General features: G+C 42.5%; 12 protein-coding genes across 15 annotated transcripts in view; 6 read left to right on the top strand and 6 right to left on the bottom strand.

Moving 5' to 3' along the window:
• btbd7 (BTB (POZ) domain containing 7) overlaps window positions 1-800 on the top strand; it is a 21608-nt gene extending 20808 nt beyond the window's left edge. Inside the window, exon 11 of the mRNA XM_083998374.1 lies at window positions 1-800. This exon is cut by the window's left edge and continues 2593 nt beyond it. The gene's annotated coding sequence lies outside the window, so the exon portion shown is untranslated.
• A 214-nt stretch (window positions 801-1014) lies between these two features.
• LOC311005442 (putative E3 ubiquitin-protein ligase UBR7) lies at window positions 1015-4917 on the bottom strand. The gene is made up of 11 exons (XM_083997854.1): window positions 4690-4917; window positions 4209-4342; window positions 4063-4123; window positions 3868-3963; window positions 3713-3766; window positions 3511-3616; window positions 3253-3404; window positions 2230-2424; window positions 1910-2066; window positions 1705-1766; window positions 1015-1531 (listed from the first exon to the last, which is right to left on the bottom strand). Exons 1-11 carry the CDS (start codon window positions 4804-4806, stop codon window positions 1448-1450), a joined length of 1218 nt encoding a protein of 405 aa, XP_083853980.1. The 5' UTR covers window positions 4807-4917; the 3' UTR covers window positions 1015-1447.
• A 2189-nt stretch (window positions 4918-7106) lies between these two features.
• Window positions 7107-37538, top strand: LOC311005229 (inositol-tetrakisphosphate 1-kinase-like). The gene is made up of 11 exons (XM_083997585.1): window positions 7107-7324; window positions 7981-8164; window positions 12270-12294; window positions 20588-20713; window positions 24952-25069; window positions 31521-31619; window positions 31776-31816; window positions 32111-32276; window positions 33607-33674; window positions 33767-33929; window positions 34799-37538. The coding sequence occupies exons 2-11, from the start codon at window positions 8070-8072 to the stop codon at window positions 35119-35121; spliced, it is 1224 nt and encodes a 407-aa protein (XP_083853711.1). The 5' UTR covers window positions 7107-7324; window positions 7981-8069; the 3' UTR covers window positions 35122-37538.
• A 594-nt stretch (window positions 37539-38132) lies between these two features.
• On the bottom strand, window positions 38133-43460 carry plk4 (polo-like kinase 4; the record flags this gene model as incomplete). Its single annotated transcript, XM_083998936.1, has 15 exons — window positions 38133-38244; window positions 38329-38435; window positions 38533-38670; window positions 38775-38877; window positions 38978-39206; window positions 39302-39451; window positions 39536-39638; window positions 39777-39881; window positions 39989-40344; window positions 40985-41076; window positions 41162-42137; window positions 42245-42359; window positions 42727-42822; window positions 43088-43183; window positions 43332-43460. The coding sequence occupies 15 exons, from the start codon at window positions 43458-43460 to the stop codon at window positions 38133-38135; spliced, it is 2907 nt and encodes a 968-aa protein (XP_083855062.1).
• Window positions 43461-46133: 2673 nt separating this feature from the next.
• Window positions 46134-53440, bottom strand: hspa4l (heat shock protein 4 like). The gene is made up of 19 exons (XM_083998707.1): window positions 53202-53440; window positions 52005-52062; window positions 51706-51846; window positions 51317-51439; window positions 51134-51233; window positions 50666-50799; window positions 50335-50579; window positions 50169-50245; window positions 49925-50076; window positions 49683-49789; window positions 49349-49482; window positions 48728-48924; window positions 48522-48596; window positions 48128-48271; window positions 47450-47575; window positions 47217-47324; window positions 46995-47114; window positions 46535-46696; window positions 46134-46442 (listed from the first exon to the last, which is right to left on the bottom strand). Exons 1-19 carry the CDS (start codon window positions 53306-53308, stop codon window positions 46254-46256), a joined length of 2499 nt encoding a protein of 832 aa, XP_083854833.1. The 5' UTR covers window positions 53309-53440; the 3' UTR covers window positions 46134-46253.
• Window positions 53441-59632: 6192 nt separating this feature from the next.
• chmp3 (charged multivesicular body protein 3) lies at window positions 59633-63030 on the top strand. Its single transcript, XM_083998933.1, has 6 exons — window positions 59633-59772; window positions 60292-60352; window positions 61079-61258; window positions 61363-61484; window positions 61603-61717; window positions 61842-63030. The coding sequence occupies exons 1-6, from the start codon at window positions 59728-59730 to the stop codon at window positions 61979-61981; spliced, it is 663 nt and encodes a 220-aa protein (XP_083855059.1). The 5' UTR covers window positions 59633-59727; the 3' UTR covers window positions 61982-63030.
• A 732-nt stretch (window positions 63031-63762) lies between these two features.
• reep1 (receptor accessory protein 1) lies at window positions 63763-71772 on the top strand. 3 transcript variants are annotated; one of them, XM_083998735.1, is made up of 8 exons: window positions 63763-63917; window positions 65545-65617; window positions 65728-65804; window positions 65935-66055; window positions 66479-66592; window positions 66819-66978; window positions 68344-68564; window positions 70165-71772. In XM_083998735.1, the coding sequence occupies exons 1-8, from the start codon at window positions 63886-63888 to the stop codon at window positions 70234-70236; spliced, it is 870 nt and encodes a 289-aa protein (XP_083854861.1). In that variant the 5' UTR covers window positions 63763-63885; the 3' UTR covers window positions 70237-71772. The 3 variants fall into 3 exon arrangements, with proteins under 3 accessions (XP_083854861.1, XP_083854860.1, XP_083854862.1); XM_083998734.1 differs by having other exon boundaries at window positions 68344-68636; XM_083998736.1 differs by lacking the exon at window positions 68344-68564.
• Window positions 71773-72380: 608 nt separating this feature from the next.
• Window positions 72381-74432, bottom strand: mrpl35 (mitochondrial ribosomal protein L35). The gene is made up of 4 exons (XM_083998737.1): window positions 74364-74432; window positions 73985-74150; window positions 72763-72907; window positions 72381-72653 (listed from the first exon to the last, which is right to left on the bottom strand). Exons 1-4 carry the CDS (start codon window positions 74392-74394, stop codon window positions 72465-72467), a joined length of 531 nt encoding a protein of 176 aa, XP_083854863.1. The 5' UTR covers window positions 74395-74432; the 3' UTR covers window positions 72381-72464.
• A 1163-nt stretch (window positions 74433-75595) lies between these two features.
• On the bottom strand, window positions 75596-80702 carry LOC311005620 (uncharacterized protein). Its single transcript, XM_083998082.1, has 9 exons — window positions 80522-80702; window positions 79255-79434; window positions 78998-79136; window positions 78806-78894; window positions 78475-78538; window positions 77469-77557; window positions 77242-77354; window positions 77006-77162; window positions 75596-76370 (listed from the first exon to the last, which is right to left on the bottom strand). The coding sequence occupies exons 1-9, from the start codon at window positions 80577-80579 to the stop codon at window positions 76213-76215; spliced, it is 1047 nt and encodes a 348-aa protein (XP_083854208.1). The 5' UTR covers window positions 80580-80702; the 3' UTR covers window positions 75596-76212.
• Window positions 80703-81703: 1001 nt separating this feature from the next.
• cfap99 (cilia and flagella associated protein 99) lies at window positions 81704-85439 on the bottom strand (the record flags this gene model as incomplete). The annotated part of the gene is made up of 15 exons (XM_083997589.1): window positions 81704-81811; window positions 81947-82112; window positions 82234-82439; window positions 82529-82680; window positions 82773-82914; window positions 83097-83301; window positions 83487-83575; window positions 83669-83755; window positions 83862-83930; window positions 84189-84269; window positions 84430-84607; window positions 84689-84795; window positions 84909-85003; window positions 85088-85232; window positions 85326-85439. 15 exons carry the CDS (start codon window positions 85437-85439, stop codon window positions 81704-81706), a joined length of 1944 nt encoding a protein of 647 aa, XP_083853715.1.
• Window positions 85440-87036: 1597 nt separating this feature from the next.
• zfyve28 (zinc finger, FYVE domain containing 28) lies at window positions 87037-109301 on the top strand. Of its 2 annotated transcripts, none has more exons than XM_083998155.1 (14): window positions 87037-87435; window positions 99802-99942; window positions 101950-102087; window positions 102294-102496; window positions 102655-102744; window positions 102860-102949; window positions 103041-103142; window positions 103232-104776; window positions 105090-105185; window positions 105706-105869; window positions 105951-106067; window positions 106447-106548; window positions 106672-106775; window positions 107405-109301. In XM_083998155.1, exons 1-14 carry the CDS (start codon window positions 87400-87402, stop codon window positions 107534-107536), a joined length of 3060 nt encoding a protein of 1019 aa, XP_083854281.1. In that variant the 5' UTR covers window positions 87037-87399; the 3' UTR covers window positions 107537-109301. The 2 variants fall into 2 exon arrangements, with proteins under 2 accessions (XP_083854281.1, XP_083854280.1); XM_083998154.1 differs by having other exon boundaries at window positions 106444-106548.
• Window positions 109302-111230: 1929 nt separating this feature from the next.
• Window positions 111231-140499, top strand: LOC311005587 (fibroblast growth factor receptor-like 1). The gene is made up of 7 exons (XM_083998043.1): window positions 111231-111335; window positions 112102-112197; window positions 130315-130587; window positions 136257-136343; window positions 136792-137076; window positions 137782-138135; window positions 139012-140499. The coding sequence occupies exons 2-7, from the start codon at window positions 112113-112115 to the stop codon at window positions 139446-139448; spliced, it is 1521 nt and encodes a 506-aa protein (XP_083854169.1). The 5' UTR covers window positions 111231-111335; window positions 112102-112112; the 3' UTR covers window positions 139449-140499.
• The last annotated feature ends 236 nt before the right edge of the window (window positions 140500-140735 follow it).

Genomic DNA, 140735 nt, shown 5'->3' with positions numbered 1-140735 from the left:
TTTCTATCACATTTTAGTGGTTGTTGAAGGTTGTGTTTTTACTGTAGTGGACAACACTGTGTACTTGTCTGTGTCATGAAATCTCACTAAGAATGTGTGGTATAAAGATTGTGTCTCAGAATCTATTTCATTCTTAAATGTAACACATTTAGGGGCAGTCTGTTCAATGTTGTAGTAGGTGTGGATTACCATGTTTGTAGCGATGTCCCCCTCCCCCCTGTTTTCCTTTTACTTTAAAAGTAACAGGAATATGTAGAGGATCTGAGGATATTAGCTCTCTGCTTAGCAGTAATGAAGTTGCCAAGCAGAAAAATCATTTTTCCATCGAGGTTGCTTCATGGGGAAAAAATGCAAAACTCCAGATTCCTCCATGTTCATGTTGGGTAGTTGTTTTATTTTCCAGGACAATGTTCCATTGAATAAAAGTCCTTGTTTTGCTCTTTGCTGTAGAGAAGTCAGTGCCTTCCCCCGCCTGCGGCTGGGCTTTTATTGGAGAAGTGACTTTGATGTCTATGCAAGCTCTTTTCTACCAGCTTACCAGCCTGCATCAAATAGTTCTTTAAAAATCTCATGTAGCTCGTTTTGTGTACATAGTGTTATTTAGCACCTTTTGGAAATTGAACCATCTGAAATGTGTGGTTGCTTGTGTTGAATTCTGACAGGTACATTGTACTTGTATGGTATCATAGAAAACATGTTTGTAGATTGATATTAAGTTGCATTTAGTTTCACTGAATCTATTTTTCTACTGTCACCTCAAAAGGTGCATAACAGTGGTCAACTTGTGCATCCTCAAAATAAACTGGTTTGATATTATGGAATTCATTTGATCTCATTTTGGTTGTTTACACTCTAGAAATGTGTAATAACTTTATTATGAACACCAATTCACAAACAACAGTGATTTTTTTTTTTTTTTTATTATTCACTTTTACAAACACTTATGTCATATCTGGTCACCACCAGAAAAATCATCTGAGGAAGTGGAAAAAAAAACCTCAATATAAACACTGGTATGCAGCCCAGTCACAATGACTGGACACTTTCACAGGAAAAACCTGGGAGCATCATGTTTCACGTGAAATATTCAACTAGACTTAAAGCTTAGGGATTAAACTAAATTTCTTTAGTTCATAAAGACATATCAATGTGCGTTCAACATCAATGTTTCAAGTAATATGCTTTCATCAAGAACTTCAAAGTTAAGGCCTCGCTACAAAAAAAATCAGTGGATGAAAATGAATGTCAAAACTCACAATCCTCACTCTAGTAGTAACATTTCAGGACAAGAACTACAAATTAAAACTCTGCACTTATTGTTCAAGCTTAAGGATCACATTGGTTGCAGCAAAAAGCCCCTTTATTCAACAGAGAAAAAAGGGTCATGTTCATTCATTCACAGCACCACATGAACTTGGCATATGATGGTAGCAGCGCAGCCTCCTCCTCATTGGTATCCCGCATTGGTTCTGCGTCGTTTTCTTGCCCGCAGCTCCTCGAAGAACTGATGCACGGCTTCAACTGTGACCGTCTGAAGAAAGCAGGGAAGGAAGGAATGAGTCGGGTTAGAAGTCAAGTAGAAGACGGCACGCGAGACTGCAGAACTGCACATTAGTCATGTAAAATGAAAACACACGTTGCCCGATGGGTAATTATGTAAATACTATCTAGATTGAATTTGCACCAAGATTATCCATGTCTCACCTTTCCCTCAGCAACACACTGGTCTAAAAATGCAGTGATCGAAGTTGCCAGCTCGTTGTAACCTAAAGGGAAGAACACATGATTGATTAGTCCACCTCACGTCCCAATCAATCAATACCCCCCCTAAAAAGAAATGTCACTTCACATGATTACATCCTAGGTGGAAAAGTGACCTCACGTCTAACCTCCCCCTCCCCACACTCACCATAAATGACCTCCAGCTGCTGCACACGGTCCATTGAGTTGGTCAGTGCCATCAGGGGGTGCTGCCCAAACGGCTCATCCATGCCTTTGTTCTCATAGGCCAGAATGGTGTCGGACTGATCCATGAGAAACTGCACCTCTGCACCCACGTAGGCCCTCTGTTGCACAATGTGAGGAAATGTTCAATGAAAATGATCCTGAGGTACATCACATATAACTCAACCTGGAGGAGTGAACATCTGTGAGAGGTTTTTTTTTCTGGTGGCCTTCGTTAAAGCCTTATATAATAACCTGAGGGGCTATTAGCAGTGAGTAACCCACCTTGCAGCTCGTGCAGGTGCAAAGCTCGGAGCGCCAACTGTAGGGCCAGAACACCGCTCCCTGTCTCGGCCTCTCCAGCCCCTGGGCCTGCAGCTCCTTCAGCCGGCACGCCACAGTCTTGGTCGTGGCCTTCCCAGGACTGCCCCTCATCTGCTCGTGAGTCCTTTTGCAAGGGGAACTCCTGTTTGCAGTTTCCTAAGATGCAAATAAAAGCAGAGGGCAGGGCGGTGTACCGTGTTATATAGCGGCAGAGAGAGAACTGATAACACCTGGGCTTTGTAAAACATCCCCACACGCACACGGCACTGCAGACTCATCCGGGGAAGTCTCAAGGCGACTGACACGATGAAATGATTGGGCGATGAAAATCACCAGTTTACAGTAAGCTGTCCTGTGAAGCCTGGCCAAAGCCGTCTGCAGAGCAGGAGAGGCAGTGCCTCATGGGTCATTTCTCCTCTAATTACCCAGAGGAGGGGGAAGCACGATAACAGGAGCAGGAGCAGGAGCAGGAGCCTGCTCTCCAGCCTCTAAAACGCTCACTGCCCTACAGCCCCACCTGGTGGTAGACTGGCGTATGAAGCACAACAGCTCACAGTCAACACTCAAATGCTGTATATGCTCACAATCCCTTCCCACTAAGTCTTTATTTTATATGCAAATCTCAAATTACTGCTGAGAATAAAGCAAAGTTAGTGTACTAGTATATAAGAAGTACTGAATAAACCGGGGAGCCCACTACTTCAAATGTCCCTTATGTACTTTACCTACCATGCACATATTGCATATACTATTTTAAAAAATGATGCTTTTCAATATGAAAATAGACTATGAGAAGAGTTTAGGTACAATACAGAGAACAGTTGAAGTATTGTGTGCGTACAACAAACACAATAATTGGCAGTGTAATGAGAGGAAACCCGAATTTATGCTTCTTATTTAAGTCGGTGCCAACTTCAACTCTCTGTTTTTTTGCTCTAAATATGTTGAACACACACAAACGGAGGCAGAGGTGTTGTTTCTCACCTCCTGCTTTGTTTGTTCAGTGCTGGTGGAGGGTTCGTCATCCCCACTTCGACTGGGCTCAGCAGATACGTTCTTATCTTCTCCTCCCTCCACATCGACCTCTACTTCCTCCTCCTCCTCCTCAGCATGACTGACGCTGATAGCGGATGGCACTGAAGGAGAAAAACAAGTGAAAACATCACTCTCTGTAAACATTTTAACATCAAAATCCTGAACTAAACACACAGGATTGTTTTTGCTCAGGAAGAGTCAGTTTACCTGCAAAGTGAGCGGCGTACATCCACAAGAATGGAGCCTTGTTCATGCAGGCCTCACATACCATCTCCTGCAGCTCCTCTGGATCCACCGCATTGCAGCCCAGGTGCTGTAAAAGACAAATAAATAAGGTAAAGACACGTAAATCACTCTGAAAGAAGCAATGCAGGAATCTTTTCACTGAAATCACCTGGTTTACACTTACCCTGCTGTGAAACCAGTCCTCACAGACAATGCACTGAATCATCTCATCATTTTCCTGTGGGGTATTTAAAAAAAAGGGCATCTTGTTTAGGGACAGATGAGAGAGAAAATCCAGATAATCTGAATTAGATGAGACAAAACAGAGGGAAGAAATACCTGATCTTCTGTGTCTGGGTACGGCCGGTCACACGTGCAGTAGCAGCCGTTGAAGTTGTGATTGTAAAGATTTCTGACGTTTTCCTCGTCTTTGTCCTGTGAGGGGGGGGGGCAGACCAAGTGGAGTCCCATCAACAAACAGAATGTGCATTGGATTACAAAGCAGGTGATGAGATGAAAGCACGGTGGACTTACAGTGTTCAACTTGCACTGGAAATCCTGAAACTTTTTGTTCCCACAATCACAGCGAAAATTTCTACAGATGGGGGAAAAATATTTAATGAGCAAATCAGTCAAAATCGATACATAATAATAATAATAATAATGTCTTTTTTAAATACCTTTTGGTGTACAGCTCAAAAATATCATGTCCATCATGGCATTTATTGGCACAGGCCAGACATATCCCAGCAGGCTCTGCAGCATCTGGAGTGCAAGTGTTACAGGCAAACACAGCCTGTCTCTTCACATAGCCCTGCAACAGCAAATACATTAGATTTATGGCATAATGCAACAAAGGATAAGTCATTCTTATACTTTACTACACTGCTGTGTACTGTATGATGCCAAAGCAAATGGACTGTCTGACTCTGCAATATGATTTTACTAGTTTCACTCTTGAGTGCCCCACAGAAACAACATATCTATGAGGAGACATTATGAATTAATAAGAACACATGCAAACATCTAAAACAACACCTAATACAATGCACAATACTACATGTGAAAGATCAGTGTTTGCATTTGGGGCGAGCGGAGATGCAGTGGTATAAAGATAAACAACGATGGCTGCAGGGATGCGGAGCAGGAAGCTCCTCTTACCCGGGAATAGGAGCAGTTTTCTGGGTCGCTTCCAGCCAGCACGCACAGCGCCTGCTCCAGCTCCTCGTCGTCGGGGACAAAGTCGTCGGGCTCGCCGTCTTCTTTGTTTGCTGCCATGCTGGGAAATAAGGAGAGCGAAGGTAGTGGTGGTGGTGGTAGTGGTGAGGACAAACACAAAGACTCACACACGCATTCACACACACCCCGGGGTCTCAGCAACACGGCGGTGTTGACAAACGACTGTTCCGGGCGGGAGTTTGGGGCCGAGACCACGTGGAGGAAGTGACGTAGCACACTGATCAACGTTCAATAAGTTACCTGCTGCTGCTGCTGCTGGTCGAAACTATTTTTGCTATCATTATTAAATTTAGATTATATATATATAACCTATTTCGGATTACAGTTTCTGATTAGTTATAAACTAGAAGCAACCTTCTATGTTTGGCATTTTCTGTCATAAATATCATCTCATTAATTGATTAGCCTACGTTACCATCATTTATAACAACAGTATTCCCAAGCAGAAAAAATAAACACCGATCAAAGATCTTTTTTTTTTTTTTTTTTACAATGTGGCAGCACAAAATATGTTGTGATAATATTTTCTTTTTCCAGGCTATTTCACATAATTCACGTAATTAACATGATTTAGACATAGACAGACAAAGACCTGGATATATCAATCAAACCTATCTGCAGTGTCATAGACTAATTATGAAGTAGCCAATATGCCTGTTACACTGAGTAGACTAAATGAATAAAACATTTATAAACATAGGCTACATCCATCTCTGTTATTTGAGATGGAAGACCGCTTGCAACAACACCACACACTAGAAGCAACAGCGAAAACAAGAATAAAAGAAGAATAAATAAAGAAATAAGAGAGTGAATTGTTTTAAAGCTTTAGGACGGTACATACCTGCCCTGTTGGTAGACAGAGGACTGAAGGAGGACTGGAGATGAGCTCGGTCCTCCCCAAAGCGTCCAGCAGTGTCCGTGGTGTTGTGTAATTTTGAAATGGTTTTGTTTTGTTTTGTTTTGTCTGTTTTGTTTAGCTTTGTTCTCGTTCTCTTTTGAATTATGTATTCCCCTTCTGACCAATTAATCTACATAGAACTCATCAACAATAACAAGACGACATGGAGAGACTTAAACATTTGAATAAAATCGCATTAATACTAAAATATTGACCTGTGATTAAAAATAATGTATAGCTAGCCCCGCCCCCAAAAGAAAATTAAAAAAAAAATACAAGTGAAGTCATGTATGTGATTATCTGCTCCATATCGCATCCTTTTAACGAGTTTGGTAATAAATCGGTTCAGTCCTTTTTGTGTCATGTCTAATAAACAGACACAGTTTGAGGTTGAAACCCTTTGAAACCCTCTTTGATGTGGAGGTATGACGCTGCTGCACCGGTTTTACAATAGATGGCGCCAGTGCGACGTTTCTCTGCACAGTACACGGCTGCTACTTAGCCGGTGCTTCTTTTTTTCTTTCTTTTTTCTTTTTTTCTTTTTTTTTTTTACCATGACTGCTGCAACTGGACCACAAATAAAAACATCAGTTTATCATGCAAACTGCAGCTGGTTTGTATAAAAAAAAAATAACAAACCACTTCACTGATCCACGTTTCCTCTCGTACTTTCTTGTTGCACGGAGGCCGGAGGTGACAGACAGTGAAGAGGGGTTGTCTCAAATACACTGAACTTCTCTGACCGCGTCCCTGGTGCCTTTAAGGCTGTCGGAAATATGCGGTGGCCCCTCCATGACCAGCTTAAAGACATGGTAACGTGCAAGCCAAGGACACAAGGACTTATGGGTTATTATGAGAGGAGCGAAAACACACAACACTGTAGCTACTGCTGTTCCAATTTTATGGACTAGATTTCTTATATGTGATATATTTGTTTTGATTTTATAATTTCATGACAAAAACAAAACCAACACCTGTATCATATATTTCTTTAAAATGTAATACAAATTTAAATGACCCACAAAAAAAAAACAAAAAAAAACTGCTGCTCCAGTCATGGTTGTTTATGAAACCATATTTATTAAAGTGGTCACTAAAAATATGAATGAAGTGATAAGTTCACTTATATCTTCTTCAGGCGCTATTTACAATTTAAATGATATTTGGTTATGTTGTGAGACATTGTCATAATTTTACACCACAAAGATTAATCAAATATCAATAAATAAAATAAAATAAAATAAACATGGAAGTTTATGGATGTGGAAAACACACGCAGAAAAGGGGAGAAAAAGCACGTGAAGTCACGTCAGAGTGTGCTTCGACAGCGAAGTGGTGGTTTTTCCGAGCGGCCGTGAAGGCAGCAGCGGCAGCAGCAGCAGCAGTCCCCGGGATCCTGGGTGTGTGCAGCAGCCAGTCAGTCAGTCAGCTCGGCTCAGGGACTGAGAGAGAGAAAACACCAGGAGCCTCTCAACGTGAGTCCAGCTGTGTGCCTGTCATCTGTCACCGTGTTTGAAAACTTCTCCTCCTCCTCCTCCTCCTCCAGCGGGCCGGGCGGACTGAGAATGGGAAACTATCCGAGCTGTAGTTTCTGAAGAGGAGGACACGCATCTTTCAGGGAGGAGAGAGGGGGGGAAACTGTGCTAAAACTACCAGGTTAGTTAGTTAGCTCGAGCAACACCACCAACGTCTCTCTCGCTGCCAGCTTTACATACTCCTACTTCACCCATTTGCTTCATTTCATCCTTTTTCTTTTTAAGCTAACTAGCCCGGTCGCTTGCCGCCATTAGTTGTTTTTAATCGTTTGACATTTTGAAGCGGCACCAGTTTTGTTTGTTCAGCCATTTACCGCTGCTGCTCAGCCTCGTTAGCCGAGCTAGCTTAACGTCTCCCAGTCGCATGCCATCGGTTAGCGGCGCAGGCTGCTGGTCGTATCACCGCCTAGCTTGACTTAGCCCGCCGACGGTAGCTCTGGTGGGCTAGCTGCAGGGGTCAGGGGTAGGTGAGCTGTTTGTGTCGCTGATGCTAAACACCACAATCACTGTCAGGTTAGGTTTGTAACACTTATATCATGCTAAAAAACCACCACGAGGGCGTTAAGTTAGGTTCAAGGAGGCTGACCAGCAGCAAAGCGCCACTCCTCTGTGTGTATGTGTGTGTTAGTGAGTGTGTACTGTGTATGTATGACAAACCAGTCGTCAACTTTTCGTGCTCCCCTCCTCAACACCTAGCTGGTTGGCTGTGGTTGTAACGTTAAGACTCAACGCTTTGCAAAGGTGGTTTACTTGTTGTCTTCCTATTGCTTGTTTCAGGTTGAGTCAGTAGTACGCAGCGTTTGGCCTCCAGAGGAAGAAGAAAAAGAAAAGGAAGAAGCAGAAGAAGGAGCCGGAGCACAGTGGAGATGCAGACCTTTCTGAAAGGCCGGAGAGTCGGCTACTGGCTCAGTGAGAAGAAGATGAAGAAGCTGAATTTCCAGGCCTTTGCTGATCTGTGCAGGTATGTGACCACAAAATTAATTTAACACATCCAGGTCAAGTGATTTTTTTCTTTCTTTTTTTTTTTAGAGCACCTGACAAAAACAGCCAGACATGCATTCACACAGTGGGCCTCCATCATTAACAATTTATGCCCTAGTGATTTAAGAGGTGTTGTCAGACAGTGTAGTTCCTCTCTTAATGAGACAGTGACAAACGGGGCTGATGATGACCACTTCTCTTCTTACAGGGGATGCCCCCCCCCTTTTTTTGTGCAGTTTTCATTTGAACTTTCTCTTTCATGCTGACACATCCGTCTTACTCTATCTCTGTTAATCATCGAAGGATTTATTAAAAGCACAGTCGACGAGGCCTGCAGCTGGTCTACCTCTGTCACTCCCTGAACAAATGTGTTTAAACGCCTGGAGGGAAGATGGCACTGAAGGGGGGGAAAAAAGCGAGCCCTGAGCTTGAGATTATTTTTTTAGTGTAGCAGCTTTTATTTGTTATGTCTCGAGCCAGTGCTTGTTGAGACATGGTGCGAGGAGGGAATGTGTGAAGGTAGGACTTGTTGATAGTGGCTCTGAGGTGCATGTGTAACAGGACAAGCAGCTTAAACAGGTGTCGTAATTTAGTAGAAACTCTCGGGCAGACGTTAGAGGACTGGAAACAATTAATCTCTGCTGTGTTTTTTGGCATATTTTGACCAGAGGATGAGCTCTTATTCTGCAAAGTAGATGAATGGCCATTAAAGTATTGTTATCACAGAGAGAAGTCTTTAGTTCTCTAGATGTTCAATATTTTCTTAATCTGCAAAAATAGAGCCAAGTTGTTCAGATGCATAGCCATAACATGACTGGCCAAGGATGTTTTTCAGCCTAATGTAATCAAGGTCCTTTTTTTTTTTAATTCTCCATCTTTGAGGGGGTTGGATTAATGGGTGTGTGATGTATGTTATCTTGTGTCTTATCCATTATCAGTGAAGTGAAATGTTACGCAAGATGTTATAAAGTAAGGCATTGATTTTTCTTAGTAAACATACTGCCACGGAGTATAATGGCTTGGGGAAGGGCTCCTTCCAAGGTATGGCAGCAGCCTTATCATCTCCCATTGCAACACTGCTTGGCTGCCTGTGTTGTACGAAGGCTGCAGTTAACCCGAAGACACAGATGTCAAGGAGACAGTGGCTAACAGTGAGGGAGAAACATTTCAGTCATAGATTTAGCAAACATGTACCCCAACAGGTCAAGTACGTTTACGCTGTGCTTTAATAGCAGACAGCCGCTTTGCAGGATTTTCACCTTTTCCAAGAGTCGTCGTTGCCTCACACAGCGACCTGATTGAGCCAGCGCAGATTACAGCACTGGAATCCACCAAACATTTTTAATCACGTCATAAACCTCCGAGCAACACCCCCCCACCCCTCTCATCCCTGCATCCTGCTCTCTCCCCCTTCGTCCCCTCGGAGCTGGACTGTGTGCTGATTAATATGGAGGGGCGGGGTCATTGTGTTAAGAAGTGGTGCTAGAGATAGAAGATCAAGGAGATCAGCCTCCTCCTCCTCCAAACAACAACAACAACAACAACAAACACCAACTCATTTAAACAGAAAAAAAGATCCACAAAGTCAACGTGAGCATGTCATGCTCTGATCACCGCATGACTGCTTTGGCTCCTGCCAGTCACCCGCTTCAGCTTGTCCTCTAGTTCTCCTTTTCCTGGCGTATTTCCCCATCTTCTTCTAGCATCTTCAAGAGGAAGGAGGAGAAATGAAATGAAACTCGGATTACATTACAATATGGGGCAGCTGTACCTAAACACCTTCTTTCCTAGATGGCACAACACCACAAGGATTTGTCAGACATGTTGAAGCTGTCACAGGTCTTGCTGGCTTTCATCAGTACCACCTCATACCAAAAACGTCTTATTTATTGTGGAGTAGCTTCCCTGACAACATTGCACTCCTTGAATTTCATTTCATGCTCTTTGATTTTATCTTACGGATAGGTACAGTATGTGCAGGTTTAAGACTTATCGGGCTGTAATATCAAAGATAAACCATCACTGTTGTGCTCTAGCGACCGGGTTTTGGTGGCGCATGCAGCTGACACTGCGAGAGCTTCAGTGAGGTGTCTAGTGCAGCTGGACTTTAAGGGTTCCTGCTGATCAGAGACACTTGGGTTTATATTTGTACACTTTTGGAGGCTCCATCTGCCAACTCAAATATACCTGATTTAGTAAAAAAAAAAGTCCTTGAAAACGCAGTCGGCCTGGGCGTCATTGAACAATACGAAAATATTGTCACTTCATCCTGTCAAGGCAAGGCTGCTGTCTAGGATAACATGGCTGATGAGATTACCTTGAACTAAACCTGCTGTGTGTGTGTTCTTTCATCCAGATGACACACTTAACAGCAGCATTGAGAAGATTGTGATTATTTTAAATCTGTGTTGAGTATCACTTTAAACTCTATTAACATGTGAAGCAATGAATGCATCTATTTTTAGGGAACAAATGGCAACAGTTTAACATCTCAAACAGGTAAATCTGCTTCACCTGATGGGCCAGTTTTACCTGTCTCTGTCCACTAAGGCCACACTAAATCACACGAGTTCATGGTGTTTTAAAGCAATCACTACGGTTTCAGTTTCCTGTATTGCTCAGCAGCCACCACTGTGTCATAAAAGCTGTCATTTTTATGTCACACCTCCACACAGGCTTGTGTGTCGAGCTTATTCAAACAGCTCTGACCCTCAGCTGCTTCTCTGCTGGGTCGTCTCCTTCATCCCTTTTTCACTCTGCTGTCCGTGTAACAATATAGGAGAGCAGGCGATCTCCATATCTGAGATGGGACAAGACTAAAGGCCCCATTCACACCACATGAAACACACCAGCTGCAGTATTAAATATCCACACTGTTGTTTGGCAGTGAATGGTCGCACACTGCTGTTATCGTTGGGCTGTAACCTCAGAAACAAGGACAGGCCGAGTTGCTGGTAGCAGCAGGCTGATCCAGTCCCAGTTGTAAATTCCCTTCTGTAGAAGTTGGTTGTTTTGACAATTAAAAATTTTACATAATGTGTTTTTTCCCCTTCTAATCCTTTAGTTAATGTGTGACATTTGACAAGCTAGTTACGACAGTAATGTGCAAAGTGCTACCTCCTCTCCCTGCTTGGGTTTTCTCTCAGTGGAGAGGTCACGGCTAGATTTTTGTTTAAAAAATCTTGCACGTTTGGACATCTTCTCTGCCGTAAACAGTTTTCTTGAAAGAAACATCTTGAAATCGAGGACGACTGATCTCACGTATATGTACAACTGGTCAGGAGGATAGGGAGAAGAGCTGCGTCCAGGGAATAGAGGGTCTTGATGTGAACAGCGAAGTGGTGTATTACGCGCTGATAGTCACCTCCACTAACAACTCCACACTCATAGAGATCCGCTGGTTGCCAAGCAACCAATTTTTATCCAATGACTAGTATTTCTGTGCCATTTTGGCAAAGTGGTATCTTCCCCAGCTCTGGAGATGGATGGGGTATTTTGGCTGCAAGCAACAATCTTAATCTGCCTTCCTGGTATCAAGACAAATTGCCTGAATAATTTGGGGTCATTGTTTATTTATTTTCGATGTCCAGGTGCAGACACATGTGCCAGGAGCTCGTGTCTCTAACTGTCCGTGTAGTCAGATTGTTGAAGAGCTGTGCGGGTTTCTGTTTAATTCCTCTTATGGAGAGGAACTATTTTGATATACATTTACGGAGAGAGTAAAAATAACCTTTGTATTATTAAGGAAATAATCCAGTGCCACTGGTGCAACAAAGCATGTTTACATAGCTTTCGTTATATAATATAAAAGTAAAAAGCAAACGATAATAAATAAGAGTGTGCTTTCTTGTCACTTTCACTGGGCGAGTACAACTTATTGTTTTTGATTTCTACCTTCACAGTGTCTTGTTTCAGTGAAGTCTTTGCCTACAGGTCAAGTTTTTAGACACTGAATTTAAGGATAGCAGACGTCATTTACTTTACTCATCTTGTATCTTAAAGATTATTCAGTCCCCAATCAACTGAAACTGATCACAATATATCTGGTCAAATTAATGAGTGTTACTTATTTCTTTCTTTTTCAGGAAAAGAGGAATAGAAGTTGTTCAGGTAAGTGGAAAATATTTTTGGTACTTTCTTGTTATTACAAAACAAAGTTGCCCATTTTTTTTTATTTCAGCTGTGAAAGAGGTTATTTTATTCAGATTCAGTGTTTTGCAGGGTTGAAACCACACAATTTACTACATGTCCATATTTTTTTAGATTTCCACTGTAACTGTGTAATCACTGTGAGTGTGTTACCGCCTACACACTTGCTTCACGGTTTAGTTATTTTCATTCTATAAACATCATCAGTTGCCGTCTAACAGACCAAGAGCTACGTTCATTGTTCAGCTGTGATGCAACTTATCCCAACACAACATTTCAACACCTGGCTTCAACTCTTGTTAACTCTGTCAAAGGGATCAACTTTGGGCATGTGTGTGTGAAGTTGTGCTGAAAACTCTTATTAGTGGTAGAAGTCATTGTATTATCTGGCATCAGTAATTATGGATTCTTTTTTTTTTTTATGAAAAAAATGCCATTTTTTGTCAGCATTCACATGTTAATAGTAAATTACAGTCACTTTATTGTGTCAGGAGAAAGGGGCAAATGAGTCATCTGTAGTAATGACTTAGCTTTACTACAGGGTGGTGCTGAGTTATATGCTCAGGTAAATGCTGGCCTCAGGCAAGTGCTGTCACTAATGGCTGTTGCATAGTTCAGACTCTGCAAGTAAACACAGCACAGACAGATGCATAAGAGCAATAGTTGCTAAATCCTGGGATCTCGGTGCTGAAAAAGTACTTGTCAGTCAAAGTGCTCTCTGCCATTGAGGGGGAAATTATCCTCTTCTCTCTCTTTTTTTTTAATGCCATCTCTCTCGTCTTCATGGGAGGTTTCCCCCCCCTCCCTCACTTTGAGGTTATTATTTTCCTCTCACTGGCCTGACGATATCAGCACACCCAGAAAGAGCCTTGTCCTGGGAATAGTCCCAAAGTAAGCAGGGCTTTGTTTCCCACTGCACTTTCAGCCCCTCCTGGGACAGAGCAGATCCTCCCAGACCCTCAGCTCAGGGCGCTCGGGGACTACAACAAGCGCTCAGCTCTCCCAGTCTCTTTCTCTTTTTCCCGGACTACCTGTTGTTTACTCATTCTTCCTGCAATTCAGCATAAACTCACTTTATTTTTAACTGAGCCGTCGCTGCCAATTGAGAAAACTCAGTTTACTCAAGCACCCAGAGGTGTTTTTCAGTCCACACAGGGGATTCGGCAGCCCAGGATGCACCCACTGCCAGTCGGTGCCTGTACCGCCGTGACTGCATCACAAGTGAAGATAATGGCAGCTATTGTAATGCCTTGGTGTTGCTGTGTACAAGGCTGTCCTCTCCTATTGCCCTAGTGGACTCTGAGCACAGCAGCACTAACACTTCCCCTTAGACTGCTATGTTGCAAGCAATTCTGCATTTACTAAAGCCAGATTATTTCACATATAACGTAGCAGTAGAGATTACTTTGTTTTATACATTTTCCTCTGTGTGTCTGGCAGTTAAAGTCCTGAAATGTTGTTGGTCTATCTCGGGCCCAGTCATGCTAAATCCTTAGACAAATATCCACATGAAGTAAGCATCAAACATGCGGAGGGGACTGAAGTGGTGGCACATTGCAAGGAAAACATTGAGGCTTCCAAGTGAAGATGCTTCCCTCGCAGACAAAGTTTTCAGCTTGCTTTGTTTATGTTTTATTCATTTGTGTTTTTGAGGCCTTGAGGGTGGGTGGGAGTATTTCCATTATGTGGCTATCAAGTGCATTTAACCTTCTCTGGAAGGCCCGAGTAGAATAAACCCTAGAATTTATCTTTTGCTGCCAATTTAATCGTCTAACCTTGTCCCTGTGCTGTGACAGACTAGCTGATCCTGGTGATAACAGCCCGACCTTGGATATGCTAGGATAAATTACCTCTAACCCTTGCTGCTTATATTGTTTACAAAATAAATACAGGTTATTTCACCTATTTGTTAAGTAAATAGCTGGAACAATATAAGTGTGCTACAGCTGAAACAATTGGTTGAAACTGTCTTGGTAGTCTGTCTGATTATTATTTTTTTTTATTACAAGCGATTTCTCCTTATTTTATGGTTTGGGGCAGTTGGAGTCTAAAGACGTCACTGCGTTCCTGAGACAGTGGGAATGTTTTACTGTTTTTATATGTGACATATGTGTATAATAATGTATAATAGTCAACAAATTAGTTGATATAGGAATAATTGTTAGTAGCAGGGAAGTGATGTACAGATAAGTCACTGTAATTCCACATAGCGATGGTATGGTATTTGCCACAAGAGGCTGGATCCTCCAGGGGGTTGGTAGTGGTTATGACGTCACTGTGTGAACAGATCTTTGCTAAATCTGGCAGCCGCAGGGACTTAATGTTATATTTCCATTTCTAGTGTGGGAAAATGATCCGTTTTTATACCCACCAGGACTGACAAAAGTGGAAAACAACAGACGGTTCTTGTGTTTGACTTTATACGATTGCCCCTTTAGCCTCTTGCAGCTTTCCACTCCAGTTCTTTTTTTCTTTTTTTTTATAAGTAGCCCATTATCACGCTCTTCTTGTCTCTACGTTTCCCTCCGCCATCATTCCTTTCCCTCCTCCCAAGCGATTTTGCACCAGCTCATCAATACTGACCCCTTCGCCCTGAGCTCATGAGAGCCATCCTCCCTGTGCTCTGTACATTAGCCTGTCTGTATCACAGAGCTGATGAGATTAACTCACTAGGCTGGGCCTTGAGGAAGCCAATATTCGCTGCAGGAGAGAGAACCCATCACAGCAAATGGCCATCGTTTGAGTGGGCTGTCCACAGAAACTTATTGAGTTACTGTTTTTATTATATGCTAAGTGCTTAAGAATTTAAAGCTAATTTCCGCCATGCTACTGTATCTCACCAACATATTGAATTTGTGGAGGCTGTCAAACAAAAGATTGTCTTTGGAGGGAATTTATTGATCCTCCAGTCCACTATGACCCAAAGACAGCTGTTGGTGGCTATTAGCATCAAGCAACGTTAGAGTTAATTTGGAGGGGGAAAAAATAGAAAATGTACCAAGAGCCTCATCAGAGACGTTTCCAAAACATCACAAACAATGTGTGTTGAAGGTGTCTTAGTCACACACACACACTTCCTCCGGTTTAAAAATAGATATTTTTCTGAAGTGCTGGAAGACAGGTGTGTGGGCGTTTATGAGAAGTCTGAATGTTAAGGGTGTGTGGATGATGAAGTCAACTTTACAGTGACTTGACTTGACCTAGAAGAGATTTGGAGTCTCTTTATTTCTGAGTGAGATGCAAACCCACCTGTTAAAATGTTTTATAAGGAAACACTCTTATCCTGCCTGCAAAGTCGCACACTAAGTCCTGGTTATCCTCATATTATACTCTCCATTTTTATAAAAGCTGAAAGAGAGCTGCCTCACAAGCCTCCGTTGCGCAACATATTCAGCAGGAGAAATGTCTTGGTAATGGGAGGACTCCAGGGATGCTGGGAAGACGTCCATTAGCCTAATGAGCTCCCAGTGTGAATCTCCATATGATTTTTGGCTGGAGATTAACCTTCATGTTGATCTCGTCTCGTGTGCAGTCCTGTACCTCCAGTGAGGTGTGGCTAGCCGGTCACAGTTTATCTCAGAGACATATGTTTCTCTTACACTGGGGTGTCAAGTGCCACACAGCATACAAAATAAATCATTCATCACGTCTGTCTGCACTCTACCCACGGTCTTGCTCTGGGCGAGCCTGACAACAAAGGGAAAGCCAGGTGAGGTTTGATCCAGCTGAGGGCAGCTACAGAGTCATCTAAAGAATAAAAGCAGAGACAAATAACTGCTCCAAACACCGGCTCATGCAGCTTGTGTTCAGTAAGTGGACTTGTGTTGAAAACTGAATTACATCATGAGCTCTGTCCTCGCTGTTTGCTCTCAAAATCACCGTTCTTAGATTTCCCCGGGGTGCAGCTCGGTCCCACTGTGAGGCTAACATCAAAGCTGAAAATATATCGGCCCTGACCTGCCCTCTCCCTCCACGATTCAGTGTGTTTTCTGTGCTGTCCATCACCACCACGGCCCGCTGCTAGCTCTCAGTCCCAGGGGAGATTTGCAAAGACGTCAACTGACATTTCTGCTTTTAGCATTTCGCGGGACATCGCTGACTTTACTGCTGGGTTTTTGGATGAGCTCTAAAGCAGGGTCACTCTGTCTGAGCACAGGGAGAGGGCAGCTTCATCCTCTGCAATGTGTCTTTGCCAGTGGGTGTTGACCCCCATGATGTAGAGGACTGTTTTTGTTGAGAGGCCAGGCCGTGGACGGGCCCTCTGTGTTGTGTAAGCAAGAGATTAAAAGCCGTGCCTCAGCGGAGCACAGGCAAATTCCCATCCACCCAGCCCCGTCGCGCTGACACTGCTAGCTAGACAGAAAACAAGAGCGACCGCGGCGGTTTGTAGCGACCTGCTGTACCTCGCGTCCTGTCACCACTGCTGCTCACAGCAGCCAGCGCTGTAGACACAGTGATCGTTTATCCACAGGTGACAACACATTTTATGAGTGTTGACTTACCAGCACGGTGCTATTAAGGTCATAGCAGCATGTTTATGTGTGTTTTATGCATCTGCCATATGTTCACACCTCTGTGTCTACGTGTCTCTCTACCTCACAATCCTGATTAACCAGCTGAGCTAGAACATAAGCCGAGTTTATGCAATCATACTGTTTGATTCCTGCAATGCATTGATGCTGTATTACTTAACATACTGTACATTGTTGTGTATCGCAACTGTGCATTTTATCTACAGTAAGTTTCATATTTTATTCTATTCTTGTAAATAACTGTATATTCCTGAAACATTTTGGGACATAACTATAGGTTTGTCTTACATCTCTATTTTTGCATATTCTTCTACTTTTTTACCTCGTATGTTACAAATGCTACTGAAACAACCAAATTTTCCATGTGTGGGACTAATAAATAATCTTATGTCATAAGGCAGTGCATCTTAGTTAGTAGAAGGATGTCTGATAAATGATTTCAGCTAGCTTCATCCCTGACTTTTCCAGTGTTATGTGCCGCTGCTGCTCAGTCCTAGCAAACCGTCTGGAGTCACTGGGCACATTTTGCCCTCACTGGCTTGTGTACGTTTTTGCAGCTCATGTTGGCGTGCTGCTTTCGAGGCTGTAGGGCGTGCTGCTGCTATAGGCGGGAGAAATGGAGCGTGGAGGAGAATGAAATCCAACAGGATTAAAATGAACAGATAAATAAATGCTGTGTTGATGTTGCATAATGAGATCTATAGGGAATACAGCTTGACCAGAACACTGATGTTGGCATTTCTTGGCATACTGTGTTCACACACACAGTAGTGTGTGTGTAGTGTGTAGTGTAGGATGTGGCTGTTCAGCATAGCGAGGCTCATATTCTCTCTGTCAGACTGAGTCCAAACAATGTATATAGCAACTATCACAGGTGATATATCTACGCTGTATCGGCTGATGTTTAAAGGTAGAGTCTGAAGGTTTGTTTGTTGTAGTTTGTAAACAAAACATTCAAACTGGGCCCCTCCTCTCAGGCTCAACTGTGCAGCCTCCTGCCCCTGACAGCAGCAGCAGTTGTCAGGTTGCAAAGAAAAGGGCCGGAGCCATGGGCCGATAGCCGGTCGTCACTGGCGACGGGAGCCTGAAGAATTATGCTGTAATGATGAGTAGGAGGGCTGTTGTGGTGAGCTGGGAAGCAGGAGCTAGTGGCGGATGCTAGCCACCACCGCTAGCGGGTGTTAGCGGCAGCTGCTAGCATCCGGGACAGCTAGCGGGGCTAGCAGCCCTCCTAGTCTGCCGCACGAAACCTCACCTGAGCTCTGTCATTGGCTGGAGAGAAAACATGACTCTCCACCCAGAAGCGTCTCTGTGACACAAAGCAAAAGACAAAAATACAGGCGGGGGGAGGGGGCTCTACACAGTCACCACCACACACGAGTAGAAACCTAGGTGATGATTTAGACGGATTTCATTTGTATAAGTATAGCGTTTATTTTTGAGCAAAAACCTCCGGACTCTATCTTCAACAAATTTACCACTGTGCAATTGACCTTTTAATGCAGGACCGAGCAAACTTAATAATTACTCATCCATCTATCACACATCTTTGAATCATTAACCAGAAAATGACGGCTCTGACTTGAGGCCAACCCTTAACCAACGGAAACTCTGTACAGTTTTACAGTTCTTGCATTGATCTACGCCTGTGTGACTCAAGTGTATTCACTCTGGGGTTTGTGTACTGTCCGAGCAGAATAAAGGACAGTGCCTGTCTCTGGCTTATTTGCACAGGTGTTTCTGAATTATCTTTTGTCTGAAGCGATCAGGTGATCTGTATCTGCTGATTAGCTAATGAGCTCGTGTACAGCTGGGGTTACGCAACATGCAGCCCTGAAACCACTTCTCATTACAATGTTGATGTGTTGGCTCGGGTTTCATTTTAACTGCCTCTCAGAGTATTTTAATTTTCCACCTTCAAGGAGCCATAATCTGCTGTTGTCACAGTCTTGGCCTTAATAGAATGAATTAAGACTGTCACAGTTGTGTTACCGCTGTGGGAAAACAAATCGCCTAAAGTTGAGTGAAAGATTTCAGATAATTAGTTTTTTTTTTTTTTAAATGTACTTTTACTTCCCTATGGCTATTTTCCATTTCTAGCCACATATCAAAGACTGCTCTGTGTCTTAAGTTTTCTAACTTTGAAAGTCGCCTCTCACACAGACATTACTCAACTCCCCTTGTCATCAGTCTGTACAGCCAGAATAGAGGCCTCTTGTGAACTGGACTTCATCCACTGAGGAGTCATCACTGGTTGAAATCGTAGCATCTCTCCTCTGTCCTTTGTAGTATTCCTATATTTCTGTTTGCATGTGCCTGCAAGTGCTGACCCACATAAGTCTTATCACGCTTGGAGAGCTGGTTTGACTACTTGTGAACTACTTGGCCAGAGCAGCCACTCTTTTCAGCTGCAGTGAACTTCAAACGAATGCTAATTTGGCATTTTTCTCAGAGGCTGTCGAATATGCTCAGAAAGTCTGGAAGCCTGGCCAGTGGGAGATAGTTTGCAACTCATAGTAAAATAGATGACATCAGAATAAATCCTCATGGTGCAATTCCAAACAAGTACAACATGAACCCTGGCTGTGCCAAAGTTGGAGCTGTAAATAAAGTAAAATCAGACCTGATGCTGTTTTATAACCAAAAAAGCAGAAAACGTATGTTTGTTTCTTTTCTCTATTGACACACAGGGAGTATAAATGAGGAGGGCAATGACAGATTAACGACTTTCCAAAATAACTTAACCTTTTCTTAAAAATATTCTCACATTCATCATCCAAGTCATTTATTTGACGACACAATGAAATGCCACATTATTGTGAATTCTGCAGTTTGTGTATGCTGTGTGGACTCGATATTTCTCGTCCCCACTGTATTTGAGACTGGGTGTTTTGAATAACAGGGTCCATCAAGCGCAGCTACGACTCAGGCTCATACATATGGTAATTGGAGGTTTTTGTACATTCTCGACTCCCATCACCAGTGCTGCCTCCTACCTAAGCCTGGTCAGTGAAATGGTGCATGTATAAATACTGTCAATAATGTAGCAGGCCAGTACATATGATAAACTTCCCCTTTTCAGCTTGCAAATAGGATGAGTGTGGTTTAAATAAACAGTGGGTAAAACAGAAACAAATCACCCAAAGTTCGCACAAAAAATGGAAATTCTTTGCGTTTGTTTAACAATTGCAGTCAGCAGTGCTTTCGCAGGCAGTTATGGAGACAAGTTCGTACTTGTGGACTGAGGGAACTTTGGAGACTGAAAGGATATTTTTCTTTTTGAAGACTCTGGCCGTTTGTGAGAACATGCTGATTTTGATTTTGTGTGAAGTACAATATACCGCTGGTTTTATGGTTGAGTTAGTCAGAAGGGAAAAGCGAGGGGAAAAAAACCTTGACAACTCAAACTCTTGACATAGTGATTTATTTAACTGTTGCTAAAATTTTATTCACCAAGAATCTGATTCATATCGAGCATCTGCACTTTTCTATTCCAGCGATGAATCACTGCAGTTGTTTGAGAGCAGTAAGTTGTTAAAGGCGGTCGGATTTCTGTCACTCCTTTTCAAATCATCACCTCTTAGCAGGGTTTGGAACGAACGCTCTTAATGGATGAGTGCTTAGGTTTACCATTTCTAAATGTGGTAAATGTACACCTGAGAGTGCCGTTGCCCTGTTTGCTGCATAATTCTTGACCCCGGGTTGTTCTCTTCTCTGCTCAGCTGGATCTCAGCCAGCCCCTGGAGGAGCAGGGTCCCCTGGATGTCATCATCCACAAACTGACTGACCTCATCCTGGAGGCCGACCAAAATGATTCACAGGCCGTTCTGCTCGTTCAAAGAGTGCAGGTATGTGTCTTAATCCTCCATCCTCTCCCCTCATTATTCAAAAAAGAGAAGATGAAGTGTTCATTTCCACTTCTTGGAAAACCTGGGGTTCAGCACGTCATTTTGGAAATGTTAGGAAAACATCTTTGTTCAACTTTTCACATTTGTTTTTCCCAAAGATTTTATTAAGTTTTTCTCCAAAGCAGTATTGTGACAGACAAAGGAAATTAATAAGAGCAAAAGTAAACAAACAAAACAAGATAAACTAACTAAATAAATTAAATAAAGATAAAGCATAACAGGGTGTACAGTTTAAGACACTGAAATATATTGCTGCAAATTCTCAATCACAAGGAGAAGGTGGGTGGTCAACTATGGATCCCATCACTGCCCGGCGTCTCCCTTAAACTTAACACGATGATCTAGAAATGGCTGCGTTAACCCTCTTTACATTTGTGACCATGTAATGAGATTGTTATACTTGCTCCGTGCATTCTAGTTTTGACATTTTAAACATGAAAGTTGATATTTCTTGACCTTAGGAACAGTATGTGTGATAAAATAATTGTGTGATAAAATAATCTGATGGGCATGACTCAGTGATCATATGGCCCAGTCATTGTCAGCACACATGATATGGAGGAGATTGAGCAATCTCTTCAGATACAGTTTTGAAATTGGAAGAAAAAGTGTAGAAATTCTGTCCGTTATTGTTTATAGCACAGTAGTGGCACTGCTATAGGCAGTAAAGATTTATGGAGGAGTTTTATGAGTGCAGTTAAATGTCCCGGTTCAAAGATTCAGATAAAGTGTGTTCAACACATTAAACCGAAAGGCCAAAGATCCTTGACTAGGTTACATTAAGAACAGTAGCTGCTAAATTTGAACGTGTGGTGACGCATTAAAACTTGAGAACTGTCACTTGAAGTTCATGAAGTTTTTCCTCGTTCTTCCTTAAGTGAGAAACATCTCACATGGGCAGCAGGTCACAGCTCCAAATGTGGCACTGTGAAACACACTTCAGGAAATGGTTGCACGTTTGTGTGCATCTGTGTATTCATTAATCTGGCAGCGCTGTGGCTGGTGTGAAAAATTAATTTTCTTTCACCGGCTTCCACTGAATTTCTGTCTCTGCATGACTGAGAGGAGCTGAAGTCCTGATCAGCATCACGTAGTTCTGTCAACATATTCCTGACGGCTCAGTTAGGAAGGACAAACAGGATGTTGCAATAACTTCAACAGCAGAAGCTGGTCAATATTAACACATGACTGCATTTGGACACTTTTATGGTAGACCATTGTTAGTCTTTTTGAAGCAAATGCACACACCTTGTTTTTTTTTTTCAAGCACAAAAAAAGAAAAACACTGGAGATAAAATCACAGGGTAAAGTACAGAAGCACTACCCACCCTGTGAAGACAGGAGCAGTAGTGATCATATACAGTTATGACAGTGTTTCCCACTAATCTCCAAGAAGTATGTGCAAATATAAATATAGTAGTTGTTACAAAAACACAGCTACACATTTCTAGCTCCATATATTTTCCAGTTACAGGTGAGAAGACAGAGGATATGAAGCAGTGGGCATTGGTTTAACTTGGCATCCATCCACAAGCAGCATCCATCCATCCATCCATCCATTGTCTATACCGCTTATCCATGCAGGGTTGCGGGTGGGCTGGAGCCGATCCCAGCTGGGGCGAGGGCGGGGTGGTTCACCCTGGACAGGTCACCATTCACACAGTTTAGAGTCACCAATCTGTGCTTGTGGGAGGAAGCAGGCAAAGGGAGAGTGGCAACCCAAAAACCCAGCGCCCTCTTGCTGGGAGGCGATAGAGCTTAAACCACTGTGGCACCGTGCACAAGCATAATAAATAACGACTACACACATCGGAGTTGAGCTTTGACCCATGCATCAACAACATTAACCAATACAGTGTTGACCTGCTCCTTCCCTACTTACCTCCTTCAGCTCTTTTTTTATGATCTCCAGTCAGCTGGTGTGTCCTGGTCGTAGCCAAAGGTCTCCCAACAGCCAGGCTCTGTGCACTACATCTCTAAAGGATGTTATTGTTTTAGCTACGAGCAGAAGTCTGTAGCTGTGGCTGAAGGTTTTCACAGCTTTTGTGTCTCAGTCCTCTTCAGTTCAGGTCATTCACCTGAACACAACTGTCATGTGTGATTACATTTCTGTTGGAAATATAAGCGTTGGCGTATTTCTAATAACACGTAGCCGTGATCATAAATAACCTTTAGTGTGGTGGTGGAATAAGCTTTCCTCTCTAAAATAGCTCTATATTCAAAACAAAATGTCAGGCTGGGATGCACTCTGGTGATGAAGGGGCCTGAGGTGTGAGCCGTGTGCACAGCAGACCCGGGACAAATATCATTTACAGTTTTCTTTTTTTCCTTTTTTTTTTTGTAGATCACTAGTAGGAATCTGAAATTTTATATCTAAAAAATAATGATAAATATCTCTGACATCATCAGCTACCTAAAAGTTGTAATTGACAAAATGGAAACATACCAGTATTTACTATATTGGGTATGAGGTTGTAAACTTTTAACAAACATAAAGACCCAGCAGCTTTTGCTTTAACTATGATTGTTACATAAATTAGGTCTAGTGGGCTTCACAGTGATGGACAGCTCAGGAGATCGGAGTCGATGTGGTAAATCACACCCATCTGGTTGTGGTTGGTGTAAGTGCTATAAACTATTTTCCACTCCAGGTTTGATGCCTGCGGCGCCACACACGGCTACCAACTGGTGGCACAGATTAGATCCTTTACGGACCATATTTTCAGAGAAACTGTTTTTTCCCAATGGAAACGGATGAGCAGAAAATGTGCAGCCCTCACACCCACTCCTTTACACCCATGCTGACATACGTCTGGCTCTTCTTCTCTCTCAGCACCTGCTTGCCAGCGCTCGTCTCTATCTCACCTCCTCCCGCCTGTCTGCGTTTAACTGCATTTCTTCTTCTGAGATGCAGAAATCGGCAAGTGACAGTCCTTATCTGCAGTGTATTCCTCTAAACTCCTGGAAGATTAGTTTGGATTTATTTTTTTGGCGGCAGCATGTTTGACGTTACGTAATCGCTCAACTGGCTCTGATCAGCGTTGCCCGTTAGATCCCAGCAAATCCTACAGATGGGTCCTCCATGTTAAGGCATTTGTTTACACGCCTTGTGCGTCAGTATGTGTATGTATAATAAGAGTCAGTTCACAAATGGGCGTTTTTTTCCCAGCTGCGCACGAGTTTGATGTCTGACATTGTGGCATCGTGTGTGTTTAATTTCATGTGGACGTGCATGACAGTGGAGCTGTGATGTGAGCGGGCAGACTGTTTGTGTAACACGCAGGCCGGCCAGCTCCACCTGACAGCGTTTGTGAGTCAGTAAAAATTGCTCTGAAGGAGCGGAGAAGGAAACATGGAGAGCATGGAGGGCCGCAGAGGGAGGTGGTGTGGGGACAGAGCCAGAGGAGCGGGGAAGGGAAGAGAAGAGAAGAGAAGAGAAGAGAAGAGAAGAGAAGAGAAGGGGAGTGGAGTTATGTAAAACAGCAAACCTCAGGCTGACCCAACAGCCCGCCGTGCAGAGATGTAGTGATGTAACCTACACAGACCCGCTGGCATACATCTCATACTCTCCAGCTCGCACACACATATACACACACATGTGCGGGATGATGCATGTTGACCCTTCAACTTAGTGTTTGTGTCGGTAATTTGCTCACTTCGCTGTGTTTGTTTAACATTCCTAATCTGTAGGTATATGATTTTGTGTGTGTTATATGTCATGTGTCATGGCAGATGGTTTCACATGGGGTGCAGCCTCGGTCTGTGGTTTGCCTTTTTTTGCACGCACAGGAATAATTTACAGTATGCTCTAGTAACACAGTTACGTGTGTGCATAGTGCATACACACACACTTTTTTTTTTTTCAATCAGAGAACTTGTTTTTTCCAGATTTATTTCAGTTTCTTTATGAATGTTTATCAGAATTGTTGACAATTATTATTGTAGATGATTCGTAGTCTAATGCTTACAGCTCTGCACAATAATTTTTAGTAGTTTTAAAAGAACTCTGAAAATTAAAAATTGATCAACAATCGTCAACGACTTCTACTGGAACTCCAAGGTTAGCTAGCATATCATGCCTGTGGAGTTTTTCTTTTATGAATTTTGTTTATGTGAACATAATATAGGATAAAAAGTAAATTTAAATGTTATTAAAATTATTACACTCTGTGTTTCAGGACTATATTGATGCCCATCCTGAGACCATCGTCCTGGACCCTCTTCCAGCCATCCGAACCTTGCTGGACCGCTGCAAGTCCTACCAGCTCATCCACAGGATAGAGAGCTGTATGCAAGGTAAGGCATGGCCAGGTGACAGGGCTCAGTTTGAATTATATTTAGAAAATAGGGCGGAGGCGTGGGTGGTTTTTAACACAAAGGTCAAATCTGCTGATATTTGACACATTCATCTTGCTTTCTCATGACCAGCACTGACCTTGAGGGAATTATGAGAAGTAAATGTCAAAAACAGAGGAAGCTGTTGCAGCGCCCAGTTTTTGTTCCCCTGCTCTACCAACGTGTCACGTGCTCTATAAACTGTTTGCTGCCAGTTAATACCCAATTTAAATAACTGCTCACTCAGAGTAGTCATTACGTCACAAATAACAACATGCAGGTTAGTTTTGCTGTGTCATTTTGCAGTGTCAATAGTCTGTACACAGTGCATCATGGGTTCAACACCAGCAGGGTCTCTGTTCCTCTCCTTGTCCTCAATGTGATATAAAAGTAGAAGTTGTTTAAAAATAATCAAAGAACTGTTGATTCGGTGGAGACAGCTTTCTACCTTTATTTAATGTGTCTAATTTTATTAAGAGGATGGTCCTGTGTTAACTGAGGGATCTCTGTCTTTCCTCTTCACTCCCAGAGGGGACACGTGGGTAACATATGACCGTGCTGTCGCCTCTCGCCTGAATTATGTTACGCGATGCTTCCGAGCAAATGTTTAATTCTTGCCGGCAGTGCACTATGCCGATATCATAATTCCTCTCTTCCTTTTCACGCGACAAAAGAAGCTCTCTGTGCCCCCCCGTCCGCCCCCTCCCCGCCTCTGTCTGAACCCAGCATGAACTTGGCTCTGTGTGTTTCCCACTAATGGATCAGAACTCGCCCTCGGATCCGTCCAGCAACACGTCCTGCCGTCACAGAGTAGTCAACAGGCAACGTGTTTTTGGCCAAAGGTGGAAAAATGCAGTGACGACAGGAGCACATTCCCTGCCCACACACTCGCTGTAAACACACCTGTGACTCATCCACATTTCCTTTACCCCCATACATGGCAGGGAGCATAAACCCTTTAAGTGCTTCTTCACAGCGAGCGTCCATGACTCTGTGAGGGGCTGCAGCCTGGTGTCAGAGCAACGGATCAGAGGCGTTTCAGCATGTCGGCTCTGTCAGGGGTTTCCTAAAATAGATCCACCGAAGACGTCGTTTTATCCAAACAGACATGATGGCTGTTACGTAACAAAGAGTATAAGCTGCATTGCTCTGTCTCACTATGCATATTTGGTTTGGAGAGGAGGAGGAGGAGGAGGAGGAGGATGGCTCACTTGCTGCATTTATCGGAAGCTTTTTTTTCTCTCCTTAGTCTTCTTCCATTAATGCAAATGGTGCTCTCTGCTCACACTTGGGCCTGCATACCAAACCTGCTTGACAATTGTAGTCGGTTTTAAACACAAAGCATAGAGTGTAAGCCTTTATAATCCTAGACCATACCACCATGATTACAGGAAAAAAACTGCATGTGACCAAGGTTGGATGTACTCTCCTCTGTCAGCAAAAAAGAAAAAGAAAATAGTGAGTGCAAAAATGGGTTAAGGTTGGAGTAAAATAAAGGATAGTGTGAGAGTGTGGAAAGTCCACCTTGTTTTCTTAGGCACAGGCACTTCCTCCTCCTTATCAGCAGAGACCATGGAGTCCTGGAGCAGCTGCCAAGGCAACCCGGCACTGAAAGGCCGCAGAGAGCCGAGCCTGCCATGCTTCACAGTGTGCATGATGACTCAGAGTAGTACTCTATAGGAGGAAGCACTTGAAGGTGTGCTGGTGCTTTCTCTGGAAAAGCGAACGTTATTTTATCAGTGGAGTGGCCTCTCGGTGTTAACAGGCCCTCGGTCACAGTACATTTAGCTGCCGCGCTCCGAATTGTTTAAATTCATATAAACGCAAAGGACAAAGAATCAGCTCGTTCTGATGTTATGTTTAAGAGAAAATAGCCAGACAAGGGCCACATGAGCGCTAATGGATCAGTGTCACTGATTCATAGTTCTGCTTATTGGAGCTTTGGCGCTGCTCTGTTGTCCTACGAGGTTTTGTGTTTTCCAATGCGAGCCAGAGCAAGGTAACTGTTTATGTTACTTAGTGGAATCCACTGGTTCCTGTGTATACATGAGTTTTGATATCTTGGACTGTTTTTATAGATAGAAACCGTTGTCAGGTCAACTCTGCTATAAAAGCCTCTGTCAGGCTCAAGTCGTCTGCAGCTTCAGATAAAAAGATTTCTCCTGAATTTAGAGGTTGCGTCTCAGCCATCGAGCTCAGACCTTCCTGCAGTGTTTGTATATTAAGCAGATGGTCCCCGCGTTAGCATTAATCCACACCTCCGCATAGACCCGACAGAGCAAGTGTCCCATTTATGATAGGGATCAATATTTAATCATAGTTGCAGCATGTCAAAGACAGACACTCAAAGACCCAAACACTCACCCATGTCCAGTGAGTCAACGTTTCAGGCCGACAGGATTTCCCAGTTTGGCTAGAAAGGTTTTCTACTTGTCAGCTACGACTGCACTTTGTCCCCGTCATTAGATGATGGATATCCCAGCAGAACCAGTATGGGAATTACCGTATGTGGGAAAACAAATTGTAATTTTTCTTTTCAAAATAAATGACCAATAATTGTAATTGGAGCGTAAGCCTCTTAGAGCGGCCGATATTGAGAATTGCATCACTCCCAGGGCATAGCCGTGTTTGGAGTTCAATTTAAAATATTGAAAATCCTGCTGCTTTGCCTGGAGGGATGCAGAGAGAGAGAGAGGATGCTTGGGTTTCTAGGAAACAAGCTCTAAATAGCAACAAGAGAGTCCAGCCTTCCACCTAAACAGCCACGCACTTTATCAAGCTTAATGCAACTTGGCTCTGTGTCGTCCTCTGCACCCAACGCCTTAAACCAGACGGAAGATAGCGTCTGAATCGGAGGTGTTTTAACAGGCCTGTAGAGGAATTTCTTCTTTGTCCGTTCTCAGGCAAACCAGTTGTTACCTGTAAGATTAGAGCTGATTTATCTTCATGCATGAATATAATGTAACGGCACAGACAGATGAGGACACGCAGCTGACGTCCCGATGAGATAAAAGAAGAGACGCGCGCACAAAAAAAACAAAAATAACAGTGTAACTGGATAATGACATTTAAGAAGCATCTCATCACTGAGGCCCATAAACATTGTCCTCGGCTCCGCCGGGTCTGCTGCGAGCATGCACTGTTTAGACAGAGCCAGAGATTGATCCCCCCTCCCTCTCCTCCACCTCCTTATCCCCAAAACGTCAACCAGAGCCAAGCATGCACGCTATTGCAAACTTGGCCACACGCTTTCATCTACCATTCCTCCCAGTCTCTTTATTATAAATCCATAATTTGGAGCTTCAAATGTTTTCGGTTTGACAAGGTTTTGCTCTTTTGATGATTTTTGTTTGACAACATTTAGCGCCATCAGTCTTTGGGAACTCAGTGATGTAATGGGGATATTTTCCCTGCCAGACTGTTTTCTGAAAGACATTATGCTGCTATTCCTGTCCTGGTAAAATAACATCAGTATGATGTACGCAGTTGTAGCAGAGATGACCGATGGGTAACCCTCCAGGCTTCCCACTCCCAAAAGTGACCGGTTTCAGAGCCAACACTGGAACGGGCCCAGCTGTACGGGGAGAGGTTATAGAGCACAGACCAAGTATCTGCCTGTGAGAGAGAATAGGACTCCTCTGTGCTTTTCTGTCATGTCACTGCAAAAATAGAAAAAAATAGAAAAAACTTATCAAGCATGAACCATGCTTGATAAGTTTTGGCATGCTTCAGCGATGCGGATTAATTCTTTTTAGCAAAGACAAGAGTGTTTCTATTAGGACATTTGTTATATAGTTAATGGTCAAAGCACATGTTGCACTGGAGCGCTCCTTCATCCTTCAGGCAATTCAATGTTTTTTTTTTTTAATTATTATTATTTGTAAGAACACATCACATGGTGGATACTTGAAGGATTATTGAGGTTATCATGTCCAAGGTTTTACTTTTCATTTCCGTTGGCATCATTTCTATTTTATCTACAATATATGGAAACATGGCAGCCATCAGATGGGTCAATGAGCCAGTATTTAAACCAGATTATCTGAGCCAAAATAGCACAAAAAGAAATGACTACATAATGTTGTGCACACTGACACAATTAAAAATTGAAGTAATATATAGAGTGAAGAATTAGAAATAACAAATAATGGTGCATTGCAAGAATTAAAGTGTAGAGTAGTAGTTATCTGTTATAGATTGTATAGATTATTCTCCATATAAGTTTAGTTGTTGATTTGATTTTTTAAACCTGATCATTTTAAACAACAGCAGTTATGTGAGTACAGCTTTGGGCCGCAGCAATGTTACAATATTCTTTTTTATTTACCGTAATAGTTACTTTTATGATTTATTTCCTTTATTATCATAATATTATATCATAAAATATTGAAAATTACTTGTTCTCTTTCTTCCTCAAAAGTTCCTCCAAAGTACTTTTTTTTTTTTTTTACGTTTTATCCCTCCACCTGTCCCAACGAAAAGATTCCCGAAAACAAAAAAATGCCCAAAGTTATTCAGTCTGGTGTTAACAGAGGACGAAGAACCATCAAATAGTATTGATAGATTATTTACAGTTGAATCCAGTGAGTCTTAAAAATAACGTAACTAATCTGATGATAAAACAATAAAACGGTCACTTGAGCTCTGGCACAACATCATTATCAGCAACAGGGATAATGGCCGACACTATAGTAATAAGCCTGAATCGCTCCTTTGATGATACGTCTCTCTGGTCACTACATATGGTGCGGTCCTGTATCGGTGACAAAGGCCTTAATGTATGTGCTGCCTTATCTCCTCACGCAGCTGCAGCCTGTTTGGGCCGATTTTCCTGGAAGCTGCTCTACAGCTGGAAGTCACTGAAGTCGACTTTCCCCCCAACACACACACACACACACACTACCCATCCCTGTTCATGGTGGATTGTCTTCCCAAACTCGCTGCGTGGACCTGCTCTCTCTAGCTGCTGTGGGAGCTGTTGGAGTCAGCGGGCCCCCCATGTATATACCCAGAGCTCAACACTCAGCACTGGAGTTAATGTAGGCAAATGAGATTCCCCTGACCTCAGCACTGGCGGGAGCGGAGAGCCCTGCCACCGCCGAGGCCCACAGCACACAAAGACCGACGTGTTCCTATTGTGTTTTTGTCATTAGCAATTTGCCAGCTCCTGGTTTGGCCCCCTCAACTGATTTCCTGTGGCGATATCTCCATCCAGCTGCCTTATCACCCCCATGTACCTACTGTAGAGGGGAAATTACAGAAAACATCAATATAAACGTGTCCTGGGCCCTAATATACGTATACTGGAGTTACGAAAGAGGTTCAGGATGTTTCTAACTTTGAGTCTTATCGAAAATAACCAACGTGTCGCCACAGGATATGATGTAAAAACATGATGTAATCAAACGTGACGCAAACACGTGGTAGGCGTAGGTAGATGAGAGAGAGAGATGTTGTAATCTGTTCAGGTTGCAGCGATGTTAAGAAAGGTACGTCACTGTTCAAAGTAATTGCACCTGTTTGGTCTCCTGTTGGGTCATGTGAACTCCCAGCTATTGTCAGTGACTCAGTCAGGTGACATCTGTGACTCTGAAATATTCGCCGCTGGTTTGACTTGTCTAGTTCCCCATGAGATGGCGTGTCTTCCTTTATTTCAGCAATTTACTGTGTTTGTTTGTTTGTGTAGCTTGGGAGGAGCAGACAGGCCGGGCAGCTTTATTTGTTTGAACAGGAGTTATTTAACCCTGAGGGCCTCCGACGGCCTCCGCTGTGTTTGTTGTCCAAACCTGTCGCAAGGATAGAATATAAATATAACTTTTTGGTCCAATTAGGTTAAATATGGTGTGGGTGTGTGTGAGAGAGAGACAGGGAGACTATTGGACTCAAACAGGTCTTCAACAGTTTTTGCAGGATGTAGGCTACGGACGAGAACAGAAAGAATGGCTTGGAGCGCTGCTTTTTCAGGGAAGAGCTAAAAAATCTGTCCATGTTACTTTAGCTATTTTGGACACATTAGATTGTGTGTGTGTGTGTCACTATCCACCAGTTGAGCAGTTTAACAGAGAGCAAAGACCGACAATTGAATACAAATGGATTAAACACAAAAACACTACAAGTGATAGATATACCAAATGCAGGATACAGATTTTGTACATGGCTCCTATTACAGATTGTGAACTTGTAGTTGGCGGTACTTTATTTAAATTGATAGAAATGTGTTTCTTAAGAGTGTAAACTGAAGCTGAAATTATCTGCAAATCATTCACATAGTTCCAGCCCTGGAGGATTTGTTTCCAGAAAGGCCTGACTGACATTTATTCTCTTTACCGTGGAACATCTCAAAAGTATTTTCTCTCCGTCTCTTAACTGTATCAAATCACCATTTTGTTCCTTTTACTTCTCTTTTTATTAGATGAGAGGATTTGCTCTCCTCCATTCATGGTCCTGAACACTGAGTGCAGCCCAGATGTGCTGGAGCAGATCAAGAGGCAAGGACTCACATTCCCCTTCAGTGAGTAACTCCTGCTCCAGTCATGTTCTATAGATACTGAGGACTCGTTACAGATTGTTTAGGCCTCGTGTTGTGTTGTCAAAGTACCACGGTACTGTAACAGGTTGGGTAACTGTGCTAATAATTTGCTTTCCCTCGCCTTCATTCCTTCCTCAGTTTGCAAAACACGAGTGGCTCACGGAACCAACTCCCACGAGGTAAGAGGCCACGGGCTCAGAGGTCACTCACACCCTCTACTGTTTGCTCAGTGTAAGCAGCAACACCCCGGTCCTGTCACAGGATTGTCATTTAACTCAAGTCCAAACAACAAAATCAGATAAAGTGCTGTACCTCATTTATCTCTCTGTGTCAGCTGAAATCAATACTGGCTGTCAGGGTGGACAAATAGCCTTCATTCCTCCACAGACACACACAGCATTGAACCAAGTTGGGTTTTAACTAGACTTTTGTCTCTCTTTTTTTTGTCATTGACCGTGTCCTCCCGTCCACAGATGGCCATTATTTTCAGCGAAGAGGACCTGAAAGACGTGAAGCCTCCGTGTGTGATCCAGAGCTTCATCAACCACAACGCGGTGCTCTACAAGGTGTTTGTCGTCGGAGACTCCTACACCGTGGTGGAGAGGCCTTCGCTCAAGAACTTCCCTGCTGGACCAGCAGGTGAGGAGACGGGAGGCAGAAAGAGAAAAGAGACGGAGTTGGGTGGGGAAGTCCAAGGGCTGCAGACAGCCACAGTGGCCAGACTGCACAAGTTGCACGGCTTCTCCAAATTACCCCATAAAAGATCTCATAAAATGGCTTTACAGTCCCTGTGATTGGACCTATTCGGCCTTTTAAGGGTTGCAGCAGAGTGCAATTGAGTTTTGCCCTGTTGGTACATGCTGTCGAAAATAAACAAGAGGCTCGGTGTTTCTCTCCATAAACATGTCAGGAGCCTCGGCCGCGATAGGACTTTGAATACAGGGTTGTCCCCTGACACGGACGACTCCAGCATTTGCATGTGATAAACCAGAGGCCCTTTTTTTTTTTTTTGCAAAGCAGTGTCACCATCAGCGTAGTCGTCTGCTTTGTGTAACCGCGCAGAGAGAACAGTTGCTTTCAGCCTGGAATGCTGAGTGGCACGGCAGAAAAGCTCGGCCCTTGTCAAACACATAAAGCAACATACCGCAGCGTCACATCTGCACAGCGTTCGGGTCATTATGCTCGGCAGGTCGGGGCCATACATTCTGTCCTGTATCCGGAGAGCGGAGGAAAAGGCTGGATGGATGAGTGAGCGAGCGAGCACGACGGCAGAGAGAGAGAGAGAGAGAGGCAGGGGTTAGTGTTTGGAAAGAACTTAAAAATAAGGGTGTGAGAGAGGGTTTCGTCCCATTCAGCCTTTCTTCTGGGGCTTTCATCAAAGATAAACTGGTGTTTTGTTCATTCAGCCAGAAGGATGAAAGCCTCCGTCTGCCTAACACTTCATTACCACGACCCCTCGATGAGCTGAGGGCCTTATTTATTTGGACAGTGATGGAATTTACTTGTTCCCTTCCCGCTCCTCATCCCTCTTCCTCCCCCTGTACCACTCTGTACCATTAATCATTACAGTGATAACAAAGAAAAAACAGGGGAGGGGGGTAATAAATTAAGCAATCCTTCCTGTCATATTTATGACCGCCTCAAAAGAAATGCCTCGCCCCAGGCTAACATGTTATCTGTTGTTTCGATGCTCAGCATGACACAGTTATGACTCAAAGGTTTGACAGTTCAGAGGCTTCGCACCCGGCTGGTTCAGTATCAGCTTTCTGTTATTTTACACCAGGTGTTTGAATCAATAAATAAAGACATTAATTTGGCCTAATTGTGCCAAGTCACCTGTTGAGCTCTGCTGCCACCTAGTGCCTCAGATGGGAACTACAAGCATGGGCATATTCAGAAATCAAGTGTATTCAAAGTTGTTGTAAAGCCTCATCAGCTTCATCTTTTATTTCTCTGTTTTCTTTTTCAGACAGGAAAGCCATTTTCTTCAACAGCCACAACGTTTCCAAGCCAGAGTCGTCCTCAGACTTGACCTCGGTACGTCCAAAAACATCGCTGACTGCATCTCATGTGATTGTGCGACACATTCAGCTGCTGATGCTCTTTAGTATTTTATCTTTTTATCTCAGAGAGAGAACGTGGAGGGAGTGTCTCAGCCGCCCAGTGATGACGTCATCAGAGAGTTGTCCAGGTCTTTGCGGGAGGCGCTGGGCGTGTCGCTGTTTGGCATCGACGTCATCATCAACAACCAGACAGGCCAACACGCCGTCATTGACATCAATGCATTCCCTGGTGGGTGTGGCCTCTCTCTGTGTTTGACCTGTGACTGAACTGTACTAACATAAATTATTCCAGCTTCACAATATTCATGAATGGTTTTAAACATACAAACCATAATCATATAATGATTACTGGTACTGTTGTTTTGCAGCATTTTATACACTGTATATCTCTATCTATCTATAAGGGTGTAACTTTGGTTTAAACAATGGGGGATTAAGATCTCTGACTTTTTTTTTTTTTGCTTAAAAAAATATATGGACAGTGTGTCCTAATGCGTGGAAAACGGCTAAATCATTAACTTTGATAAAAGGACACGGCTATGGCTTTACCTCTTTATTTTGGCATTCCCATATTCGTTACAGTAGTAAAAGGTATTTCAGTCATTTACCACCATTATATTTAATGTCCTCCCCTAGCTTTAGCTCTAGCCACTAGCAGTTCAGCTGATCAGCTTGAGATAACAATTCACTTGCAAACTCAGTGATATGACTAGTACCTCATTTGACAGTGGTTTTTCTTTAGAATTGTTTGTTGGCCTTGTGGCTCTTTACATTATGTTTCTGAGCAGAATATGGGTTTAACCAGTTAAGACCGTTTATATTCGCCCTTGGCCTTTTGTGTATATATACATAAAGTATATAGAAGGTGAGGGCAGCAGTGTAGTTCAGAGTGAGGCTATGTGGGACAGATAAAATGCTAAAGACACTTGAGGTGTCTTTTTCCCAATGATCCTGATTCCTGAACGGTGTAAACTGTTTTTAACACGCTCTCTTGTGAAGCCGGATATGATTAAAGCAGTTCTACTCACACAAAAGAGGAATGGCCTTTGTTATCATACAGAACCGTCACAGTTTTGTTTTTTGTGTCTGTGTTTCCAGGTTACGAGGGCGTCCCCGAGTTTTTCAACGACCTCCTGAACCACATCAGCAGCGTGCTCCAGAGCCACAACCCCGACTTCGCCCCCGGGTGCGAGCAGCCCAAAGTTCTGCCGGTGAGCAGCACAGTACCCAACAACGCCGGCCCGCCGGCCCCCGGCTGCTGCGGCATGCTGGGTAAAGACGCCAGCGGCAGCCCCTGGATCGTAGAGGGCGACGGCGGCCTGAAGGGCCCGCGCCAGAGACTGGGCTGCAACTCGGCCATGTCCCCCAACTTCCAGCAGCACTGTGTCTCCACGATAGCTACCAAGGCTTCCTCCCAGTGACTGATCCCCCGCCCCCCCCTCCGTTTGATCCCTGAACAAAAAACGGATGACAATGGTGACAATAATAATGAATAATAATCATAATAATTATGATGTTAATGATGATAATATATCTAATCAAAAAACAAACCTTTTCCTATATAGTTATTGAAAATGATGGTGATTGGGTGTAAGCTTTTTTCTCTCTGTCTTTTTGTATTTTTGGCTTTGTCTAATGAGACTTAACAGTACTGTAATGTGAACTTTTGGGAACTTTTTGCCTAATAGCTGATTTTATTTTTCTCTCTCGTGACTTCTCTGTAATGAAAGGGTCCAGATGAGGTAGCTTATTGCGAATGGCCGATTCAGGACTGGAGAAAGATCTGCCACTAAATGTGCAATGTATGATCCCTTCTGTGTCACACACACACACGCACACACACGCAGACACACAGGTACGCACACATTGCAAACGGATCGTGCCAGTGATGTGTGTTTGTGCTCTGGTCAACATCACTGACTCCTCTGCACAAAGTGAGGAGGGGGAGCGGTGACTAGTGTTTGAACACTACTCTACAGATGGCGGCTGCTATGTGACTGTGGCCAACAGGACTGAGTCTGAACACGCACGACAGAAGATAGTTTGGGGTTTGTTAGACTGAACAAACAGGAGAGCCGTTTACATTTCAGAGTGCCATCACATATATGTTTAGTGTAGGAAGGACGACTTCAGAAAACAGCGTTTTCGAAGGGTAAAAAAGACGAAAAGTGAATCTCCATTATCACGTGACCAAGTTTTTTTTTTTTTTTTTTCTATGATTGTTGTTGCATCAGTGTTTCTTGGTCTCTGAGCGCTTAACTGTACGCCAGATCCCGGATGTTAGGTGTTCGACAGACAAACAAACAAACCACGTCCTTGTTGTGAGTCGCTCCACTTCAGGAAGACAAGGATCACATTCCTTTTTGTGTTTTGTGGATGTTTCCAGAGAAATTCCTATGATTTCTTCCGAATTCCAGTGGGATCTTGTGAGATTTCTCACATCACTTCCTGGTTTTGTCGTCTCCTTAAACCCGACTCTCCACATGTCTTCAGCACTTTTAACTGTAAAGTGAGACGAGCTTCTCGCCCAAGGCCTACTTGACCTATCAACAGACCTGGGGAGGACTGCTGTCACTTTTCATCGAATCATTGATTAGAAAAATGAATTAATCCTCTAAAACTTCAGTCAGAATGTGTGCGAGTACCCAGCTGAATTGGGTAAAAACGAGGACGTTCAGCTTTATTGTCTTGATCTAATCACACTCTTTAACTGTACGTCTAACAAGATGCAGTTTAATGAATCCCCCAGGCCACTTGGTACACTTGCTTCGAGCTTCATTCTCCGACCCGCCTTCTGTCCCAGCTGCTGTATTTGTGTCACGTGTTAAAATCATTTGGAGGGGGAGCGGTGGGAGGAGGTCCAACTCTTGTTCCCAGTGTTCACTGTGAGATTTTTTTACTTCGATTTTGTTAATATCTTTGTCCTTACATCTACTAAGAGCAACTTTATTTTATTGAGATTTTATTGGGGGGGGGAAATGTTTTATATAAAAGAAATGAAAGCACGTGATGTTGTTGAACAAACGGTGTGGACATTTATTAGAGGAATAGCTTAAAATAAAAAACAACGCAGGATGCGGTTGTCAAAGGGACAGAAGAGCTGGTGGTCGATGCTGCCCCTCTAGCATCTAGTGGGAACAAGCACCGACCTGCAGCGCATATAGATGATTACATTCCCCTGACCTCCTTCTCTTGTCCCAGAGAGCTCCTCCAAGCTCTTTGATTTCTTCCCATCAGTATCCGAGAGGACTGTCTGTCCTCTCTCTCTTTGTGATCTTAAATATTAAGCGTCACTGCAGCCATTGCACCAGCATCTCTCTGGGACAAAAGAAGACCAGCGACATTCTGGAAATTGGTTTTCATCACCAGACACATCATATTGTGAGATACGGTTATTAAAACAGGTCTTTTGTTCCCCACAATTGAAATGTGTACTGAGGCAACAGTGAATTTAAAATATTTGGATATAAGCAGCAGGTTCAGGGGAGGAAAATTTCACACACTTTTACCCCTGTCTTCACCGAGGAATAGGGGCAAAGTTGAGGGTGCGTTCCTGTTTCGGTTGGAAAAGGCTGATATCTGTGTACACCACTATACTGTGTCCTATCTCGTGTTCCTAATTGTGCTTCTAAATGAGAAATAAATGGTTCATTGTATCTTTGATCATTTCCGCAAAACCCAGACAGTGTCATCCTGCTCCCAGCTTCCACCTGAATGTTTACTTCTTGGGTGTCTTGTACAGTACGTGTATATATGCCTCGGCTTACATCCGTACAGTATGTTGTTTTGTATCAGTTCTGTAATTGAGAGGAATCCACAATTTTGTGACCTTTTTTTAATTAAATGGCCAAACCAACAGGGCGGATTAAACATATGAAACCTCACCTGGCTCCATGTCATTCAGTTCTGCTTCCTTATTCACTCGTTTGATAAATGAGTTATTGTTTTGAATATGGTGAGATGTAACATCCTTTTGAAACAAATGTCAGTGTTTTCTTGCGTAGTTGGTTACTTTGGATCATCTGTAAATTCTGCATTATAGAAACTGTTAGGTAGCGCTCAATACTTTAATTTCTTTCAATAATAATTCCTTCATCGAGTGCAAAGAGAAGACTTCAAACATCGTGCTGCAATTCTCCACCCAGCCTCCAGATGTTTATTGCTTCAGCTTTATGAGTCCAACATTTCATTGAATTGGAGACAGTAAAAAAAGACAGACAGTCAGACACTTACACATTTTTCCCAAACAGGTCAATTGACTCTATACAAAATGGTCTTGTATTAAAATAAAAATATATCTTTTCATAATCTTAGTCTTCTGTACATGTAAAAAAAAAACAAGGACACAAAGATATATTTACAAGGACACCAGACAAAAGACAGTGGTAAAGGTTTCTAATGCTATTCACATTTCCCTGCGAGGAACTACATGTTACTGAAGTTGTAAGTGATGCGCTGCCGGGTTCGCCAACAGTCCAAGGATGGTGGAGAGACAGTGAAGCTTCTCCTTGACGTGCTCCGGCAACTTTTCGTTCTCCTTATACCTGTGGAGACGGCAGAGATGTCAGGTGGAGCTGTCGAACACACGCGTCCAAACAGTGACAACACACGTCCGACATGTTTCATACCTGGTGATTTTCCCCTCTGGAGACGTGTAGGTGATGCAGGACACCCCGGCCTGGACCACCAGCTGAGAGCCGTCGTTAAACTGCACCCACACCTCTCCACTCGTCAGCTGCAGACACAAAAACAGGCGTCCAGTCTTTAAGTTATAAAAATGATTTATTTTGCGGATATCTTAGAAATATTAGGTTCATTTATTTACTAATTACCTGGGATGCCCATCCAACATTGGGCACAAATATCGACTTGACCACTTTTCCGGTGCTTTGAACCAGGTCCTGTCGCACGGGGGAGCTTTTCTTAGTCAGGCTGGCTGTGGTGAAGTCAGACCCGTCGTAGGAGATCATCTGAAAAAAAAAAAAAACAGTTTTAAAAACGTTCAAAGTCCTGTTGTGAAAGCCACTGAGACGTCTGTTCATGCTGCGAGGCTGTGAGACTTTGAAACACTCACTGAAGGAGCCATCTGTGAAGGTTGAGGGGGGGAAGCTGTGTCAGGAGGGACGGGGTGGGAGGGCTGGGACGACGTGCAGGCGGGGTCTGGGTTGGCAGGTCGCCTGTGAAGATTCACAATCAGAAAAACGAACATTAACGTCACAAGATGAAAGAAAAAAAAAAAAAACACAAGGAGCATGATTGACAGTAGTTTCCTCTCACCGGCCGATAGTGATGGGGAAGAAGGGGACGTTCTTGGTGCTGCGCTGCTCCTCTGCTGTGATGGCGGCCTCTAGTGACAGACACATGCTGTGGCCCTCGTCGGACAGCTCCACGTACAGCCGGCTCTCGGGGCTCAGGCCGCTCAGCCCCACCTCCCCCTTCACCGTGCACGACTTGCCGCTCTTCTCCACCACCCGCACCAGCTCCGACGTCTTGTGGGTCTTTGCTCCTATGAGCGACATATGTACATAAAGCGTTATACATTAACTCTGTGGCTGCTCCACCTCAGTGGGACCACGTGCTTCAACATGTACATTTACTCACCGTCATAAAAGCAGACCTCCAGGTCCGCACTGGGCGCGTTCTCCATTAGCATGACCTTAGCGTGCTTGGTGTAAAGGGTCACTTTAGGAGTCTTGGACTTCACAAGCTGCACAAACCTGGAGGCGTACTGGTATTTCTTCCAGTATTTTTCTATGACAGGGAAGAAAACATCAATTAAGATCATTTCTAATTCTACACCAGCTGACTTTATTGGGTATGAATCGATAATAATACCTGGAAGGTCCTCATAGCTACAGATGAGAATGTCCTCTGGAGGAGCAGGCGGACAGTCGAGGACAGGAAAACCCTTTCCATTATTAGGCTGATATATTGTCACCTACAGGAGATGATGATGAATACAGGTTAAAATACAGGTTGTTGATGCTAAAAGCTTGTGTAACATCCTGTTATTCTAACAGTAACATCTGTAAAGTGTAGAATGAGTCATTCAGTGAGAGCTGTACAGTGATCTCACCATTGAACCATCACAGGAAATCCGCAGCACTTCTTTGACTCTCTCTTGACCGCTGTGGGATTTCAACAACTCCATACACACTTCACCTGTGTCCAAGATGCTCACCTGCATGAAGGACAAGAGAAATTAATTTAGACATTTAAATATATTTCTCAGCTCTTCACACACACTGAAGATGAATAAACAATCAAAAAGCATGAGCGGTGTCTTACAACAGCATTCTTGGTCTTCTGTCTGATTGGCTTCAGTCTGGACACGCAAAGAGGCGGGACTGAGTCTCTCAGTGACTTCTTCTCCTTGTCCGCGCTGGGTTTAGATGACGGGAGATTGAACTCTCGGCCGTGAGGAGGCTGGAACTCGGCTCCGGGTAGATTCTCCCTGTATGAGTCCGGGTTGGAGGAGAGCTGGTGGTGCAGGTGCAGGTGATGCTGGTTGTGGTGAGGATTCACGCCTCGGCCCGCGGGCTGGTCCGACCACGAGTTGTGAACGGCTAGAGGCGCCCTGCTGCTGTGGAAGCTGCTGCTGCTGCTGCTGTGTGTGCTGCTGTCTGCAGCTCGCTGTCCAGACACTGAGACAGAAAAGCATTTGTTTTAGTTGTATTTGATAAGTTTTGAGATGCATTAAGAAAAACTATGATCTTTTGTCTGATATTGTCAAATGCTTTTCTGAGGTATATAACTGTAATATTTCTCCAGATCCACTCACCGCAATTCTAGGTGTCTCTCCACACTTTTTTATTCTCACCAATTTGCACCGTAAAACTATACAATATGGAAAGGTCGTTGCAAAAAGGAGCATCTCAACTCATTGGGAAAGTGATGAGGCGCCTTCCTTCAAGGCCTGGCTTTAGAAATCACCAGTCTGCTACATATGGAAAGGATCCAACACAATGTCTCTCTCAGCTCTGCAACCTTTGATAGCATGTGGCAGCCATTTCTTCTATATCTGTCAAGAGTGACCTAAAAGTAATACTCCACTCCTTCACTCATCTCTGTCAACGTAACTTCATGTTTTTGATTTTCATGTAATACCTGGTACGTTCTGTATGTCAATGTATATACTGTTTCTGAGCATCTCTCTCTCTCTCTTTCCTTTATTTGTGCTTTTTTTTAAATTATATCAAAGATCATCTGTTGTCCCGCTTAATAAATTGAAAATTCCTAAATAAAAAATATATATAAAAAAAAGAAAGCTATGATCTAACTCACCATCTTTATGAAGCCAGTTACTGACGACCTCCATGTCTTGAAATTGCAGGTTTGTTGTATGCGCCGTCTGAGTGGATAATGAATATCCAGAGCTGAAACAGAACAGTTAAGTTGAACCTGTTAGCGTTGAAGTAATATGTATAATGAGTAGAAACTGAACACAGAAGCTGAACTCACCCTGCCGACTGTTTCACTGGAGGAGACGGGAGCCTTCCATGCTCTGAAAACGGGTGCGGGGGGAAGATCGGCCGTCCTACGCCGGTCAACGTCTCCTCTGAGTGGCATCTCTCCAGATCATGACTCGACCCCTGACCCGACGCGCAAGAGCCGGTGCGATCTGAGGAGTGCGCCCTCCTCAGGTAGCGAGAATGAGGCTGCCCGCTCTCCCCGCCGTGAGCCGCCCTGCTCCGGCCCTCCCTGTGAAATCTGTCCGGCTGCTGCTGCTGCTGCTGCTGCCACTGGTCTCCATCCTCAAAACAGGCGCTGCTGGGATGGCGTGGAAGACTGGGAATAGGCATCATGCGATTGGGCAGGGCAGAGCCAATCATGTGCCTGGTTCTCCTCTGGAGGCGGGTGCTGCTGCTGCCCGACATGGAGGAGGTGCAGGCCGTGGTGGAGATGGTGGCGATGCCGCTGTCCATGGACCCCTCGTCCCCCAGCCCCAGCTCCTTGGTCCGGCCCAGCAGGCTCTGGGTCATGAAGGGGTGATCCAGCACCGCCGAGAGGCTGGGCCGCTGGGAGGGGTCCCTCCGCAGCAGCTGATGGATCAGGTCCTGAGCCTCGACGGAAACATGACTCGGCATCTCATACTCCCCGAGAACCACTTTCGACAACGTGTGTTTGACCGTGTCCGTGTCGAAGGGAGGGCGCCCCATCAGGAAGGCGTAGAACATGCATCCCAGCGACCAGACGTCCGACTCCAGACCGTGAGCGCTGCGGGTGGCCACCTCCGGAGAGATGTAGTTGGGTGTGCCGCACATGGTGAAGTGCTTTTCATTTGGGAGTTTGAGCTGAGTGGCCAGGCCAAAGTCTGCAATCTTAATGTTCATGTTGCTGGTCAGCAAGAGGTTGGACAAGGTCAGATCTCGATGCAAAATGCCGTGAGTGTGTAAATACAGCATTCCTTTCACTATTTGATGCATGAAATGTCTCGCTGTGGAACAAAAACAAAACAAAATTGAGACAAGCAGTTGTTAAAAATGCTGAACTATTTACTGCAACATAATTCATTATTCATTTTCTAAGTGATATTGTTCAGACCTTCATCTTCAGAGAAAGGCGTCTTCCGCTCTTTAAGATACCGACTCATCTCTCCATTGTGGCACATCTCCACCACCAGGTACACATAGTTGCTGTCCTCAAAGTAGTTGTACAGCTTAAATAAAGACCAGATGCATAATTATTATTATCAGATTATAAAAGCCGAATTGAACCCTAGAATTAAAAAGAAGAGCGACACTAACATAGAACAAAGTACAATGGATAACCATGACAACACAAAGCTCATATGGACTGACAAACAGAAAACATTCACTAGGGTTAGGGTTAGGGATGTAAAAATGAAAAATGTGTCTTTAAATTTGTCTTTAACCATATAAAACTGCCACATCACAAAGCAAGTAGTTTTATTATTGTGCATTTTACAGACACAAACTAAACATAAAATCCACATGAGTGCCTTTATGTGGTGTACTAAAATAACCCACAGTAAGATTAAATCAGTTGTGTCCTGCAAACGTTACCTCGAGTATTGAAGGATGTTTCAATCGGCAGTGAATCTCCACCTCGTTCGTCACACGCTGGACCATACCAGCTTTGTGCATTGCTTTTTTGTCGATCTGCAGACAGCAGAGCAAAAAGACAATTACACACCTGCTGCCACTCATTGGACCAATGTGGCCAGTAGTCAGTCTGTCACTTTTAATCACACTGAGTTCGTATAAAGGGACCTGAGGGACCACAGGGACCCCATGGGAGGCAACTAAGGTCTGATAAGCCAACAGTTCCAGGTCGCACTTCACACTATCTACATTGCAGGTAAAGCGTCCTATAATTAACTCTAATTACTAACAAAGATATAAGTGGTAGGTGAGGGATTCTTACCGTTTTGATGGCAACCTCCAGACCAGTCTTCACTGACTTTGCCCGGTAAACACATGCAAAGGAGCCTTTACCAAGGAGGGTGAGGACTTTAAAATCCTATAAGAAGATATAAAAACAAACATTGAGCTTTACATAAATGATACATATTTTTTTGTAGAGAAATACAACTATGATCTTTGGTTAAAGAGGAATTCTGCTTGATCCCAGTTAAGAGGATCATTTAAAAAAATAAATAAAAAGACACCTCGATCCCGAGCTCCTGAGTATGTGACAAAATGTTCTCCTCATCCTCGCTAGTTTGAATGTCAGCAGAAAAATTTTGGAAGAAATATTGGATGAGGTGCTCCAGCATCGTCCCTCTGGCCTGCGACATGCTGGGTGTACACTAGTGTACAGTGAAACAGACAATACGGCCACTAACGACCCCACAGAGAGGACAAATCCTCCCACAACAAACGTTAACTGTCAACGAAGCCACCAACACCTGACGCCGTCATCTGGCCCAACCAAAACCTTTAATTATCCCGGCGCTGCTCCCGCTCGCGAGCAGGACAGCCACTCTCCGCCGTTACCAAGGCAGCGCGTTGCCACCAAGCTGATGCACTGAGGAGGAACAACAGTTTGTCCCCGAGGAGCCGAGGGAAGCTCACCTGCCCAGGTGCCAACACAACACTGTCACTAACTTACTTCAGTCTGACGTTAATAACAATAAAGTTAGGAGAAGCAGGGCTCTTAAATCAAAGACAAATAATAGCCTAAAAAGAAACAGTTTTTACCCAATAGCCACTGCTGCCCCGGATGCTGCTGAAACCAATGTGCACTATGTAAGCTCAGCTGTTACTGAATACTGCATGCATAGGACTATGAAAATATGGTTGTTGGTGCGTATTTGTGTGTGATTTATCTATTTTTTGAGTTTTTAAATCTATTATTTATTGTTTGTTGTAACGTTATTTATTCTTTCTGCACCAATCAATGGGATTGCAACCCACTTTGTTGTTTGTGCAAAGACAATAATGAAGTCTAAAGTTCATTGACTTTTTTTTTTTTTTTTTTTACCAAAACACGACCTATTTCCCCACGAAGACCCAAGAAAAACAAACATGACGAACTTTAAATGTATGTGATGCTAACGCCATCGGCATCGGCTAATAAGCTGCAGTACTTTACAGTGGTAACTTAGCGGGTTATTAAAACATTTCCGTCAAATGCAAGTTCTGTAAAATGTGTCAAACTTTTAAATACAGCGACAAAGACTGTTTAACTCGCCGCTAACCAGCTACTTTCGCCCAACACACACACACGCCACCGTACATGTTCACAGCTAGTTTGAAGTTAGCATGTGGGCGTTAGCCAAACAAAACAACTCACCTCAATTTTATCGCCGATCGAAACACTCATCGTGTCTGTTTTTCGCCCCGCAGGTTCATCCAAGTTAGTAAAAATGTTCCCCGGTCGACAGAGTTCATGGGTAGTCGGCGCAGGAGTCCTCAGAGGGCAGATAAATGTTGTTTTTGTGTTCCCCTCCAAAACTTTGCCATTTCTTCCATTTTGAATATATGCGCCCGTTACTCCTCTGCCTACGTCATTCCGCTACGTCTCATGGCAACAGCCAGTTTGCCACGCCCCCTTTAGAGGCAGCGCGTGCCTGGTTGTATGCATGGATGTATTATGGTTGTATGTCTGTTCGAGTCATCTGTGTGCTCAGGCAAACTAAAAAAAAAAGTAGTCTCTATCATCTTGTGAATTTGGACGTTTCAGTTTGTCGAGTCAATAAAATGTATCGTGGTCTGAGCTTAAGTGTCTGAACCAGAGCGATGTCTGAACATGTGAACATTCATTCATATTAATTCTATGGAGAGTCAACATGAAATAGGTAAATAATATATTACCGTATGAAGTAATGAGATGAGTGCAACATACAGACAAAACATGACATGGTAAAATAATTCAGTTATTTTCATTCTAATAATTTTTTTTCAAGTGGAACTGCAATTTATTTTCATTCAGCAATTGACCTGATTATAATTTTCATGATAAAACACTTATGAAACACCTGAAATTAATCAAAAATGACCAGCAACAAACTCTCTTATCTTAAAAGAAACTGTGTGAAATAAGAAATGATAATAAAGAATATGGATTTTTTTTTCTTTTGTAGTTGTCTGTTGTCCCATTTATTTGCACAATAACTGCTACTTATGTTGTGGGGCTTCATATACATTATGGTTCATTTTACTTTTGGTGTCAAGGACCAATCAAAGTTTTTCTATGCAAAAGTGAATTTTTTGGAATCACATTCATAGTTTTGCAGGCAAAGAGACAACCACTGTCCCTCTTTTTGTCTACTTTTTGCAAAATCTCAGTACAGGACTCAGGACATATGATATGCAGACCAATCTCTTTCAGGTTAAACTGCTGAAAAATCAAATAATTTCAGAGCAAAGAAATTTTGTCTCACAGACAAATATTTTTATTCTTGCCATTTTTAAATCCCATGACTTAAATATGGAAAAACGCAAGAAAACAAAAAAAAAAGGAAATAGGCAACCAATCACTTACTAAAGAGATTTGGTGTATCAAGCATTTCCATTGTTAACACTAGGAATGTGTCCTTTATGTACATGCTGGCTGTTTTAATTTACTAAAATAGTATTTACAGTTTCTAAACATGGACATCATTTCATACTCATTGAATACAAATATATATAATTTGTATTATTGCATACAAACTAATAGTTTTGCAATAGCAACTGTTTGGACAGCACTTACTATTACTCTTATAAGTGAGAGAAGTTGCCGCTGGTACTGGACATTAATGAGACACGTGGAATGCAAACACAAAGCGTACCTTGCCGCGGTACAGAGGAAAACAGTTTAACGTCAGAATCAGAGTTTAATCTATTGCATTATTCTTTCATTTATTAAGTACGTCAAACCTTTGAGAGAATAAAGCACATCATTGTCACACATAAGAATGAGAGGGTGAAAACAAAAAAACCTCAAAAGGTAAAAGTCCAATGGGGAGGGCACAAAAAAACAAACCCACAAAAGTGGCTGGTGAGGATTGAGAGATGGTCCCAGGTATCTGATGTTCCTACTGTCTAAATGGTCAGTGATGGTAAACGCAGTGATGGTTGCAGAGGTTGCTTCTCACACTCTGATTTCAGTCCACCTCCATCTCTTTCGCACCAGGCTTTGTCTGCTGGTTTCCCTTTGCGTCCCCCTTCCCTTCTGCTCCTTGTTTGGCCGTAGGACCATTGTGAGCTCCGCTGTTTTGGTCGTTCACTTCAGGGACCTCCTCAACTGTGGGCTTTGGCCTGTTGATCACTGGGTTACATACGTTATCCAGTTCCTAGTGGGCAGTAAGCACAAGAGTGTGTCAGCGGTGGATTTCATTACTACTTACTGAAGACAGCATTCAATCTTAAACCGACATTCACATACCTGTATTTTGGCAATGATGTCTGCTACTTTAACGACGGGATCTTGAGTTATGGCAAGTTTGCTCTGTGCATTCATCTTACTGTTCATCCAGCCCATACTTTCAGTCACACACTTCTCCACTGTGCTCATTTCCTCTGCACTCAAATGTAAGAATCGCTCATCCTGGGGAAAGAAAGTTTGTGACAAGAAACATTCGCTTCATTAATTTCCACAACATAAATTAATTCACCTCTATGGTTCTATTTTTGAGACCAAAAGAGCTGTAATAAGTGTCACAAAAACATTGAAAAGTGTTAAAGATAGACAGCCACAATTTAGCAATAAAACAACCAGTGTGTTAAATATAACATAGATGAGACACATTTGTATTGTGACACTTTAAGAAAATAATCTTTAAAGCATACTGCTATTTTATTTTTTGGTAACAAGGTAGTAAATGGCTTGATTAAAAGCGATTTACCTTCTGCTTATACGAATCTACAAACTTCATGTAGAGCTGCAGTTTCTTTCCCAGCTCCTCAAAAGCCCTCGGCCTGTCCTCATGCTCTCTGTGTCGGTCCTGAATGGGTTGACCCAGCCTCTGCAAATCAATACATTTTATGTTAATGTCAATACTTATTGTCACTTTCAAAACCTTATATGAATAGAAATAGAAATTTACTCGGAACAAATGACGACAAACCTTAAGTCCATCTAGCTTCTCCTCATAGACTTGTTTGGGTTGGTCCTCCCCGTCCTCATACAGCCAGTTCTCTGTGTCCTCCAGCATCAGCGTCAACCGGCTACTGTCCTGTTAGTGAGGCCCAATGAAACAATATAATGAGGGGTCATTTGCTCGGTGCAGTTCCTCAATTACACTGGCCTTTCTATCAGGATGACTTGTAGTATGAAGGTGTTTAAGAAAGCACCACTCACCTCCTCAGTGATATACTTCTCATACATCCCACACAGTTTGTCCCTCAGGTCGTATACGTACTCCTCCACAGCATTTTTAGCATCATTCAGCTCTTTCACCAGTTTGTCCTGTACAATCATCTGACGCTGTGAGGAAATAAACACATAAAAGAAATAGCCTAAGGGTCAAAACACGATGTAAGGTAGGGTATAGGTTACAGAAATAACAAAATATAATGTACACCAAGCAAAATCACAAACAGAGAAACTGGGCCAAAAATATTTTGAAATGGATGCAGTGTTTTTAAGAAAACAGTCAGAATAGTTGGTGATTACAAAATCTAATCTCATAATTTGCCATTATGTGGTAGTGATGAAAGAAACCTTAAGACCTGGGCTGCATGGTTAGCCTAAAGATATAAAGCTGTGACATTTACCTACAGTAAAGACATTAATTAAGATTCATTTAGGAGAACATTAGATTTATACAACAGGCGATATGCAACACATTATTCCACTAACACACATATTAAGCCAATTAATGATAATGGCAATAACAATTATGGGAAATCACTGACCATATATCACATGTTAAATACATTTCAAGCATTAATACCCCCCTGTCCAGTGGTGCACACATAATGAGCGTTTCAGTCTGACCATGACTCAGCCTTTCCAAAGCCCATCAAGAGCACTGACCTCATACTCCACAAAGTTGTTCAGGACGTCACTCTCGAGCTGTCGAATGTTGTTGGCCAGGATGGGCAGATCGATACTCTTCACCTTGACTTTAGGCTTGCTTGCCCCTGCTGCTGGGTCCTGCTTCTCTCCAGAGGCACCCTCCTAGATTTGGAAACCACAAAACCAAGCAGACATTTTGTTCCAGGAGGGCTTTACTTATTTTAGTTGTATGTTACAAAATTAAAGCAGGGAAATCTTTTTGTTAAATGACTTATTCAGCTCAGAAGAATCATCTTGACAGTAAAATGTGATGTTATTTTCTCTGTATTAGTGCTTTCAACACAAACTGATACAAACAGGAAAACATATCATGCTGATAATAGCTTCATAATAAAGTATAAGCCCATCTGACCTTACTGCAGGAACTGTTTTCCTCAGTCTGTTGATCTCCCTGGCTCTGGCCGTCCTGGTCCACCTGCATTTTGGTCTAAAATACAACACACATTCAGTTACATTCAATGAGATTATATGTAAACAGTAATTGACATATGAATTATATTTGAAAAAGCAATAGAAACTGTTACTGTATATTAGATCAATGTAAATGATCTTCCATACCTGCTCCTCTGCTCTGCCTTCATTCTGCACCATTGGCTCGGAGTCTATTTGCATTTCCTCGCCTTCTCCTTTCTGCTTCTCAATCAGAGAGGCGCTGGACACGCTGAAGATGCCGTGGACATTGACGCGCACTTTGACCTTCACTTTGGAGCTGTCTCCATCTGGCTGCGGAGCCACATTCTGTACGGAAAAACATCCTGGTAGCAGATGGAAAACAGGTCTGTTAAAGATCTTTGATTACACGACCTCTACATAATCCCTCAACAGACAGGCAGGCAGGCTGGTGATGTAAAATTACAAACCGATAACACACACACACAAATGTACAAACACAGACAGGACCCATCTGTGGGAGACCATGACTCATTTCTAATTCCCATCCAGGTTGTAGATCTCTACAGGGACACACTATGCCATCCGGAGAAACTACTATAGCTCATATGTATCTCTATGATGTACATATGTGCTTGTCTTGCTTGTGTAGCTGCTAAAATCTAAATATCTTGATAGTTTTACATCCTAAAATCTGTGGATCTGTCTCTGTGTGGGCAGGACTGAGGCAGAGCCGCTCAGTGGGTCACTATCAGAGTGCAGAATACATGTGAACCACCAGTAGCCTACCTATCCTGTGGTCCGGGTATGGGAGCTCTTGGGGGCTGCTGTAGAAGGCTTCAAGGTCAAAGGGCTCCTTCTTGTGGAAGGTGATCACTTTAGAAAACGGAGCAGCATGATTCTTACTGAACACCTCACACTCTCTGTAAAATAAATTGCAGTAAAAAAAAAAGAAAAGAAAGAAAGAAAAAGAAGCAAAGTCAGGTTGCGGAAAGTCAACACAGTCAGCATATCCTGTGTCTTCATGCTGGCTGACCTAGCTTGCTTTACTTTGGGGAATGACTACAGAGAAACACACTGTCTTATGTGGCTCAGTAAAACACAGTAGGTGCAACATCTTTACCCCAGTCCATCCTCTGTTGGTGATTTCCAGCGAAGAGTAATGGGAAAGGGAACCACGTCGGTGATGGAGAATTCACGCACCTTAAAGGCTGGAGACAGAATTGCACACTACGCCCGCGTACAATCAGCACACACATCACACAAATAAAAGGCACATCCCTACATTAGATATTATGAACCACAGGGAAGAGCATGAACAGCGCATTGATGTGTTAGATATAGGTGTCAGGGGAGGAATCGTACTTGAAGCGCGCAGCCTCTTGCTACAGCTTCGTCTGCGTTGAGTGTGGTGCTGACGTCTTTGCCGAAAAATTTGGCGATCCTCTCTTTGATAGTCGGGATTCTCGTGGCCCCTCCGACTATCTCCACTGCATAGATATCATCCCGGCTCAACTCTGCCATAGAAACACACACCAGACATGGTCAACTCTTCGTTTATATATACGATTCAAACAAGTACATTCAAACAAAAACTTGAAGGGCGTACTTGATTGTTCAAGGGCTGATTTCAGCGGCATCTCTACCCTCATCAGAAACTGAGCACACAGGTCTTCAAAGTGGCCCCTGTAGGTTCCACATGAACAGACAAAAAAACTGTTACGATACTATACAACAGTTGTGATTGCAAAGAAAATGATTGAAGTGGTTTGGACCTGCTCATCCTGCTGGAAACATCGATGTCATTCATGAAGCACTCGATGTTGAGAGGCAAGTCGGAGGAGTTGGCACTCATGAGCTTCTTTAATTTCTCACACTCCTGGTGCAGCCGCAGCAGAGCCCTCGGGTTGTCCCGCACGTTGAGCTTGTACTTGCCCTTAAACTCCTCGCAGAAGTAATCTACCAGCGCCTCGTCAAAGTTGCGCCCACCCAGGTACAAGTCGAACGCTGTGGCGAGGACCTGACGGAGCAGAATGCCAATGAGCAACGGATTTTTTTTGAAGTGCTGAGTACAGAATCGAGATGGAAATGAGGTGAATTGCTAACCTTGAGTTTTCCTTTGTTGAAGGCTGTGATTGAGACTTGGAATGATGAATGTCCCATGTCCACAAACACCACATTTCTAGGCCGCTCTTCTGGAGTAGGAAGGTCCTGTTTGTAGATCCCATAGGCCAAAGCCACTGTTAATTAAAAAAAACAGTTTTAAAAGAAAATGTCAAACCAATAGGTGAAGTACCGTCTGAACTGTATCTGTATATTTTACTGTGATGGCTTGACCTCAATAAAGGCTAGTGCCTTTCAAAAAGACTGCCACATTCAAGAAATACAAAAAAACTGTATATGCTTATTGTATTCGGTATATTTTATCCTTTTCTAAAGCCTGACCAGGGACAAAGACTGCAAATTAGCTGAAGCTAGACGTCTTGTATAGACATCGCATTTCCCATTTTTTGTGGCAATGTTGTATGTATCGTCCCTGTTAAATAAACATCAAAATCAAATAAAAACACTGACCTGCAGTGGTGTCATTAATTAGCCGTAAACAGTTCAGCCCTGCGATTTGAGATGCATCAAACACCGATCGTCTCTCTGCGTCTGTGAAGAAGCTCGGGACCTGGAAGACAAGAGCACACATCGATACGTCCCATGGAGCCGCTTTGTGAATCATGTTGATGATCGTCGTGGTCCATCACTCACAGAGATGACACAGTCCACCACGGGCTTCTTCAGGGCGCTCTCTGACGTCTCCCTCAGCTTGTTGAGCAGCATCCCCGTGATCTGCTCCACTGTGAACACTTTGTCCTCGTCCAAATAACGCACCTGTACACAGTGTATCATTAAAATTTAATTTAATTAAACACTAGAGGGTAAAATGTTAATCAAAAAGCCAACAAGTTGTTTGGGGATGAGAGTAAAAATAAAACCATCTGTGAATCCCACTCACTTATTATTATAGTCAGTGTTGTGGCTGAATTAAAAGAACAAAGGTGTGCAATGGCAGCAGAAACAGGTCAGGCTCAAAGAGAAAGGGGAAAACAGAGAAAGCAGTAAAACAGAACGCGCTAGATGTTCGTACAGTGCTTTACCTTAATTCCAGTGTTTCCATTGGGAAGCTTATGTAAGCCGTAAGGCAGTTTGGGTTTTTCCGCCTGGACAAATGGGTCATCAAATGCTCTGCCGTGGAACTTTTTGAAGCCATGGACTGTATTTTTGAAGTTAGTTATAACCTGCAATAACAACATGAATTCCATAAAGCTGTGTTCTCCCAGAAGTTGCTTTGTAAATGTGAACTGTAAGAAAGATGAACTACAGTGACTGAGTATTTCAATGTGTAATGAAGTAAGACAAACTGCTGATTGCTGACAAATGAAATGGATGATCTTACTTGACTCTTGGCTGCATTTCCAATCATGCGGTTTTTGGAGGCCAAAGACACACAAGCCCTTGATGAAAGACAAACACATCAGCAAATTAGGGTGGCTACAACAGAAATAATCCCGTTCAAACAGATGTGCGGTGGACGAAGCAGAGCTGTAATTGACGGACTGTTGCAGACAAGAGTCACACGTCGAGCGATGATGAGAAGTGGATTTTAATCAAGCAAATTCCACCAGGGAGTCTGAGAAAGAACCACAAACTAGGGCAGTGAGGCACAACAGTTCACCTTCAAAAGTTAGCTCCACGGAATAAGAGAGCAGCACCTACTAATCTCATTCACTGGCATCTTTTTAGCAGAATAACAACAGAACTCATTGTTGTGACACAGATGAACGCTTGTGTTCACACAGGGTTTGAGGATCCATTTCACATTGGCTGACACTGACAAGTCACTCCCTAGTTTCACCTTGCCACAAAAATATCCCTTCTCACTTAAAGGTGCAATGCTCAGCCTCCTTTTTCCAGCTGCACATCCCGTGTTTGCATGATGCTGCAGTTCATGCATTTCAGTTTGGATGCAAAACGTCTCTCTCTCCTGCAGAAAGACTGTCTCTGTTTTGTAACATGAGTTGATTCACTACGTCCTCTATAAATAAAACAATTTCATTAATGATGCTGGATTTAAATACACGTTATTTCTGGGCTGGTGCTGGGAACGCAGCGAGGATGAAGCTTTAACGCAGGCCATAATAGACGCACTGTCGCCATGTCATGTCAAAAGCTATTTATTTATTCTTCCAGTGCATACAGTAGTATACTAACATGTTCGCCTTTTTTTTTTTTAAGTTGCTGATCACGGTCAACTTTGAGGCGCACTGCGCAGCACGCGAGGCGGTTGTCAGGACAGGAGACATGTCAACAGTCTGTGATCGGTGAGGGTCACTTCATAGAGCACCAGCACATGCGACATTTTGACCTAGGATAACCTGCTGTGACGGTGAATAAACCAGTAGTCACGGGCCTCCTCCTCATCACCTCCACCATCACCATCACCACCACCAACATCATCATCATCATCACCATCCCCGCGGCCTCTGTGCCGTCACCGCTCGGCCAAGTGCGCTTCCAGTCGCAAACATTGCGTAACAAACTCCCAGCCAGACCACAATACACAGCGATGATGTCTGTCAATATTTGTACTTACGGTGTGCATCTGTCACTGTATTCATTGGCAATGGTTTCAATGCCGCCGCTCCTGGCCACAGCGATGTAACAGTTTTGGAAACCCACATCAATGCCTACCACTGACATAATGAGCGCTCTTTGAATTCACCTCTTGCAAGTTATACTCCGCAACGACCGCACTTGACACCTAGGAGAAAAAATATATACAATGGCGGTATATATTCCAAAATGAATGGTAATTTAGCGTTTCCCTTTGCTCAAGGAATAAACCAGTCTGCTAGCTGCGGGTGCTCTCACTGAATTACTAGCTGTTATGTAAGTCAAGCTGTTTATAGCAAACTCATTCAGAGTAATCCCGGGCGGCAGTGATGTCCAGAGCGGATTCTCCCACTCCTAGGCGGCCCTAACATCACCCAGAGGCTCTGACGGAGGATGATCCTTGGGCCCGCCCCCACGCGTCTCTCATTGGCTGCGTCACACCGACTGCCCTTACGTGATTGGTGCCGCAACCAATCGATAACAGAAGAATCTAGAATCCCCTGGAAAAGAGAGCGTAGGATACGTCGGCCGCAAGCAGCGGCGGCGCCCATCGACGTCTTTGCCCTCAATTTAACCTGTCAGGTACAGTCACTCTGTCCACGCCCCGCGCCCACGTGCGTTAGGCTAATTGAAGTACATTAATTTAATATCTGTTTAATTAGCATTACAGTTGCCAAATTCACATCTAGAGATTGCAAAGAGTGACACACTGTTTGAAAGAAAATGCAACCTGAAAGGTATGAGCCAGGGAAAAACGCCACAACACTGTAACACAGGTGTGGTCTGGCCACAGGATGATTAATATTACAACTATAGATATAAGCTAAGGCAATACGAAGAGAATAGTATGTAACTTTACATTACTCTGTGTGTTCAGGTTGTATTTTTTATTATTCATGATTTATTTTAGATGTCATCATAGTTGTCCCAGTGGCTGTTGTGTAAGAAGTCCTCACATCCCTTTGTTAAGTGATAGTGGCACCACTTAAAAAATAGTCCTGCATTCAAAATTTTACTTTAGTTAAAAAGTACATAATTGAAACTATCATTAATGTAAAATCTAAAAGGAAATGTCCTTTGAGAATATTACATAGCCAGGCCTACGTCATTTATATTTTTTAACATGACTGTCAACCATCATTATAATATTGTTCACTGTATAAGTCAAGAACTGACATTTATTTTGCTCAGTTTAAGCTTAGTTTAATCTATAATGTTGTAACATACTGGTCAGATGTTTTGAATGGAAAATCTGGAAAGCAACTATAGCCTAAGAGGGAAGATAAATGTTAAAGACTAATAATTATGTTAGCAAGGGATGTGTACAGTGAAAAACCCAAGAGGAATAGCTCCTGATCTTCAACGGTTGCACCTAATCATTAACTTCGTCAAATGCAATTAATTATTTTTGATATAGACAAAAAATATGACTGGTGCGCCATTACATTTCAAAATAATCACAATTGCAATTTAAGATAATTAAATTCTCCCCAATGGTAGAGAAATTATTCAGATCCTGTACTTGCATAGTCCCTACACTGTCATGGTCCACCTACGCAAGTGTTTCCACGGCCACACCTGTGGTTGACTTCTGTAAATTCAGGTGTTACTCATGAAATTAATGAGAAATTAATGGTAGCTATCTGCTTTTACATGTCTGGTTAAAATTATTACCGGTATTCAATTATTTTTAGTAGTATATTATGTAAGTAAAAATTAGAGGTTTATTAAATTTTATTATTATAATAGATTAATTTTATATGTTCTGAGGCTGTGTGGCTGGAGTCCAGCCAGACTTGAACACTTGCCTCTTTGCTGAGGAGCAATCGACGGACTAACTGGTCCTTCATGTTGCTACAATAGATGCAGTAGAGTATCTATTTAGAAGTAAGACTAGATTACTTCCATCTTGCGTCGGTCCGCTCGCTCCCTCATGGTGCACGATTTACAAACGGTTTGTTTGTTGTGAACGTCAGAAATGCAGTTATGATGCTAAAAATCACGAATAATTGAGTGTACTTTTCTGTTTAAGTAACACCACAGGAACATTATGCAAGTAATAGCTACATATGGACAAATTTTAAGAGTTATAAGTCGTTTTTTCGTGCAGATGACTGGATCACTCACCTTGCTGCGGCCTGGTAGATCCATGGAGTGGACCGACGCAAGGTGGCCGCCTGTGAGTTACGTCAACGTGTAGTCCGCTCCGCCTCCTTGTAGTTCACAGCCTGACTGACGGACTGCAGTGAAGTTAGTTTGAAGTTGGATATTTGACAGACATTCGCTCACTCACTCGCTTCTCAATATATTAAAAATCCATATCAAATATAAGATGTGTTCAAATGCAATACAAACAGGTGTGTGTCATAGAGGAGGCTTAACCCTACCATCCTGTGTTGATTTTGAGTCAACAGGTCACATGACCTGGGAGTTATTGAGCTCTAATGCTCATATTTACTGTATAAAATATATAAAATATTCATATAAAATAGTAAATGTGTTTAAATGCAATAAAAACAGGTGTGTCTCATAGAGGAGGCTTAGCTCTACCATCCTGTGTTGATTTTGAGCCAACAGGTCACATGACCTGGGAGTTATTGAGCTATAATGCTCATATTTACTGTATAAAATAAATCAAAAATCCATATAAAATATTACATTTGTTTAAATGCAATAAAAACAGGTGTGTGTCATAGTGGAGGCTTAGCCCGACCATCCTGTGTTGATTTTGAGCCAACAGGTCACATGACCTGGGAGTTATTGAGCTATAATGCTCATATTTACAGTATACAATACATTAAAAATTCATATAAAATATTAAATGTGTTTAAATGCAATAAAAACAGGTGTGTGTCATAGAGGAGGCTTAACCCTACCATCCTGTGTTGATTTTGAGTCAACAGGTCACATGACCTGGGAGTTATTGAGCTCTAATGCTCATATTTACTGTATAAAATATATAAAATATTCATATAAAATAGTAAATGTGTTTAAATGCAATAAAAACAGGTGTGTCTCATAGAGGAGGCTTAGCTCTACCATCCTGTGTTGATTTTGAGCCAACAGGTCACATGACCTGGGAGTTATTGAGCTATAATGCTCATATTTACTGTATAAAATAAATCAAAAATCCATATAAAATATTACATTTGTTTAAATGCAATAAAAACAGGTGTGTGTCATAGTGGAGGCTTAGCCCGACCATCCTGTGTTGATTTTGAGCCAACAGGTCACATGACCTGGGAGTTATTGAGCTATAATGCTCATATTTACAGTATACAATACATTAAAAATTCATATAAAATATTAAATGTGTTTAAATGCAATAAAAACAGGTGTGTGTCATAGAGGAGGCTTAGCCCTACCATCCTGTGTTGATTTTGAGCCAACAGGTCACATGACCTGGGAGTTATTGAGCTCTAATGCTCATATTTACTGTATAAAATAAATCAAAAATCCATATAAAATATTACATTTGTTTAAATGCAATAAAAACAGGTGTGTGTCATAGTGGAGGCTTAGCCCTACCATCCTGTGTTGATTTTGAGTCAACAGGTCACATGACCTGGGAGTTATTGAGCTCTAATGCTCATATTTACTGTATAAAATAAATCAAAAATCCATATAAAATATTACATTTGTTTAAATGCAATAAAAACAGGTGTGTGTCATAGTGGAGGCTTAGCCCGACCATCCTGTGTTGATTTTGAGCCAACAGGTCACATGACCTGGGAGTTATTGAGCTATAATGCTCATATTTACAGTATACAATACATTAAAAATTCATATAAAATATTAAATGTGTTTAAATGCAATAAAAACAGGTGTGTCTCATAGAGGAGGCTTAGCTCTACCATCCTGTGTTGATTTTGAGCCAACAGGTCACATGACCTGGGAGTTATTGAGCTATAATGCTCATATTTACAGTAGGCCTATACAATACATTAAAAATTCATATAAAATATTAAATGTGTTTAAATGCAATAAAAACAGGTGTGTGTCATAGAGGAGGCTTAGCCCTACCATCCTGTGTTGATTTTGAGCCAACAGGTCACATGACCTGGGAGTTATTGAGCTCTAATGCTCATATTTACTGTATAAAATATATAAAATATTCATATAAAATAGTAAATGTGTTTAAATGCAATAAAAACAGGTGTGTCCCATAGAGGAGGCTTAGCTCTGCCATCCTGTGTTGATTTTGAGTCAACAGGTCACATGACCTGGGAGTTATTGAGCTATAATGCTCATATTTACTGTATAAAATATATAAAATATTCATATAAAATAGTAAATGTGTTTAAATGCAATAAAAACAGGTGCGTGTCATAGAGGAGGCTTAGCTCTACCATTCTGTGTTGATTTTGAGCCAACAGGTTTTTATATATTTTATACAGTAAATATGGGTGTTAGAGCTCAATAACTCCCAGGTCATCTGACCTGTTGGCTCAAAATCAACACAGGACAGAAGATCTAAGTCTCCTCTATGACACACACCTGTTTTAATAGCATTTAAACACAAATAATATTAGGCTATGAATTTTGTATGTATTTTATACAGTAAATATGAGCATTATAGCTCAATAACTCCCAGGTCATGTGACCTGTTGGCTCAAAATCAACACAGGATGGTAGAGCTAAGCCTCCTCTATGAGACACACCTGTTTTTATTGTATTTGAACAAATGTAATATTTTATATGAATTTTTAATATAATTTATACAGTAAATATGAGCATTATAGCTCAATAACTCCCAGGTCATGTGACCTGTTGGCTCAGAATCAACACAGGATGGTAGAGCTAAGCCTCCTCTATGAGACACACCTGTTTTTATTGTATTTGAACACATCTTATATTTTATATGAATTTTTAATATATTTTATACTGTAAATATGAGCATTATAGCTCAATAACTCCTAGGTCATGTGACCTGTTGACTCAGAATCAACACAGGATGGTAGAGCTAAGCCTCCTCTATGAGATATACCTGTTTATATTGCATTTAAACACATTTACTATTTTATATCAATTTTTTATATATTTTATACAGTAAATATGAGCATTAGAGCTCAATAACTCCCAGGTAATGTGACCTGTTGACTCAAAATCAACACAGGATGGTAGGGCTAAGCCTCCTCTATGAGACACACCTGTTTTTATTGCATTTAAACAAATGTAATATTTTATATGGATTTTTGATTTATTTTATACTGTAAATATGAGCATTAGAGCTCAATAACTCCCAGGTCATGTGACCTGTTGACTCAAAATCAACACAGGATGGTAGAGCTAAGCCTCCTCTATGAGACACACCTGTTTTTATTGTATTTGAACACATTTACTATTTTATATCAATTTTTTATATATTTTATACAGTAAATATGAGCATTATAGCTCAATAACTCTCAGGTCATGTGACCTGTTTGCTCAAAATCAACACAGGGTGGTAGGGCTACGCCTCCTCTATGACACACACCTGTTTTTATTGCATTTAAACAAATGTAATATTTTATATGAATTTTTAATATAATTTATACAGTAAATATGAGCATTATAGCTCAATAATTCCCAGGTCATGTGACCTGTTGGCTCAGAATCAACACAGGATGGTAGAGCTAAGCCTCCTCTATGAGACACACCTGTTTTTATTGTATTTGAACACATCTTATATTTTATATGAATTTTTAATATATTTTATACTGTAAATATGAGCATTATAGCTCAATAACTCTCAGGTCATGTGACCTGTTGACTCAAAATCAACACAGGATGGTAGGGCTAAGCCTCCTCTATGACACACACCTGTTTTTATTGCATTTGAACACATTTACTATTTTATATCAATTTTTTATATATTTTATACAGTAAATATGAGCATTATAGCTCAATAACTCCCAGGTCATGTGACCTGTTGGCTCAAAATCAACACAGGATGGTAGAGCTAAGCCTCCACTATGACACACACCTGTTTTTATTGCATTTAAACAAATGTAATATTTTATATGGATTTTTGATTTATTTTATACTGTAAATATGAGCATTAGAGCTCAATAACTCCCAGGTCATGTGACCTGTTGACTCAAAATCAACACAGGATGGTAGGGCTAAGCCTCCTCTATGAGACACACCTGTTTTTATTGCATTTAAACAAATGTAATATTTTATATGGATTTTTGATTTATTTTATACTGTAAATATGAGCATTAGAGCTCAATAACTCCCAGGTCATGTGACCTGTTGACTCAAAATCAACACAGGATGGTAGGGCTAAGCCTCCTCTATGAGACACACCTGTTTTTATTGCATTTGAACACATCTTATATTTGATATGGATTTTTAATATATTGAGAAGCGAGTGAGTGAGCGAATGTCTGTCAAATATCCAACTTCAAACTAACTTCACTGCAGTGACTGACGGGCCTCGGAGCAGGAAGTGCTGCTGGATCTGAGCTACACAGCTAATTTTATACAGGCGGGTTAGCTCGGCATTTAAGTCGATAGTCACAATGGGACTTTTCGGCAGATCACAGGAGAAACCACCCAAAGACCTGGTGAGTGCTCACAGCTGAAGACAAGGACTGTCCTTTAGTTTTGACCACACTAACGAATAAACGACCAGACGTTAAGCTAACATGCTATCGTTAGCTGTCAGTGTAACTCAGCTGCGCTCAAACTGTTGCTACTTTCTTGCTAGTTGACTATCTGACGTTAGTCCGGTTGAATATAAAAACATTAGTCCCTGTTGTGTTACACTGGATTGTTTCTACCGTTTTCCACGTTACATGTGTTTTTATTTGGCTCGTCAACAGACCAGTCAGTCTTGTTTTGATGTGTGTGTTGAGAGCTAGCCAGTTAGCATACAAGCTAACAAGTCTGCTGCTAGTCACTGTAAACAAACTCTGATTTGGTTCGCTGCTGCTGACAACGTGATGTGTCATTGTTTAACTGCTATAAACTCACACATTCACAGTCTTGATCTAATGATGAACACAAGATGAGACATTACATACCAACTGTTACAGCTCGGGTAACAATGATTCAGCTTGTAACAACATAATGTGTCGTTTCAGATCAATGAATGGTCTCAGAAAATCAGGAGGGAAATGAGAGTGATTGACAGACAAATCCGAGGTAAGAGAAAGATAACATTTGACACCGTGAGAGAACGACTGCAAATATATATGCAGATACTCTTAATACATTTAATTACAAGATCAGTCTACAAATAAACAGAAAATATATGGAGTAAATAATTAAAGTGATTGGAATATGTAGACGAAAACATCAGAAGGAGTCATCCATTTTTTCCCCCCACAATATCTTTATTTGAGTTTTAAGCAGCGAAAAGAAATACAGTCTGTGACATTCCTGCAACATGTCATACAACATAGGTTAGCTGTCTTATTATGACGAAACATGAAACATAAAACAAAAGAATCACATAAAGAACACCAACTAGCATGCTTCTGCTGTTATTTGAACAGATGATGGATGATGAACACTACTTTGTGGAGTCTTATTAAATGATACAATGAAAAGTTCCGGGTATTTGAGAGAAAAATAGAAAAGAAAAAAGATACTAATCATCACAGTGTTGGAAACTACTGTACCCACAGCGATTAGTCATGAAGTCATCAATTTTACCTGATAACTGCTGCGTTATCTCAGTGGCTGACAAGAAAAGTATCAAATAAAGTAACTGCAAAGGAAAAACAGTATTATTACTTGTGGCAGTGATGCAGTTAAGTGGTTAATCTGAAAAACTGAATATGTAACGAATGAATAATAACAAAACACAATCAGTGACCTTATTTTAATAGTTGTTTTGTAAGTAATGGATAATCCCCTGTGTTTCAGACATCCAAAGGGAAGAAGAAAAAGTTAAAAGATCCATCAAAGACGCTGCCAAAAAGGGCCAGAAAGATGTGTGTGTGATTCTCGCAAAGGAGATGATTCAGTCAAAACGGGCTGTAACAAAACTTTACGCTTCTAAAGCCCAGATGAACTCTGTGCTACTCAGCATGAAAAACCAGCTTGGTGAGTATAAGGCAAAGATTTTATGTTCTTCCAATGGAAATTCTTCATTGTAAGGTTTGCGGTTATTCACTGTCAGTGAAATAGATGTATTTGTGTGTTTCTAGCCGTCCTGCGTGTAGCCGGGGCCCTGCAGAAGAGCACAGAGGTCATGAAAGCAATGCAGAACTTAATCAAAATCCCAGAGATACAAGCCACCATGAGGGACCTCTCAAAGGAAATGATGAAGGTTAGCAGCATCCAACATAAACTGCTGCAGCTAACTTAGACCATTGTCTACCTTTTTTTTTTTTCAATGAAAAAGTCGTTTTTAATTCTGACATCATATGGACTAATTCATGTTTCAGGCTGGTATCATTGAGGAAATGCTGGAAGACACATTTGAGAGCATGGAAGATGGAGAAGAGATGGAAGAAGCAGCAGAGGCAGAAGTTGACAAGATCCTCTTTGAGATCACAGCAGGTAAAGACATAAACTAACTGACATGACATTATTTTGTTATAAGGTTTTGATGTCTAACATCTCCAGTGATTTAAAGCAGAACCACAGCTGAACCTTACATGTTCATTTTTTTTTGCTTTGTTAGGTGCCCTTGGCAAAGCACCAAGCAAAGTTGTGGATGCTCTGCCAGAAATGGAGCCTGCTGGAGCCACCGCTGCTTCAGAGGACGAATCAGAGGAGGACATTGAAGCGATGCAGTCGAGACTGGCAGCTCTGAGGAGCTAAGGTGAACTTTCACTGTGGTGTTGAAGTCACTTTGCTCAATCCAAAAAGGACAGAGCATTCAGGTGCAGGGTTTACAGTACTGAGCAACCTCTGTGCTTCATATTAAACTTATTATTTCACATAATCAGTTGGGGTTAACTTTGTGCTATGACATTTAATGTCTTTAAAAGGGTTTTTTATAGAGTGGTTGGTCGACTCAGCCAGAAGAAAAGGTGTTTTTGCTTTTTGTCTTTTATTATCAGGGGGTGACCCTCGGTAAGTCTTTATTATCCAAAGTCAAACAGAAGGTTAAAGGAAGTGTATATAATGTAAGTAAGAAAAGCCTGCTGTGCCTACAGTGTTTCATCATATTTCTCTGTCCTAAGTTATGGACTGGTTGGCGAAGGTACATGGGTATTTATGATCCAAATAATCGATGGAATAGCTATTGATGGAAGCCACCCTGCACATGAATCACATCCTAGATTATTTTTCAGCAGTAGCTCAAACCAGTCAGAATATGTTTTGTAAGCAGCAGCTGTTCTGTTAACTAGTGCTTAGGCCGTATTGTATGAAACACTAGAGGTGATGGGTGGATTTCTCTTTTGATAGTTATTTTCTGTACAGTCAAAATGTGTCTATTCTGTATGTGGTCATATATGTGAAATACACTCATCAGAAAAAATGCACGCATACTGCTCTAAGCCATTCTTTGCATTAACATTCTGCTTGTTAAATGTTCAACTTTGTCACGATTGAGTTCAGGAAGACGCAGATGAAATGGAAAAGTTGGTTAGTGCCGAACTACGTATCGTCAAAGTGTTGTGTGTATACTTTTTCTATGTGAATGGGGGGGGAAAACAATAATGAAAATAAACTTTTAAGAAGAAAGATTGCCAATAAGAAGGATGATTTTTCTCTCAGTGTTAATCACTAACTTACTTAGACATGTAGCCCTTCATCACAATAAAGGCCAAGTATTACATCTATCCACAATAATAAAAAGCTTTTAAGCAATAGCATACTCAGCAGGTTAGAAACTGTACTGCAGCAACAATCCAATGTGTCAATACACACATACGGTATGTCTGGCAGTTTGCTCTGCAGCTGTGAAACCAAACTGTATGAAAAATAAAATGGCTGCTTCTTGCCACCCTGTAGATGCATGCAGATTGGTGTTGTTTGACAGAAACTGTGTTAAACAAATCACTTCAGCTGTTATTATATTTAATCTGTGACATGATGGGAGTTCTTCTTTTACTTTCTGTTGTGTTTTTTGTTTTTTTTGCAGGGAAATGTAAACCTTTTTCCCACCGGTGCATTTGTGGCCACCCTTGTTTTGAAGCCATTCCCTTGGCTTTAAGTGACAAAAGGATATCATATTTCTACCAGAGCCCTCCCTCAGCAGCTTTTGTTGCACTGTAACAAAACCTCGCCTGTGTTGCCACAGGGCTCCAGTATGTAGGCCACAGACTGGACATAGAAAAGATACTGTGACTCTAAAGGTACAGGTGTTCACAGGTTAGTGACCACAGCCTGAAAACACTTAAATAGCTCAATGCAGCTCAACTAGTAAAGTAAATTCAGCATGTTAATTCAGTGTAAATATATGACATGGTGTGAAATGCACTTTGTTTATCCAATGACACCACAGACCTGCAAAGCCTAAAGGGAGAGGGTTTCAGTAAGGATGGTCAGTCAAATACACCCCTCATCCTTACTCACTCGGTATGCTGTGTATCTGTATCTGTGTCGCTCTGTGCAATGCAACACTGCCATCTATGGATAACAGTTATGCTCCGCTCACTGTTTATCCCGCATCACGTTGCCGCCTGTGTGCGTCCAGACGCTGCCGCCTGGACGCGCCTGTCATCTGGAGGAAACTCCTCCCAGCAGACAGCGCGTCCTGTCGCCTCTCCAGCGCAATGGTCTCCTGGATCATCTCTAGACTTGTGGTGTAAGTCCATTTTTTTTAATTTTAATATATTTAATCCCATGTGCTATATGATTATAATAACATTTAAATTGGCGACTGCCTGTCGTTGCGGCGCTCATTGACGGTGCAGCAGCGGTGCGCTTTTCCAAAGCCCCCCGCAATTTTGTGTAATATGTAAGCAGAATCTGACGCCAGCGTGTAAAGAGGGCAGATGTCAGTCTATTAATTTTTGACAGAACAGGAGCAAGGTGAATGCCACTGGATTGTACTTTGCCATTTCAGCAGGAGCGCAGAGCTGGGCCTGTATAGATCCCTACTGTACGTCTAAACAGCGCTCAGCAGGCTGGCACTCTTTGTGTTTATCATGTGCCCTTTTTATTATTACAGACAAAGAGGTGACGTGATTGGTTGAGTAATCTGTTCTCATCCATGGGATGATATTATGAGTCAGATCTAGAAATCAGAGACGTCTTTCAGAAGCAAACGCCTAAATGTCAGTAAGTGGCGAGGTGATTGAACAACAGGAGCGGTCTTTGACTGGGGCTGTATCAATGTTGATGTCCCGTATTGGGAGGAAGAAAAACAAAACAAAAGGGATGGGTCAGTCTTCTCAGGTTACAGAGCAAGTTCTTCATGTAATAAAACATGTAGGGAGAAATCCCAATATCTGTGCCTGTGTGAGATTAATCAATAAGACCACAGTTATTACAGTGGGTTATGGCTATTTTCAGGTGCACAAAGTATGAATCAGCGCCATTACAGAGCGTGTGGAGTATACCAACAGCAGGCCCCAACCTCAAAATAGTGAGGCGATTAAATTTAGATTACAAGATCTGATTACATGAGATTGGACTTTTGCTGCTCTGACTGTCAAAAACAGGGGAAGTCAGGTCGTTTTGGGTCCATGCACTCTCCAGGAGGAGCGTGCTCTGGCTGTGTCGTCCGCAGCTGATAGGTGTTGTTTTTCAGTGTCCTTGCGTTTCTAAACTGTGTTAAGAGAGCCAGAGTTAGCTGTCGCTGGTTAGAGAGCTGCAACATGATGTGGGTCAGTAATTTGATCAGGTCAGCACTCACAGCTGTTGCGTGGCTGTATGGCACTTCAACAGGGTGCTGGCTCTGCCCGGACACCCAGCAGCACAGGTGTCCACACAGGAATAGAAATGTAAAGAAAAGAAAGAAAACACATGGAGGCTAATTTTACCTCATGTCTGGGTCTTTGTGGGCTGGACAGCTTGAGTTCAGTCCAATTATCCATTGGTGAATCTGATTTTATGCAGCGTTTATTTGAGTGTCTTTCTTGAAGGGGAAAGAAAAGCATTTTCTGGTTTACCTTGAACTCTTCTGTTCACTTCTGTTGGCTGCAGCTCAGATGCTTTATTGATAAAAGAGAGTAAATGTCCTATTTGAAATAAATCCATCCCCCACTGTACAGAATGACAAACAGCTCTTGCATGAAATAGACACAGAGAAAGAGATATGACACCTTGTCCCAGAATACATTTTACGAGAGTTATATTAATGTATTGTCCATAATAATGATTTAATGTTATGTCATGAAAGGTTATTCCTGCACATTCTGGATATCTGTGGGACTGCAGTGTTACCTGTTTTGTTTCTGGTGTTGATGGGCACATTTTCTGTCTTTCAGACTTGTGTTTGGTACACTATATCCTGCATACTCATCCTATAAAGCTGTGAAATCGAAAGATGTGAGGGAATATGTGAGTATATCACTTGTGTTTTTAGTTATTAAATTATAATAGGTTGTGTTACCCTCATAAAGGTATTATGTGTATATGTTTGTAAACTGCATTCCCCTGTTTCATTTTAGGTGAAATGGATGATGTACTGGATAATATTTGCCCTATTCATGACTGTGGAAGTGTTTACAGACATGTTTCTATGTTGGTAAGTGACCTCAGATACAGTTTCAATGGGTTGTGTCCCTCCTGACTAATGAGTGTTTATCACATAACACATTTTGTCATGGACATGAAAAACTTTCCATATCATGATGTTTTGCTGCCTCACATTGCAGGCTTCCTTTCTACTATGAACTGAAGATAGCCATTGTGGTGTGGCTGCTGTCCCCCTACACTAAAGGTTCAAGTGTGCTATACAGGAAGTTTGTTCATCCCACGCTTTCCTCAAAAGAAAAGGTGAAATCCCTTCCTTTGTCTCAGTCAAGGAAAGACATAGGCTAAAAAAAGGAGAAACTATTCAGTCAAGGGTTTTAAGTTAGCCTGCATGGTTTTGTGACTAATAGAATTTGAGTTTGCCAGAGCCCTGAGGACAAAAGTGCCTTTGTACCGATTCACTTTTCCACATTAGCTGTTAAAAATGTGTTTGCTGGACAGGGGAGAGGAAATGTTGTGGTGCTCTTCCATTTCTCCCTTTCCCTTTCCTCCATGTGTGAGTCAGGAAACGGATAAGTGAGGATCCAAGGAAACTGAGTTACAAGAAGAAAAAAACATGCTGAGCAATTAAAAAAAATACAGATGAAGCAGCATGAAATAAATTACACAGCTACAGGAGGGAGAGATGCTCACCTCACCTCACATGCTTGTTTATCCTTGTTCCAGGACATTGACGACTACATCTGCCAAGCCAAGGACAAAGGCTATGACACACTGGTGCATTTTGGGAGAAAAGGGCTGAATGTTGCAGCCACAGCCGCAGTCATGGCTGCAACAAAGGTAATGCAGACTCTGGGCATTTGTTTTGTATTGACCTCAGGCTACTGTAGAGCCTGTTATGTTGTTTGCTGTTCACATAATGAAGTAGGCCTACTGAATAGAGCTCTGGTTGTTTTTGTTTTTTAAGTGGAAGATCCAGTAGCTTATTATAATGCTTCTATCAAATTATAAAATGATCCACGTTGCTGCTCACACTAATATGAGTACGTGCTGTTTTCTGTCCCAGGGCCAAGGAGTCCTGTCGGACAGACTGAGGAGTTTCAGCATGCAGGATCTATCCTCCTACCAGTCGGACTCTGATAACACCGACACCGGCGCTACGCAGCCTGCAGCAGCACAGCATCGGACCAGACCCATGATGCGCAGCAAGTCAGAGAGCTACAAGGGTAAGAAGAGTTAACATCGCCAATGCAAAAAACCACTGTAGAGAATCGCTTCAACCAACAAACTAATAGTGATTTAGAGCATATTAAAGCCATTTTATGGTGCTTTGAATATCAATTTTGTAATACAATGAGGTGATGAAAATGATATCATACAGCCGGTTCACTCAGCACCTTGTTATCATGAGGGCCATTGTAATGTCACAGCAGTGCCTGTTTGGTTTGTGGCCGACAGATTACCATGTAGATTTCTATCTTCCTGTTCAAGCTTGTTTAAACCGAGGGATTTTGTTTGTACCTCCTGTTTTCCTGAGTGGCCCCTCAACCTCAGTGCCGCCTTCCTGTTGGGAGCAGGTCAGCCCTCCGAGGGCTGCCAGGCTAACCATCCTGTGATAACACTCACATGTAGCTGCAGGGACTTGTTCCTAGTTTAACGTTATGTGAAAACAGTTGTTGTTTGTTTTTAGTCTGGTTCAAGTGTCTGCTTTTTTTTTCTTCCAAATGATAATTACTCCTTTGTAGATAAAATTAGAAAAAAACATTGAGACACACAATTTTTCATACTGGACAGAAAGATCGTACATTCAAGGCAGAGTTAGCCTTTTAACTTCACATAATCCTGGGGATATTGCTTCTGTTCATATCTGATCAATATATTATGAAATCTCACTAAATTAAAGTATAAATCTGATGTTAGTTTATATTTTTCTTATTGTCAACAAATCCCATTAACACATTTTAGTATGTCACTAAATACTTCCTGACCTCAGCCCCCGCCACTGCAGCTTTTTGATAATTTGGCTAGAGTACTAGAGTAGGTGGTGCATTTTTATTTATTTTCCGCTGTGTGTGAGTACATGTGCACTAGTGACTGTTAAAAGCAGCAGGACAGAGCAGCCTGCACTGAAGAAGCATGTGACTTGTTGCAGCGGTGTTGTCCCACTGATGTGTTTTTAATCGAGCTCTATACTGTATGGCACATGTCAGGCCTTTACTTGTTCGCAGGCTCACTTTATTGTTGGTTTTGGTCTTTCTGTGAGATTTGTTGACAATAAGAAAAATGCAGATATTACCTCAGCTCCCTGTTAAGACCACTGTAACCTGATGAACTCCCTCTGGGCAGTGTTGCAACATGTGTTTTAGCTCTCTGCTGCCATTGCATCACATGGACACAATTCAGATCCTGAAAGAAGAACAATAACCTTGTTACTTCCTGGTCGGTATTCAGAATGATAATGCATTATCAGATGAACTTTCATAATCCCCGCTGACCAAAATCAGTCGCTGCACCACAGCAATTACACAGAAAGCGTTTGACAGAGGCCTGATTTCCATCTTGTTCATGGACGTTTTTCCACCACGGAACAGGACAGGATGTTGACATGACTGAGTATGAGGTGTTGGGGTTGGACCAGTGGGACCCCAAGAAGTTGAACTACCAGACCATTTCACCCTCTGAGTCTGAGTCCACACCCGTTACGCCCTCACTGACACCCCAGTCCAGCCTGCCCTCCACATCCTCCACCCCCTCTCCACCCTCCACCCCCTCTCCACCTCCCTCTCCTTCAGCTCCGGAGCAGCCTGTGGAGGTGGGTAAAGAGGCGCAGGAGGCAGCGGTGAGCACTCCGCAGCTCAGGCTGGTTAAGAGGAAAGCTCCTGAGGTACCCCGCCTCGCCCCCGTGGCTGCTCAGCTGCCGAGCCTGATGCTATAACTGCCCCCCCCCTGAGAGTGGTGATTTACCCACTGATTCGCTAATTCCTATGGCTGTGTGGCTAAATAAATCATCACGGTTCAGCACTTTAGAAACGTGTGGAGTCTGCCTGCTAATAGGATTTCTGCACTGATGAACCTGAATCGTGTATTAACCAGTGGTGGACAGTAATGGAGTAAATTTACTTGAGTACTGTACTTAAGTACATATCCAGAGGATTTGTACTTTACTTGAATATTAGATTTCTTTGGTACTTATTATTACTCTTACTTGAATACATTTCCAAGACAAATATTTTTACTTTTACTCAAGTTAATTTCTAGGAAGGCTGAAAAGTACTTGTTACTTTCAGGTCTGCTCTTTTTTTTTTTTTTCTAAAATACTATTGAACACAAGCTGTGTTTGTCAAAGAAGGAAACCCGAACCCGAACCCCTAAAAGCAAGCACATCAGTGCAGGTGGTTTCAAATAATTCTCAGAAACAAGAGTGAAAAGGTCCTTAAATTAATTTAGAAAAAAATATAGTAATTCATTGATGTGAAAAATAAGAAATTTACTTTTACTCTACTCTTACTTAAAGTAAATTTAAATACATGTACATGTTGACTGAGCTACTTTTACTTGTAACGGAGTAAATTTTGACCAGTAGTATTTGTACTCTTACTCAAGTACTGGGGTCGAGTACTCTGTCCATCTCTGGTATTAACTTCAGAGTTTTCGTTCAGTGTCAATGAGTGTGTGTGCTCTTGTTCTTATGGTGATTGTGACAACGCACCTTTTTTTGGAAATGTGGCATGGGAAAATATCCAAACATGCTCAACATCGACTGTCTTTCACACTGATAGTAACTTCTCCTTTTAATCTCATGTTGATGGAAACAGTCGTGCTAAGCCAATCCCTGGAATGAACTGCCCTTCATTTATTAATTTCAACATCTAATATCAGTTTGTGGTGATCATGGTGATGCCCAACTAAATGAAGTTGAACTGTTCAAAGTAAGACGCCAGCAATATTATTGTCAAATCCCATGTAAAGACCAAAACCAACAATTAATCAAGTTGTAGTGTGTGTAGCCAAAGCTTGATCCGGCTCATTCCTTCCATGTCATAGACTTTTGTAGTTTATTTTAAGTCATTTCAGATACACCATCCTGCTGCTCCAAATATATATTAATCCGCAGATAAAAATAGTCCGTAACAAATGCACTTCTTACATCAATTTTAGCAATGGATCTAAAATGAAAACTAAAATGCACTCCTGTTTTAGGAACTGATAAAATTATTTTTGACCTCACTCATTTTAAAGATCTTCTGCTTTTGTATGAGATCTATGAAACTGAGGAAGTGTTGAGAGATATACAATGTGCTGGTTTTGGTTTTTGAATGGGTTTTGTTGTCGAGAAGTGAAACGCCTGATGATGTGTAGTCATTGGCTGAATTAACTCTATGTCCTTTGTCCTCATGTGTTCTCCCTTTTAGCCTCCTCTTAGAGTCCTACGGCCTCTCACAAGATCCAGGAGTGCTCTTTCTTCAAACAATGAAGCCATGTGAAACTGTCCTCAAGACTCCAGCTGCCTTTGCTGCAAGAAGTAAAAATACTGAATGGCCAAAAGCTACATGACTGAAGCAGCCTTGCTTTGGAATAAGGTGTTACCAAAGTGACCTACGATGACCCCTCTATATATAGTACCGTATATAGCTTGTGGCTCGTGATTAAATAAATGAGGTTTGTGACACTGAGTTAGGAAAAATGAGTGAATGGGCTCCATACTGATAGTCACTTTGAGTTTATGGGTTATTGAATATGTATTTATGTACAGTTTGTGTGAACTTCATCTTTCTGAGTTGATTGTTTTTATATATCAGGTTTGGGTAGACAATCGCATGTGTGTCTTCCCGCTCATTAGTCCGCTGTTTATTAAACAGAATGTATTGTCACTGGATACTACTACAGCTGGCATTGAGAATGACGTGGTCTCTTGTTAGAGAATGTGTTACAAGCCAAGGATCAAAAGAAAACGCTAGGATGTCCTCTTACCTTTAATCTATCTGTTCTGGGGCTGAATTCTGCACTGATCAATAATCACATCATTGAATTCAAGATTTCAAGATACTTTATTGTCATTGTACTTGTGTGTACAACGAAATTCAAAGTGCACAGTCAGATACGGACTCGACAATATTCTGTTATTTACCTCTTTTTAAAAGCCTTAAGAGACAACAGCAACATAATATAAAAGATCTTTTAACACGATCACAACTTGTAACACAACTATATTCTCATCAAACAATCATTTTTGCACTATGTTTAGAATATAAATTACTGCCCTCAATTCTCAATGACATTTGCCAAAAATTACAGAAAATAATATTCATTACAAATTAGTAGCTGATCATTATCATAAATCATTTTAACATTGTTGTTGTTCTTTCCTCTGTGGTAAAGAAATTACATGTGTAAGAAGTAATGACACCATAGATAAAAGTCACAACCACAAGTGGTGCAGACTGTTTTTGACAATCTACTGTTGAGTTTCTAAAGATATTTTGTCATTTATTAAACAAATTATTGGCAATATAAGGCCAATTAGGAATACGTCACTTTCAGCTGTAGCAGAGATGTCTATGAAATGAATCATTATTTACTGTATATAAACATGGTTCTTTTTCCATGTCTGAAATCACTGTGTAATGTTCTGCTGTTAACTGAGCGACACTAAACCTGATGATCTTACCTTCGACTTGCTTCTGTTGTTCTTTAGAAGGTCATGAGAGAGAGAGAATATGTTGGTTTGCAGGTTTACAAACTTACGTTCAAATGTGTGGTGATGCATTTTTATGTTTTCATCCTGTACTTTATTCACTGAGCCTGAATCATAGCAACGTTTTACACAAACTATCACTGTGTTGATTGTTGGTTTTACGCAGTAGATTAATCATTGTATCATTTCGGTGGTTTGAAGTTTGAAACAAAAGCTTCTCAGGTACAATTGTTTCTGTTTACACATCATTCACTCTGATGTTGTAGATACACTTGTTATGCACATAAAATGTCCTTTCAATGGATAAATGAAAAAAAAAATGAAACAGCGTTAGTATCAGTGTTAGTGTTGGAAGTGATTTCCTTCTTTTAAAATTCATGCAAAGTAAAACTGAGTAAAAACATTGCTAATTAGCAGATTTGTGAACTTGTGCGTAGACGGATAAATTCATCATTGCATGTTTGTTATTAATTTGTATGAAAATTGGATTTCTTGAGCGGTTTTGTGTGAAGCTGTTGGCCTCTTCAGCTGCTGTGCTGGTAAACAATTACACTTTTTTTTTTGTTTTTGGGTCATTTTCAATTGCTTTAACAAAACAACATGAAATATTATGACTATAAGTTGGCTATATAACATAAATAATGTCTTATTCACCGGTAAATTAGCCACTTTGTCATTATCCATGGAGAGATGCCACTTACTCTAGTAAATTATCTTAAGCAATTTTGTTCTGGCAGGCCAGAATGTCAAATTACTTAAAATTAATCCCGATTGTTAACTATAAACTAAAAGCAGCAATGTGATGATATGATGGTTTATGGCTGTCGATTGTTCCACTGGATTAAATATTTCTGTTTAAATCGATTTACAGTCATTAAAAATCAAGTAAAACTTGAGAAAACTTGTTTCTTTTTGTGTCAAGAGCAAAAAAAAAACATTTGACATGTGACTTTATTACATATATTATAATGTACATTACATTAAACAAAGAAAGATATCACTACATGTATCAGCCAATTACACTTTGAGGTTGGTCCGATCATGGTACTTCTGGTATGGATCATTGAGATACCAGTTCCTCCTCTTCCAAAATGAAGTTGTCATTTTATCAAAAAGTTTGCCCTGTGTTTTGTTACAGAACACAATCTCCCTCAGGCGCTTTCGTCTGGCAGGTTTCTTCTTCCACAGTTTCTTCTTGTATCCAGCCTATCACACCCAAAAACAAGATGGCAGATCACATCCTCATTACATATTTATATTTTGATGTAAAGAGAACAGTCCAATGCTTTTGCCAGGTGACAGCTAACAAACTTACCTTGCGTCTGATCCAGAGTCCACAGTGCAACCTCATGAACCTGTCTGTGACGGATTTTATACTCTTCCTTTTCCCCTTCTTGATACTGTAGTATGTCAGACTTCGGCTTGGCTGAGGAGTCAAACTGGGAACAAGAGCTGACACCCTGCAACAGCACATGAAAACAAAACCACTATTACTTAAAATACTATAAGGAAAATGTTTCAAATCTTGTATATGTGAGATTTAAAAATTTTAAATGATTGACATTTCAACTTTTAAAGTTGTGAAAATCTTTGAGTGTCCCACTGTTTCTCTGCAGAGTTGAGCACCTGACCCCTATTTACAGTATATTATATATTATACTTACACCTCTATTAACATTGATAATGAACAATCAATCAAATTATAAATATTCAAGCGTCAAGAGCAGAGGTACTCTTTCAGGCTTCAAGATATATTTTACACCGCAAGATATTTAATAATTCAGGGTGTTGTTAAGGCTGCAAACTCAACACGGATGATGACTAATCTGGATGTTTTAGAAAATATGCTTAAAGGGATAGTTCACCCTAGAATGATATTTCGCTCATTATCTACTCACCCTCATGTTGACTAAGGGCTGGAAGGGCGTAATTGTCCCGAAAAAAATTAAATAAGTCTATATTTTAAGCTTGTTTGTAGCGGAAGCTTCTCGAAGCTCCTCTTCCTGGTCCGTCCAAATATCGCGTGATTCGCAGTAACCGCACTGACGCCGGCGCAAATAGCTTCCGCTACAAACAAGCTTAAAATATAGACTTATTTAATTTTTTTCGGGACAATTACGCAATTTGGGGCTTCAGCACAAGACGGACATTACATACGAGCATCATGGAGGTATTTGGATGTTTTTTTGTGTGTGTTTTTTTACGAAGAGCTCTGGTGTCCCTTTGCAACCGTTGCATTGAAATTCACTGCTACGCCGAGACCCCCTGTAACTCAGAGAAGGGACGGTGGACTCTGATAATTCTTCCAGCCCTTAGTCAACATGAGGGTGAGTAGATAATGAGCGAAATATCATTCTAGGGTGAACTATCCCTTTAATTTCCTTTGGAGAAGATCCTGAACCTCCATGTGTTGTTTCTTATTATTAACATTCATTATCTCTCACATCTGAACCGCTGACAGAATTGTGTTGAAGCTGTATGCGGCGATAAACATGATTGAAACATATTATAGCAGAGTCACACAGTGAAGTCCTCACCGTTGCAGGATGTGGCACCGGGGAGTCTGACGCGCTGCAGCCCACAGAGGAGCGCGGACAGCGGCTGCTATGGAGCCGTGGAGAGGCGGAGGCTGAATGAGGCAGGAGAGCTGACAGAGCTGTGGTGTCCTGGCCTGTAGAGACGCCGACAGCGGCCTCAGCAGCCCTGTGAGACACAAGGACAACAACATGATGAAAACACGACATGAGCCACAGGAGAGAGAGAGAGAAACCCTGCGAGGAGCCGCTGTCACGCAGCTCTGGTGTTGATAAACTACACGAAGCGCCGCAGTTCATCACTACAGAGGCGACATGTCAGAAGATTTACTGAAGGAGAACAGTGAAATTTGAATTTTGAATGTCATATTGAACTACACACCTGACACCCTCCTCGCCAAGACGGCCGCCATGTTTTTCCCTGAATGGTGACGTATTACGGCGTCCCGTTTGGACAAACTTGACCCAATCGTTAACGCTACAGAGCGCGCTACCGCCACCTAGCAATTGAGATGTAGCGAGGCTATATAAGAGCCACAAATTTCACCTAAATAATGTTATTTGTTGTTGTGGTATATTACTGCAAGTTAGTGTCTCGTGAACGTAACGTTTGTTTAAATGCCACATCTGCCACTGCTATCTGGAGATAAAAAAAAAAAAAAGAAATCTGGTGACTAATCAATTTTTATGTAGCCTACTCCAGTGTCCACTATGTTTGAAGCTGAAGGCTTGTTTCTCAGCTATGTTTCTGCTCCATGGTTGTCACTTGCTGCAAGCAAGTTTATCTGACTCTGAGCTCTGCCATTTGTCACAGCCCCCCTTGCTGGATATTTTCCTAATGTGGAAAAACAGTGGGCCTACTGTGGTATCACAGTGGTCAGAAAGATGTTTCTCTCTCTTTCCTTTCTTGTGGTCTGGTGAACCTCACATTATCAACTGAACAAACTCTTTCCATAGCAGACATGTTCAGTTGTCATGGTAAGAAAAGTATATAAATTAATACTTAAACAGTGCATTCGATTCTTTAATTGCAAACACCTATCAGTGTTGAGAGTAGTGCACCTTGTGTAAATTAGTGGTTTTATTAGATTTTGCAGTAGCCTAACTTGATGGTGGTTCAACTATACATTTGAATCTGTATTGTCATTCAAGAGTTAAAGTTACTTTTTAGGAGTTTTGTAAGTTAACTACAGATTTGGGGCCAAAAAAGGACAGGAATGAGTTTCCATTTTCATTTTAGCAATGCTCCTCTTCAGCAGTTAAACCTCTGACCAGCCAGAGCCAGTGAAGACATGTCCAGACGATGTATTTGTCAGGCGGTTACCACCACACTTCACCTTTGTTTAGTCATGTGCAGAAGCCAAGCGTGGGCAGTGGTCACTTAGCAACGTCATCATCAAGTTAAGGAGGGATCCCATGGGCCATGGCCATACTTAGGCTGTAAATGGCTCTCATGACATTTTTTTTCTTTTCTCCAGCATTAAGTGATGAACTCAGAAATCTGAAAGGCTTTTTTATAAAACTGTATTAAAATTATCGCCGAATTTGAACCAAAAAGCCTGATGCTAGTCAATGACATGTTTCCAAAAGAATTATAAGTCAGAGACAATTTAATCATTTTTTATTTTCTTTTAAAACATACAAACACAACCTTAAAAAACAGGTGAAAAATATTAAGCAAAGGTAACAATGAAACTACGGACAACACAGACATAGTAATCAAATGCATTAAAAAAACACAAGGCACTAACCACAGCTTACACCTCTCCGTCTCTGAGGAACTACACATGTTAATGGAGGCAACAAGTCGACCAACATGGGTGCAAAGTAAATCAATTACCTTGGTAAAAAAAAGTGCTTTTCATAGGAGAGAGGTTCCCACCATATGGAGGCATGCGTCTCATATTCACCGTTCCAGCATACCTCCCATAATCTAATGACCCAGTTTACAAAAGGAGAGTGTTTATCTCTCGAGAGGAACGGCCGTTACAGTGTCAATCTACAAGAATTCACACAAGAATGAACTTGTGTTTTTCAATAATATATTCAAATGTACCACATTAAAAAAGCTGGTGAATTGTCAAAGTACTATTATGGCACCAGCCCAGGATTTTACCATCAGTCTTCTTCTATCAGTCCTTTTGTCTTTAGTGGAAACCCATACGAAGACTTCAGCTGCTTTTGTCCAACCAAGCACTCACTGCAGGAAAGTTAAACCGAGGCCCTTTGGTTCACCAGCCAGCATATACAGGTTCTGCATCACAGGGTATCCCATAGTACCGACCTTGAGGTCGCTCTTTACGTAATAATGGAGTTCGGGCTAGAGTCAGCTCTCCATCGTTGTCTCTCCGTCGACGCAGAACCATTAAAATTATGAAGAGTAAAGCCACTGGAAAAGGAAATAATAATAAGAAAAAACGTTACGGGGAAAGATCATCTACAGTTGAGCTTGTTAGATATACACAAAGGATGCATTGATGCACAAGCATGATTCTTATTTTGTTTCATTATGTCTTGCTTGCCAATAATGTGGTCTCAGTGTAAGGGCAGAAACATAATCTTTTTCCGGCGAGCAAAAAGAAAAGTTGTATTGTTTCCATGAGGCCAAATAACCAAAGGACTCATTACATAAAGTCACTCTGACATAAACTACATTAGTACAATGTTTAGTTCTTTATGAAATACAGGCTCTGTCCCATTAGATTGCAGAAAATAGGTGTGCCTAATGTTATCCAAACCATTAGTTTATCAAACACAAGCTTTTAATACATACTGGAAATAAATAGTTTTGCATATAATCAGATTATATAAATGTGGGCCATTGCAGACTGAAGCTTGTTAGTTTTAAAAGCAATCAGTTTGAAAAGCAGAATTGTAATGACAGATCATTTTACATGGTGTTGAGTAGCGGCAAGATAAATTACTGACATATCTGAGGAGCATATTGTGTATTGAATACAACAAAGGGGTCAAATCGAGTGTGTGTTTTTTTTCCACTTCTTTTTTATATGCAACGTTACTTACCTCCTCCTCCAATAACTAAAAGAGCAATAGTGACAGGAGCCAGTTCACAAGTGTCCCCTGCTTTTCGGAAGAAGGTCTCCATGCAGTAGCCTGGAGCCAAGCTGCCCTCCGGACAGAAGGCATCGTTTGGACACAGAATGGGGGTCACGTCTGGACTCTGAGGAAACGGTAAAATGTAGGACAAACGTGCAGCACATCTCTCAAACGTGCACAAGTGTGGAGGGCGCAGCACTCACGGGACAGTAGTGATTCTCTGGGCAGATATCGCAGCTTTCCTGGCCCCAGTGGATCTGGAAGAAGCCACTGCCACAGATTTGACACATGGTCTGATGAGGTGCCTTGTGCATGCCTGTAAAAAAAAAACCCACATATGACCTGGATGGATATTTATTCTCCTTCTTTTCTGTAATGAGCTGCAGCAAGCACTCTATTTATGGCCCCGTAGCTTTTTATGTTTGTGTACCTGGTCGACATTGTGTGCAGTCCTTAGCAGAGGTCTGTAGAGCCTCTGTTCCTCCCGGACACATCTGACACTCTGTACAACCAGAGGAGCTGTAAAAGAGTGTTTCTGACCGTGAATGGACACAAATTTAGATCTGGTTTATTTAAAGCCATAGTTGCAGCTTCGCAGTTTAAACTAGTTTGCTGCTTCCTGAGAAAAGGTTTGATAATAGGACATTGCTTTGACAAACAACATCATGTCAAACGCTGCCAAATTATGAAAAATTTGTAAATTGTTATCAGTTGGTGCAGTTCGACTTGTTTGGACAATTATTAAAACTAAAGATTAAATAGACCTCCCCAAGAGCCAAACACAATATTTCTATCCAGTGAAAACAAGCTGTTGTGGCAGCAGCCCAAGAGCTCGCTGGTGGACACTGGCAGTAATGGATGGAGGCTTTCAGGCTTGGCAAGACCAAGAAATCTTCTTCTCTAATAAACCAGGCAGACTGTTGCTTTTACTGGCGCAGAAACAAAAGTTGAGTTGTGGGTGGAGTTTAATGAGGCCATGCAAAGGAGTTTTTAGTTGGCTCCAAAATCATGAGACGACCATGTTGAAGAGCTGAGCCTAAAGGTGAATTTCTTGGTCTTCACTTGTAGTCATGAACTTTGAGGTTAATGTCCAATTATTCTGAAAAATGTTGGGACGGGTAAAGCAACGTTCTCCTGAACCCACACGCCATCTCATACTTTTTACATTCCCTTGTATGAGCCACGGGGATATGATCATACATGCCGTGAAATTTGTGTGCCTTCTGCTGATGATTCAAAGCAGTAACTGTGCAAATGTCCGCCTGCGTGTGTGTTTGTGTGTGTGTGCTGCCAAATATGACCATGGGATTGAAGCATGTGATGTTCGATCCACATTATTAGATAAGTGATTTTCCCAAAACACAGAGATAGTTATGAGAGATTCATCAACACTGATCCTGGTGGTCGAAAACAAGTGATATTCAAGTGCATCTTACTTGCAAAAACTTCCCAGTGCACATGGTGCGCATGAGGTCGAACTCGCCTGTGATGAGTAGAAACCTGGAAGCAGCAGAAACAAAATAACTCAAAACATGATTCATGGTAATAGGTTATATGAAAATATGAAACTATGCTCTGATCATTATCTGTACAAATTATTCATATGCAAATTAAACTTCCTTTCACATTGGTTTGGTAAAAACATTTTAAATGTACAAGTCATATTTTTTAACAATAAGCTCACTGGTGCTTTTGACTGAAGGAATGTAAAAAGTTACTCATTTACAGCACTACTGTGAGTTTTTGTCCATGGCTAAATAAACACACCTGGTGAACAACTTGTGCAACTGTCACCACCAGTGTTATTGTTGAAGGATCCACGAGGACAGGGGTGACATAGTGGACTTCCAGTGAAACTGTAGGTGTAGGTGCAAAAATATACGGTAAACTGAGCAGGGAAGTAGACAGTGCCGAAATGAAAGAAAATGTTGAATTTGTAAATATAACATGTGTCATTACTTTGTGTAGAAGCCCTGGTTGCAGGGCAGACATTGCTGCTGTCCAGCAAGTGGCTGATAGAAACCTCTGTTGCATGGGAGGCAGGCTCCAGAAAATAGACAAAGCCCGGGGTCAGCACAGCACACACACAGCAGGGTGTCTGGAGAGGAATAGAGAAAAACATCTCTTTAAACTTTGACTTCATGGATCACAAACACGCAGTCAAAAAGAACCAAAATGGTGGCCAGAAGTCAGATGACATGTGGTCGTCGACTCACTGTTGTCGTACTGCGATCCTGGTGCACAAGGCTCACAAGTGGAAGTGTTGAACGCAGCGCAGCCTGGGGTTGTGCTGCTGAGAATCACGGGAGTTGGAGTTGGACTGAGACTAGTCACGTTCTCAATGAAAGTGGTGCTAATCACAGCAGGACTGAGTGTGGTCTGGCTCACCACCAGGCCTGCAGGAGAGAGACATAGGTGTTCAGAGTCTGACACTACAGTACAGGGACAAATCTGCGAGGTTAAACAACAACTTGGGTCACCTACTACAACTTTTATTCAATTGACTTAATGTTTTGGGTTATACTGGTATCCTGGGATATTTAGAAATGTATATCACTATTTCTTTTTCAAGGCATTTACAGTAACAACCTTTATTAAGTGGTCTATCTAAGTAGATCCAAAGTGAATTCATGTTCTGATCACAGATCCAGACACATAAACAAGACAAGAAACTTGGGTGGGTTATTGTTAGCAGTATCTGCATTCCTGTGATATCTTAAACCACTCCACAAAATCTGAAGTATAACATTCACCCAGAGAGAAAGTGGAGGCAACAGGTATAAGCACGTCAGTGAAACAGAGCCCATATTGTGGGGGTAATCACATTAGCCATGTGCTTAAATGCTTTCTTGAATAGGGGCCATCCTACTCATGAAATGCAATTATTCAGAAAGAGGGTCATGTGATTTCTCTGGTTCAGTCTCCTCTGGGTTGGCAACATTTCGCTCTCAAACTGTTTAAGTGGCAGAAAGAAATGCTGTAATCCTGATCCTGATCCTAAATCAAAAAAAGGATACAGCACCAGTTTCAACTAAACAATAGAGAAAGAACAGCACAACATAAACCCAGTTTCTTACACTAGTTCTTACACTAATTAACTCATTTTCCACAAGAAAAAACTTATTTTTTATGGAGGTCTAGGTTCAGAAAGTTCAGCTTACTAAGATAAAACTTGAGGAAAAAGAGCCTTCAAAAATGGTTTTAAATTAATCATCCTGCTAAAACAATCCTGTCAATTACAAGTAAAGCAACGCATGAACTTGAATCATAATATGAGTCACACAATTGTCCAAATATATTCTCTGACACTGCGTAAGTCTGTACTGCATTGCAATATCTTTCAAACTATAATGTTATGAATAGTAAATATATCTAGCCTACTTATATAGCCTACCTATATGTCTATAATAAACCCACAATGTTCTTCATTGTGCATATTAAAGCAGTTATTTCTATCACCGACAAGAGTTGAATGGAGCTCACCTATGAAACAAGTGGCGGCTATCACAGGCAGAAGTCCCCGACTCTCCATCCTCCACATCTTATGACCGAGTGCGACCACCAGACAGTGTCCGTCTACAGCAGCATCTCATCCCTGACAAGTGGCCGCTGCCTCGCCTTTGTTTCCTGCCGAGGACGCGAGCAGACTTCTTCTCTCGCACTGGGCTCAGTCCTCTCATCAGTGTCATATGACAAAATACACATCATGTGATTTTGCTTTAGAAGGAAAAACTGAGCCGTTTCGGGCTAGATCCAGTCTGAGCTCTGGTTGTGACACGGAGCAGCCACCAGGGGCGCCACTGCTCCTTGTATGGTTTGGATTGTGCATTAGATTTATGGTTTTTATTTATTTATTTATAGTTTGTCTTATATATTGCTTAATTTATAGTAAGTAGGCTATATGATCTCTTGCCTTTGCCACATTCAAATACAAATAATACTGAAGATAACTAATATATTATCAATAAAACAGGACGGCAGGATACCACCACGTCATATCCACAGACTTGACAGTGACCTGTACCTCTATATTGTTTTATAAACAATATTGTCACCATAAAAGTCTTGTTTTCACTGAAGAATTTAAATTGTGATGTAAAAATGTTACATAACTTTGCTTTTAAAGGCCTACAGTCTCTCTCTTTTGACGAAATGACACATCTTGATGAGTAATTATTTGTGACATTTTCTACAGTAACCTCTCACCAAAACAGAAATAACACCCACACTGTAATGGGGGAAGGGAACTTTTCTTCACAAGTCACAAGATGCATGTCCACTTCTTGTTTCATATCATACTGTATATACACACACAGGTGGTTGGAATTTTAAAAAAGAAAAAACCCCCAGCATGGTGACGTTTCAAGGGAGTTTTATCCTCGTCATGAAGCCTACAGAGGACCAAACGAAGCTTAGGTCAACATTTAACACTAATGTGACTCTGTTTAAGTGAAGAAAACAGTAATGGATGGAAGTGAATGGTGATAAATCACAATGGCAGTGATAGTTTAAAGCGGTTTTAATTAACAATCTCAGTCAAATTAACAATGTAACAAGAGATGAAACAAATGATTCCGTGCATTTCTCTCCTGGCAGAAGATTCATCACTGATCTGTCTAATCTAAAATTAAACATTCATAGGCCTGAGGAACATGTTGCACATGTTCATGTCTTAAGTGTTTCCCTCTGAGAAACAGCATAAGGAGCTTCCTTCTGGACATGATGCTCTAAACTCAGCTCCAGCTCCTCCCAGCTCGTCTCCTTCAAGCTTTTCTGGCAGAAAGAGAAACAGAAAGACGAATGAGGAAGATGATCTTCTCGCTGCTGGGATGAACATTTCAAAATTCAAACACTGATTCAATCAAATAGAACTCATTGTTCACTTCCTGTTTTGGATTTTATACTCACTTTGCTGTGCACCGGCTGCTCACAGCTCTTAGTCTTGTTGCTTTCAGTTTGCTTCAGCCTTCTGCGCTCTTGTTGTTTCTCCTCCAGCTTCCTCTGCAGAGCCAAGAGTGTCTCATCTTGAGGGACGGTGAGCCGAAACTCCCGCGTGGCTTTCTTCTCCTCCTTCCTGCAATTTGCCAAAGTATTTCATTCATGTCTGTGTTATATTTGTGCGTTTGTATGTCGGCCTTCCTCTGTCCACATTTTCCCACTGCCGTAATGAAAAGAGAGCCAAACATTATCCTGACCTTATGGCCGTGGCCTGTGCCAGTGCTCTCCTGTGGAGGTCGATGGTGTCCATCTGCTCCAACAGCAGCTGTTTCTTGTTCTGCCTCACCTCCAGGATCTGTTCCCGTTTCTCCTGCTGCTCTGTTTGCTGGACCTCCTTCAGCAGGGCCAGCCGCTCCTTCAGCTCGGCCAGGGACATCTCTCCCAGCAGCTCATGGCCTGCAGTCTGACACAGGACAAACAGGTTAACCATGGATCAGAGAGTGAAAGTCTGTGAAAAGCGAGAGGTCACACCCTCCCTTGTCTTTCTCTCACCTCCGTGTCATCAAAATTCTTGACTCTAATGTGAGGCAGCGACTCAATAGTGCGGATTTCACGGATAATTTCAAATTTTCTGCTCAGTTCTGCCTGTGCTTCCTCCAGTGCCTGACGAAGGAGCTCTCGACTCTGCTCTGAGACTTCTTTCACTGTGAAATTGGCAAGAAATTATTGAGGTTAGAAAAGGAAATCGTGAAAACAAAAGGAAATTATATCACAGGTGATGTCAAACAAGGCGCACCTATACTTTGCTTGAATTTCTGTATCTTTTCTTTTGCTGTTTTTGAGCTCTTGTGTCCTTCTGCCACTTGTTGCACCAAGTCTCTCATTTCCTTTTCCTCCTGCAACCTTTTGTCAGCATATCTCCGCATCAGCTCTGCTGTCTAGGAGACACAACAAAGCAGCCATAAAGAAATACATTTTTTATGCGTAACTGTAAATCCCTTTACAATGACTTCTTTGGGGGATGCTTGTAGAGAACAGAGATGCCTTTGTGTGATTTAATGCACTGTGTCATCTTCTCTAAATGCCTTTTCTTTTTGGTCGTTGAGGGAGCTTTACAAACCTCTTCCTTCTTCAGCTGAGCAGTCCTCTGGTTGCGCTCCATTACGCGTTTTCCGGCCATAGCTGCTTCCTCATAACTGATGCGTCCCTCCAGGCGCTTGCGCTCAATCTTGGCCAACTCCTCCTGAAGGCTCTTCTCACGCATCTCCTTTTGCCACTGAAGGAAAGGAGAGGGGTCCCGAGCCCCTGCTATCAAACGCTCCACCCTGGGGTGCGCAGAGACACATTAAAAACAGCAACACAAGACAAGATGGTCACATAAAGCAGAAACTGAATTAATTAATCAAATTATTTTTAATTTAGTCGTGTTCTATGCAAGTTAAAGATCATTGTGACATGGGCTATTCCTTTAAAATAGGTCAAGGAGTGGCAGGTTAACACTGAGCCGTACCTCTGCAGCTCCTCCTCCACCTGACGGTCATACAGTGCCCCCTGCCTCAGGATGGCTGCACTGTTGAGTTTGATGGGCCAGTTGTTGGTCTAACAGCACAATGAACACATGCAAGTGAATATTAATATAAAGCGCGCACACAATAGCTACTACTTATAACACACACAAGACGAAGCCCTCACCTTGTTCCTGGAGGGGCATTCAGAGCTATGAAATGAACGGGAGTTGACCTTTGAATCCAAGTCTTCCTTAATCTGAGACATCAGTCGCTGGAATTCAAGTGATGGTTCAGCAGAGAAGCAACAGATCAATAAGAATGACTCAAAAATTTATAAATTATAAATCACAAAGTCAGTTTCAGAAGATAGTCCTTACCTTGGTGCGTACAGACTTCTGTGGATTTACACATCTGAACTGTTTTATATTTGCCTCATACAGCAGCTCCTTTGGTGAAACATAACAAAGACATGTACAGTAAGTACACAAACATCAGTGCTTAATATTATGTAATAATTATGTTACAATATCAACATCATCTTCGATCTTTTTCAGTGTTTTATTGTTGCTGGATAAGGCGGCTGTTTATTCACACCTGTCAAATCTCTCCTGTGTTGTAATTTGTTTATACTAATTCATATTTGACCTTTTTAGATGTTGTGGCATTTTTCTGATGATAACTTCATTTGCTTTCAAATACTGTACCTCAGCCTTTTGACGGTTCTTTTGCTTTATTTCCTTTATCATCTCCATCTCCTTTGGGGCCTTGTATGTGCTGTTTGGTACCTGGAAAACAAAAGCCTCGTCAGTTGTGCATCAACCTCTGTGCAATTTACCACAATGACCTGACAATGACAATGACAATGACAGAAGTTCGTCAACATGTAAGCTAACTATGAGGCAATGTTTGAAGAAAATTCTGTGTATAACTGGGAGTGAGGCTGACTGGTTTGGATTTTTCCTGCTGTGGGATGATCTCAACTGCAGGCAGGGGCTGAGGTTTGGGTTTGGTGAGGGGAAACTCCTGCGGCTCAGTGGTTTTGGTAGGAACTTTCTTGACATGACCGCCTTCAGATATTTTGACAGCAAGCTGGTCAATGAGAATATCAATCTCAGGGCGCCACCTAAAGGACAAATAGACAAGTGCTCCAGTATTTTGTCTTCATGTGTAACCTCAGATTGATTTTATTGGACTTTCTTTATACCTGAGCAGGGGGCAGATCCACTGTTTCTCCACATAGGCAGCATTGTAGATATTATTCCACTCCGCTTGTATCCTTGTGGTGAGGTTTGTGAAGAAGAAATTCAGGAACTACAATTAAACACAACACATACACAGAGTGCAAAGTTGCTTTTGATTGCTGATTCTTTCCAGTTCAACAACAGGGGTGTGTTCAGAAAAGACAAAACAAATGTGTTTCTTACTGGGTGTATCTTCTTAGTATCCAGAGATTTGACAATGTTGCTGAAACACTGAAGCCCAATTTCATCAAGTTCAAATGTGGCAAGGTAACAGATGACTGAAAAACAACATAATATTATAAATATCACTGTTTTATTCTGAGTGAAATGAGGGTTTGTGATCGTTTACTTCATTGACTTACTGACAAACTGGCTGCGATCACCTCTGGATAAGCATTTCCCATTCTGCCCATAGAAGACATTGATAACTACATCCAGTAACTTTTTGTGCTCGATGCATCCAGACACTAAATCAAGTATGAACTGCTTCTGTTGAGCATCCTGGCTCTGTAACAGATAACAACATTGTGCAGGGCTTATAATTATTTAGAAAAGGTGCATGAACAAGCAGTACCAGGACTTTTACCTGAATTTACCCACCTGCAGATCCTTTGAAGCATCTTCAATGAAGTCATCCAAACACTGTCTGCCAGCGCTGAACTTATCGAGCAACACAATGGCCTCCTTGACAAGTGATCCATAGCTTGATGCCATCTCTGATCGACCTGCAGATACAGCAGTTAGTGAAGATTGTGGGGAAAAGAGCTACACTTGCGGAAAAGGCCAGAGAAATACAGATATTATTTTTAGAAAAATATATACGGTAGCTCTCAGTTCTACCTGAGAGAGACTGAAGTAGTTGCTACATGCATAGCCCACTAAAAACTCCCAGGAAGATTCACGGTGCAGTTTGTTTTTTAGCTCGAACCGTTGCCATTCAGTCGTTGCTTAGCAACACACTGGTGTAAACAGAAATGTGTCCCAGCTCCAGCAAATAAGAAACACTTTAAAAATACGAGTAATATCGACATATGAGGGATTAACGAGCTTTATTTTTTAATTACTAAACTGTTTTGTTCACTAGATACGAAAAACATTCATGGTTTTAATCTCTCGGATGCAGATTAACAGTCTGACATCCTGATCCTTTGTTGGCTGCCATAACAATAATAATGACGTAGCATATTGTGACGTCTGCGCGAACCGTGAGCTGCCTTCGCGCTCTGTAGGAAATACTGCAATTACAAAATTGAAAAATAAAACGGGAAAAGATAATAACCGTAACAAATTTAAGACCGTGTTTGATTGTAGTAGAAAATAAAAGTTCAACGAAAGAAGGAAAAGTGACTAACTTTACATGAGGGTTTAGTGTGGAAAATCTGATTAGTGTCTAAATCACATGCAAACTGGGGTTTTAGAGTAGTCTCACACAATGCATCATCTGAGTTCCTGGCTGCATTAATCTGATTAGCATAATCTGATTATTTTGTGGGCATGTAAACAAAGTCATTAGTTTAGTATTTTGTTTTGAAATTGGACTTTCTTTTAACTTGAATAAGGGTATTCAGGTTATCAACCTGCTGATAAAACACTCTGTGACAGTGCACACAAGGAGGTGGACCTTGAATTCAGATTGTTTTGAAGTGTTTCCAGGTCATGAAGAATGACTGGGTGAAGCTTGATGTGGGCTACATTGGCTATCTAATATAAAGTAGGCCTAAGTCTTAATTAAAGTCCTGATCAATCAATGAAATGTGTCTTGTCCATTGTTATCTTTTATTTGGCCTTTGTTGTGCAGAATAATGTAGCCTATATAATACCCTCTGACAGTAAACAGTTTTTAAATCCATCTAATTCCTCATCTTAAATCTGAGATTAAGACATGTACTATGTAACAGTGGGGGTGTTGTGCAACATAATAAAAATATTGAAACCCAAACAAGGTCCAGTGTGGAAACGGACACACATACATTTTTTTCAGTTCATATAGTAGCCTAGAAAATATTTTGTGTCGAAGTTCAAACGTCTAAAAATAAAAGTTGTAGCCTATTTTTTTATACCCATAAAATCCACATTTGACACGATTAGTATACTTATAAATAATCACAAAAACATAAAAAATAAAAATAATCAATCACGCTATGATATTTAAATGGTCGGATTTGTTAGTATCTCTGTGACAAATAAAGCAGCTGGGAGCTCTGTTTTTTGGAGCAGCACTTGAAGGCATCACTTCCTGGGAAAGTGGGAGGTGAATGTTGTCAACGTGACTGTCATCAAGTATCGTTACAGGGGCAGAGAACAGCAGAGCCGTCGGTCGGTGCTCCGCTCCACTGTAGCGTCGGGACTTGGAAAGTGGCCGGGCGGGGGGGAAGAGAGAGAGACAGAGACAGAGAGACAAGGCAGCGGTGCTCGGGATTCAGGGAAGATGGACATAAGTCAGTGTTTGAGAATATCTCCTTTGTGCGCTTTCAGGCCCGCCTTGTAACGTCCAGGACAACTTACCGTACGTTGTGGGTTTTTTTGTACGTTTTTCCGAGGTGGAAACCCAGCAACGCGAGCTAGCTTAGCAGCCAACCGCCGATAGTGTCAGACACACAGGTACGGGAGAGGAGAGGAGAGGAGAGGGGAGGAGAGGAGGGGCTGGTGACAAAGGAAAGGTGGCGAGGTAACGATGAACCGCTTTCGAAAGTGGCTCTACAAGCCCAAGGTAAGTTACCCTGAGCCCGCACGCTGTGTCAGCTCTGCATTCAGTCCTTTTTCCCTTTTTTTTTGTAATGCATAGCTTAGGTAGGAGATAGCTAGCGAAAACAGCCAAACCAGTGTTGGGGCTCGCTAGCTGCCTGGTTACTTCACACAGTGGTGCCACACATCTGCTAACGTTAGCCCGTATTCCTGATGTTACACTGTTTAAACCAGCACCAGCAGCAGCAGCAGCAGCAGCAGCAGCAGCTTCCCCCCTTTGTTGACGTTGGGGCTTTTGTTTTCAAGACGCGCTTCACTGTCACAGCCTGCTAATAATGTTCACTGATCTTCATTGACTGACTTACTGCTGCCTCCAGCTGACATTGTCATTAATTTCAGGTCCTGTTAGTGATTAATTTGTTTTGTTTGTTTTTTTGTTATTGTCACACATTTTTTGGTCATGCTTTGACAGTAACAGAATTGGACAAAAACGGAAAATAACAGCAGCATTATTAATACGTATGTCTTTAGCAAAGGTGAAATAATGTTTGATATTGCACAAATAACTGCACTATTTTAGGGCAAAAACTAATATTTTATTGTTATTATTATTATTATTATTATTGATTTATTTGTGGGTTAATTCCTTGAATAAATGATTAATTATTATGTCGATAAAAAGGGAGAGAAAAATCACTATGATTTCCTGCAGTCAAAGGTGACTTATTAACGTTGCTTGTTTTGTCTGACTAAAGTCCAAAAAGAGGTTCTGTTTACTATCACGAGTCCAAAAATTGAGAAGCTGGAAATAGGGGGTCTGGCGTTTAAGCTTGAAATGAGTGAAGTAAACTGATTTACAAAGTTATTTAAAGTTACTTTCTATAATTAACAATTTGTTTCTACACTGCAGCAGTTGATTTGTTTATTGATTATACACTAGCATCCCAGACTGTATGAATGGACATCATAACGCATCAAATCAAATGCTGCTCTGCCTCATTATTAATAGGCAAAATCATCACTTTTGGAGTGAGCCAGTGGATGTGCTGTGATTCTCTCAGTCAAGCTCACACTGTGGAAACATGCCTGACACAGCAGTGGAAGTATTGAAGGCTTGGTCAGTCGCCTTGTTAAATGAACAGTTTAAATAAATGTCATCTGCAGCACTTTTTAGGATGAGTGAATGTGTGCGTTTCTCTAGGGAGGAAATTCTTGTTAACTTGTAGGTTTTTTTAGGGAGAGCAATTTTCAACTACACAATGGGTCGACTTGAACTCACAGAAGTGTGTAAATCCGAGGCAGGTTGTGAATGATCAGTATATGCAGTCATTTATTTGTGCTGCATCATCACAAAATCCCGGCGCCTCGGTAGGGTGATAAATAAATAAACAGTCACAGACTTTTGTGCCAGTGTTGGATCGACAAACTCCACCTGGTCTGCTTCTAGAGAAGTCTCAGCTTTGGATATTGTATGCAGTCTGGGTTTGCAGCCTGTATGCACTCATCACCCAGTTACTGATATGATCTCACACAAAGTTTGCCATTTACAGGGAAGACTGAGCAAATATTCCTTTTAAAGCGCTTTACAATACCACTTGTTCTACAAAATGCTCTATTGTGGCATCTTTCTGAGGCACAAAAAGGTTGTAATTACTATCAACACACAGAGCATTTACATAAAAGCATTAGGGAATTCAAAGAAAATGGGGGGAAAACTCCAAACTTCCTGCACTTGATTAGAAATCTTGACTTTTAATGCAGAACGCTAAAGGTGTAAAGTTCCCTGCTTCAGTCCACACACCCACGTTCAGGGCAACAGGGCTGAGTAACATTTGAGAGCCTTTAATGCATTGTTTCCTTTCAGTTTATTGGCATAAGAGCCACGCATAAAAGGCTGACCTTGTATCATAACTGCTGTGCATTTCAAGTCTTTTTAGCTTTATAGAAATGGACGTAAATATATACTGCAGACAGCCTCTTAAACAAGTTAGTGACTGTGATACAGTCAGTGTTGTGTTTCTTTGCACTGGAAATACACTTGTCTGCTTTCCTTACAAGGTTTGCCAACTTGTATTTCTGATCGGCAGTCTAAAGTTGATAAGAGTTACCGTGACTTGCAACAGCAGTGCGAGACACGGCTTAGATGAAATGCCTCTGATTACATATTACCCTGCTGCTCTTAACCACATACACACACCTGCGTCATTCCCCTTTTCTCTGTTTAACCACGTTTGCTGTCGCAGCATTTTCTTTGTCCATTGTTGGGGTTAGGCGTAAGTGTTGGGGTTCGCCAGAGTATTGTCACATTCATGAATGACTACTGCCTCGGAGTGCTGAGCTATTACATCAGCGCCTTTTCTGCCAAATCACGGCCACGGTTGGAATTAAGGGAATTACACACAAGCCTGTGGTATTTAAATGACCAGTTGTGCCTCCGAAGGAGTGATGAGAAAGTGTACTACCAGCCTCGGTAATGATGCCAATCAGTATGAAAAGACAACAATAATGAAAGGCTTCAGATCACTTTGTGCTCCTGCTACTGAACAGCCAGAGCAGTTTTTTGTTTTTGCTCTGAGAGAGAATATTTCTGTGGTAATTAAAATCAGGGCCAAACCCGCATATTCTGGCACTTATTGTTGAGCACAGTATAGCATTGTCATTTTGCATCAACAGTAAGCTGTTTATTATTGAACTATGTTCTCCTGGAGATAGAAAAGTGTTGAATCAGCATGTTCCCTTAACTGAAACGAAGCTATTGATATTTCCAGAGCTGCTCTTTACCTCCCCAGATAAGTCCCACTGAGGAGGACTTTTCTTTCGCCCCTGCTACACAATCCCTGCCCAGTGTGTGAGCGAGGAGTGAGCAGCTCTGTGTGGGACATAATGTACCTGTCTATTCTGCCTGACTTTGTCATCAGAGTCAAAGAATGGATTGTCCTGGTCTTTTGTCAGGCTGAACAATAGTTAACTCACCAAAAGTAAGGATACACTACTGTATGGGAGTCTGCACATACCGGCTTCCAGTCATTAAAACTGGTTGAGCCGGTTTTTGCGCCAACATTTTGCCCCAAAATATTTACAATTCCTTCACTTGGCCTGGGTGTTTTCTTTATTGAACTGTGTATTGACTGAGAAAAAGTTGGAGAGTGAAAAAATCAGGAGGGAAATGTTCATAAAAACTAGTTTCAATCGCACATTGCTGCAGTCCCAAACAAAGACGAGAGACGTGGCTCAGGTTTCAGAGCAGCCAAAATGGCCACTGTCTCCTCCTCACCTCTCATACATCAGCCGCGAACTTGCTGAGTGACTGATGGCGGGCAAGAGAGGAAGATGTCAGGAGGCTAAACCCGTGTACTTCCTCCGTAGCCTTTGTTCCTCTCCGGGCTGTTGTCCCATCAGGCATTCAGGAGCTGACCTTCAGCTCCACGCCGCCTCATCTGTCAGTGTGACGGGCTCACAGCTCACACCAGGCCTCTCACCTCTATCTGCTCCATGCGACTCATTTGCCTTTCATTTCCATCTCTCCCCATCGGACAGTTTAGTGCGGGGGTGTAGCCAATACTTTCTACACTCCTTCTGATCAAAATGTCAGATATCACTGTGTGTGCAACAATGTCGGCTGTTAGCAAGTTTGTGAGAGCGTATGTGCTGCTAATCCATGATTACTATGATAAGATCTGACAGTTGAATACATAAAATGAACCATTATGGTCAAAAATGTCATTAGATGTGACCATAAAAAGCTGTTCAGTCTCTCTGTCTTTTTAAATTTTACCATTTTATTTTTCACACCAATTCCACTTTATTTCTGATGACAGCCAAATACAAAACTGTATCTATTCATTCGTTTAATATAATTGAAATCGCAATATGGCCAAGTTCAACAGCCAAACTGCAGGTTTTTTGAGAAAGGTAGGCGTCAACACCATAATCATTGATGCCCAGGGTTACAAATTATGTTTTGTAGATGTAAAGGAACATGTTTGTTTGGACCAAACCAAAATCACATCAATATTTAACAAAAACCGTTGAAAGTAAAATGAAAAAACAACCAGTCCAGGAGAAAATTCACAAGTTGTTAATTTACTCATCTGACATACATGCTTTTTTTTGTATGATGTCTTTTGTGTGTAGGATGTCAGATTTAATGTGGAAAAGAAAATATCAAATTTGACTTTAACCTATTCCTATATTTAGTATTTAAGTAAGAAAAAAAAAAAGCTTTAAAATGTTCAAGTACTGGGAGAAACACCCATCGCAGTTTCTCATCACCCAAGCTGACTTATTCATATTGTTTGTTTTTGTTCAACCAACCAACCAAATCCCAATGACGTTCAATTTATTCTCATTAAAGGCTCGGACAATGCTTAAAATTGTTGTTTGGCTAATCATTTCAGACCTAAATAAAAGTTAAAGCTGCTGTTTTCAGACCAAATGTCATGAAATGTCATGCTTTGGTCTGTGTGTGGAGGAATGGCGTGGAATCAGTTATATGCATGTAATGAAACAACACAACACAGTTGGCGTGTGAGTATTTACCATGATCATAAATCATTGTCAAGCCACCATGAAAGATGCTTTAGAGATGTTTGTCTACACTGTCAGAAAGACAAACACACATGTTGACAGCTGATGGTTTTGACAAAGCAACACTTTTTTTTTACTCAGCATCCACTCAGGCTCCTGCTGCCAGCTGTGTGGGCCCCACTTTAAATGCATCAGTGCATTTTGATTTTGAAAGGAAATGTTCATCAATGAAGAGGTGGTAGTGACACGTTCTAAATATATGTGTTACAAATTTGCCAAAATTGGTGTGTAAAATGAAGTCAGGGTCATCAGGCTTAGATTTTATGCTGATGAAATGTCACATTTTATTAACCATCTTGGCTGGAAAATACTGACTGTATTGTATTTCATGTGTTGATCTTGTCTTAATTCAATTAACCCAGTAGTTTATTAATATGATAAATCAAATGATCTTTTATTTTGATGCATATCTGTCTTGTGAGTTTTCCTCGGTGCACACTTTATTTTTTTATAGGAACTACTTAATCACAATAAGTGGTGAATCATGGCTGGTCATTTCCTCAGTAGTGATGATAATTTCCCTGTAGCAGTGCAAGACCGGTCCTGCTGTTGTAGGTTCTGCTGATGTTTACTTCATCGTCTTGTTTGTCTCCATTTGTCATTTATCAGTGGCCTGATTTGTTTGTGAATAGTTGCCAAGTGCAACAACAGCCAAACTGCAGGAGCTGCAGATCTCTGAGAGAATTTTTGAGAGAAGGCAAAGCAATTAGGGACTTGTCTTTGCAGAGTGGATTGGCACCGAGTCGATGGAGGAGCAAACTGCTGAGCGGCGGCCACTGTGGCTTCATATTTAGCCCCATTTCTGGAGCTCTTTGTGGATGTCCCATTCTGCTTACCCACCAGCCATGCGGTAATTGATTTGGTGTCAGCTGCCTGGATTTAGAGACCTGACCCCAGAACAGATCGAGACAGGCCGGGGCGATTGAAGGCCTTTTTAAATTCATTGCAGGATTGGGGAATCAGGGCCCATCGTCCTAGGTGTGGGAAAGCAATGATTGAAGGAAAGTAGTTGTGGTGGAAGAACTGCACTCATTTTCCACACCTCGTTTTCTATTGGTCATAATCAATACTTCTTTCATCAAAGATGTTTAAATTCCTCTCCTGCTTGTCACTAATGATAAACATAAAACCTGTATTCAAGGTGCCCTTTGTCTATACTGTAGGTCTGACTGTTCTAGGAAGAGCCAGCAAATGAAACAGCACCCTCCTGCTCTACGCTCTGTCTCAGCAGCAGGGGAGAGTGGCATTGAACGCAGCAGAGGAGGAGAACAGTGGGCCTGTATTTTTTGGGATTAGATTTTGGCCTTGGTTACAGTTGGCAGGACATAAAATGAGAGGATGTCGCTCTTTAGCAGCTCTAGTGTTTCTTGTTACTGAATTCTAGGGCTTGGATGATGAGAAATCCAAAACACTGGACAAAGTTATACAAGATTATTATTATTTTTTTTAATAAACATTGATTTTTTTTAATCAAGTGTTTTAATACAAAGCAGTGCCGTCATTCAGCCAATATAGAAATATGATTGTGTTGCCACCCTGTAGCTGTCATGTGCTGCAGAAGAATGACAAAAGTAACGTCAGTCATGATGACTTTCTGGAGAGTGGGAGCAAGTGGCATTTTATAAAAATATCTCAAAAATTGGTTTGTGGGCTGAGAATGAAAGGTTAGGATATGTTATGCTGGTGGATTTATTATTTTTTATGTTGGTAGTGAGTGACGGTGTTTGTTGTTTTTTACTTGTCCTGACAAACATTACAGTATGAAATGGCAAGATCAAATGTTATTATGGTTATAACCCTGCAGTGTGCAAAGATAAAAACAGATTGCTGCAAGATAATCAGTATCAAATATTATTTATGTATTTATTCATTCATTCTTTTACCATTTATTTAGTTACTCTCGTGTTGTGGATGGTGTTGTCCCAGTTGCACAGGCCTGTTGAATTAAATCTCCACAGCCAATAATAGGAAATGTGTGTTTGTTCTCACACTTACTGTAGCTGCTCACGGCTGTTGTTGTGTCAGTGCCAGCTCTCAGTCACTGTTTATAACAATGAAAGGTGTGTGGACAGAATTAGCTCGACTCTGATTCATGCACATCCTGAACAGTGATGAGCGGATGTGGGTCAAAACTACCAGGAAGAGATCATGACAGTGCATAGGTGGGTTTGTTTGAGTTGTATTTGTGGTTCAGTTCAGTCTTAAATGTAATGCATGGCAGTGTTTTCAGTCAGTGCTGTTATGTATAAAGATGAGAGGATTTCTCTTCGCCGATCTTCTCATCTCTTCTCTGAAAAATGTTAAGTTGTTGATTTCGTGAACCTAAAATTCACCTTCCCCTCTGTAGCCACAATTTTAACAGCCCGATCTGGATTGTATAACCAGATTATGTCTTGCGTAAGAACTTCCCTGCAGTTGATGTGAAGAGGGGCGTCCCCACATGTCACCACACTACCATAAGGGGATCCTGGACTCACCTCGTCGCCACCTAAATCCTCTGTCCCCCCCCTCTGTGTGTTACCCCAGGCCCGTCCTGCTAAATCATGTGCCAGGCACATGCACAGGTCAGTGCTTAGTCCAAATGCCAGATTAGGGCGGGCAGCCCTCGGAGAAGGGACAAGCACACAGATTATGCCATCAGGCCAGATGGGCAGACCACTCTGAATATATTGAGTCAATGAACTGAGTTAAGTCTGTTGTCTGCTGTGAATCCAGTGCTCAGCTGGTTAGTGCAGGCAAATTCCTCAGCAGCCTGTGATTAATGCCATTGATTTCACCATGTATTTGTTTTAATAGAAATCTCAGACCGGTCTTGAAGTGTGACCAGAATGATTTCAAGACAGTTGGAGTTCATTCATGAAAGGTTGGCCTTCAGTAACTCCAAAAACAACACAGAGAGGAAGGAAACTCCTGCTACCAGCTGAACAAGTAGGGAGTGATTTACCATTAGTGGCCTACCATGCCTTGGCTTAACACTGCCTTCTTAGAGACATTATACTTTTTATTCTGCCAAACTTAATATAAATAATGGTTGAGGAAGTTTCCTTGTTTGTTACCAGAACGATTGGCTCGCTCTTGCCGGGGCTTTTATGCTGAGCCCTGAATAATGAATAAGGTGATGAACTGTATCCGGCTGCTTTTTTTTTTTTTGCCAGTCTGCCAACTGACTGGATGAAGCAGAGTGAACTGGTTTCCCCTCTACAATATTTGCCTCTGATCCTTGGACGGCAGCCAGAAGGCAGCAAATTGAGCCTGGAATAGAGTATGGAGGGCAGAGGCAAGGTTTCTCATAAGTCCCTTAAGTGGGGTCAATGTGCATGCACTGATGCTATGGATGTTCATGAAGCATTAGTCTGACAGGCTCCATCATCTGCACAGTCTGAATGGAAATGAAGCCCAGAATCAGCCGCTCAAGGAGAAATCCAGCTGAGCCGATGAAAATGTTGATCGTATACGGCGGCGGCGGCGGGCAGCTCTCTCTAACACGTTTCAATGAGAGTCGCACTGTCATCGCAGCTTATTGATTTTATGTTAAACAAAAGGGACAGGGAATTTCACTGCGTCACGGTCAAATTATGTGATTGAAAGGGATTAACAGTAATTGTCACTCTGGGTGAGATTAATAGTCTAAAATTACAGTTTTCTAACCGTGGTGGATTTAGGCTTTTGAGTCATCTCGGAGAGGGGGCACCCAGGACGACGGACAGCAGGAGTCTAACAAGAGAGTGGCATGCCACAGGGGACGGCAGCTGAATCTGCTGAATCATTTCCTCACTTATGCGAGGTAGAGCTGTCACTTTTGTTGATGACGCAACTAACAAGTTCAGGAGACAGATCATCAGATGTTCACACAACTACTTTGCATCGACTGAGTTTTTATCTCAGCTTCTTAATCTGATTGTTACTTGTAAATTGCTGTTTTTTTTCTCACTTTGGAGATTTAAAATGTTGCAATTTGGTAGCTCTTTCCCAGTGGCAGAAACAGCCAAAAAAAATATTTTTATTTAACATTTACTCTATACATATAAATAAAATGTCAGGCAAGACTTTACTCCGTGTCATCACATGTTATGTAAGCAGATGAAAACAGGCCCTTCAACAGAAAGCTTGCCTTTTCTGCTTTTCAGAGCAGAATCTAACATCATCACTGACTCACAGCCCATGATGTACCCAGGTAAATATTATCACTAGAGGCTTTAAATCTGGATCCCAGACAGGATTAGTCTGTATTTTAGATCTTTTAAGGGCCTCTTCTCTCAGCAGACAGCTGTTCTAATGCTTGTTAACCAGATGTGTTATTGTGTTCAATCAGATGAGATGTTATAGTCGAACTGCCTCTTCGACTTTTCCCATGAGTCATTATTTGGTTGCACCAGCTGTTAAAAAGCTGGTCAAGATATTAGTAATAAAATATTCTGCTTCTTCAATCAAAGGTAATCAATTGTGTATGTTTGTGCATATTTTTATTTGTATATCGACCATTTTCCATTACCTCTTTCACTCCTACATAGATAGGATATATATTAGCTTGATTTGTAGGCTTGGTTACTGGTGCAAATATTTAGCAACAAGTGTTTAATAACTTCTTTGTGTGGATCAACCTGTTTTAATACTGCACTTGGCAAGCAGTTGCATTATGGCAAGACTGAGTTTGAACTAAGTGGGTGACGTAGACCCCAGTTTTCACTTGATAAATGATTATTGCATGCCACACCAAGCTTGTAGACCAAGCAACCCATTGCCGGCCTATCTAAAAGCAAATCGGCATGTCTTGAACATTGTCTGCCGTTGACTTTCCCCCATGATGCAATGCTGCAGGAATGTTCCCTCTTGCGTGAGGAATGCAGCAGGAGGAGGATATAGGATGGCGTCTGTCTCAAATGCTTATTCTCTTCCTCTGTCAGTATCGGTCTTAAAGCAGCAGAAATCTCAAAATGAATGCCATCAGTCTCTGGGTCCGTGTGGCGTCTCTGCAAGAAAAATGTCTTTCACTGTCTCCCACTCCTGTTTCCTATTTGGCCACGGTGACATTTGTGTCATATGCTCACTCATTGTTGTGCGCTTGTCCAGTCATATCTGTCTCCTGACTGGTGATATCATTGCTTGACTCATTGTATAGAGAAATGTGATGTTAAGATCAACATCTAATTTTGTTTTTGGAGCCGTTTTCTTCTTTGTGTATTAGGATTCCCTTTGTATTAATTTCACATTGATCTCTGCGTTTAGAGATGGAGAAACCCACTAAATGTGTTTCCATTGTAGTAATGACTTTATGCCAAGATGGGTATTACTATTTGCTTATATTATTTGTGTTGCTAATATACCATGGCTGTCTATTCCCGTACTTCAGCAATGATTTATATCGAGCATGGATGTGACCTTGTTAAGAAAAAACACTTGAGAAGACTGTACCACTTGCTTTGCCTGCTATGACACAGACTCAGTGTTGCCTTGTTTTAGTTTGGGCGTGATGCTTTTGTGCTCGGCTCCTCCATCTCACTCATGTAAGCATGACATGGCAGAGACATCAAAATTCAGGAATATTATTGACTTTGCTCTGTGGGATTCAGATTGAAAAGAGAAAGGCGCAAAGGTCCACTTTTTTTCTGTTCAACTGAAGTGTCCTTGAGCAAGGAAAGAAATGCCCCTCTGCTCCACCCATCTGCAGCTTTGATTCACCTGTGGGCAGGTGAAAAGTCAAGTATCAAGTGTATGTGTAATAAAATGACCAGCTGTGTGTCTTCTAAATGTATTATCATCACCCAGGATTACAGTATTTTAACTAGGATTTAGTCTCTCAGCACGAAGCTTTTAATCCTCCACATAACCTTAAAGATACTCTGTCGGTTTTTTTTTTTTTTTTACAGAAATAATGCGACAAATATCCCAGCTGTAGGTTATATCTCTGTGTTTTCTCCTCACAGTTTGTTTCATTATTAATGAGAGAGAGTGAGGGAACAGCACCATGTATCATATTCAGAGAGAGAAGTCAGAGCCCCACGGGGAGAGCATCACGCAACAGGAAGCACTGCAAACTTAAGGGAAAAGGCCCTGTGAGAGGCTTTTCTGTAAATACCAGTGTTGAGTTTGACTTCGTGAAAAAGCACTTCCAGACTGTCGATGCACAAAAGGCACACAAGCCCGTTTACCAGCGCAGCTCCACCTCCTTCCAGTCCGCACAGTCATGCTGTCCTTTTTTTTTTTTTTTTCTTTTAAGCTCCTGTACCGTCATCAGGTCCTTGTGGTTTGTGATGATGCACGTAGGCATGTGGTCGCCATTTTCAAAACCATTAACCTTTAGATGAGCCTTCCTCAGGATGTGCACGCACCCATCCTGCGTGTTGTCGTCGGTCTCCCGATTTGAAAATCACACAGCAAAACGATTTCTTACTTCATTCTGGTTGTGAATTATTGTGTTTACATTTTTCATGCCTCAGACTCTCCTCCCTACCTTGCGTCTTGCGGCTGCACATGTGCTTCACTCAGCGGTGGAGTGATTTGCTGAGCTGTGCTGTTCCCCCACACTGAGGGGAGCATGGTGGGAGATAATGACACAAATCCTTTACCAGGGCCAGGCTCTCTAATTACACCTTCTCTTCTGAGGAGCTTTCACGCTATATTAACCTTTCTTACCTCCTCGTGTTGGAATTAATACCTTCAAAAAAAAAAATTACTTTCTTATACTTGTTAAAAATTTGGTTATGCATGAATGTGTGTTTGTGTTGGTCTCTATTTCTTTCTCTCACTCTCCCTTGGGATTTATATCACCAAAGCAGAGGATGAAAACAGCGACATTCACTGCTGGCCTCATACCTGTTGACGTCTGTTGACGCCAAAGTGCTATAGTAGCACAGTGTTGTTGTAACCAGGAGACTTGCTGAACATAATTCATGCGCTGTCTTGCCCAAACCACCGAGCATCAAGCTGTGTTTTCTGGAGACTGCAGCTGTCCATGGCTGACACTGTGCTTCGCTCGTGCAGAGCTCCAAACCCTGAACAACATAATTCCCCCTAAGCGATACACATGCAAACTGGTGTAATGAATAAACACAGCTACTTCCTGTGAGCAACTAGTAGGTCCTAATGGTCAGTGTGTAGAGCACGTTCAGGATAGGTTTTCTTTGGTGTGAGACCAGCAGCAGGTTTTGGACCCTTGAGAGTTTAATCCTATCTCTCAGTTTAGTAAGACATGAGGTTTTGTCACAGTACACAGACATCCAAGTTATTCCAGCTTGGCCCAGCTGGGACTCTGTTGTTTAGGGTCAAATAGGTTTCTTGTTTGCTTTTACATTTTGTAATTTCCTTGGTAAACAGCCTATTGTTTTGAGTTGCAAGGTTGGCTCAGATAATTACACGGCTGTTAAAACTGTGGTATTTGTGTCCACAGCTTCAGAAGCAGGAAAAGGACACTCAGTCTTTTTGTACTGCAGAGCATAGCGTTCAGTTAAATCAAAGAAATATATTAACTTGGATGACTTGACTAATGCCTGTGATATTTGATCATCAGTGTGGATATGGGCAAAACAGCATTCAGCCAGTAAAGCTGTCATGAAGCAGTTTTAAAAGCCAAGAAAATGATTTTCTATCTTTACAAAGATGAGGAGATGCTCACATTTTAAAAGCCAAAAATACCAAGAGATACTCAATATTAAGAAATATTATGGTATGTTTCAGCTTTTTAGATAGTAAGCACAGAGTGCATACAGTAGAGAGGGTGTAACCTGTGTGTCGGGGCAGAGGGCAGATTGCTGCTCAGTAACATCACTATGTGCATTGAAAATAACCTCCGTGTGTTTCCTTGCAGAGGACGGACCCTCAGCTCCTGGCCCAGTTCTACTACGCCGATGAGGAACTGAACCAGGTGGCCACTGAGCTGGACAGCCTCGACGGCCGGAAGGACCCTCAGAGATGTACCCTGCTGGTCAACCAGTTCAGATCCTGTCAGGTCAGCAGAGAGAAACCAACACTGCAACGTTTTTTTTTAAGGAAAACTTATCAGTGTGCTGTAGTGAGTCATTCACTCATTAGAAATGTTACATAATGAAGTTGGGGAAGAGATGATTTAACCCCCTGCTAAGATATAACTCTGAGCCATGACTTTTTTTCTCATTAAAGATAGTTTCACTCACACGGTTTGACCTTGGTCTTGCCTAAAAGCTAAAAATAGACAGCGCCCTTATCTCTCCTTACCGGATATGGAGGAAGTGATTCGACTATTGCTTTACCAAACATTGCTTGACCCGATTCTTGTATCAAGCAGTGTTGTAGATAAGGTGAGATAAGTGGACTTTGTTTGGAAGCAGCAGCAGCACAGTGGACACGCTCCTCTCTTCCTTTGATAACACATTGACCGTGCGTCATGTGGGTCACTGGTAAATGGTCACAAGAGCAGCGTATTTAGAAAGAGGCGTTTATAATGTAGCTTTGAATGTAGCTCATGAGGTTAAGGGTCGAGAGGCGGCGCGGTGCATGAGTGATAGCTGTCACTCCGCATCACGCTGAGAGAGCTGGAGGAGGTGGAGGGAGATCGTCATCTGGCCCGTTGTGCCTCAGCCTCCCCCCGCCGCCAAGGCACTCAGGGGAGAGCCACTTAATAAGGTCATTGCTTGATCCCCTACTGTTTTGTCACTTTACCCTCCACCCTTCCCTCTTTCAATCCCTCACCTTCTTTTTCTTCTATATTTCTTCACAGTTCCTCTCTCTCTCTCTCAATGCTTCTGCTGCTCTTCTTCCTCTTTCTGATTTGGTCTGTACTGTTTTTTTTTTTTTTTTAAAGAAATTGTGAATGAGCAGGTCTTATGAGGCTTGTTTTTTTTTCCCACACCTCACATCAGTCTCTTCTAATTTAACAGTGTGCAGTGAAAACGTTTAACGGCAAACTCTCAGCACTTAGCCGTTCAGAGACTTTTCAGTGGCGTGCCTCCGAGGCTCTAAGGACTTTGGAGAATGAATTAAGCAGCGTTGTACCCCACAGACCCAAGGCCCCAAGAATAGAAGGCAAGCGCACTCAAGCCAAAATTTTGCACTTGAACCTGCCACTGCAGCTATCAGCTCTTATTCATGGGCCTCTGTGGGGGTTGCTGGCATGCTGCTCATATTATGTTGGCGCGGCTGTTCTTACAGTGTGGCCTGCTGGAACAGCCAAGTGTGTATGTTTGAGATGGACAATGATTGAGCAAGATGGCACACACAAGAGACAGAGGAAAAGGAAAAAGTGTGAGTGGGGAAAAAACAAAACCAAAACAGGTGGCCAGTCTTTTATCAGAGGGCATGTATCACGCCAGATAAGAGTCGCTCCCCCTGAATTATTGGAAACCAACAGTGGTGGAGGTTATCACTCGTTGTGTGTCTTCTGCTGAGAGACGCTCACACAGACAGTGGGGTGGTACCCGGCCGACCGGGAACCATGGCACAGCACACAGCCATAAAGGAGTCTGTGGCTGAGCTCTCCCTCTCAAAGCTTTTTAATCTTTCTCCTCAGGGCGAGCAGAGAAAGACGCAGTGCTGTGCCTGACAAGATTACAGTGCACAGTGCAGCTGCGGTTGAGTGAAAGGCTCATTGTAAGTCATTGTTACGGCTGTTGTACATGCCAGCGGCACATAAGCTCTTGATTAGCTCTTGCTGTGTGTGACACTGCATTTTCACTGCTGGAATTATGGGCTTTTAGTTTAATGTTTTTATTGAGGGAGAATGTAGCTGCACCCCATAATGGTCTCATGCGCTTGTCAAATTGTTTTCATTCTCTTCCTAATCAATGGTCTTTAAACGACGGAGTACAATGGCCTTCTTGAAAGAGGTGAAACTTGGATTACCAAGCAGTGTTACTTAATCAGAGTAAACACTGAGAAAATAGCTTTTCAGGGGGGAGAGAGAGATTTTCAGGCACTCATGTTTGTCCCTCCAACTTGTTTGTTCAATTTTCTTTCCTGACACTCTTGTGCTTGTCTGCAGGACAATGTGTTGAACATTATCAATCAGATCATGGATGAATGTATCCCTAATGACCGGGCCAACAGAGACTTCTGCGTCAAGTTCCCAGAGGAGATTCGTCATGACAACTTGGCGGGCCAGCTGTGGTTTGGTGCTGAGGTAGTGTATTCCCTCCAGTGTCAGTCTTTAAGAAAACAACTTCACACAAGTGCTAAATACATGTATGAGTATACGTTTTTTTTTTTTTTTTTAAATTGAGTGATTTCCTGATTGCAGCTTTAGTCATTGCAAACACAACTTTCTCAGTTTAATCCTCTGTAGTGTACGAGGTTAGAGAACTCATCATGTGTGTGTTTCCTTGGTAGTGTTTGGCCGCCGGCTCCATCATCATGAACAGGGAGATAGAGAGTATAGCTATGAGACCCCTGGCTAAGGACCTCACTCGCAGCCTGGAGGAGGTACGCAACATCACCAGAGACCAGGCCCTGAGAGACCTCAACTTGTACACAGACCGCATGAGGGACGCATTGCGACATTTCGACAGCCTTTTCGCTGAGTTTGAACTCAGGTAAATCAAGGACCAGACGTAGGAAATTATATTAACAAGATTAATCCACAATTATCATCATCCTCTCAAGGATTTTTGGAGCATCTCTGCCAAAAAAAAAAACACCGAACAGAGCTGCAAATCTCACTTCATTCCTTCTCCTTCTCTTGCATTGCCAGTTATGTGTCAGCCATGGTGCCTGTGAAGTCTCCCAAAGAATACTATGTACAGCAGGAGGTGATTGTGCTCTTCTGTGAGACTGTGGAGAGGTGAGCACACAGATACATTAAGAGATGCTGACTTCACCTGGAAGTAACAAGAATCTAACTAGTATGCTGAGATAAAGTATTTTTATCACGTGCTTTCCGCTCTCTGTTGTCTCAGGGCCCTGAAACTGGGCTATCTAACACAGGACATGATCGATGACTATGAACCTGCACTGATGTTTACAATTCCCAGACTAGCCATTGTGTGGTAAGTGTTACCGGACTTCTCCATTCTTCCGCCCACCTTTTTTTTTCTCTATTCTTCTCCAACCTCTTACACAATTTAAATGTATTTTTAGTGGGCTGGTTGTTTATTCAGAGGGGCCTCTCAACCTACACCAAAAAGCAGAGGACATGTCTGAACTCTTCCGGCCTTTTCGCACATTATTGAAGAAAATCAGGTACACCTTCGTATTCGTATTAAATATCACATAAATATCTATTACCCTCTATTTCTGTGTTAAAACTATTTCATGGTGCTTTTTTTCAGAGACCTCCTGCAGACCCTGACAGAAGAGGAGTTGGTAACACTGGAGAGGAACTTGTGTATTTCCCAGGATGGAGAGTTTTCCCCCGGCCAGGGGCGGGCTACAAGCAGCGCACCAGAACCTGTCCAAGAGAATCACTCATCCTGCAGCCCCACTAATGACACCTCCAAGGGGGAGAGTGGGGAGGAACATTTGGCTCTGTATGTTTCTCCCAGCCAGGAGGAGGGGGTTGCACAAGTGGAGAAGGGCTGGGAGGAGGTGGAGACGGAGAGGGGGGAGGAGGAGCAGGAGCAGGGTCTGCTGTGCGAGGAGGCCGAGGAGGCCGAGCTGGCCTGCTCCATGCAGTACGACGAGGAGGAACTGGAGCAGCTCAACATGATGGTGTACCTGGTAGGAGACGAGATGTCCACCCTGTTGTCTCCTCCCAGTCAGGGTCAGTCCCCAGCCCACAATCCCAACCGCGGAGAGGCGGGGGGCTCCAGCGGGACCTCCAGCACCGACGCGTCTCCCCGCAGGCTCCTCGGGGTCCGTGGAAGGACAGGCATCTATGTAGAGGAGGAGGACAGGGTTTTTTTCATGGAGGACCTGGAGGCAGCAGACAGGGACAGCATCACCAGCATCTCAAAGGAGGCCTACAGTTGTGCCGCCGTTCCTTCCAAAGCACCAGAGTCCGCTCGTCCTCTTCAGCGTAAGCTGGGTCCGCGGCCGGACGCCGTCAGGAACGGCTGGTACTCCGAGACCCCGTCGGAGCAGCCGTGCCCACAACCACGCAGCCAGAACACACTCTGTCATAACGCAAAGCTCCCACCATGCACCACCGCCCCCGGCTCCGAACCTCTGCCTTACACCAACGGGTGGGAGATGGGTTTAGAGGGGACGGCCGCTGAAACTGCCGAGGTCATCGCCCACCGCATGGGCGGCATGAAGCTGTCCGCCACGGTTATCTTCAACCCTCGCTCCCCCAGCTTGACGGAACTGGCCGTGGACAAGCTGCTGCTGCCGCGGCCCACTCCCTCTGAGCTCGAGCCCTGCAGCCCCCTGGTGGCCACTCACTGCCTGCTCAACTCGTGTGTCTGCTGCGGGAGCTGCGAGGACGGCCACGAGGACGGCATCACCACCGAGAGCACTGGACTCGGCTTAGGGCTCGCCCTGGGGTTGGACAAGCACTCCAAGACCGCAGCGGCCAGCGCCGTCATCCAGTCTTCTGCTTGCCGGTTGCCCCCCCGAGGCCACGAGCCTCTCGGTAAGGGTGACCTCGCCCAGGTGACTCCTCCATCTTCCCGCAGCTCTGTCGAAGCGCTGGAAGAGGATTCAACCTCCCAGCTCTGTGAGAAGTGCCTGGTGGTCGCTCCACGGCCGGGGCATCACGCTCAGGACGGTGGCTCCAGCGGAGGGGATGAACCCTCCCGGTGCAACCACCAGCCGAGGACTGAGAAGAGGGAGCAGGCCAGTGGAGGCCGGCAGAAAGATAAAGAGGCAGACAGAGACAAGCCGGGAACTAAAGACTTGAAGAGGGACACCAAAGAGGACGGCAGGAGGAGCTCCAGGTGTGCTGAGATTTCAATAAGTCATTTTATTTGCTTTGAGTGATCTGTCACCAAATGTGACTGTGGGGAAAGTGTGAGCTTCATACAGTTTAGTATCAACATAAATATCTGTTTTATTTCACCGTATTTCATCATATATTTTAATTATTCTGTTGCTCTCATCCTCTCTTTCTCATTTACACTTCCCCTTACGTCGCCTCGATTATACACTTGTTTGTTTTGCCACTGTGTTTATGTTTCTGCATTTTATTCTGTCCTTTTTTTTTCTTCTAATTTCTCCTTCCTCACTGTTTATTTGGTTGTTTTTTTTTAGTTTCCAGAACTCTCCCCTCAGCTCTGTGTCAGGTAGTGACTGTGAGAGTGTGTCGGTCACCACATGTAGTCTGTCAAGCAGTGCATATACCCCCAGGTAACTAATCACTCATGAAAGTGTCATAATGTTTGTGAGTGTCTCATCCTGCCGACGCTGTGATGGTAACTAAAAGCCAAGTTCCTTGTGCGACAGATAAAAGGATGTCTTCGTTCGTTTCCTGTCTTTATCGAGATTGTTGTTCAGATTTAGCACTTGATTGAATCATCATCATCAGTCATTTCTTTCATCATGAGCCACAGGCTATAGCATTAATTTGCCTCCAGGGTTTGACTCTATAGATTTAATTAGACATAACAGCTCGCTCCTGGAGATTTGCGTTTCTGCATTAACACATAACCCGTCCTCTCTGATTGGAGTCTTTTCTACAGAAACACCATGTGGTTGGGAAGTACTTTGGGAGTGGAATGTGTATTTGTTTCCTTTTCATCTAATATCTAATTCTGCAATCATCTCTAATTTATTTAACGATTGAAATCACCTCTTTCCCTTATAGTTTTAGTGATGTCCCTCACTTGTATGTTGAAATTGAACAAGTGTCTCTCACAACGTCCTCCAGCCCTGTGAGCAGCCTGACCCCCAGCTCGGGGACATCAGAAGACCTGGACCATCAGGAGATCCAGCTGGCTCTGGAAGACGCCAAGGTGGCCGCCAGGAACAAGATCCGATCACGCTTCCACAGCAGCAGTGACCTCATTCACCGTCTCTTTGTTTGTATATCAGGTACGACCTGTCTGTGTGTGTCTCTCTCCCCCCTCCAGCTCTGTGTCTGTGTCATGCTGATGTCCGTTATTTGCGATGCAGGTGTTGCTGATCAGCTGCAGACCAACTATGCCAGTGACCTTCGCAGCATCCTCAAGACTCTGTTTGAAGTCATGGCAACCAAGTGTGAGGAGGGAGACAACGATAAGCAAAAGAAAGGTGAGGAATATGTCATGATTACATAGTATGGTGCATAGTGTTTCCCTTATTTATGTAATACAGACAGAAATCAAAACTGCATTACTGCTGCTAAAAATGTATTGTAATATTTCTTCAACTGAACTATGGCAAAGTTTGTTACTGACCCAGATTCCTGTCTCGTGAAACTACACAACTGCAAACAATAACTACTGCATTTGGCTGCTTGTTCAAAATAGTAAATCTTCATGTGGGGGAAAAAGGTTTGACCCCAGTGTAAAGTCATGAAATTAGTTGCTTTGGCCAAAAAAAAAAGAATCCATGCTTTTATCAGATAATTTATTGAGTGTTGTATTGCCACTATAGAATGTTAAGTTTCTTCTTCTGTGGTGTACAGCAGGTCCTGCGATGCGGAGTGCTGTGTTGGAGGACTGCGCGCTCTGTCAGGAGACCATTTCTTCATCAGAGTTAGCAGCCAAGGCGCGGGATGGCCAGTTCGAAGGTCAGAAAACACACAGACAAAACACACTCAGTTGAAATATCAGCCTGCTCCTTTCCCCATTTTTTTTTTTTTTTTTCGGTTAGTGTTGCTCTGTGTTGACTGTTTCCTGTTGGCTCTGTGTAGACCCTCCTGACTGGGTCCCCGATGAAGCTTGCAACTCCTGCATTGCCTGCAAGGCGCCCTTCACTGTCATCCGCAGGAAGCATCACTGCAGGAGCTGTGGAAAGGTACGACTGCTCTCTTCCTGTCGGAGGGTCTCAGAATACCCTCAGTAGGGACGTCACGATTATAGATTTTCTTGGTACGATTATTGTCAGAGAAATAATCACAATTACAATTATTATGCATTAAATAGTTTCACAATACTATGAATGTGTAAAATCAAATATAGTCAAAATATTGTTACATAACTAATTATTTACACAAAATATTTTAAGTGTCTATTAATATAGAGTCAATTTTAATACCCCAAGAGAAGTGTTGGAAATATTCATTCAAATAAGTCATTAATTGTCATCTATGCGAGATGCTACGTTTATTTTAACCGTTCTTTTTAATTACAAATGACACGCTAAGATTTAAATTCCTACCAATTCAGTGTTTCGTTAAATGGACCAGCATCTGTGCATTTACCTTTACTTTGGTGTACATCTGCCAATATGGTTCGGACATAATCTTTTTTGGAAAGTGACGGTATTTAGGATTATTTATAATTAATTGATTGTGGCATCTAAATCTAATACCACGATTAATTATGAAAACAAGTAATCATGACATCCCTAACCCTCAGTTTAAATGTGTTGTTGCTGAAACAGAATCATACAGAGATGAACTGATGCATGTGATGTCGTTTCAGATCTTCTGCTCTCGCTGCTCCTCCCACTCTGCACCGCTGCCCCGATACGGCCAGGTGAAGCCCGTCAGGGTGTGCACACACTGCTACATGTTCCATGTCACGCCCTTCTACAGCGACAAGGCTGGCATCTGACCCCAGATCATCGCACAAAGCACACAGTCCGCCACAACAAGATCATATGCAACAGACCTGACCCACGGCTGTGTACAAAGCAAATGCTACGCTGTTCCGGTAAAATCTAAAGTGGTCGTCATCATTCCTGCTAAGCAAGGCTTCGGAGTAAGGCCATTATAGATGAGGGAGCAGAGAGACCAGTCACGCTTCCTCCTGATGATGAGACCTGTTTCTGAGAGATGCTGGTGCCTCAGCGGGAACCACAGGGTTGGGTTTCTGTGCCCAGCCAACACAAATGTTTCACAAATGCCTGTCTGATTATAAGAAGTACAAAAGAGAAAGGGAACGAACAGGCAATAACAGATTTTGAAATGGCATTGAGCAACAGTCTTTTGTAGCAATTTGCAACATAAAATCAGAACGGGCCACTTTATTAGTTTTGTTGGTTTAGGTGTAAATGAAAGGACTTGTGACATATTTTCCTACGCTTTAGCGAGCTTCCTACATTTGTGCCAGAGCTCCCTCGGGACTCGGATTACTCAAAAGAATGTAAGTCATGATAACCATGTAAATAAGGATAATTCTGGTAATAGCTACACTAAATTGCTATATGTGGGAACTGGTGAGCAATCTTCACCGAGCTACCAGTCCCAGTGAAGCAAAAATGAAAAACAGACAGCTTTTATATTGAGATTTTAATGGCAATGAATGTGTAATTCTGCACCACTTTTAGAAATGGGGTCTAGATTCCAACGAAGCCGACCCTCCAGCTCTTGATGGTAATGGGCTGTGCCCATCGCTTTTACAGTTGCACCATGGCATGTTTAGTTTTCTCTGGGGACTCCGCTGCACACCGAGATGGATAAAAGGGATTCCTTAGTCATCACTGTCAGGTCTTGAAGGCCCTCTAGTGGAGAGTTGACCTCTCTTCGCTCAGTGCTCTCATCACCATGATGTGAACAACTTGTTTTGAACCACAGGCCTCCTCAGGTGCTGGCCTTCAAACTACAGGCCAATTGCTCATTGGTTTTTCCCTTCCTCACACTTTATAGTGCAATATTGTGACTGCTAAGTACGGTGGCCCTCCCCACTCTGGAGGCAGTCCTTTGCTATTTAAATTATTAGGCCATTTCCGAAGAGCAAAGCTGTGCCCATTTGTGTTTACACTAAATTATTTCCATATTTGGCTCCGGTGGTACTGTCAAGCTGGAACAGATGTTCCCAATCTGATATAATTTGCACCTCACTTCCTTTCTGCTCTTGAATCTGCTTCCATTGCAATGACGACGTACAAAGCATCTTCCATGCTCTTTACAGAAAGCATTTTGTACATCTGAATGGCCTGAAGTGGCCGAGCTACAGATATGGACGTTTGAGCAACAATGTAATATCACACTATGTCCATTCTGCTCTGACTTAAAGCAGTTTCTCAGGCATTACATAATCACAATTACTCACCACTGTTTTCATCAAAGAACATATAAATTCACTTTGAAAAGATATGTTTTTTTTTCTTTTATAAAGAACAAAAATAATGTATGAAGCTATAATTTCTTTTATGTGAAAAAAAGATGAAAAATCAAGGAATCGTGCAGTAATTAAAGGGCAGGATATCCTATTATTATTATTGTTATTATTATTATTTCAGAGCTTGGTCTTATTTTGTAAAGTTCCAGTACATTTCCATGATAAGAGCTGTGTAAAATATTCAACAAACAAATAATGTTATATAGTTTTAAATGCAATGTATATTGAAATAAATGACTTTTTCCTGTTTAAAAAATGTTGCCTTATAATTGAAATTTGTTAACAGATTTGTGCCCAGGATTGATTGACCTACTACCATGATATGACTGATATGCAGACCTGTAATGTCTCACAGTTATACAGAATGTCTCCATAGGGTATGAAGTTGTTTGAAAGTCATTTATCAGTGGATCAGACTCTTAAGTACAGACGGCTCCTTCTCCTGGTTTGTAGATCTAAGAAGTGCAGCTCATATGTGACTTGGTTTGTCCCAGACTGTGCAGATACTGTACTCACAAACTGATCAGTATTTCTCTTGTGCAGGCACAGACCACAGACCTGTTTGAACAATGTTATGGAGATACTGTAAAAAAAAAAAGAAAAGAAAAAGTCCATTCACAGCCTGGAGTTATTTTAGTTATTGTTTGCCAGTTATTTTCCTGCCTCTTGAGTAGGTGGTGTGAGCCTACTCATCTGATGAGCAACACTCTAAAACTCAGTGTTCAGAGTTTTGTGGGAAACTGCACTGACACACTGTTACACCCTCAAAATGCCCATGTATTAAATAGTCACTCACTCCGTTGATTTTGCACAGAAAGGTCAGTTTGCTCATCATGAGGAGGTTCACTAAGCCTGTGCAAACAGTTGTGTAAGCTCCTGTGGCTCTGAGAGGAACTTTCTATCTAAAGCATGAGGAAATACTACATGGCGAGGTTTATCTTGGCCTGGGTTGAAATACTCCACATTCATAACAGAAAGTCTGTTGACATGTGGGCATTTACCAGAAATGGACAGTCTAAAAAAAAAAAAAAAAAACACCAGTTCAAAAGTGATACAGTGGCCTTGGAAGAAAAATACACAGGTTACATTTTAACAGTGGAGACTTTTTAAATGCCTTGCTAATGTATATCATCATTACTGATATATTTGCTATAATAAATTATTGGTAACACTTAATAAGTACACACTATTAAGTAAATACTGAATTCATCATTTATAACACATGAATACTCATTAGTATGTAGTTTATGAACACAGTTAAAAGTGTTTTACTCATCATTGATAAGCACTAACTGTATACGTATGATTATTCATGCGTTATAAATGAAGAATTCTGTATTTATTAATGCTTAACTAATGCGTAATAGTGTGTACTTATTATAAAATGTTACTTTTTTTTTTTTGTTAGAGCTGCCAGTGCTGGATTAACACATGTGCTGCTGCCTGCTGACAGTTATTGATTTTACTGGGTAATAATCTCTGCCTTCATGATGATGGGAGCTGGTCTGGGCTCCACTAGATGGCAGCACACGTGTATAGTGTGTTACTGTAATGGTATTCATCAGGGGGATACAGTGCTGAACCATGTACTTTGATTTATTTATGCTTCAATATAGCCTCGTTATATTATAGTTTTAGATATTATAGTATAATATAGTTTAGTTGATGTGTTATTTGTTATAAACATGGACTTGATTTAACGCGTGAGGTATGACTCTAACTTTAAAAAAGTTTTATTATTTGTTTTGTTTTGTTTAATTTTATTTTACTCTCATATAGAGGACAAAAACTATGTAGGGTTGTGCAGGGATGTCTCCGTGCTCTCCGCCTTTTAACCCTGCACAGCTGTGTGTGTCTCTGCTCTCGTGCCGCCGGGCGGGGAGATAGCGGCTGTCGGTAAAGAGTTAACGGCTGCGGTCTCCGCGGCCTCTGATTGGCCGACGGCCGCGGCGCTGGGCCGGACAACCAGTCTCCGCTGCTCCGTGTGCGCACTGGAAAAGTCACTTGGTGGTGGACGAAGCGGGCTACAACTGTGTGGGACCGCCTCGGGCTCTTTCGTTGATTACCATATGTGTTTGTTTTGTTGTGTTTTTTTTTTGTTTTTTTTATGGGAAACGTTTCGCTCGAGTTTTGAAAAACGCGTTTTAATTTCTGCGGTGGTCCGTTAGTTAGAGGTCGGTGAAATGTCGACCACTGTCACTCCAGAGTCATGGGCTCAACACGGACTTTAGCTAATAACACTTCTGTTAAGAGGCTAACACAACATTGACTTCATTCATTCAATATCCAGGTATGTTATCGATACACTTTTATTGATCCAGTCGCCGCTCTTTCAACTTGCAGCCTGTTATTTGCATGATTAGCTATTTAAAAATACAGGTGAGCAGGAGTGAACATTTTACTTTCAGCACAGCTCAGATAAACTGTGGAAAAAGTCAACTTCATGAGCAGTTTGCTACTCAGGACCTTGCTATGTTTTTAAATGTATAGCTCATAAACACGGCTGTGCTTTTACATTTACCAGGACATATTCATTTTTTTGCAAAGACCCCAAATAACTGAGCTGACTTTAAACCTCAGAGTCCAGAGTACAGTCTGACTGTAGCTGGACAGGACCTATCATCAGACAACCTGTAACACTGCTAGGACACTGTTCATGGGTTTTAATTTAATGTATGTTGAATTATTTTATAAAATTGAGATTAAACCTATTTCATTTTGGCTCTTTTAAGACCGTTAGGTTTTCTTAAACATCCCAAAGGGTCCCAGGAGTCCAGTTTGGGAACTACTGAGGTCAACTGAAGGGGAAAAAAACTCAGTTCAGCCAGAAAAAAGTTCAATAAAGACATGGAAACTGCTTCATAAAAGTTTGATATAACTAGGCCTACTATATAACATAATGGTTTCACTCATGAATTTTATGTAAAAAAAAAAGTGTGTTAAATCATAATAACTAAAATAAAATCTAAAAGAAAAAAAAATCTCGCCTAAATCCTGTAACATTGTTGTCCATAGTTTGGTTTGGCTCTGTCTCACTGTCTCTTCATGCTTTTCAGATTTAGGGAACATGAAGTTGAGGTTGGACACTATGGGCGTCCTGAAGATTGTGCTGTTCGTCTTCGAAGCTGTTTTACTGACAGACTGTGCAAGAGGTGAGACCTGCTTCACTAACTTTCTTTCTTTCTTTCTTTCTTTCTTTCTTTCTTTCTTTCTTTCTTTCTTTCTTTCTTTCTTTTTGTCTTTCTTTCTAATATTTCACACTGTAAACTTGGAAGGTAACACACCGCATCACATTCATTGCTCATTATGAGTCAAGTTGACTGGCTGGTTTCTTGCGAGCATGAAGAAAGTCTCAGTTGGCTCTTAACGTTTTCTCACCGAGAAGTAAGAGACGGAAAACTAAAACATAAGAAAAAAATCTCCACACACAGCCCAAAATCAACACGGGGCAGGGGAATGAGAGAGGGCAAGCCTACCCCTGCCCAGTGTGTGTGTGTGTGTGTTTCAGTCAGGACTGAGAATGTGTGTGCGCACATTCACTGCAGCTAAACCAAACAAACATCATCCATCAGCTTCCCAGGGTGAAAGAACACAAGTCAGTGTAAGGGTCCAGCTCTCCCGCCAAGGAACTGCCTCACTTCAGCCTTCCTGTGTGTGTGCGTGTCCATGTGTGTGTGCGCGTGTGTGTCCCCATGGCCAAAACACTTGAGTGGAGAGTGGGAGACCTCAGTCTGACCACAATTCACAGCACTGTTTACTGTGCCAGTATCAATACTTTGCTTTATAAAGACAACTTACAGTGCGCTTGTCAACAGGTTGTGAATAACTGTCGAAGCAATTCCTATGATTTCATCCACCATCACTGACTACTGAACCGTGTCTGATGCAATCCAGTGGCATGAGTCAAAAGACTGAGGCGAAAAACCTTGAAACTAAACTCCAGCTTTAATGAGAGAAATCTGAAAGCCAGACACATTTCCCCGGAAGACCGCGCGCTGGCAAAACACCCAGGCTCCGCAGCGCTGTCTTTATTCTCCAGCACAGCGTGGAAGTGAATTCAAGAGGCGTCTGATAGGTACAATACCTGCATGTGGCATCGGTGCTCGAGGTAGAGGAGGCAGGAGGGGGGTTGGCGGCGGTTTAGAGGGGGAGATTAGATCTGTGGGTCTGCAGACAATGCCTCATTCACAGCATGGCAGCCGTGCCTTCACGGCACAACTAAACCAAAAGTAAACAAGACGTGAAGGCTAAATAAGATTAGACAGGCAATTTTGTATGTTTACAGATTAACAGATGTCAGAGAAACCCAAAGGGGAATCTAGCGGGATGATGGAGAGTGGAAGTCCGACGGCTCGAACTGATTTTATATCAGACAAAAGGAAGAATTTACAGTCTGTTTTTTATGATTTCCCTGAAAGTGGTTGCAGATGCACAGTCGGATCAGACACATCAACGGTTATGCAGTTGGCAGATGGTCAGAGTGAGATGATTCTGAACGATGCTTGACAATCTGTGAGGTGTAAATATCCCATAATTCCTCTCAGCAGAAGCAGTGAAACAGTGAGTTCAGTGTTACAGTCCAAATGCAACAGCTTGACTCTGACATCCTGTGAATTACAGTCGGGGAGCTTTGACTCAGAACGTCTGCTTTTATAATGAAGCGAAGGCCAGCGAGGCTGTAAAACTGCCCCAGTAAAATTTAACAATGTATGATGACATCTCTGACAAATGTAAATTAAATTATAAAGGACAGACCTCCTGTGACGTGTGTGTGCGAAGCAGTAAAAACACATTAGAGGTGTTGCTTTACTGCCTTTATCTAAACATTTCAGACAATGCCTCTGAAAAAACACTGAGTTAGGGTGAAACGCATTTAAGCCTGTTGCTGTCAGTCATCAAGTGACATCTGACCCAGGACCCCCTGCCCTACAACACACACACACACACACACACACACACACACACACACACACACTCGCTCACATGTGGACCCTCCCTCTCCTCTCCACTACCGCGACTTTGCGACTGGCCGAGCAGGGATTATTTCTGAAGACCCCTCCTAGGAACCCCCTGCACTTCCTCCGTCCCAGCCCCCCCCTCCCCCCCCGGTGCTCTGCCACCCCCAGCAGCTGGAGGAGGTGCTCAGTGATGTGTCCCAGCAGAGCCTCTAATGTGGTGACAGGCCCGGGACCACTGGGCTCCACTAACTCCAGGAATGCAGCAGCACTGGACATATGGATCTGCAGAAATGCACCCTGGGAGAAACAGAGCGGCACCAGGTGTCTCTGTTATGCACCAGGACTGGCTAATAATGAACACACACACACACACACACACACACACACACACACACACACACACACACACACACACACACACACACACACACACACACACGCTGAATGGTAGTGTTTTGATGCATTTTAATTAGAAACAGGCACCAAATACAAGTCTGCACGTAGATGAATCTGCTGTTTTTTTTTAGCACCACACACATTTGTTTTCACCTCTGGAGCATCTGGTGAAGTTTAGAGTGCACACACACACTGCTCTACTGCCCCGTTTGGAAAATATACATTTTATAACAGAGTTACATCATAGTTTCATAAGGTACCAGATAAATTGTATGCTAAGGGCTCTTAAAATCACAAGGCCATTTGGCTCAGAGACAGTTTTCCATTTCCTTTAACCATAATGAGGCTAGTTTCTCAGTAACCAAATGCCCCAAAGTCCTCTTATTTTTTAAATAGCTCCTGAATAGTAAGAAGGTGTAACAGTGGTGTTCTGGTTTGTGAGCCAAGCTAGCGAGACTCGGGGGGAAGGAGGGAGAGAGGGAGGGAGGGAGGAAGAAATGCGCTGAAAAAGCTCAACTTTGCTGCTGAGTAACTTTTTTTTTTTTTTACAGTTCTAGTTCAACTGGCACTTAAATGCTCCATTTAGGTATTAGAAATAAAATTAGTTTCATGTTACATTTTGTTTTTCTGCCCACCCCTCGCCAGCAGAACCCGTGGGAAGTCGAACAACCCTCTCCTTCTACTTCGGCTCTAATCAGTGTAACTGCTCAACACCTCCAACCTTTTTCCAAACCCAGACAACCGACGCTGACTGCCTCCCTTCATACATATGTCCCCTCGCTTCTCGCTGCTCCTCTGTGCATTTCCTCCCATTTATTACCAGTGTTAAGTTGAAGGAAGTGAGTTAAGTTAATGTGCTGTCGTTAAAACAAGGCATGAGCTGACCTTAACTCCCACCCAGCCGTTCTCGGCTCTCTGTAGCCCCCTATTTACCAAGTCTGGGTCCATTGGTGGAGAACAATGGACGGATTATTACATGTGGTGGTCCCCCCAGGTTGGACAGGGCAGCAGTAATTTATTTTAAACACTCCTCATCCCTGTAGACTGGACTTATTTGCCATCTATTAGAGCTCACAGCAGATGGGGGACTCGCTTTGCTGAGGCGCTGCCATTTAGAGGTGCGTGAGAAGAAGTTACGAGAGTGAACGAGCGCTGCTTTCGTGCGTCTGAATGTATGTGTGTGTTTTATTAAACAGGCTGAAATTACCCTGAGAAAAAGTCATGATAATGAGACATCCAAGGAGCACAGGGCAATTTGGAAAACCTCAGAGGTATACCAACCGCTATTCCTGCTCCACCTCCCTTCCCCTCCAAAACCAGGTGGAAATAATATTCCTGCTGTTATGATCCCTCTGTTTCTATCGCGGAAATAATGTTACCACCACTATAACAATTCATGTTTCCCATCTATCAGCACACACGGCTGACCCTGTCAGTTCAGGAGGAAACATTCGGGGAGAGGAATGTGTCAGACTTCACCCCTTGCAGGGGAAAGAAAGGAAAGGGCTGTAGCTGTGATAAGTAGTCATAATGGAGGTCAGTTGGTGTTTACTTTAGCAGGGTCATATAATCCCTGTGAGCAGCACTCCCCTCATTGACTGCCTTTAATGGCCACTTCAATTAGCATTCATGTGGAATTTCAACAAGGCATTGTCCGCTTTCAGCATTTGTCACTTTCAGCTGTATGCTAATGCTCGGACATGAGGAGAATTTCATTTTCTGCTTCTTTTTACTTGTTAAGAAAATCCTGTCGAATCATACGAAGGTCTGTGTGTGTGTGCGTGTGTGTGTACAATGCTCATTAGTTTGTTCGGGCAGTTGGCTCGGGGAGTGTTTTCAGACCACACACACTCTTCCTGCTGGCTGAATGGATTTGGGTTCAGTTAAATAGAATTCCTTTTGCTCCCGTTAACTCTGACGAAAACCCATGGAGCTGTTTACAAAGTGCGCACGGAGGTGTCAGATTGTCATCATTCAGATGATAATTGACTTTATTCGCCTCCTTGGTTTGACTTCCTTCGCTTTACCACACTTGTTGGTAATGGGTCCTTTTGTTAATTGACAGCTGTTTGATGTTAAAAAAGCATCTGAGGACACTGGACACTGTTTGGACTCCACACTTCAGGCTGCTGTGTTACACCCTTGGCCAGAAAGCAGAGCAGACTGAGCAACTGGAAGCGAGCCTGTAGGTGGGGGTGAGGGTCCGCCTTGCTGGAACCTTACAAGTGACCTTACAATAGCATTTCAGCCCCACAGTGGGAAATATTTGTCTTGCGCAACCCCTCTTTCTAAGCCTCCTTCATTTCTCCAGTCCCGCTCTGTTTTCTCTTTTTCTTTTGAGGAGCCAAGTCGTGGAGAGAAACCCCCTCCCCTTTGGTTTTGTGCTCCACAGCTGTTCACTCAGTCACTTCAGTGAGTGAAAAGATGAGATTCAAATTGCTTCCCTCTTTCACCTCTCAACAGGAGAAGCAGCTTTTGTTTTCCTGTAGATTTTAACTTGTAGATTTATGATTAGCACCACGAGGCTTCTTTCAGCTGCAGGCCGTGGGGGCAGAAATCGAAACTGTTCTTCCACGTTTCTTTTCTTCTCCGTGTGTCGTTGGCTCTTACCCTCTCAGTAGTGTCGAGCACCCTTGCACAAAAACGACAAAACACGCACCACAACAACCTTTTGTTGTCTCCAAAACACTGCAGTATGTACGTGATGGTGGCCCTCAGGATGTAGCTTGGACTGAGCAGGTTTGTACAAGTCCAGCAGTTGTCATTGTGATGTTAGTGAATAAAAGGCTGATTTCATGTGCAGAAATACTATCTGCCCCATCTTACTGCATGTGCTTGTTTTCCGTACTTGTCACAGCCTGCTTGAATCCGTGCCACTGTAGTCTCATACTGACATATCAGAATACCAAATCAGGCAACAAGGAGGTACCTGTTGCACATCATATCAGGATGAAGTCTCTCTTATCTTTTTTTTTTTTTTACCTTCACTCTGCCATCAAGTCAGCCATTGTCTTCCTCCTGTTTATAATTTTAGGAAACAGTTGGTTGCTAAAGTCATCTTTATAATCTGACGCCAGACATCAGGTTTTCTCAATCTTGTTTTTTTATTCTTCTTTTTCCTGCTACCACCTCCTCTCTCTGGGGGTTTCACACACCAAGCCAGGGAATGGCAGGGATAACGAGCTCTGAATGAGGCCTCCGCTGCTTTCGACACACACCCGTGGACACTGCTTTCAGCCTCCGCCACCCCTTTTCAGTTCACCTCCGATGAGCTTCAATGAGACCCCACATGGCTTTGTGGCTTTTTCACTTCCACTTTGTTTTTCATTAGGGATTCTTTTGAGCGACCTCAGAAATTCTTTGTGTATTGTCCCCATTGATTGAGGTTATAAAGAGTCTGGTCCGGGCGATCGCTTGTCACAGTTCGTCAAAATAGGAGTTGCCATTGCAAGCGTATAGGCTGTCACGATGGAATTCGTTTGCACCCATTTCCGGCAGCGCTGCTCTCAACACTGGAAGCGGAGGCGAGGAAGCAAAAGAGGCCCAGATTTTTCATTCAGGGGACCCGATCCTTCTGTAATGAATGGAAAAATATGTCCCCACATTGACTTGAAGAGTGGAACAGGACAAGAGAGGAAAAATCATTTCAGGAGCAAAGAGTATAATCTGTCATATTTTATAGCCGGGCTACTGCTATCCCAGACTGGAATTCTGCACCATGCAGTGAAACTGATTTGATTTCCTCCTGCACAGAGATGTGCGTTTGGGCTTTGGACCAGCCCCCAGCCTGGATATACTGGGACTTAGAGGCTTGGAAGATTGGGTTACTTCTCCATTCATACAATTAATTTGTGTGTGGATTGACAAATACCTCAACAGTCTACTCTTCTTGTTTACTTTTAGATTAGTAGCTAAACGATTGCAGAAATAGCGGCGTCAGATCGTAGAGTCGGCCAGTCTGTGAGTTGATCCAACACTTTGGTCCAGACTGAAATATCCCAACAAGAATTTGATGGGTTTTCATAAAAGTTTATACAGACATTCACAGTTCCCAAAGGATTTGGTAATCTTCTAACTTTTACTGTAGCGACACCAGGAGGTGACATTTGTAGAGTTGGAGTAAAATATCTTGACGTCTATTGGATGGATTGCTGTGAAATTACCTACAGGTATTTATGCTCCCAAGAGGACTTCACCGGATGACTTTGGTGAGACTATTCCTCCACCAAGTCAAACCTGACAGTCCTAAAGTGAAATATCTCAACACAGACTTGATTGGTTGGCATCACATTGCCTACAGATGTTCATGGTTTCCAGGCCATTTATTCTGTGTTGGTAAAATTCATGTCAGCAGGTTGATGTTTTTCATGGAGAGTGCAACGTCTGGACAACTCATATCCTCTGCATGAATCTGATTGTGGTGATTTTTGGACCAAAAGTCCTAACTAGAGTTCTGCATACTATTGCACTAAACCAAGACAGTAAAGGTTTTACCTGTTATACCTCATTCCAGTGTGTTATCATTTATCTGCACGACTGTAGCTTGCTTCTTGGTCTTGTTTTGGGGTTGTTGTTTTTTTACATTCACTGGATGATTCTCTGTTGGATACAGAGATTGAATGAGGTAACAGACGTTCTTGCAGCAGGATGTCTATTCTGGTCATCAGCCGTCTGTTTCTGTGCAGGTCACCTTGATAAAAAGCTCTGTGCAGCTCTGTGTGGACAGTTGATTAACACAGAAAGAGACAGCCAGGCTGGCAGACAAAGATGGATTGAGGGCAGTGACCTTTGTGCCGCCGAGTATTAAGGTGAACTGGGAAAGCACTGAACAAATTGTCACTGTGAAAGGGCGAGTACCACATCGTAATGACAGGCTCAACAGCTCCACGATGACAGATTGATTTCAGACAATATTCCTGGATTGTCAAGAGGCCCCATTGCTGTCAGTGAGAGCTTTGCCAGTTCCTCCACCCCCTCCGTCTGTCTTGCCTCGCCTCTCCCCCCTTCTCCCCGCTCTGTCTCCTCTCTGTCTCACCCGCCTTTCTCTTTCCCTCACCCACTCCCCTCCTAGCCTCTCCCGTCTGAATCGCTCCATTCTGCCCAAACACTCCTGCTACATCTCAGTCTGTCATTGCCCCCCCCCCCCCCTCCTGAAAAGACCTTGTTGACAAAGGCGCTGGTGTAAAGCGCTTCCCAGTGTCATGGAGATTGGCTGATCCTCCGACTGTACGCTGGTGTTGGGTTCCTGGAGACAGAGAAACGAGGAGGTCCACCCAGCGCCAGGGCTCGGCCATCTTCGTCATTATCGTCATCATCATCATCATCATCATCATCATCATCATCATCATCATCATCATCATCACATAGATCTGACCACAGCAGCACACACACACAGACACACACTACTTTGCCACTGACAGCATTTCTGCCTCAAAAGCAGCCTTCTTTACAGCCTCTGTGTTTTTCTGTCAGTCGGCGCAACATCAGACCAACGCGGAGCAACGGTGACTTGGCTTAATAAGACATCTGCATCTCATTCAGCACCTCCAGACTGGACTCCGACTGTGTCGACTGTACACAATGAGCAGGTCGGAGTCAGTTTTTCCCACTATGGAATGCAGGAAGGTTGAAGGAGGAGGCACGTATGTAGGGAGCGGCAGGATGCACCTCGCTGTCGACTGACTGAGGCCATGAAAACAACAAAAACAGCGTTCTTGTTATGAGGAGGCCTCAAGAGTTTATTGTCCAGGCAGCAACATGCTCTGGAGCAGTGGTTGGCAACCGTTTTTGGCAAATTAGATCGTGGTTTGTTGCACATGTGGGGTGTATGGGACAGAGCGCCAATACTTTTTAGGAACCAAGAACGAAAGCTGGCATCAGAAGGTTGCTTGAATTTCTGCTTTTCTTTATTCTTTGACCAGAGTAGCAATAGGCAAAGTTCTTGTGTCACTGCTAACATTTGAAAATATGATTTTCTCTCAGATAAGGAAAAGTAGTTCGTTAAAAATTATAACTTTAATCCCTAGTATCAAGTGTTCATATTGAAACTTGGGTATCATATTATCACTGTTTCTCTCTCAGTTTTTATTCTGTGTTTTGATAATTTCTGAGACCAAGAAAGGTCAAATTATTCAGTAATTCTTTAAAAAAGCAGAGATTAGCGCAGTGGTTCCCAACGTTTTTGGCCTCCGGCCCCTCTTAATAAAACAATGTCTATTTGTGAAACCCAATCACAGTTTATGGTCTTAGTTTGGACATGAGCCATCAGTAGTCCAACCAATGAGAGAGTTTTCCTTTTCACATTGTTTCATTTTAAGCATTTTTACAAGCCAGACAACAGTAGTTCACAAGACAAAAGCAAAGAATTAGAGACAAGTCATTAAAAACAGCACAGTTGTATGTAAACGAAAACTTTCCCTCTTTCTTGTATCATTTGAATCATTTTGGGCCCTTGCGGATGTCCTGAACCCCAGGTATGGAACAACGAGATTAGGATCTGTGTGCAACTCTTTGGGATATTTGTTATTTAAGATAAGATAAGGCCGGGGACTTTTAGAGGGCAGGGGATTTTATAAAGACGCTGGTCACATGTGTCCTTGTTTCAATAAGCCCTAAAATAGTGACAAGTAATATTGTGACTCAAGTGTTTTTTTAGGCCAGGGCCGGCCTGGAGGCATTATTTTGTCAGTGCCATTCTTGTGAATGCCATGAGGGAATTTCTCCAAATGTGGAACAAATATTTACTTTGACTTAAGGATGAGTTGAATAGATTTCAGTGGTCAAAGGTCAGTTTTTGCCCTGTGAACGCGCTATCCCAGTAATACCTTAAGGGAATTTATACAATTTTTTCTACTAACATACACTTGGACTGAAAAACAAATTATATGTTAGAGGTTGAAGGTCAAAGGTTGCACAAAATGCTAAAAATGTATGTTTTTTTTATTTGATTTTATTTTCAAAAAAGTGTTGAGGGGAATTATGACGAGTAGTTTGTGATATTTCAATTAATTGTGCAGTGTTGGCAGGTCAAGGTTATGGTCACAGTGACCTCTCAAAATAAAATTTTTGGCCTATCGAATGCAATATTTCTGAACATACTCAAGTGAGTCGTCTCAGTTAGATTTTGTTGCTCAGATTTCAATGGTCAGTGTGACCTCAGAAATTAATTTTTTACTCAAGTCCACACAGCAATTCTCTCAAAGCTTTAAGATCATTATTTTATACAACTCTTGGTAAACAGGTATATAACCTGAAGCTAGTCAAGAAACCACAAGGTAATAATTAGAGATAATAATACAACCGTGAGGCAGTAATTTTACTCTCTGCTTTTCCGTTCTGTTTGTCATCTCAGAACCCCTCAAGGTTGCGGCTGCTTGGATGGGTCTGAAACAGGAAGAAGTATGTGGTTAGATACCAATCTTGAACCATGGGGTTCAGTCTTAAATGTCCTCTCCTATCTGAGACAGGTGGAGGACAGGAACGAGAACTGTTTGTTGCATCTCAACTTAATACATGTGTGTTTGTGTATGAGAGAGAGGAGACAATACACAGACGGTCCAGAGCAGCCAAACATGTGTGAGTATTCACACAATGTCCCTTTCAGTGCCAAGTGGTTGGTCCATCTCCAAACATGTAAGACAGACAGTCATAAACAGGTGCTTGTTGGTGCCCTGCTCTGTGTTGCAGAGAGAAGGGTCTGTTTGAGTGTGTCATGTGGCTGAGGCCGAGTCTGGGCCAGGGAGTGGGGTGTGAGATTGTTGGGATTCCTGGTTGCTGCCGCCAGGGCCCACCTAATCCCCCTTCACTCCCCCATGCAGCCCTCCTCTCCTTATGAGCAGCGTGTTAGAGGAGGCTGCTCTGCCATCACAGCCTCTGCTCCCTGCCACTCTCTAAATCAACTCTCCGCTTTAACCCTCACCTTGCTTCTTTCTTCTTGGCTTCCTTCTCTTCTCTTCTCTCTCTCCACTCCCCTGACCCCTCTTTCTCTGTCTGTGACTCTATCTGGCCTTTCTTTCTCTTCCCTGCCTCCCTCCTGTTGCCTCTTCCCAGATAAGTGGCCCTAAGCACACACTCAGCCCCTGTGTGTGCACCAAGCCTTAGCCTAATGGAGTGAGATAAAGCGACTAGAGTGCCACTAACTGTGTGCGCTTTCTGACCAGTGAATTACTTTTTCACAATTGCAAGAAAGGTTCTGCTACTGAATTAGTGTGGTTGTGTTTTATTATATTAAAAAAAAACAGAGTTTTTATTTATGTTTATCTAAGAACAATGAGAGTGTTTGCCTATATTGGTAGTTTTGGATTGAGACTAAGTTAGTTACATTTTTAATGTATTCAATATTCTCGAAAATTTTAGTTTTTAAATTGTTATAAAAAATGTAATAAGATGAATGAAGATGAAAATTGTTTTTTTTTATGTTGGTCATTCTTTCTTTCTCTTTTAACATAAAATAAACACAGAGATAAAATAAAATCCCATGTAAAGACCAAAGTATGCAATGCCATGCAATGCAAACCCTTGTTTTTAAGGAATGTAATTGATGCTATTGTATTTCCAGCCACTGATTAATACTCTGCTTGCACAACAGTGGGATGGACTGTGTCAATGACCCAAAATAAATTGCCATCCATCTTACCCACTTCAATCTGGACAATAACATTCAGTTGTGTACCAGAGTTTTATTTTTAGCAGGGAACAGAAGGATGTTATTGATAATAGCCTAAAAAGTGGCCTATTTTGAAAGAAAATGCCCATTTGCTGTGCTGTGTTTGAGCAGGCAGCCCACTGGAAAAGCAGGGTATGAACTCTTCCACTGCAACTTGTGTGCACTGTCCGGTAATGAGACAAAACAGCCACTCCAAAAACATTATATGAAAGGCCCCTATTAATTCAGGTGAAGGACTTTCCATAAGAGAGACTCCATACTTTTCCAGGTTTGTGGAGGTATGGAAAAGTACAGAAGTCTTATGGAAAGTGAACCTGAATTAAAGAGGCCTTTCACCTCGTGAAAGTATCAATAAAACATATAGCGGGGAGTTTTCCCAGGAAAGTCTTATCTGAGTTAGTCAGCAGTCTGGATCTTGACATGTGCAGTCCTCCTCAGTGTTAATGCTCTGTGTGAAAACGTTGCTTTCATTTCTTATATTAATAGTGGTAGTCTTTAAGCCGGTGCATATTCTCATTTGTCCAGGTCATAGTATTTCAAAGGAGGTTAAATCGAAAGCAACTGGACTTAGTTGTTTGTCTAGGAAGACGTTTCACCTCTCATCCAAGAGGCTTCATCAGTTCATGTACGCAGCTGACCAGGCTGGGACTGGTCCAACTATCTGGTGTGGAGACTCACTATTTAACCTCTTGTGTGGGCGTTCACAAGGGTGATGATGTCACTGGTTCCCTTTTGTGCTCCAAGTGCCAACGACAGTCGTTGGAGTGACAGTCGTTGGTGGGAAGTTGGTTTCGACTTCGTTAGTGCCCTATTGTGTTCTAACGACAGTCATTGGAGTCACTTGCTGTTCACAAGTGGCAAGTGACTCCATGTCAGTTCACGTACATGAACTGATGAAGCCTCTTGGATGAGAGGTGAAACGTCTTCCTAGACAAACAACTAAGTCCAGTTGCTTTCGATTTAACCTCCTTTGAAAAAAAAAAAAAAAAAAAAAAAAAAAAAAAAAAAAAAAAAAAAAGTGGTAGTCTTTGTTTCAGACAAGATGGAAACTATGTATTACAGATCAATGACCAGTATTCAGTGTACTGACATTAGTCTAATCGATTTATTGTGGGTTTTTGCAAGGATTTTTGTTGCCGTATTACATCAGATAACAGTAGTAAATCCACAAACACACACACAGACTCACACACACATGCTCCTTCTCTCCGTCAGAGGCAGCTGGGGCCGGGAGAAGGCAGTCAAGTTTAATGAAATATAGCAGCTTAGAGTTCAAAGGCTCCACAGTAGGGCCTGTTAAGGGTAAGCCGCGTGATGGAGATGTTTCCAGAAGCTTTATGACGCCGGAGTAATTTCTCTCCGTTTCTTTCCTGTTCTTTTGATGAGGAGTCGACAGGAGCCTGTTGTTCTGAAGCCATTAGCGAAGGAAGCAGATGCAGATGCAGTGAAAAACAGGCAGCGACGCCGGTCCAGCAGATCTGCTTTAATCAGACAGATCGACCGGAGCATCTTATTCTCTTTTTACCGCTTTGTTTTTATTCCGCCCCCTCCTGCTGTGTCTCTAGTCCCTCATGTCACCCAATAGCTCCTCCTGTACCATTCCCACCACCGAAGAAGTTGCTATTCAGCCCACATCTGATGGTACCGAAGAAAGAGCCATTGTCCCGGGCCGCTCTTACCCCGCTCTTATCTATTGATTGGAAAGCCGAGAGAGGAAAATAACGGGTATTGATTACCACGCTGGTGGAGCTGCTGGGTAGGACGTCTGGAGGCGTAAGAGGAGACGGCATTCTTCACCCTTCGCTGCCCCTCTGCTGTCAGAACACCCCTTACCGCCACTCCATGTACCCCATCCCCTTTCACCCAGTCACAGCAGCCCCTCACCCTCCTCCTCCTCCTCCCTCTCTCTCTCCTTTCTCCCTCACCTTAACTTGCCTCCTTTTTTGATTTGCCAAGGCAGCCCCCCCCCCCTCCCCCCCCCCCCCTCGCTTACTCTCCCTCTCTCGTTCTCACTGTTATATGCCGATTTTTATCTCTGCTTGTGAAATGTATAGCTGAGCGCAGCAGCGGGCTCTGAACAGAAGCTCTGGCCTTTCACACACTCCCTGAGCTGCGGTGTCTGCCTCACCTTTCCCCTTCACCCAACCCCTCCAGTCTCAAGTGAAGTCACCGGCTCTGGGTTCGGTTTCTAGCTTTCATGTATTTTTTTTTTCTGTGTGTGTGCGCGCGTGTGCATTTCTTTCCTCCCTCTCATGTTCCTTGAACTCTACTTTTCTACTTTTTTCCCTCCATCTTGAGTTTTTAAGAGATGCATGATAGAATATTTCCCTGGGAGCAATGGCTCCATTAAACCATGCGCTCTTGTGTGAGAGGTCTGTCTGCTCTTGTACGGTCTGCTGAACTAACACAGTGCTGCTGAGTAGGAGGAAGCATTCTCCAGCTTCTATCTGTCTCTCTGCTTCTTATCCTTTATGTAAATACTGCATATTGAAGACACATTGACTCAGATCAGTGTTTATCTAAGTAATGAATCACTAAAGTCTGGCAGCGTGCAAAAGCCTTTTGAGGTATAAGAAATTCTTGCAGTTGGCTGGAGATTAAGGACCAAATCCTTTTTATTAGAAGATGTTTACAGTGTTGTTTGAATAAGTATGTCCTGTATTGGGGAGACGGTGTTGCGTGCATCATTAAGTTATCCTCATTGTGGTTGGTTTAGTTCCAGGTGTCTGCTATTGGAGCATCTGTCAGCAGCCAAGCCGGCCCTTTATTGACATGTTTGCAATGACTTAAAAAAAACACGAAACACTTTGTATGGGAGTAAAAAATGCATGTACACATCATTACAAACCCACAGGTGTTTTGTAAAAAGAGAAAATAAATGAGGAGAGAGGTGCCAGCACATCTGATCATTGCTCAATCCTGGCAGCCTTTGTAGTCCGTTTCCCCCCCAGTGTTCCTCCTCTACTTTCATTTGCATTCTGACATTTCCTAACATATTTCCCTCCACGGATGCCTGCACGTCAGATCAACAGTTCATTAACCTGCTCACAAGGTTTTGTGAAAAAACTACTATATTTAGTCTGCATCACAAGAATGCCCCTTATTGAATGTACCCCTTTCTCTTAAAATAATCCATCACCAAATTGAGCAAAGAAAAACAGAGCTAATTCTGTGAGTCGCCAGGCGTCCTCCTCCTCTTCCTGCGCTATGAAAGATTCCATTCACACATGAAGCTCGGCTATAATAGGGAGCGCTGTACCAATACTGCAGTTCGGGAAAGCCCATATGGTCATGTGTATCGTTTTCCATTTACGGCGGAGCTAACAATTCTAACAATTTGAGTAAACACTGTGAACTACTCAGCAGTTTGTCACAAATCTGGCAGATTCCCATTCATCACAGCCTCCGTGGAGGAACATAATGGTACGTTCAGCAAACAGCAGAGCGCCTCAGAAGACCGAGGCTAAAACAACAGAGGAAATTGCAGCCGCAGTACATTTTACTTCCAGTGCAGTGTGATTACCTGCTGCATGTTCAGATGTCCTGAACTGTGTATCTTACAATCATGCAGATAAGGCAATAATTCCTCATTTCTCAGAATTGGATTTGCTACAGAGGGCCTCTGTGGATCCTGAGCTTTCAACTCCAAGGTTAAGAGAACCTGTCCTTGAGAGGAAGGGGGGACGGGGGGGCTGCTGAAGAAAGGATGGTGGTCATGCACACAGCACAAATACTTATTAAGTTATTCAGACGATGTCCTTGATTTCAGCACCTCTTCATGCCTTGTTTTTCAAAAGAACTTCAAAAGGTTTTTTCAGGAGCGGAGATGGAGGGAGGAAATCATTTGTTGCACATTCCTTGCGCTTGGAGCACCAGCCAAAGCTTTTTAGTTTATGAAGCCAAAAAGTTCATGAGCTGGAGATATCCTGAACATGTTCAGAATCACATAGACCTTTATTAACGCTGCCAGAGTATTTACCATTTTGGCTTTTTTATTTAGGTGTATGTATATATTTATTTATTGGAAATTAAGCTCGCTAAGTTTCTCCCTGTTTTCTTTAATTGTGCTATAGGCTAAGGTATTACACTTATCTAACTACATGAACATCAACATGCACAATTTCTAATGTGATTTCTTAAGACATCATATTGTACCATACTTAGTCAGAGTTTTAAAGCACTGCAGTTGAAGGTTGTCTGACCATAACAAGAAATCAGGATCCTCCTCAGATGGACTGGGGAGATTCTCCTGCAGAGAGGTTTTGCAGTGCACTGCACATTTCTACCAATGGAAAACAGGACTCAGATGTTCCCTGATCGCTTTTTATTATATTGGGAAGTATAACATTGTAAAGAAATGCTTTTGTTTGACAATGTAGGTTCGGTTTGTTTTGAAACTTTGCTTCAAGTAAAACTTTGACATGAATCAGGCCTTGTTTTGTACGTCAGCCCCCTCCATTAATCCAGAAGCGGCACACGGTTGAGTGACTTGTGGAGCCATAAGTCCGAAGAGATAACTGAAGCCTATTTGTTCAAGATTTGGCAGAAACAAATTTATGTTTTTACAAGGCGGTTTAGTCTTTTGGGATCAACTCAGTCCATATGAGTCCCAGCAGCGCTAAGCCAACGCTGTGACCTGTTTGTGGTCCTAAAGCAGAGTAGAAACAGTGAGCGCCTCTGTTCTGCTTTCCTGGTAGGAGAGGAGTGAGATATGGGCCAGCTGACAACAGCCAAAGAGACTGTGGTTGTGTTTTCTCCACAGACATAAACAATGACACTTCCAATTTCCTGTGCATGCTGTGGACCAGGAAAGGCCATTCACAGAGAGGAAGGAAAACTCTGAGCATGTGTGTGTGCGTGCGTTCATGCGTGGTTGGGAAAACTTGGAAAAAAAGGAAGGAGGCTGTCATTGGGTTTTACGCTCCAAGATTCACCCTTTTTTTTTTTTACTTGGTTTTGTGGCATGACATTTGTTTTATTTTTATTTTTTAAAGAAAATATTACTACATCCAGCTTTTTAGCATCAGAGGTCAGCAGCACAGCAGTCCAGATGTTGTACCTGCAGCTGAGACACATCTGGTGCCAATGTGATGGTTAAAACCACCAGATGGAGTTACCTGTGTCACCTCCCCCACTGCAGCCCCCGTCACTATAATGAACTTCTTGTTTACAATAAGTGTGAAATGCACCAAAGGAATGTGACTCCATGTGTGTGTTAGAGCGTGTGTGTGTATGTGTTGAGAGAGGCCATGTGTACTTACCCTCCCCATTGTTTTTACTGCTACTGCTACCATTTGTTCTGAGGCACACACTGTGCTCTGTGTACTTTTGAGGGCTGTTGAAGCTATAGGGGTTGGTTGCAGTTCCTCCCCCTTCCTCACCCCCAATCTCCTGTCTCTCCTCGGTGTCTAGTCTTCTCAGTAATTCAGGGTTTTGTTTGGTTTTTGGTCGAGGGGTTAGTTAAACGCCTGGTGCTCTGCGAGCAGTGGCGCAGGCCTCCTAACACCATCACAGAGTGTTTCAGCCCGCTCCACTTCACCAGATCTAAAGGGAGCAGGCCTGGGCCAATTAAGAGCAGGGAGAACAGGCTGCTGTCCGTCTCACTGCGACCCGCCCCCCTCATCGCTTTGATCTCTTGCACGCTACATAAAACCGAAGCCAGAACACTTTACCCTCTCTGTGCAGGCCGTGGACGACAGGGCTTGTCCAATTATTACAATCTGGTTTCAACATTTCTGGGTAATCACACAAAAAGATGACAAATTACCTCTATCTCATTCCATCTACCCACATCCACACTGTTTTCAGAGCTGCGTTTAGTCAGGGAGATCTGGACTATTTCGTTCATTTGCTGATTTACCGCACTGATATACATTTGCAGGGTATAGGGAATCAAGTGTCTACTTGTCCACCACTACTTTTTTAGGTAACCAAAAAAACGTGTGCATTGTTTTGTTTGTTTTTTTTGCAAAATAAAGACATAATAGTTTGAATTGATACTTTTCAAGTGGCCCTTTATTCGAAAACTTAAAGCAGATATCAGTGGAATGTTTTTGTTAATATAAGTCCTAAATAGTCCTATTTTCCGTCAGCAATCACTTACATGAAGTATTTCAGCCTAAACACGAGTCTCTCCGTCACTCTGCTCTGCTGTAACCCGAGGAGAAAATTTTCCTTGTGGGATACAAGTGTTATCCAATGAGGAGAGAGAACGGCATGAAGGGCTGTGTGTGCAGCCAAGGGATGCGCGTGAATGTGGTGACGTAGCACGAGGACCAATTGATGCCTGACAAGGGCGGGGGCTGCTAACTCATGGTGCGTTCAAAGAAACTCGTACTTTGTGTTTTTCCTTCCTGTGAAGTCATACCAGTTCGATCTGGTACGAGTTCACGGGTCGGAAGTTACGAGTGGCCGTTATAGGGAACTTTCACAGACAACAGGATGGTAAAAACACGAGCTACGGGTTACCTGGAACGCTACCAAGTCGTAGTTGTGACTTGAAGCTGTAACTTACGGTTTCAAAAGCCTGCCTTGAACGCAGCATTAGCCGAAACGGCCGTGAAGCTGATATCTGCTTTAATCATGCTCAATTTTGTTAACAAACTCTTTCCACTGTTATTTGTTTTCCGTGCCATTTAACACATGAGTTAGTGAGTTTCCAGAAGCTGTACCTCAGAGTCTTGTGTAGATGGTTGTGTAGGTCATCTGTTTCTAAACTGTGGGTTTAGGAGTCCCAAAACGTGTCACAAGATGATTAACAGGAGGGGAGGGTGGAAAAAACATTGAAATGCAAAGTTCATACTTAAACTTGGAAACAGACGGAGTTGCCCACTTTTTAATGGAAATGTAGATTTACAATCCTCATGGACTTGTCAACGATATTGGCTATAAGCTGAGATGAAATGCCCAGAACAACTGACCCTTGCAACCTGTGACAAGCAGTTGCAGGTGGAAGTTGTTGGTCAAAAAGGTTGAGAAACACTGGCCCAGATGTGTTTCTATTATTGTTTTATCAAAAGAAGAATATTGCTGTGAGGAAATTCTGAGTAATGGCTCTCCTCTTGTTTTTGGGCACAAAAACGTTCAAAGATGTGGTATACCAAAATATTTATATCAGCGTTAATCCATTTTTCACTGTTATTGTGGGCTGGAGATTCAACCGCATGATTTGTTTTACTTGTTTTACCATATCACGGTTTTAGAGAATTGGTTTCAGAAAATTGATAAGTTTCCTGTTTGTGCGTTCTCAGGACCTCCACGTGTGTCCGAGAAGGTCCCTCACAGACAGACAGCCCGGCTTGGGAGTGCCATCAAGCTGCCGTGTCCGGTGGAAGGAGACCCTCCGCCCCTAATCATGTGGACCAAAGACGGGCGCAACATCCACAGCGGCTGGATCCGTTTCCGTATCCTGCGTATGGGCCTGAAGATCAAGGAGGTGGAGGCAGATGACACGGGCACCTACATCTGCAAAGCCACCAACGGCTTTGGCAGCGTTAACATCAACTACACTCTCATCGTCATCGGTGAGTGCAGATGGAGTTCAGTTTATATAAGCTGCCTCTCTGCCGCTTTCCTCGATGAGATCATTGATTGTTGTAAAATGTGTCAGTCTTGTTAAAAATTTAAGCTCAATTCGACATCCATAAAACATGAGGTCACCTGTACGCTAACTAAAACCAGAGGCCTATCAGACCACATCATCTTCCGCTGTGGTGTTTTGAGGCCATGTTTGTTGCATCTTCCCGCAGTCAAAAAATCTGAGCTCAGTTTAATAGTTAAAAGACAACGTCACTCACAGAGGTCGAGGTCTAAAACAAGTGGATTTATGGAGGTTTAGTGCTTGATCCACTCCTCTATTGTATGTGTTACGGCCCCTACCTTTCCCAGCCCAAAGTCAACAGCGGCATGGGATATTGTTTCATACTACTTCATCCTCTGTGACTCAATTTGATCTCAAGCTCTTCCCTTTCCTTAGGCTACACTCTGCGGAGGCAGGAGGTCTGCAGCTCCACAATAAGAAACACATTCAGTGTAATAGTGCCGGTTTGTGTTCAGACTCTCACAGCTCTTGAATGGGGCTTGGAGGATTAAGCACAGTCTGAGTGAGTGTGTTACTCATTTGTGCAAGTGCGTACAGTGCATTTCCTCTGTGCTACAGCAGAACATGATGAATGAGCAGAGTGGAGCGTGAAGGCTGTGTTTAGTCTAATTACTCTAAGATGCCTAATTAGGGCCAGAGTCTGCACTCTCTCTCAGCCGAGGAGGAGTTACAGCCTGGTCTTGTGACAGCTGTGCTTCAGAAGAAGAGCCATAATCAGGCAGATTTGGAAAACGCAAAGCACTTCAGAAAGTGCCGCTTGTTGTAATAAAGCATGCTCATGAATGAGATGGGAATAGACGGGACCAAAGTTTATTTTAGTCTCCCTCAATATGAAGTTGTCATTGAGTTCAAAGAGAGGGTGTCTGCTGATTGTGCTAAAATAACAGGTTGGAGATGGAGGCAGCGAGCCAGCTGTAATGTCAACGTTCATTGTACAGTTGTGCTATACGGCATCAAAGTCAGACGTGGCTTTGTGTGGGTCTGCAGTGCACTTAAAGGACGTTGAAAAGGGTCGTATTTAGAATCATTCATGTGATGGATATCCCAGTGATGTCGTTCTAAGTTTACTTCAATGTCCTGATTAGATACTGTGAGAGGTGAAGAAAATATTGCTACATGGCAGCATGTAGGTTTTCACTTTAAATAGGGTTTAGTGAATTACATAAAGCATAATGTGCCCAGATGTAGTCAACAATTAAATTAATAAATAGACTTATCCTATAGACTGTAATGATATTGTATAACACAATATTTTCCGCCATACTTTTGTATTCTTCTATATTTCTCATAAAATACATAAAAGAAATCACTACTTAGCTTTTGGTACTTTGTACCTTGGCATGTGACAAATGAAACTTTAAATTGCTCTTCAGTGGCAACTAAACTCCTGCATGATAATACGATAGTATACTGACATTTAGATATAACGTTTTAGATATTGCAACTCCCACTACGCTCCACAGCTGGCTTCACATCTGTGACTGAAATCTCAAGTCATATACTGTACTCTCCCAAAAAAATCCATTAATAAATCTAATGCTCCTACACCACATATGCTTAAGTAAAGCTGATCACTGTTTACTGAGTCTGCCTATATGTTATTTCATATTAACCTAGAGTTAGTTTTGGCTGCGAGGTTATTAGAAGTCTTTGCTTGCTGAGAAGTGGCTTAAATATGATCAAATACAGAATAGAGAAAAAAGCGAACTGCAAAAGTTTCTCTAGCTGCTGTGTTCTTTAAACATGTAAGGCAACTCAGTGAAGAATTTGTGTCTGCAGCAGACAGTAATACTGTACATGTACATGGAATTCTTTTTTTGGGGGGTGGGGGGTTAAATATTGATTTAAAGCTGTGAGAAGGATGGTTTAGATAATTTAAGGCCAAACTACACACACACAGACACACACACACACACACACAGACAGGAGACACACTCCGTTACCCAATTAATCTCAGTGATACAGTAGATAACGTCTCCCGGCGGTGTGTTTATGTGACAGATAATTTGTCTGGTTTTGGCTTCTGCTGTAAGTGTGACTGAGTGAGAACGAACACTTCAATGAAAACTGCTTAAGACCGCTGTCTGCGATGAAGCTGGCAGCGGATGCCGGGAGATCAGTTCAATCCGACTGCATGCGTTGCTCGACTCCCCCTCTGTGATTACGTTAAGAAAAAAATACCTTTGGAGGTTCAATCAGAAGTCGTTCTTGGAAGCATATTTCCATGAGATTTTTATCACAAGTGTTTTGCCCTTTATGGAGTTACCTAGAGACTTTCTGGCCTGGCTCTCAATCCTGATCTGGTTTGTTCCATTTCCTTCTTGTCCTCCGGTGGTAGAGCGTGCGTGACAGACCAGCTCTAGATACTCGACCCTCCTCTCCTCCTGCTCTCTTGTCCGTCATCCATTACACTCTGGCAGTCCATCACCGCTGCGTTTGTTTTCATACATAATTGTTCCATCAGGAGTGCATTGGAGCTTGGGTGCCTTTTTGCCACAAAGATTAGGGGGGCCTCATTGTCAAAACACTTACAGTATAATACAGCCAAATAGCCCGCAATTATCATGAGCAACACTTTCCATCAAGGTTGAATCAGCTAATTGTGAGCCATTTTAATTTACTGTAGTTGAATGCAGTAGTTAACCTGCTGGGAGCCCCATTATGTTTCTCTAAAAGATCAGAGAGGAGAGTTTGTTTATTTTTAATGCTGTAAATGAGGGGTATCTCCCAGCATAGCTCGACATACAGTATCTGTCATGTCAGTTTATTGTTTTTACTGGATCACAGACTGAAAAAAAGTACAAGAAGCAACTGCAGCCGAGTTTTAGTGCCGGTCAGGGGGAAGAAGGGGTCGAAGAAATCCTGGCAGCTGTTCAGATTCAAGCCCAACGTGGAGAGCATAACTTTTTTCAAGCATTGCCTGGGAGCCAGCTGAGAAATCAAGCAGAAGGAAAGACACTAAGATAAAGAGACAGCGAAGACATGGAGTGGGATCTGAAGCGAGGGAGTGAGGGGTTTTGCAGGGTGATGTAAGGAGGAGGAAGAGGAGGAGGGGGTTCCTCTGCGGCCGGAGAGATATCCCTCTTCCCATCTGCCAGCGAACAGCCTGTCCTCCCTTGAGCTATCTGAAGAATCTGGTCAGTCAGTGCAACATGGCGCCTCCTCAATCCCTCCAGCTGGCTGTTTGGGCCCTGTTTGGGGTGGTCTCCTGACAACTGGGCCCATCACCTCCCAGCACCCCCACCAGGACAGACCGATACATGCAGCGGCTCCTCCGTCCCCAGCTGCTCGGGCTGCAGCAGCTTTCATATTAGCATTAACATGGGATTGTCATATTAACATTTACAGGGTTTGATTTTAACATTTATATCTGCAAAGATATTTATGACAGAGTTAATACAGGGCTGGCAGGGCGCGTTGCTCCTACATGGAGACGTTGGCTGTCGTAGCGCATTTTTCATTTCGCTCCTTCCCAGTGACATCGTCAGGCCAAGTGTTGTATAAACTTGCCTTGTGTGTGTGACTGATCACATGTGGTAGCTGTCTGGAGATTTCCAGAGTGTGATGCAAAGCCACTACACATAACTTTTCCTGGACGCTGCAACTGTCCCCAGTAACATCTGGAGCTCATTGTGACCCCCTGATCATCAGGCCTTTTCCTGTGATGCAGCTGGCACAGGAGGCCAGCAGAGAGACTGCGTAGTGACTTGTTTCCTGTGGCTGGATTTGTGAATGAAGTGGGAGGGCGATGGCGTCAGACCCTCAACACTGCAGCAAGACCTTGAATGGATTCAGGAGGCTGATTTCATTTTAAACAACTTGATAGTTTTACTTGGAGCGTGCGCTTGAATCATGATCCTCGTAATTGAATTTCCATTTGCGTAATGAACCTTTGATTTCGTACGGTACATAAGGTTTTTTGTTTGATCACAGATTCTGTAATAAGTTGCAGCTTTTTACCGAGTCTTCAGTACACAAGAGCCGACCCTCTCGTGTAGTCGGAGGCCTCTCGCCCCCTCATTTATTATTTTATTTTTCAATCTTCCAAAAATAACAGTCATATGGCAGCCATGGGATGCCTTACCTCGCCCATGTCTGCAGCCTAGTCAGTCCACATTATGTGCGGAGACAATAGTGGCAAGGGATAGCTTTAACAGGACAGACGTATAAAAGGTGCCATTGTTTCCTAGAATCGCCAAAAAAGTAGAGAGGAAATAGATTCAGGAAAAAAAAAAAGTCAAAAAGAAAACCCCGGCAGTGTGGGACCATGTTCTGTTTGGATTGGGAGGTTCAGGAACCGGGAGGAATGTGGAGAGCCCAAGTGAGCAACAGAGAAATATTTCTTCCAGTGGAGGCTGTTTTTTAAAGGAATGGGTTATTATAGTTGGCCAGTTAAACCTCTTCAAATAGCCATGACATCATGGCTGGGCTTGGTGCTGCAGGGGACAAACAAAGGAGGGTTTGTACCCAGAGAACCCTAGAGAGCTTTGAGGGTTTCGGGGGGACTCAGAGGGAGGCAGTGCGAGGGGGTTAGAAGTCACATCTGGTCTCTTTACCTGACCCAATCAAACCCTGAGAGGGAATCAAGTGTGCCAAACTGCATCTAGAAAAGTCCAACCTGAAGCTGCACTGAATCAGAAATCAAAACGAGATGCGAAAGGTACAGACGGGCTGCTAGTTTTTTTCCTTTTGGATTGTTGTTCAAACACACACATACAGTCAATCGGGCCTTTCTCCGCCGATGTTGCCTCAATGTTTCTCTTGATTTCTGACTGCGAAGATTGTTTTAAATGAGTTAGACAGCGATGCTTAACCTGAACTGACACCTCAGTTGTATCATATTAAATCATTTAACAGCAGCCGCTCTTCAATAATCATCTGCTTAATGTCTCAGAGCGACTGATATTGGCGAGGAACCTGATCTGCTCTGTTAATTCATCAATGCTTAACTCGAACAGTTGATACGCATCACAAACCGTCGATTAGGTTTCACTCATTATATTTCCTCTAAGCCCTGTCTTAGCGCCGCTGCATGATGTCAGCCAATGACATAAACTCTACAGCTGTCTCCTGGAAGCAGGCTTATGAAAACTGATCATATTACTTCCAAATGTTAGCAAGCATTTGCGAGCATGCGGCCCACTCAGAGGAGCCTATCTATAAATGCTAAATTTACTCAGATAGAGCCAAGAACACTTTCCCTGGACTGTGTGGTGTTGGGTTGCTGCCAGAAGAGCTGTGACACAGTGACTCTGTCAAAAATGACAAACAGGATAGTAATGGAAAGTTCAGACAGGCTTTATAAGGAGAAACACACCCACAGTACCACTATGGCATTGATGTTTAGCCTTAATTTGTGAAATGCACTTACAGGACAGTCATTTCAGAAAGAGTCATTGTCATCGGTTCAAGTGAACACGTGTCTTATACAAGTTTATTCAGATTAAGATCTCCTTAACCTTCTGCAGCCATACTAATTTCCCACACTACTTTGAATGATTTGCTGCAAAGTTTGTTTTATCTTAATGGCACAAGAGTTTACACCTTATTGTTTTGTTTGGCTTCACCTGATCTGTCCTGTTGTGTTAACAGATGACTCAGGTTCTGATAAAACTGGACCGGGAGCAGCTGAGGGAACAGAGTCTGAGCTCAGCAACGACGGCTTGTCAGACAAATTTGGTAAGAGCTTTGCTTGCTTGGCAAGATATCTGTATATAGGGCAGTAAATTAAAGGACCATAATAGTGATTTTGTGTGTTTTATCCTACTTACAAATAAAAAAATACGTTGACAGCTATTTGGATACTATTCTGCTGCTTTTTTGATTTCTTACTTTCTTGCCATTCGATCATTTTGACCTCTGCATGACATGACTTGATTGATGCGAAAGGTCTGTATTGCTTTACTCTGCAATGATACTTAAGTTTAAATAGGGTTTCTGTATATTGTGATAGATAGGACACCATCAATGGTAGCAAGAGTCCATTTCATCCCAGTGCTTACAGAAATGATTGGGAATCAGTGGGTGTCAGCAGGAGTGTACATGACCATGAATTACAGTGATTAAGGAGCTAAACACCCCCAAGAAAAATAAAGCAACTAAATATTTCTTCTTTTTACCTCTTTAGTGCGTCCTCGCTTCACGCAGCCGGCTAAGATGAGGAAGAGGGTGATAGCCCGTCCTGTCGGCAGCTCTGTGCGCCTCAAATGCACGGCCAGTGGAAATCCTCGACCGGACATCGTGTGGCTGAAGGACGACAGGCCGCTCACGGAGCAGGAGGTCGGCGAGGGCCGCGAGAAGAAGTGGACGCTGAGTCTGAAGAACCTGACGCCAGAGCACAGCGGCAGATACACCTGCAGGGTCTCCAATCGCGCGGGGGAAATCAACGCCACGTATAAAGTGGAGGTCATACGTGAGTATCCTGAGCTGTATGCAGAGCAAACATCTTCACCTGGAAACACGAGTGCCAATGTATGATGTAAAGCTGATTGAGCTAAGTGATTACTGCTGTTTGTGTGGATCATTTTTCTGATCTCTTGTGCGGGAAATTAAAATAGTGTAATCACTGTAATGACTGGTCTGATTTTGACCGAGGAAGAACTGTAACCTTTAAAAAAAAAATCCCTCCTCTGATCTACCTACTCCTGACGTCTGATTGCGAACAGCAGGTCTTATCCTTTCTGCATGATGAATGTGCTTGTGTAATCATGTATATGAGAAGCATATTGAGGAAGCAGGCTTGAGAGTGAGGGCTTGTGCCCTGGTGTTTGCACAGGGGGGGGGGGGAGAGAGAGAGAGAGGCTGTTCAAGTCAGAGACCATCCACCCAATCTGGAGCCGATTAAAGCCCAGCTGTCTGCCAGACCCGCTGCCCCCCCTTCCCATGAGAAATGTGTGCTGTACAACCAGGAGCAAAGAAAGAGAGGAAACTAATCACACATACTTCTTGTGTTACATGTGGTATTCCTCCCTCTCTGTCAATTATAAGTTCTAAGCCCGTGGCGAGTAACGGTATGGACAACTAAGACCTCTTCTATCCGCAGAAGGGCAGTCATGTCAGAAGACGTCTATGTGTGTGTGTGTTCATCCTAAATGTATTTCTTTTTGTGTCTATGCAGAGAGGACAAACTCCAAACCCATTCTGACGGGCACTCACCCAGTCAACACGACGGTGGACTACGGAGGCACCACGTCATTCCAGTGTAAAGTGAGGAGCGACGTTAAGCCGGTCATCCAGTGGCTCAAGCGCGTGGAGACTAATGAGGAAAGCCGCTACAACTCCACCATCGAGGTGGGGGACGCGCGGTTCGTGGTGCTGCCCACGGGGGAGGTGTGGTCCCGGCCCGACGGCTCCTACCTCAACAAGCTGCTCATCACCCGAGCCAAGGAGGAGGACGCCGGCATGTACATCTGCTTGGGCGCCAACACCATGGGCTACAGCTTCCGCAGCGCCTTCCTCACCGTGTTGCCAGGTGAGGCCCGGGCCAATGTCTGTTTACTGTGCATCGCCGCCGCCGCCGCAGCAGCAGATACAAACATACTGCAGAGCAACAAATCAGCAGCTCGGACGAAGATCCGTGCCACGAGTTTGTATATTTCACGTGGCTGTTTATTTTTCACATCATTGGTGTACCTTACACAATGACGTCAGGGAAACGTCAAACTGAAATGAATGTGAGATGACGGGACAGAGGGCAACAAAGCAACACCAACAGGCACAAACGCTTCCCTGTCACATGTTATGTATCAGTTTTTGATATAGTTTGAGCTCAGTTTATTCTCCACCAAATAAATAAAACATTGTCAGCTTCACCAGGCCTTCAAGCTATTTTCCATTATCTTTTTCCTGATTGAGGGCATTTTCGTTTTTCCACATTTACTGAGTAGCCAATGGATTTAGTGAGTTGAGAAAAAAAGTTGGTTTTAGTTTCCTAAATACAAGGGTTTGCTGCCTTATATCTTTGTAAATGAAACATCAATTTAAAAAAAAGTTTCAAAGTTCACTAACTAGATTTTTTGCCATCTCTCAGTCACATATCTTGGGTTTTGCCGCACTTACTTGACCTAAGTGTTAGACTTCAGAAACATGATTACAGATGGTTTTATAAGGGGTGGAGCTCAGAATCCATCTGTTTAATGATTTAAATATTTAAATGTTCTATTGCTTTGTCTTTTTATTGTCTGGGTAATGAATCTAAAAATAATCTGCAGATTAATCCATAATGAAAACAAGAATTATTTGCCGTCCTAAGGCTCTTACGTTGGCAGTAAAATAGCCTTTTGCTAAGATTGAAGAGTTGGCGACTTGTTTCGATCATTTTCTCATTTTTTGGCGTCTTCTTTTGCAGACACAAAACCTCCCATCACGGCCATGTTCTCGCCAACCTCCAGCTCCCTCCCCTGGCCTGTCATCATTGGCATACCTGCTGGGATAGTGTTCATCTTTGGCACGGTGCTGCTGTGGTTCTGCCAGAGCAGAAAACATTGTCCTCCGCCCAGCGCTCCAGCACAGGCGGCGGCGCAGGTACTGCAGAGCTCCCACCGGCTGCCGTACCGAGAGCGGGACAGGGGCTGCATGGCCCCGTCGTCCGGTACGGAGAAAGACTGCATGAGCTCCATGAACTATGAGGAGTACCTGGCGCAGCAGCAGCTCCTCCTCAGCCAAGGAGGACCAACGCTGCCCCCAAAAATCTATCCCAAAATCTACACGGACATTCACACGCACACTCACTCTCATGTGGACGGGAAAGTACATCAGCATCAACACATCCATTTTCAGTGTTAGCCTTCGTGCCAAATGCTCCCCACGAACTGCTCCAGTATCTCAGAGGGAAAACGAGCTGCGGACTGAACAGCAGCTCCTGAGTGTCATTCACCAAAAGTCGTTCTAATCTAAAGTGGACACTTCTCATAGCTGGACTTTGTTGGGAGAGTGTACATGTGTGAAAAACAGTGGCCAGTGACACACACCTTGTGTTTTTTTTTTACATTCAGACTTCCATATTTGGTGCTTTTTTTTAACCTTCAGATTCTCACACCACTAAAAAAAAAAATCCATTAATCCTTGTTGTGCACTTAATACAAAAAGGACAAGGAAATCTGCAGCGTGTGAGTTGAATTGCAGCTATCGAGGTCAGCTGCTGAATTTTGCATTTTCCTACTTGAGGTGTGTCTGAAAACGGAGGCGAGGTTTTTTACCTTTCACACCATCAGCTGTTGGAGCTCAGAGGCTCCGTTACGTTCTGCCTGGTAGCGAAGATGAAAATGGTACTCGAGATTTACAAAAGGGCTGGTTTTACGCTCCTACTCAGGTAGTCCTTTTGTTTTGTTAAAGATGCGTAATGTTTGAAAATGCTGACCACTATCCTTTATATTACCGTTCTCCATCCCTCACTTCTGTTCTATGTTAAACGTCATATAGAGTAGGCTGGGGAAGTTTCTTACAGCATGTTTTGTTCGGGGGCATGCAAACCTTGCCTGAGACTGCAAGGGATGGAAGAATTGTGTTTCCATGGTAACTGATGTGGTCGCCATTATCATTTTAACTTTTTTTTTTTAGGTTAGGTTCCCATCACTTGACGGTAGCAAGAGATAAACCAGCAGAGGAGGAGTCTTTTCCTTCGCCACCCACAGTATATGAAGCTGTAGTCATTTATAATCAAATTGAGTCATGAATATTTAATTTATTTTGCTAAAAAAAAAAATGTATCAAAGTTTATTTTTCAGAGTAAGGCGTTTTACCTATCTATGTAATGTTTTTAAAGTATACTGTTGTTGTCTATAGTACATTTTGAGTACTTTGTCACCCAGTTTAATCACATTTAGTTCATGCCAGTATTTAGGTATTTCTGTATGTAAGTGGTTGTATTTGACAATCTTGTATGATGATGTACTCTGTTCAAGGCTTAAAACTAAATCATCCAAAAGTTTTGATGGTTTGGTAGTTTGATTAAATGACCTGAAACAAAACCAGTCACATGCTTCATGAAAATGTATGTATCTGTATTCAACGACACAAAGCTCATCTGGACAACGCCTGTGACCGTCCTCTGAAGTCTGTGGATGTAAATGA

The sequence above is a fragment of the Trachurus trachurus genome, assembly GCF_905171665.1.
Source record: "Trachurus trachurus genome assembly, chromosome: 22".
In the NCBI taxonomy this organism is placed as follows: domain Eukaryota; kingdom Metazoa; phylum Chordata; class Actinopteri; order Carangiformes; family Carangidae; genus Trachurus; species Trachurus trachurus.
Note: the sequence above shows the minus strand (reverse complement) of the source record. Positions and strands in the feature narration are given on the sequence as shown.

Coding starts and splice junctions, on each gene's coding strand:
- LOC311005442 (XM_083997854.1), bottom strand. CDS start 4,806: ATGGCAGCAAACAAAGAAGACGGCGAGCCCGACGACTTTGTCCCCGAC. Junction 3,617..3,712: donor AGGACTGGTTTCACAGCAGG/GTAAGTGTAAAC, acceptor TGTCTTTTACAG/CACCTGGGCTGCAATGCGGT. Junction 1,532..1,704: donor AGTGTGTTGCTGAGGGAAAG/GTGAGACATGGA, acceptor TGCTTTCTTCAG/ACGGTCACAGTTGAAGCCGT.
- LOC311005229 (XM_083997585.1), top strand. CDS start 8,070: ATGCAGACCTTTCTGAAAGGCCGGAGAGTCGGCTACTGGCTCAGTGAG. Junction 12,295..20,587: donor GAGGAATAGAAGTTGTTCAG/GTAAGTGGAAAA, acceptor TTCTCTGCTCAG/CTGGATCTCAGCCAGCCCCT. Junction 31,620..31,775: donor AGGACTCACATTCCCCTTCA/GTGAGTAACTCC, acceptor TTCCTTCCTCAG/TTTGCAAAACACGAGTGGCT.
- hspa4l (XM_083998707.1), bottom strand. CDS start 53,308: ATGTCAGTGGTAGGCATTGATGTGGGTTTCCAAAACTGTTACATCGCT. Junction 50,800..51,133: donor AATTAATGACACCACTGCAG/GTCAGTGTTTTT, acceptor TTTAATTAACAG/TGGCTTTGGCCTATGGGATC. Junction 48,597..48,727: donor AAGGCAGAGCAGAGGAGCAG/GTATGGAAGATC, acceptor GTTGTATTTTAG/ACCAAAATGCAGGTGGACCA.
- chmp3 (XM_083998933.1), top strand. CDS start 59,728: ATGGGACTTTTCGGCAGATCACAGGAGAAACCACCCAAAGACCTG. Junction 59,773..60,291: donor AGAAACCACCCAAAGACCTG/GTGAGTGCTCAC, acceptor GTGTCGTTTCAG/ATCAATGAATGGTCTCAGAA. Junction 60,353..61,078: donor GATTGACAGACAAATCCGAG/GTAAGAGAAAGA, acceptor CCTGTGTTTCAG/ACATCCAAAGGGAAGAAGAA.
- reep1 (XM_083998734.1), top strand. CDS start 63,886: ATGGTCTCCTGGATCATCTCTAGACTTGTGGT. Junction 63,918..65,544: donor ATCATCTCTAGACTTGTGGT/GTAAGTCCATTT, acceptor TCTGTCTTTCAG/ACTTGTGTTTGGTACACTAT. Junction 66,593..66,818: donor CAGTCATGGCTGCAACAAAG/GTAATGCAGACT, acceptor TTTCTGTCCCAG/GGCCAAGGAGTCCTGTCGGA.
- mrpl35 (XM_083998737.1), bottom strand. CDS start 74,394: ATGGCGGCCGTCTTGGCGAGGAGGGTGTCAG. Junction 74,151..74,363: donor CTTGGCGAGGAGGGTGTCAG/GTGTGTAGTTCA, acceptor TGTGTCTCACAG/GGCTGCTGAGGCCGCTGTCG. Junction 72,654..72,762: donor GACTCTGGATCAGACGCAAG/GTAAGTTTGTTA, acceptor TGGGTGTGATAG/GCTGGATACAAGAAGAAACT.
- LOC311005620 (XM_083998082.1), bottom strand. CDS start 80,579: ATGTGGAGGATGGAGAGTCGGGGACTTCTGCCTGTGATAGCCGCCACT. Junction 79,137..79,254: donor AGGATCGCAGTACGACAACA/GTGAGTCGACGA, acceptor ATTCCTCTCCAG/ACACCCTGCTGTGTGTGTGC. Junction 78,895..78,997: donor AACCAGGGCTTCTACACAAA/GTAATGACACAT, acceptor CTACACCTACAG/TTTCACTGGAAGTCCACTAT.
- zfyve28 (XM_083998154.1), top strand. CDS start 87,400: ATGAACCGCTTTCGAAAGTGGCTCTACAAGCCCAAG. Junction 102,745..102,859: donor TTCTGTGAGACTGTGGAGAG/GTGAGCACACAG, acceptor CTGTTGTCTCAG/GGCCCTGAAACTGGGCTATC. Junction 106,776..107,404: donor ACTGCAGGAGCTGTGGAAAG/GTACGACTGCTC, acceptor ATGTCGTTTCAG/ATCTTCTGCTCTCGCTGCTC.
- LOC311005587 (XM_083998043.1), top strand. CDS start 112,113: ATGAAGTTGAGGTTGGACACTATGGGCGTCCTGAAGATTGTGCTGTTC. Junction 112,198..130,314: donor ACTGACAGACTGTGCAAGAG/GTGAGACCTGCT, acceptor GTGCGTTCTCAG/GACCTCCACGTGTGTCCGAG. Junction 137,077..137,781: donor GTATAAAGTGGAGGTCATAC/GTGAGTATCCTG, acceptor GTGTCTATGCAG/AGAGGACAAACTCCAAACCC.